The sequence below is a fragment of the Watersipora subatra genome, chromosome 5 (assembly GCF_963576615.1).
Source record: "Watersipora subatra chromosome 5, tzWatSuba1.1, whole genome shotgun sequence".
Taxonomy (NCBI): Eukaryota; Metazoa; Bryozoa; class Gymnolaemata; order Cheilostomatida; family Watersiporidae; genus Watersipora; species Watersipora subatra.
Window position 1 is genome coordinate 32,732,017 of NC_088712.1, and position 132,138 is coordinate 32,864,154.

General features: G+C 37.1%; 5 protein-coding genes across 9 annotated transcripts; 2 read left to right on the forward strand and 3 right to left on the reverse strand.

Moving 5' to 3' along the window:
- Positions 1–16,368: 16,368 nt before the first annotated feature.
- On the reverse strand, positions 16,369–18,276 carry LOC137397287 (uncharacterized). Its single transcript, XM_068083577.1, has one exon. It carries the CDS (start codon positions 18,274–18,276, stop codon positions 16,369–16,371), a length of 1,908 nt encoding a protein of 635 aa, XP_067939678.1.
- Positions 18,277–25,227: 6,951 nt separating this feature from the next.
- On the reverse strand, positions 25,228–41,093 carry LOC137396682 (solute carrier family 25 member 45-like). The gene is made up of 9 exons (XM_068082997.1): positions 40,945–41,093; positions 40,139–40,264; positions 39,269–39,333; positions 31,571–31,633; positions 30,480–30,584; positions 27,614–27,743; positions 27,115–27,269; positions 26,346–26,523; positions 25,228–25,846 (listed from the first exon to the last, which is right to left on the reverse strand). The coding sequence occupies exons 2-9, from the start codon at positions 40,224–40,226 to the stop codon at positions 25,713–25,715; spliced, it is 918 nt and encodes a 305-aa protein (XP_067939098.1). The 5' UTR covers positions 40,227–40,264; positions 40,945–41,093; the 3' UTR covers positions 25,228–25,712.
- A 2,144-nt stretch (positions 41,094–43,237) lies between these two features.
- On the forward strand, positions 43,238–73,054 carry LOC137396147 (BRISC and BRCA1-A complex member 2-like). The gene is made up of 10 exons (XM_068082301.1): positions 43,238–43,341; positions 43,598–43,674; positions 44,249–44,340; positions 49,775–49,966; positions 52,379–52,456; positions 58,439–58,542; positions 62,779–62,940; positions 67,933–68,015; positions 72,323–72,476; positions 72,616–73,054. The coding sequence occupies exons 1-10, from the start codon at positions 43,241–43,243 to the stop codon at positions 72,713–72,715; spliced, it is 1,143 nt and encodes a 380-aa protein (XP_067938402.1). The 5' UTR covers positions 43,238–43,240; the 3' UTR covers positions 72,716–73,054.
- Positions 72,960–93,344, reverse strand: LOC137396146 (embryonic polarity protein dorsal-like). Of its 2 annotated transcripts, none has more exons than XM_068082299.1 (15): positions 93,313–93,344; positions 92,791–92,876; positions 92,602–92,679; positions 92,063–92,150; positions 89,454–89,605; positions 88,632–88,723; positions 87,568–87,714; positions 85,870–85,968; positions 85,252–85,482; positions 84,614–84,706; positions 83,082–83,188; positions 82,822–82,954; positions 82,056–82,159; positions 78,171–78,320; positions 72,960–73,655 (listed from the first exon to the last, which is right to left on the reverse strand). In XM_068082299.1, the coding sequence occupies exons 3-15, from the start codon at positions 92,664–92,666 to the stop codon at positions 73,560–73,562; spliced, it is 1,557 nt and encodes a 518-aa protein (XP_067938400.1). In that variant the 5' UTR covers positions 92,667–92,679; positions 92,791–92,876; positions 93,313–93,344; the 3' UTR covers positions 72,960–73,559. The 2 variants fall into 2 exon arrangements, with proteins under 2 accessions (XP_067938400.1, XP_067938401.1); XM_068082300.1 differs by lacking the exon at positions 92,063–92,150 and adding an exon at positions 92,353–92,440.
- Positions 93,345–93,522: 178 nt separating this feature from the next.
- On the forward strand, positions 93,523–119,914 carry LOC137396245 (uridine diphosphate glucose pyrophosphatase NUDT14-like). Of its 4 annotated transcripts, XM_068082430.1 has the most exons (6): positions 93,643–93,737; positions 106,665–106,732; positions 107,430–107,473; positions 107,903–107,967; positions 110,396–110,615; positions 117,787–119,914. In XM_068082430.1, the coding sequence occupies exons 2-6, from the start codon at positions 106,709–106,711 to the stop codon at positions 118,121–118,123; spliced, it is 690 nt and encodes a 229-aa protein (XP_067938531.1). In that variant the 5' UTR covers positions 93,643–93,737; positions 106,665–106,708; the 3' UTR covers positions 118,124–119,914. The 4 variants fall into 4 exon arrangements, with proteins under 4 accessions (XP_067938530.1, XP_067938531.1, XP_067938532.1 ...); XM_068082429.1 differs by lacking the exon at positions 106,665–106,732 and having other exon boundaries at positions 93,523–93,737; XM_068082431.1 differs by lacking the exon at positions 106,665–106,732 and having other exon boundaries at positions 93,737–93,825.
- The last annotated feature ends 12,224 nt before the right edge of the window (positions 119,915–132,138 follow it).

Consider the following 132,138-nt stretch of genomic DNA (forward strand, 5'->3'; position numbering starts at 1 on the left):
ACCCAAGGCTTACACCAATGGTAAACAAAAATGAGCAATTCGCCATCGCAAGTTCACAAAAAACCAGCAAGAGCTTATAAAAATTTGTAAACATTTTTCAGTCAAGGCTGAGAACTCCTCCAATAAAATCATTCAGTCTGGTACTAAATTTTCAAATGCGCTCTACTCAAGGAAGCTTTTACCCATGTACTTGGTGCTTTCAGATTCTTTATGCATAAAAATTTAGCGATTGAAGTATAAGAGAAATGTTCTAGTTTTGATTGATTACCCTTGAAAACTGTAGCAAAAATTTGGTCATTTCTGCTTGGAAAACTGTTGAGGCAGTTGTGGTCTAGCATTCTAGTGGTCTAGCGGTCTACCGGTCCAGCGGTCCAGCGGTCCAGCGGTCCAGCGGTCCAGCGGTCCAGCGGTCCAGCGGTCCAGCGGTCCAGCGGTCCAGCGGTCCAGCGGTCCAGCGGTCCAGCGGTCCAGCGGTCCAGCGGTCCAGCGGTTCAGCGGTCCAGCGGTCCAGCGGTCCAGCGGTCCAGCGGTCTAGCGGTCCAGCGGTTTAGAATGCCCAACATTCAAGCATCAGGCTAAAGTTCAACTCCCAACAAAGGCTTCTGGCGGTGACTAGAGTGAAAAGATGGGAAAAGAATCTTGAAGGGCTCTCTGCTACTGGACATGCCTCCAAATGTTGAAGTCTGTTTGCCACTGAACTCAGACATGTCTAGCCAAGACCATAGAACCATTTTTTGTAGCACATGCATGACAGTCTCTGCTTGCAGTAAGCTAAGCAGGCATCATACTCAATATTTGAAGAATTACTCGTGCAGTCGCCATGTCCGTCACATGTCGATCAAAGCAGTTTGTAGCAAATCACTCTATGTTTGTCGATATGCTAGGAAGCCTTAGTTGCATCCACAACCGCCAATGTTCTCTTCTGACAAAGTTCCGAAGGTTATTGATTATAATCTATTTTAATCAATAGCCTGTTGATTATAATCTATTTATAGATTAGCTAAAGATTGTCTTGCTGTTTTATTGCCTGGCTGGTTTAGGAAAGAATTTGATTTAATTAGTTACAGGTCACATCTTCTAATAGACTAACCAATGCTGGTAAGGTTTACATTCTTTTAGTAGAGTAGTATGGGAGCATCTATGAAAGTATATACTGTAGTACATACGTACATAGGCTATTCACAGAGCCAACTAGACTTAACATGACTGTGCCAGCTGTTGCCATTTCCTATCTTGAATAAGAGGAAATTTATCTGAAGGCAACAGTATTTTTGTTGAAGTATATTGCAATCTCGGGCTAATAGCCATCTCTAACATTTTTATCTTACATCAGTGTTGCCGAGAGTCAGAATATAAAAAGGTAGCTTTAAGCCACAAAAGCTGCCTCAGCCCTTCACGGCATACTATAAAAGAGAAAGCATGTGTATTTAAATAAATATGAAGTGGAACCTTTATTTACCGTAATGCATGCCAGAATGCATGTTCACGAATGCCAGAAATGCTGGTATAAAGATCCATTATTCCAAGTAGCCTTCAAGGGCCAACTAAAGAGTTGCTAATTAGAAAATTTTACAAGGTGAAGCAGACTCTTAAATTATGAGCAAGCAATATTTTTATAATAAGATCCATATGCCTCCATCTGTCAATCTTTACTATAATATGAGCAATCACAAGACAGGTATACCCATGGAGTTATCTCCTCCTAGAGTGATAACTACACGAGCATTTCCGGTGCCAACAAGAAGCGTTTAAGCCACGCCTCTTTTTTGTGCTAGTCAGTCGTAGTGATTGACTAGATCAGCCATGAGAATGGTTAAACAAGGAGCATGAATTTCCAGTAAAGATGGTAATTAATGCTCATATTAAAGAAATGATGATTATAGTTTTGTTATGTTTCTGCACAGAAGCAATTAAATAGAGTATTAAATTAGAGAAATGGTTTATTGCACACTCCAGAGACAACTGATTTGATAACAGAAAACCCAAGTATTTATGTGTTTGGTCATAGAAAAGCTTTGTAAAAAGCTACAAGCATTATTAATAGCTATAATGAGACAGTACTATATAATATTAGCTTGTATAAAGCTTTAGCTAAAAAGCATAATGTTTGTTGGCAAAGTACCAGTAATACTTGGCACTTGCATGACACCTCCTCACTAAGCTAAAGGTTCTTTCTGGTTCTCTTAGACCTTCGGGGTTTGTCTCTGCTATACTCATCTCCATCAGGTAGACGAGGGTTGCGTGGTCTTCTTCTAGACAGAGGTTGCTCTGTTACAGTTGTAGGGGCTGGTAGTTGCAGTTTTGTCTCCTCTGTTATATCAGGTTTATCTCCAGGTTCTTGATCTTCTTCTGTTGAGTATCTTGGTCTGAGTTGTTCAACATGTCTTCTCCAAGTAGGTCCCTTTGGTACCACTTTGACATTGAGACTACGAGTTCCATATCTCTTAGTAACAATGGCTGGAACCCATCTAGGTTGTCTGTTGCGTCTAGGTCCATGATACAAGGCATAGCATGGTGCTCCAAGATTGTAGCTGTGTATCTTGCTAACTGTCTTTTCTGCCGATCGGTTGACTTCTCTGGATTGATGAAACTGTGCTATGTGTGCGGGTGATGGCAATAGGGTGTCAATCTTGCATCTCATCTGTCTTCCATTCAGCAGCTGACTGGGAGAGTATCCTGTAGGAAGTGGTGTCCTTCTATAGTGCATCAGGAACTGTTGTAGTGCAGATTTAGGTGAGAGTGACGATTTCTTCATGGCTTGTTTGAAGGATTGTACTAGTCTTTCAGCTGCGCCATTTGTAGCTGGATGGTAGGGTGCTCCAGTGAGGTGAACAATGCTTCTCTCTTGACACCACTGCTGAAACTCTCCTGAGGTGAAGCTGGTAGCATTGTCAGTGACTATGGTGTGAGGGTATCCAAAGTGTGCGAATATCTCCTCTAAGATGTCTGTGGTAGCTCTGGTAGAAGTAGATGACGTCCTGTGTATGCATGGATACTTTGAGTAGGCATCTATCATCACTAGCCATTGGCTGCCCATGAAGTTCACTGCATGATCTAAGTGAAGACGACTCCATGGCTTCTCAGGTAGCATCCAGGGATGTATAGGATACTTCTGTGGAAGCTTCTGGTGTTCAGCACAGGCAGTGCACTGTCGGCTTGTCTCCTCTATATCAGAGTCAATGCAAGGCCAATAGACAGCAGTTCGAGCTAGCTTCTTCATTCTTTCCATTCCAAAGTGTCCAAGGTGAAGGATCTTTAATACTTCCTGTTGTAACTTGACAGGAATGACTACTCTGTTGCCATATAGAAGACAACCTTCAGTGATAGAAAGTGAATCTGAGATCTTGTGGAAGAGTGACAGCTGAGTCTCCTTCATCTCTTTGTTACCAGGCCATCCTTCTGCTGTGTAGCGCATTACTGTGGCTAGTGTTGGGTCTTTCTTTGTCTCCTTTGCTAGAACATTGTAGTCTGTCAAGTTGAGCTGTTGTCCAATAGTGTGAATAGTGCATACTGTATCAACATCATCCTCATCTTCTCTTGCATCAAACTCTTTATCAGGTCCAACTGGCAGTCTTGAGAGGACATCTGCATTTTGATGATGCTGGGTAGATCTGTATTCTATGGTGTAGTCATACTGATTTAGTACCAGTGCCCATCTTGCTAGTCTGTTGGCTGCTAGAGCTGGAACTCCTTTGGTAGGTCCTAGAAGTGTGAGAAGAGGTCTGTGGTCAGTTACCAAGATAAACCGTCGACCATACAGGTACTGGTGATACTTCTTTAGAGCAAATATGATTGAGAGAGCTTCTTTTTGTATTTGTCCATATTTCCTCTGTGTGCTGGTCAGTGTTTTTGAAACATTGGCTATTGGTCTCTCACTTCCATCAGGATAACGATGAAATAGTACAGCTCCCAGTCCAGTTTCTGAAGCATCACATGAGATTCCAATGTCAAGATCTGGGTTGAAGTGTGCTAAGACACTATCAGTTGATAGCATATCTTTCAGTTTGTTGAAGCTCTTTTCTTGTTCAGTGCCCCACTTCCAGGTCTCTCCTTTGCGTGTCAGTTTGTGCAATGGTCCTGTGAGTTGTGACAGATTGGGTATGAACTTGCTGTAGAATTGTGTAGCTCCTAAGAAAGATCTTAGCTGAGTTAAGTCTGTTGGGACTGGCATCTGTTGTACTGCATCTGCCTTCTTTCCTTTAGTGATTCCCTTTGAAGTGAGTTTGTGTCCCAGATACTCTACTGTAGGTTGAGCAAAACAGCACTTGTCTTTTCTACATCTGAGCCCTCTTTCTTCTAATCTTTGAAGAAGTCGACGTAAGTTTTGTAGATGGCTCTCTGCATTGGCTCCACTCACTAGTATATCATCTAGGTATACTGCTACTCCTGGGAGGTCTTGTGTCAGTTGCTCCATGATTTCTTGAAAATACCCTGGTGCTGAGCTTATGCCAAAGGGCAACCTCTTCTGTAGTAGTACTCCTCGGTGTGTTGATAGTGCTAGTCGCTGTTGACTTTCTGGTGCCAACAATATTTGATTGTAGGCATCTGCTAAATCAATCTTTGTGTAGCAATAGCCTCCACCTAGTTTTCTGATTAGATCTTCTGGTAGTGGGATAGGTTTCCTATGTGTTTCTAGCTGATTATTGATAGTCTTGGAGTAGTCTCCACATACTCTGATCTTCCCTGCAGCTTGACCTGTTGTAGATTTGCGTACAGGTACAACTGGTGTTCCATACTGGTTGAATTGAGTTGGTTCCCATATGCCTTTAGCTACACCTGCTTCGTATGCTTGGTTGAGCTCTTCTGTCAAGGCAATAGGAACTGGTCTGGGTCGGCAGAAGACTGGCTTTGTTGAAGGTTTGAAGTTTATCTCTAGTTCAAAGTTCTTGAGACATCCTAGCTCGTCTTTGAATATTTCTGGAAATCCTTTGCACATCTCCTTACACTTGATTTGTAACCTCCCATCTGGCTGGTTCTCTGTGATTGTTGATACAAGGTTCTGTTGTAGCTTGTCATCAATAGAGATGCCTAGTTGCTGTATAGCAGTTCTTCCTAGTAGGTTGAGATCTTGTACAGCACTAATCACAAATGGTAGTCTGACTTCTTTCTGTGCATCCAATTGGGCAGTTAGCTCACATCTGCCAAGCGTCTCTATGAGATGTCCTGAGGCTGATTTGTAGTTAACTGTAGTAGGTTTTAGGTTTGGCTTTCCTAGCTTCTCCCATATTGATTTACAGATGAAGTTGTCACATGCTCCAGTGTCCAGTTCAAGTGTGAAGTTGTCTCCCTCCAGTTTGATGTTTTCAGCAAGTTTCACCATCTTGGTTGATGTGCATTCTATCATCTTTACTGGTTTTTCTGCTGCAGATGATTTCTTTTTCTTGCATGCTCTTTCTATGTGACCTTGTTTAGAACAAAAGTTGCAGGTGGCTGCTTTGAATCTGCAGTCATCCGCTGTATGGTTAGTTCGGTCACATCTGTAGCATAGCTTTCCTTCCTTCTGCTTGTCAGGTGTAGAGTTGTTTTTCTGGATTGGTTTGTATCTTGATTTCTGTTGAGCAACCTTGTTGACTTTAGACGAGTTTCCATAAACTGTCTCTTTGGCAACTTTAGCTGCTTCTTCTGTCTCCTGTGCTACCTGTATAGCTTTGTTGAAGTTGAGTTCATTGTCCTTGACCTTGAAGAGAGATTTGAGAACTGCTTCATTGTTTACAGAGCAGATAAATCTTGTTCTGAGAGCCTCATCTAATGGATCTGTAATGTCTATGAAGGCACATGTAGTTGCATCTTGACGAATTCTGGCAGCTAACTCTTGAATAGTTTCTCCAGGTTTCCTCTGCATGTCACTCCAATACTTGTAACGCTCTCTAACAATGAAGCGCTTAGGGTCATACTGGTCTTTGAGAAATTCCAGTATTTCATCCATGTTGAGGTCGTTGATCTGCTTGGGTGTTGAAAGCTGAGCTGCCATATTACTAAGCTGCTTGTAGAGTGTAGGCTGTTGGTTGGTGAGAAAAGTGCCAGCAATCTTGTCTTGATGAATAGAATTTGCTGCAATGAATGTGTTGAATCTGTCTATGTAATCTGTTAGTAGCTCTGCTGTTGGGTCAAAACCTGGGAAGGCTGGAACAGCGGTTGCAGCTGTTTCTTGTTTCCGTTGTAGGTTTTGTAGTAGTAGCTCCAACAGTTTCTTATTCTCCTCCATTCTTTCATCTTGCTGACGTCTGTATTCCTCTTGTTGCTGCTTGAACTCCTCATGCTGCTGTTGTCTATGCTCTTCTTGCTGCTTTCTCTGCTCCTCTTGCTGCTGTCTCTGGTCCTCCTGCTGCTTCTGCATTAGCTTGATCAGGTCTGCTACTTCTGCCATTGTAGTGGTGCAATTTTGAACAGTTACTCTTGTAATAAACCAGAACTCTTTGTATCGATTTTATCAATGATAAAATCTGAACAAAACTCTTTGTAACTGTTCAAAAGAGAAATCCTTGTTGCCAATTAGCTTCTGTTATGTTTCTGCACAGAAGCAATTAAATAGAGTATTAAATTAGAGAAATGGTTTATTGCACACTCCAGAGACAACTGATTTGATAACAGAAAACCCAAGTATTTATGTGTTTGGTCATAGAAAAGCTTTGTAAAAAGCTACAAGCATTATTAATAGCTATAATGAGACAGTACTATATAATATTAGCTTGTATAAAGCTTTAGCTAAAAAGCATAATGTTTGTTGGCAAAGTACCAGTAATACTTGGCACTTGCATGACAAGTTTATTACTCTAATATATGCTCATTATTTAAAGCAATTCAATTCCTACCAGGATCACTAAACATATTATGGAAATGTTTACTTTTTCATATCCATTTCCATCAATGATATACAGCCCCCCACAGCCCCATACAGCGATGATATACAGCCAATGATATACAGCTCCTGTATATCATTGTTTCCATAAATATAAATATTTCCATAATTTTAGGGAAATGAATATGGAAATTTTATTTTAGAAATATGGAAATGTTATTGAAATGGAAATAATACGGTAATGTTATTGAAATGGAAATAATATGAAAATGTTATAGAAATGGAAATAATATAGAATTGAAGTAGGGAAATGTTATAGAAATGGAAATGAATTATGGAAATGATATAGAAACACTATGGAAAAGAAGAAGGGAAATGTTATGGAAATAGAAATAATATGGAAATGAATTATGGAAATGTTATGGAAATGGAATTAATATGGAAATGAATTATGGAAATTTTATGAAATGGAAATAATATGGAAATAGATTATGGAAATGTTATGGAAATGGAAATAATATAGAAATGAAGTAAGGAAATGTTATGAAAATAGAATTAATATGGAAACAAATTATGGAAATTTAATGAAATGGAAATAATATGGAAATAAATTATGGAAATGTTATGGAAATGGAAGTAATATAAAAATGAAGTAAGGAAATGTTATGGAAATGGAATTAATATGGAAATAAGTTATGGAAGTTTTATGGAAATGGAAATTGTGACATACATGTAATCCCTGATACCTGCATGACTTGCAAAGGCATTGAATAGATAGTGTTAAGTAAATGAGTTAATGCAATCAGTTACTCATAGATAAGATAGATAGTCATACTGGGGTTTTATTACATTAGTGTGATGAGAAGCTAGTCGACTGCCATCAACTATGAGCTGTACTACCCGAGTTGCCCGAATAATAAAAAAGTCTTCGGAAAGAAAATTTATTTTTATATAACATTTACCATTCTAACTTTTAAACTTCATATAATGAGAAAATATTTTTAAGCAGTTCAAATGAATTAATAGAAAAAAGAAAACAGCCGTAAAGGTTTTCAAGCTTTTTCAAAAAACTACAACTTTTAAATTTCATATCATGAAAGAAGTGTTTTGTTGAAATAAATTAGAAAAAAAAACTGTAAATGTGTTTAAATGTAAAATAATTAGCAAGTAATGGCTAAATATAATCTTTTTAGCTATGATTACAATAAAAAATTATCTAATAAATAAAGTAATAAAAAAGTCTATTTTATTTTTATATAATTAAAATTTAGTATAATTAAGTATAATTTATTTTTATCTAACATATAACAACACTTGCCACTCTAACTTTCAAGCTTTTTGCTTGCTTACATCAAGCAACGATGTCCACTAACTAGTGGACATCGTTGCTTCAAGCTAGTCTATGTATTTGGTTGATATGTATTGAAATCTAATATTACATGCAAGGGCTGTTTGTGGACTGTGGGTCAATGAATCACTCTATCACCATACAATGTCAATACTTTTAGTTGATGGCAGTCGATTAGCTTCCCATCACACTATTGTAATACAACCCCAGTATGACTATCTATCTTATCTATGAGTAACCAATAATATACAGCCCCCATGTGTAGGGGCTGTATATCATTGGAGTAACTGATTGCATTAACTCACTTACTTAACACTGTCTATTCAGTGCCTTTGCAAGGCATGTAGGTATTGAATTGCTTTAAATAATAAGCATATATTAGAGTAATAAACTATAATCATCATTTCTTTAATATGAGCAATAATTACTATCTTAACTGTGGAACTTCATGATCATTCTCATGGCTGATGGTATCGTTCTGTCAATTACTACGATTGACTAGCACAAAAAAAGGGGCGTGGCCTAAACGCTCCTTGTTGGCATCGGAAACCGCTTGTGTTGTTGAATGCACAGTTATCACTCTAGGGGGGAGATTACTCTATGGGTATACCTGTATTGTGATTGCTGATATTATAGTAAAGATTGACAGATGGGAATCCACTTTGAGTTTCTGGTGTTATAACACCAGAAACTCAAAGTGGATTCCAAAGAAACCAAAGTACCAAAGACATGGTTTTCAGATCTCATCAAATTCAGGAAGAATGTACTGAACAAAACTTGAACCTCTAGACAGTATTCATAGATTTTACAAAAGCCTTTAATACTGTTTCAACATACGGGCTCACAAAACATGGGCTCACAAAACATGGGCTCACAAAACATGGGCTCACAAAACATGGTCTCGCAAATTTCTTTGGAATCCACTTTGAGTTTCTGGTGTTATAACACCAGAAACTCAAAGTGGATTCCAAAGAAACCAAAGTACCAAAGACATGGTTTTCAGATCTCATCAAATTCGGGAAGAATGTACTGAACAAAACTTGAACCTCAAGACAGTATTCATAGATTTTACAAAAGCCTTTAATACTGTTTCAACATACGGGCTCACAAAACACGGGCTAACAAACATGGGCTCACAAAATATGGAAAAAATCAGGATGAACAGTGAAAGTATCAGGATGAAATGCAAGCAGGAGTGGTTCAAGGTAAAGACTCGCCAAATGAGTTTGCGGTAACAAATGGAGTCAAGTCAGGCTGTGTCCTAGCTCCCACACTGTTGTCCATCCATCTGGCTGCTATGTTTCATGTAGCATTCAATGATGTACATAGCAAGTCTACATAAAAAGAAAACATAGCCTAAATATTTCCGACATCTGCCATTTTAAATCCAAATCTCGAATTGCCAAGAACCTCATTTGAGAGATGCTATTTGCTAGCGACAGCGCATTGGCTGCTCATGCTGTCTCTGACATGCAGCTGCTTCTGGACAACATCACGAGAGCTGCATATCCGTTAAGCTTGAAAATTAATATCAAACAGAGTATGTACTAATTAAGCAAACTCTTTCTTTGCCCTCCTAAAGCGAGAGGCATCTTCATCAACCAAGAATTACTGGTTAACCATTGGCACACTTCACCTACATGTACCTATGCAGCGCCGTACCTAAAACTTGTGGGATTGGAAAAGAGCTGCAAGCTTAGATCGGCAAAGCCTATACTGCCTTTTGCAAGCTTCAGCAGAGACTTGGAAAGAACAAGCCTGTTTCAATCAAGGTGAAGTATAAAGTGCATCAAGTTGTGGTTCTATCAACTCTCTTATATGGTGCAGAGACCTGGATGATTTATTTAGCTTAAAGGTTGACTTGCAACAAAATTCACATTACCGTTATTTGATATGAAAAGATTCACCATGTCTTACTCTGTTGTGTTGTAGGTGCAAAATATGTGGAAAGGTGATTACAAGCTCTTAAAAGTTCAAAAACGAACAGAAAATCGCAGTCACACGAGACTGCCGTAGTTTGGATTCCCTTTCCAAAACGGCTCAAATGTGATGTAGTTGTGAGAGATGGTTTCTGTTTACACTTTCTTGCAGCCTTATTCGTTGAAATATTTTCACAAATATACTTTGCGCATTCAATAAAACTATGTCTATTGCTCTTACGCGTCTGTTTTATCGTCATTGTGATGCTGTCACTTTTAGCACTAATATCTTATAACTTACCGTAAAAAATCGTTAAACTTTCTAACCTTAGCTCGAAGGAGTATATATCATTGTCTGATAATCATGACGAGCCTGTTGGTTACTTGTGATAATCAAAAAGTGCTGCAAAAACTATTTGCGAAGTATTGGGTCACATGATCAGATTACGACTTGACGATTGAATAATGCTGAAACAAAACTGTAAAGTAGCGAGCATCTATATTTGATACGGGGTCTTTGGTAAAACCCAAAGTGTTTGTCATAAACTAGTACTACGATAAGTTTTATATTGAGCTTTTTATTGGCCTTTCAATTCACGTGAGAACATCACGTGACAAGACGATAACCAAATTTCGTGGTTACGTCATCGAAATAAAGAGATTCCAATCTACGGCGGCTTTTCGTTTTTGAGCTTTTAAGAGCTTGTAATCCCATTTCCACATATTTGGCACTTACAACACAACAGAGTAAGACATGATGAATCTTTTGATACCAAATAACTGTAATATGAATTTTGTCGCGAGTCAACCTTTAAAAAAAACTTTATGCAGTGATGATGAGACACTTGAGGGGCCTCATGAACATCAAGTATAAGCCACATCCACAGACAGTCTTAGTCACCTCGACTGGGACTAACAGAAAGAAGCTGTAGAACATCAACTCACAATGCCTACCTCTTTTAATATACATGTAAATAGCTTTCATTCACTAAGCGTTTAATCCCATGACCAAAAACGAGCGAAGCGATTGGTTTGGGAGATTTATGATAAATGCACATGTGCACACAACTCCCGAAAAATTATCTGTTAATAGCCGTCACCAAACCCTTGTTACAAAATCTTATCAACAAATATAACTATTTTTCAGTAAAGTCGTTTAAGTATAATATTGATACAAAATGCATATAAACCTATTTAAATATGTTACCGAGCCTTTGAAAGGTTATCGCAAATTCCTAAAACTAACCCATCTGATTGGATTATACATAGATAGACAGATTTATTTGGCCGAAAATCGTTATTAAAACTTGCTAATTCTCACTTTTATCAAAGTTAAGACCGGAAATTAAAACGTCGAGCGACAGAGAATAAAACGGTTAAGTCGTGCGCATTTCATGAAAGAAATAACGTGCACATTTCACCAGTCTATAGCATTGCCGAAGGTTGCTGTAATTAACCTAGGAGTACTGAAATCGTTTCATTTTTGTCGATATCAAAGTAACTGACATTTTGGAAACTTTTGAGTACTTTGGAATTCTAACTGATGTCCAACGCAGTGTAAGTAAAAGAAATGACGATGATATTTTTTCTAACGGTTCTTATGAGATTATTACAATAATTAATTATAAGTTTGGATGACTACAGAACGATGACTACGTAGTACAGATTTTTTTTAAATCTAAATAAATATCACAACTTCGTGATATTGTTAGCTATGAAGTTTTGAAATGTAAACAAAACTGTGCATTAGTTTTATATTATTACTATATTAATAATATTGGTTATTCTAATAATGTCACTGCATTTTACTTGTAATACTGGCCAATATTGCATTTCTCCTATTGCAGGGGGAGAGATAAAAACATATAATATTTTCCTTTCATTATTGCTGTTTGTTGTATATAATAACACCCACACCCAGTAAATTACAGCTACCATTGCAGTTATCCTATTGCACTGCAGTGCCATTTGACTGCTAATATTGATTTCCCAACCATCAATACCCTTTCTTTTTTCCAATATCACTTTGGTCATGGGCTGTATGACAGTGGAATTTCTAGTTTAATATATGTGTAGATAGCTCTCATTCACTTTGCGTATAATTTAATTTATGTGTAGATAGCTCTGATTCACTAAGCGTATAATTTATTTACCTTTATTTACCTATATATATGTACATGTATGTACACATAAAAAAATTGTTTCCTCACCCCGGATACTCCGTATGGGTGGTAAATCCTGCTATAACTCGGGTCTCCTACCCGAGATCTGGGAGTTTGAGCACTCGCCTCAAGATCTTAGCTGTTCCCAATAGCGCACTTTTCTGCAACTCACCTGAGTTGATTGCTGTTGGTATTTTGGCAAGCCATATTTTATGCGCCGGTGTTATTGGGCCCAGTGCCACAATGACTACTGGGATTACAGTTGTTCTTACATTCCAGCATTTTTCAATTTCTTCTCCAAGAGGGAGATATTTCTCTACCTTTTCTTTTTCTTTGCTGGCTATATTGTAGTCATTGGGTACTGTTATACCTATTATAGTAGCCCTTTTGTTCTCCTTGTCTACCACCACTATATCTGGTTGGTTTGCCAGGACATGCTTGTCAGTTCGGATGTAGAAGTCCCAGAGGATTTTATCGCGGTCATTTTCATTTACCTTACCAGGAACTTCCCACCAGTGTTGTGGTTTATTAAGGCCATACTCATCATATAGACTTTTATACACAACACCTGCGACCTGATTATGCCGCTCAGTGTATGCGTTTCCTGCTAGCTGCTTAAATTCACTGATGATGTGTTGGATGGTCTCAGGTGCATCTTTGCACAGTCTGCATCTAGGACCGTCTCTAGTGTGATAGATTTTTTTTGGAGTTGCCTTGTTGGGAGCACTTGCTCTTGGGCTGCCATGATTGGCGACTCTGTATTGGCCGTTAGGTTTCCTTTGTTCAGCCACATATATGTCTGGTGAAGATCGCCAACCTTAAATATTTGTTGGTGGTAAGCACCATGAAGAGGTTTCGTGTGCCAGTCAATTTCCTCATCATCAGGGCTTAGGTCCGTTGTAAGAGCAGCCGATTGAAATTCAGCTAGCAACTTATCTGAAGTGGCCATGGAGGCTGCATATGCTTTGATGCTTTGCTCCTCCTCTTTCACTGTCTACTTTACATTTTTGAGTCCCCTACCGCCATCTTTCCTATCGAGATACAATCTAGTAGTATCAGATTTTGGGTGGAGTGCTCCATGCATGGTCAGCAGTTTACAAGTTGCTATATCTGTTTCTTTGATGGCTTTCTCAGTCCACTTTATTATGCCTGCTGGATATCTTATTACTGGCAGTGCGTAAGTATTTATTGCCATGACTTAGTTCTTGGTATTGAACTGGCTCCGTAAGACCTCCCGAAGGCGTTTATCGTATTCGGTAATGGTTTTGTGACGTACCTCGGCTTCGTGGTTGATATTGCTTTGCATAATCCCCAAGTACTTGTACCCTTCTTCTATATCTTTGATGGTACCATTTGGCATTCTTAGGCCATCTGTGAGCATAGAATGGCCTTTCTTAAAAATTATCCTTCCACATTTTTCAATACTAAAAGTCATTCCGATGTCCTTGCTGTATACCTGAGTGAGGTGTATTAGCGAATCAATGTCCCTTTCTTTGTTAGCGTTCAGCTTGATGTAATCCATGTAGAAAAGGTGGTTTATCTTGGTGCCACTCTTAAACTGGTATCCATATTGAGTCTCGTCCAGCATATTGCTTAGAGGGTTTAAGCATATGCAGAAGAGCAGCGATGATAAGGAGTCACCTTGATAGATGCCTCGCTTAATTTTTACACTCGCCAGCTTTTTGCCATTAGCCTCCAGTTCCGTTTTCCATTTGGTCACTGACATCTTGATGAATGCCACAAGAGCAGGGTGAACATTGTACATACTGAGGCACTCAAGTATCCAACTATAGGGAATTAAGTCATAGGCCTTTTTGTAGTCGAGCCAAGTCATGGCAAGATTGGTTTGCCTTCTCCTGCTTTCTTGATAGACCGTCCAATCCACCAGTAACTGATGTTTGGCTCCTCGGGTGTTGCGCCCAATTCCTTTCTGAGCACTGGTCATATAGTGACTCATGTGCTCTTCCAGTTTGTCTGCAACTATTCCTGAGAGCAGTTTCCAATTGGTGGGCAAGCACGTTATTGGTCGATAGTTTTTGGAAATCAGCCCCTGCTTTGGATCTTTTATCAGAAGTACAGTTCGTCCTTTGGTCAGCCATTCTGGATGGTCACCTTGTTCTATTAGGCATTCCATCTGCTTAGCCATTCTAGTGTGAAGTGATGTCAATTTCTTTTACCAGAAGGCTTGAATCATGTCATGGCCAGGTGCTGCCCAGTTCTTCATATGCTGCACTCTGCACTTGACGTCCTCTTCGCTGATGGTGAGTCCCTGCTGAGCCACAGTGTGTTGATGGCTCTCTTTAAGCCTTTTCAGCCAATTTGCAGTGGTGTTATGAGTAGTCTCTTTCTCCCAGATGTCCCTCCAGAACTTTGAAGTGCTAGATCAGGGAGGCTAAGACATTGGCCTCTGCAGTTCACCTTTGAACTGGGAATACACTCTAGATGGATTATTGATGGACAGTTTGTTCATTTTCTTGTTATCCCACTCTATGGTGTACCGCTTCAATCGCGCCGAGAATGCACTAGCTGCTGTTTGGCAGATTCTAGAGCTTCTATTGTGGCTTCCCTTTTTGGACACTCCAAACTGTGGTTAGATCTCTCACTGAGCCTACTAACTTTCTACTAACTAAGAATTACTAATTACTACTAACTAAGAATGGAATGGCTTGAAGCCTTGTTGGCAGTGGCTTAATACCCATCTCCTCCAAGATGACGGTTGCTGTACTGTAGATTAGGGCATTAGTCTCACTGATTGATCCAGTTGAGATCGACTCCAGTGCCAAGTTAATGTCTTTTAACAGCAGCTGGCATCTTGTTGATGATATTTTCTGCAAGCTCTTTCACCCTTGGGTCAAGGTCCAAGTGCATGTTTTATTCAACCCGTGAGTCAACACATGATCGTGTATGTGTGACAGTATGTGACAGTGTGTATTGATATGCAATCCTCGTTGGTTCTAGGTTACCTGGGTGAACTGTTCCCTAATTTCATCTACCTCAAGTTCCAATATGAGGTGCCGCTTGATTATGTTACTCTTCTGAGCTCCTCTGGTTAGCATGCTTATCCACAGTTGACGCATACTTTCCATGTTGCCCCACTTTTGAGGTTCACTCATAAAGTAGCACTGCATGAGGTCCGCGTTATCAGTCTGAGTCCAATTCATCCGTTTTGAACCAGTAGCCCATTTTTGTAAGAATGGAATGTAAGAACAACTGTAATCCCAGTAGTAATGGGGGCACTGGGTGCAATAACACCGGCGCATAAAATGTGGCTTGCCCAAATACCAACAACAATCAACTCAGGTGAGTTGCAGAAAAGTGCGCTATTGGGAACAGCCAAGATCTTGAGGCGAGTGCTCAAACTCCCAGGTCTCTGGTAGGAGACCCGAGTTAGAGCAGAATTTACCACCCATACGGGGTATCCGGGGTGAGGAAACAATTTTTTTATATATATATATATATATACATTCAACTAGTATATATATACTAGTTGAATGCGTAGTGTTGCATAAGTAATAAAAAAGTTTTTGCTTAGAAAGTTTAGTTTTGATCAATATATACACCAATTACCGTTTAAATTTTTAAATGGAAGTGTTTGTTTATTCTGTGTACTGTGTTTATTTCTGATTAATTCATCCTGTACTGGCTGTGGTGTCTACTACAAATCTATACTAATTGCAATAGTTATATTGGCCATGTGAGTTCTGTGCTAAAATGTGCTGTACACTATATGACTTTAATGTACCACTGCGAGTGAAGAAGTGAGTGCCTACTCATACCATAATCTCAAACAAGACAAGAAAGACAAAAGGGACACAGCCAATGACATAAGAGTAAGGCTTACTGCCAGTAATGAACACATAACAAGGCAAACCACAATTATGTAATAATGTCCTGCCACAAGCGCTAAGCAGCTATTCATGAACACATAACAAGGGCAAACCACAATTATGTAACAATGCCCGCTACAAGCGCAAGCTGTATGTCATGATTCTCTTCTCTCACCTTAGCTCCCCCTGATCCTATAGATCACAAAACCCTTTTTTTCTTTTACTCTACGTAAAAATCTGCTAGCCACTTTGGCGTCTTACGATTTCGTGTTTCACTACTAGAATTCGTGTTTTCTACTGGTGACTGTGTTATCTACCACCGATACTGGGGGTGACTATTACTGCATATGGCCAAATCATTATGCCTTTCAACATCTGCCAAATCTGCTTCTACACATTCATCATTTTGGATATTCTCAATTTCCCTGCTATCGTCGTCCTCACTTTCTTTGCAAGCCTGACGCAGATCTGCAACATGACAAGTCATCTTGTCAACTGCCACAGCAGTGTTTGATACTAGTATAGTCACTGCACCTAACTTCCATACAGATGTGCACTTTACAGTTGCTGGCTTGACATATACCTGATCACCTACTCTGAATGGGTTACAGGTCATGTCTCGCTGTCGTTGCATACCATCTCCCTCTCCAACTAATCTATGCAGCCTAGGCACATATGCATACAACTTCTTTGCCGGCACCACTCCTTCAGCATTAGGTGAATTGTTGTAGTAAAAAACCATGTCACTGATACTACCACCCGAGCGTGCAGCCATACGTTTGATTGTCCTGTAGATTCTCTCAACTATTGCAATATCATATGCACGATATGCACAACTATATATGTGTTCTACTCTCCATGTCTGCAACAATGACTCAAAACGCTTGCCACAAAAGCAGGGTCCATTGTCTGAAAGCACTTCGACAGGAGGCCCTCTTTCTCTAAACACTCGAGCTAGCTGTAGTGTCACTGCATCTGCTGTTTCATTTTGCAGTCTTACCCATATTGAAAATCTGCTTGGACCACAATCTATAATAGTTAGGTATGGTACATTTCTGTAGTGACATATATCTGTAGCAAGCCGTTCCCAAACTCCTACCTCCAAATTTCCCTTAGTCAATCGCATGGGGGCAGGATCCACCCTTTGACATGCTGGGCAATTTTCAACAGTGTTTTTTACAGCCTTCCTGCTCACGCGTTTACCTAACCTATGCTCAGCAACATACAATGTTCTGTCGATCCCAAAATGGTGCAGGTCATGGGTTTTCCTCACATCGTCATAACTAGCGGCATTATCCACTACTGCTACATTGGCCATTTTAGTAGTATTCACTAACCATTTCTGCCTCACCCTGGTTAAAACATCAGCTTTGTTGCTAGATGAGTTAACCAATTTGATGGTTAACTCCACCTCACACTCATCAATCAGCTGTGCAATTAGCCCCAACCTACGCCTCACTATCATTTCGCACAACCCGCTAACCTTCGGTTGATGACTATCTGTTATAACAGACTGCACCCATGCATAAACTGATTTGGAATCGGTTACTACAATTAATCTTTTTAGGTTCCATTTCATGGCCAAATTTAATCCCTTTACCACAGCATCCAATTCTGCTACATTTATGTGTGCTCTATCATCCTCTTTCCTTAACCAAGACGCATCCTCAACCACAACATCACCTACTTCTAAACAAACCCCAACAGCAATGCTACTAGCATCACACCAAACTGTTTCATGGCCACAGCCTGGCACCGTCCATACACCTCCGACGGGATCATGTTCCTCTATGTATTTCAATGTCTCATGAAGCATCCCTACCACATCATTTGGTATGTCGCTATCCCACTCAACTACATTTGCTAACCGCTTCATATAACTGCATGACACGCGTAGCCAGCCCGCTACTGGATAATGCCTGATTAGCTTGCCACAAACAGAAAGCAGCTCTCGTTTTGTAACTTTAGTGCCCACTGCTGGCAAGGCTCCATCTCTCGACCATCTCACTTCAGCACCATTTGTAGTCACCCTTAACCCTAATACCCGTGCATCAGACAATGGTACAGGTTCCTTTGTGACTAACCCAAAACTTGACAAATGATGCTGCACTCGCTTTGCAGACACAACAGCCTCATTGACAAAAATGTCGTCGACATAGTGATCAGTACCTTTGGCCACAATTTCGTCTAACGCTAAAACTTTTTGTAGTATAACTGACATAATTTTTGAATCCACATTTTACCCAAACCCCATTCGAGTCATGACATACAACTTACCCTTGTAGTTCACAGTCTGAAACCTATGGAGGTCTCCATGTACATGTAACTGCAGGTAAGCTTTCTTTAAATCCAAAACACATGCATTGTCACCAAGTTTACGCCAAGTCCTTAGTTTATCCTGGCACAGTGCGACATCACACTCTGGATGATTGCTAATGTAACTGTTTAATTCTTTGCTCTAGTCCATCACAGGGCGAACTTTGGCTGGTTTGTTTGGCTGGGCGGCAGCCATTAGTGGTATGACTCCTGTTACCTTTCCATGTAATTTCTCATTGTGAGGCTGTAGCCATCCATTGTTAATCCATTGTTCTACTTCTAGCTTGTACGCCTTCCGTTTGTCTTCAGCGACGCGATACTCGGCACAATTGTTTTGCAACACAGGCTCTTTTGCTAACCACTTCCAGCTTACTGTCCACTTTGAGCCATCGAAGGCAGCGTTAAAGTCTTTGTCGTCGATTACTACTGTTTCCTTTTCGTTCATAAGTAACTTTTGTTGATTTTCAACTACTCCAACATTGATCACTTCGGTAGATGCCATAAAACTCACATCACAGCTTTGGGAGACCACCATGCCACCAAGTCTTATAATGGCATCCATACTGAGAATCATAGAACAGCCACACACCAAATACGGCGCCACGAGACACTTTAGCTCAATTGTTTGACCCTCGGCTGTCACTTGTAATAATGCTTCTCCTGCACATTTACCAACATGTCCGTTTAGCATAGTCACTAGCTGAGGTGGCCTTTGCAATTGTAACCCTAGTCGGCGAATCAAATCTTGGCGTATAACAGACTGTTCACATCCGCTATCAACTAATGCCACATTGTCATGTCCTTGAATTTTAAAAGATTTGAATGGTAACATTCTGCTTATTTTAGGGCAGGGGGAGCATTCAGCAATGATACTCCCCCTTTGTCGTTTCCCTGTTCTTGTTTACAGTGTCGGCTGATGTGACCAAATTGCTGGCATCTGTAACATTGAACTTGCCGCCTTGCATTGTTGCGGTTGCTTGCACCACCCTGGCGATAGGTATGCCCAACCTTAGAACATCTGTAGCAAGTACTGTCCTTCTTTGTATAGCCAATAGCACAAAAACCAGCATCTGTTGCTCTGCTGGACATCATCATTCTCGCTCGGCTAACCAGATCCGTCAAGCTTAGCTTGTCCACAGATGCTACAGATTTTAGCTGGGTAGTTATTTCATCGGGTAGCCCAGCAACAAAAGTGTATTTTAAGAGCGGTTCCGGTTCTGTCTGGCCAATTAAAGCCACTAACCTTCGTAAATCTGCCAAGTACACATCCACAGTTTCCCCACCGACCAATGTCCGTGTTCGTAACTGTTCGTATGCACTAAATTCTTGGAGTAGCTCTTCTTTTAGCTTCGTATAATTGCCTTTAGTACTGTCATCTAGCTGTTTATAGACAGCAAATGCTGATCCGGAAAGAAATAACGGCAAGAATGATACCAAATCCTCTACTTTTTGGAGCTTTGCTATCAACTCGAGTTCATCGCACCACTCTCTAAAGTCCCCACTAGTTTTATCTTCATAACGCTGTACTAAATCTGAAAGCTTCACTGTCATAATGCCGAAATAGCTTGAGCTGAAATGTGCTGTACACTATATGACTTTAATGTACCACTGCGAGTGAAGAAGTGAGCGCCTACTCATACCATAATCTCAAACAAGACAAGAAAGACAAAAGGGACACAGCCAATGACATAAGAGTAAGGCTTACTGCCAGTAATGAACACATAACAAGGCAAACCACAATTATGTAATAATGTCCTGCCACAAGCGCTAAGCAGCTATTCATGAACACATAACAAGGGCAAACCACAATTATGTAACAATGCCCCGCTACAAGCGCAAGCTGTATGTCATGACTCTCTTCTCTCACCACAAGTTCAAGCATTTTTCTAAATTGTCAATATAATCTGCATCAGACTGTTAACTTTGTACATGCATGTTGCATAATCGTTGAATAGCTAATGTTGCATTGCGCAATAGTTAAATTGCTGACGTAATAATGCGCAATCCATGGTTGAGTCATACTATTTCTTTATTGACACAGTTCACTCACTCAGTTATTACGAAATATTCTATTTTTAGCAACTGACTAATAATGCTGTTTTTTCTGGAAATTACTGGAATAGTGTTTTTAGTATATAAAGACTGACATGCCGCTGGCTTTGTACATTCATTATTTACTTGCAATAAAGGCAACATCTAGTGAAAAGTTTGAATCTTCTCTTGATAGACCCACACAAGGGGTCGTATATAAGAACTCGGGGTGTCACCACATCTACTGTGTGACATAAATGTATGGGCACATATGTTTTTTTCTGGAATGGCTTCAAGTATAACGTTAGCTAAAGTGGTAAGTGTGAAGCTATGAAAGTGTGACAAATGTAGTAAGTATGTATGTGCACCACTCATTCTATGGTATATCCAGATGGACAGCATAATGTATTGGATAAGTGCCTGAATACAGAACTGGTGGCTGTGAGTTGAATTCTAGTGAAAGAAGATTTTTCATTCCTAAAATTATATGGCGATAACTGAACATGCATACAGACCAACAAACAAAAATTGAGACTTATAGATATAAGACACACACACACATATATGTAAAGTGCGTGCGCGTATGCGTGTGCGTGCGTGTGTGTGTATGTAAAAAAGGCAGAGCGCCAAGACCACGGTCTGTTTAGTCAACCCAAGGGCTGGTACCACGGTCGGAGACCGAGTCATGGCTCAGCAGGAAATTCGGTAATACAAAAGGAAATACAAACCATGGATTCATATATATTTATAAAATATATATCTAAAAGATATATCTGTCTTATTGCCTTGCACTCAGTGGCTGTGATTTTTGTGGTCATCTTGGCTCTACAAGAAGCCGAGATGACTACAGGATCTGCTGAGCCAGGGCTCGGAGACCGAGTCCTGGCTCAGCAAGAAATTCGGTCTTACAAAAGGAAATACAAACCATGTATTTATATATATTTATAAAATATATAGGCCTATCTAAAACACATATTTGTCTTTTTGCCTAGCACTCAGTGGCTGTGATTCTTGTGGTCATCTCGACTTTAGGAGACTTCTGGATGTTCAAGCCAAGGCTATCCTAGTGATAGTAAGGTGAGAGCATCAGTGAAAGATTGGCCTGAAGCAAAACACTCCCTAATCACAGAGACCCGTGACTGCCTAAGGGCAGTCTGCTCCCATCACTCGGCACGCTCTCGTAAGGGTTGGCATTAAGATGAGCGCTAGGAGTGCTTGGAGTGTGGACAGAAGTCGAACGTCTCTCTGAGGTACTTGAGAGAATGGGGTTGTTACTCCAGGCACCGGCCTCGGTTAACCAATTCCAATCAACTCAGTACTTTGGGTTGGGGGAAATTGAGTACTTTATCAGTCAGTTTCAGGATGTGGCAGATACCAATGATTATACAGAGGGTGCCAGTTTGCTCCATCTTCAAAAGTGTCTGCAAGAGGAGGCCGAAAACTGCAAACAAGCCAACCACGTTAAAGCTATTTTTGTCACACTGCAAACTTGGTATAGCCTCGCCCCTAGACAGGCTTGGTGTAAATTGAGCACCCTTACGCATGCTATGACCACTATTCTCCAGGAACATGCCTGCCAGGTAAAGTGCCTCGTCCATGTGGCTTACGGAAACTTGCCTGTGCCCTTCAAGGCAGACATGGCCAAGGAGCTGTTCTACAGCACTGTGAATCATGCAGGGCTACAGTGGCACTCGCATCCGAGTTTGAAACTCAGCCTGCATGTAGTCAGAAGCTTGCCTTACAGGCAGCAGAGCTGACTCACCATACATCTCCTGTCAGACTTAAAGGACACTTCATAAGGCTGTTTCAGCAGATTTAAGGAGTATTTGGGCCTAAAGAACTTGCCTCTTGGTGTAGATCAAATCAGAACACAGGCTTGGGACCAGTTCTACTCTACCATTTACTTTCTCCTCAGGAAGTTGAAAGGGCTGCCCACCTAGTTCCTGGTTGATTACTATGAACTTCTTCTTTAAATTAATACGAGCCTGCTAAGCAAACAAGTGTTTGATAAGCTCCTTCGGGTGTGAGAAACTTGCTCAAAAAAAGTGAGAGCCACGGTCTCATGGCCAATGAAACCCAGCTTCCATTCTATGGAGTCATGCGTCTGCCTGTAAAGACCAAGAGGTCTTTGTGGCCAGCCACATCAGCAAGGATGCCATCTTAGAGATGCATTTCTTGGTGGCACACCAGTGCATTATAAAGTTCACCAGTGCCCTATAAAGTTCTCCAATGCACTATAAAGTTCACCAGTGCACTATAAAGTTCCAGCAGCTCGTGGTCACTGTCGATGTCCGGCCACAGACACCATGGCTGTTGCTCAGCAAGGTTTAGATAGTGCAAGACATAGTGATACTGGCCAGGAACAAGATAGCCACTTTATTCCGAGTGACTACAAGGAACTACTTCTTGTTTGGGGTAATAGAGGGTTGTTCAGGTCGACCGCCATTGGCTATGAGTTTGAACCTGCTAGGGCAAAAAATAAAAAATTGCGAAAGTGCTTGGCGAAAGATGTCAACACAAAAATATTCATTACATGCCTGCCATGTTGAACATGCCATGAATTATATATTTAGTTTGGTATTCATTCAGAAATCTTTTCCTGATACTTAATTTAACAGTTCATGAAAAACCTCATTGATGGGTTTAACTTACTGGAACAATTTCGTTGGACGATACAACATACTGGAAAAATATCATCAGGTGATACAACCTATTGGAAGAAACTCATTGATTGATACAACTTGCTGGAAAAATCTGATAGGGTGATACAACTTACTGAAAGAATCTTATTCAATGATACAACCTAGTGCCAAGTCATGATTATAATTTCAATTTGGTTCATGATTTTTGGTGTCAAATTAAATTGTAATTTTACAATACAATATTACAATGAGAATACGCTTGGATAGTTAGGGAGTAAATATGGAAATAGGCTTAAATAGTTAGGCAGTACATTAGGGGTACAAAAATTATTTGTAACGAGTCATTGGAAGTTAGAGAGTTTCACGTTTCAATTCTAGAAAATCGAGCAAAATGTTCAGAGTGACATCATCAAATTTATGCCAAGACATCGTTGGTGGGCTACACCAAAGACATCTTCACTGGGTTACACCAAAGTCATCTTCACTGGGTTACACCAAAGACATCTTCACTGGGCTACACCAAAGACATCTTCGCTGGGTTACACCAAAGACATCTTCAATGCATGAGACCATGATGTATAGCTACTATTATAGTCAACTAGTACTCTGAGTCTCGTCTACTGTCAGAGACTATCAGCTGAGCTGATAAGTTATGAAGAATAACCTTCAATGTAATGGTTTGGCACTGATTAATGCCGCTAACTGATGTTACCATTCCGGATCACAAAGCTGAATCTCGCAAGTTTGTTTTCCTCTCAATAAAATTCGTTTTTACAACCTCAAAATGTAGCTTTGGACAAACAGACATATATGGCTCTGATTATACCGTGCTAAAGATTACGTTATGTGTATTCTTACGCTTGGTGATGAATAAAAAAACGTCCATGGAATAGAAATAAACTGTGGAACATTTAAACAGAATTATTATGAGCAGTTGGAGTGTAATATGTCTACTTGGGTAACAGGCAAGGGCTTTACTACTGTGTGGTCAGAGAGTGGTCAAAGTGTGGTGAGGGTTCTTTTCGCTTGGAGTGTTTACAACTTTTGGATTACTTTGGTGCTTTTGCTAAAAGTAGCATTTATTATGATAGAAGGCTAATGAATCCCTCAACGCTATGAAACCTTGTAATTTAGTTAGAATTATGACCTTAATGAACTCATTTATGTCTTCCTTCAACCACCTTCCTTGTCTTCTTTTAACCCCAGCCTAAATTTGCATATTTACAGTAAAATACTCTCATACAAAGTTCAATATTGTAGAGTAATTTCTTAACATTCTTTTAGGGGTTTGCTCTTTGTTCTGTTAAGCAAACATCTGAGGATACGCCTGTGACAAAGCAAACACAGTAATTAACTATTCCTAAAGCGTAACAGAACAATGACAAGATTGATCTTGTGTGCTTCGCAGGGAGCTGTGTAGCTGGTCAAATGTATAATTGTTTGCTCTTAACAAACAACGAAACTTCCTTTCACCTACTTGACTACCTTGGATCAATATCCATCAATAGAAACAAAAGTGTTTAACAAGTGAAAGCTTTTTACATTGGTTTGTGAAATAGCCAGTGAGACCAAGTTTGAAATTCAAGCAATGACAAGTTTTGAAGTAGTGGGAAAGCATTTTAGTAGTTTTAAAAAAATATAATGTCTCCCTTAAGGTACCTTAACACAAAAATGATTAACAGAAGTTTCTTCGACGTCAACAAGGTATGTTGTAAATTGAAAAACTGTTGTGGAAGCAGCTTTGTCCCCGTCGCTGACACAAAACTGGTGAAATATTACTAACGATGTTTGTTCACTTTTGGTAGCAGCCATTCACAGAGTACAACCTGGAATTTATCAATAATATGTGGCTATGTTAACAGCGCCGAAAATGCAATCAAATGGAATGAATATCGATGTTGTATTTAGTCGCCTAAAAAGCGAGACATTTTGTGAGATGAACTAAGTCTATGAAAAACCTTAACGCATTGGCAGAATATACTGTAATGGATGGCTGATCGTTACTTTTCATTCAATATTTATAGATTTAAAGTTTAAAAGAGAGACAACTTCACAATTCTAATTACTCACTACAAAGTAGACATCGTTAGAGGAAAGACAAACCTAAATGTGTGCGCAATCAAACCAAGGCAAGGACATTCAGTACATCCAACTGATTTTAATGGAAATCATTATGATTTACAAAGCAAGTGTTTTATTATGACAATGAATTAATAATAAATGGGTTTGAGTAAATAATTAATAGCTGCTTTTGAAATGAGCCTTTAAAAATGGCTGACCTATGAAACAACTTTTACAAATCGGAGTTGTCACCACATCATTTACAGTGCGTTATAAAGAACATATAACGCTATGATGAATAAACATATGCAATCGGAGTTGTCACCACATCATTTACAGTGCGTTATAAAGAACATATAACGCTATGGTGAATAAACATATGCAATCGGAGTTGTCACCACATCATTTACAGTGTATTATAAAGAACATATAACGCTATGATAAATAAACATATGCATGCCAGCCGACCAGCGAGTGAGCATAAGTAGCCTGCTATGTTATGAGTAATAACATAAATTAGAGCAGATCAAAATTTCTGTCACTTAGTAGGTAAACAATGTATTCATAACTGCTTATTACTAGGACTATTTTAGGAAGTTACATGCTGCTAATCGCCATAGCATGACTCATTGGCAGCGTTGCACCATCTCATCATCTGAGAGAATCCAAACAGGGTGACAGAATTAGAAGGAATTCCTCGAATAGATGAAACCAGCATTCCTCTTGTGAAAGCTTTCAGCCCTAAACACAGTGAAAATCAGTAAATCTACATGTATTAACAAGCAGTTATTATCTTACCTTACTTTATCTTAAGAATATGATTATAATAATGCTGAAGATGATAACAACAGTAATGAATATGATAATAATAATGCTGAAGATGATAACAACAGTAATGAATATGATAATAATAAGGCTGAAGATGATAACAACAGTAATGAATATGATGTAATGAATATGGTAATAATATTGTTGATGATATGGACTATAGAATTTTAGAAATCCTTCAGCAGCTGGTGTAAAAAATCTGAGTCCAGCGAAGTTTCTTATTGATGTCAAAAGAGATTAAAAAGCATTTATCAGTTTATCAACAAGTACCTGTTGCTGATGTCTTTGAAAATGATTCTAAAAGTTCTATAAGTTCATTTATTTGAATGCCAAAATATTAAAAAAGAATTTTTTTTAAATAAAAAATAGAAATGGAAATCTTATTTAGTAAAAAGATTACACGAGCTCACACCTTCCTCAGCATACAATGCATTTACAGCATGACTGAATCTCAGTTTGGTCTCACTCGCTTGCATTCTACTTTTCACTACATCGAGAGGCGTCGCTGAAGCCCAAGAAAAGAATCCTGCCAGTCCACCAGCAACCAGCTCTGATACTACATAATGGAAGTCTTGGTCAATCATTTTCTTCTGAAAACAAAAACAGTTACTAATTTATCATGCACCGTAAGCCCACTTGCAAGGGTAGCCCGACAACTCGGCTCTAATATTTGTAAAGGCTTATCTTCATAGGAAACTCAGGCACATAATAATAAGTCTACCGCAATATTAATCTTAAGCTGTGTTAAGGAATCAAAAGTGCTACCAGCTTCATGCTTTCATCTAATTTCTACATAAAATACTCTTCTAAAAAACATGCAGCTTTTAAATATTGTTGTAATTTTTTATTTATTTTTAAAAAATACAACTAGGCAACTTGGTATAATGTATTTTCAGCTTTTAGAAGGATGCGTAATGGGTTAAAATAATGATGGTCTTTGTTCTCATAAATTATGATTAGTTGTGTGGTAAAAACTAAAAACTAAACATACTTTCTGGTTACAAGGCTATGAGAGGGGGATGTATGACTTTACTTAAACATCAACTATGGCGCTAACTAGTTCCTATAAACTACATGAATGAATAAGCCTTGTCCTGATTCTTTAAATATTGCTCTATGATAACAATGTGTATGTTATTAGATGTCAGCAATGAAACATTCATTTATCAATTTAAACTTACTCTGACTGTTTCAAATATGAGCCAGTAAAAGCCCCATGCATAGACATCGCGAGCTGTGCAGGCTGATAGTCCACGAAGAAAGTATGCAGTACCATCTTTTTTCCATAGTTTTATTGTACAGTCTATAGATCCAGAGTATGCCCTCCTCCCTGTATCTGACATATGATACATGTATATGCTATTATAATTTAGTGATGCACCGTGTGCAACTGTTAAAAGAAGTTGTTTTCTCTTGTTAAGCATTCTGCCATTTTGCGATATACACAAGTATGCATTTTCTTTTATAACTTTCGTTCTAAACGCAAAGTAGGCCTATATATTAAATTATTTTGTTTTTATCTAATAATTAGAATACGATTTTGTCGCTTCCAATCTGAGACAGTCCGTTGTAAGTATACATTGCTAATGACCAGTAAGAGAAGACAATTTCCTGTTCAAGAACCAAATGCAGTTAACATGGGCTAAAGTATCATTGTCCAACAAATTTTTACAAGCTTACTTATCTGGTCTTGCAGCTTTATTTTCACCAGTTCAGTTGGGCTTACGACTGGTACCTGAGCTAGCCCTCCGATGCTTCCAAGAAGAAATAGATGGTAATAGTTGAACTTTCCGTTCTCATCAGCTTTACTCTAAAATCAAACCAGCAGCAGTCAGCAACCTTCCGGAGACTTCAAAGGTTTGCCCAGAAGCGCTGAAAAATGATGTGAATGACCGGTTAACTGCAAAAGCACATATTTTTGAGTTTTTGTCTGATGATTTGTTGCTGGCTAAAAGTAAAAAAAATAGCTGAACTTTTTTGCAGTCGCAAAGAACACTGTAAAGTTCTTTTAGTCGAAAAGGTGCTTTATTATAGTTTAAAGGCATTAGACTAATTTTTAAAATCTCTATGTAAAATATTTGCATCAAGACTTTGTAACTAGCAATTGCCAAATATTCTACAAGATGCAGAGCAGTATTTTCAGTATTTTTAAATAATTTTAATACCTCAAGAAATGCTTTTTATAAATTATAGAGCATGAAGAGATAACTACCAACATAGAGAGATAACTACCAACATAGAGAGATAACTACCAACATAGAGAGATAACTACTAACATAAAAAGATAACTACCAACATAAAGAGATAACTACCAACATAGAGAGATAACTACCAACATAAAAATATAACTGCCAACATAAAGAGGTAACTACCAACATAAAGAGATAACTACCAACATAAAGAGATAACTACCAACATAAAGAGATAACTACCAACATAAAGAGATAACTACCAATATAGAGAGATAACTACCAACATAGAGAGATAACTACCAACATAAAGTGATAACTACCAACATAAAGAGATAACTAACAATATAGAGACATAACTACCAACATAAAGAGATAACTACCAACATAAAGAGATAACTACCAATATAGAGACATAACTACCAACATAAAGAGATAACTACCAACATAAAGAGATAACTACCAACATAAAGAGATAACTACCAACATAGAGAGAAAACTACCAACATAAAAAGATAACCGCTAATATAAAGAGATAATTTTTAACATAGGAGATAATTATGAGTTTTTAATAAGCTTGTAATGCTTTTGAAAGCTTGTAATCACATTTCCACATATGTTGCACCTACAACACAGCACAATAAGACATGGTGAACCTTTTGATACCAAATAACTGTAATGTAAATTTTGTTGCGAATCTAAATGCACTTTTAAGTGCAATAATAAATATCTGATCGATTGATTTCATAGCAGACATGCGTTTTTTCTAGTTTTGTTAAACTACATCAAATTTCAATTGCTGTCATGTTTGGCTATGTGGAAATGCTTGTCTATAAGATATAGCTACAGGTAATACTAGTCTATAAGACATAGCTACAGGTAATACTTGTCTATAAGACATAGCAACAGGTAATACTTGTCTATAAGACATAGCAACAGGTAATACTTGTCTATAAGACACAGCTACAGGTAATACTAGTCTATAAGACACAGCTACAGGTAATACTAGTCTATAAGATATAGCTACAGGTAATACTTGTCTATAAAGCATAGCTACAGGTAATACTTGTCTATAAGACACAGCTACAGGTAATACTTGTCTATAAGACATAGCTACAGGTGATACTTGTCTATAAGACACAGCTACAGGTAATGCTTGCCTATAAGATATAGCTACAGGTAATACTAGTCTATAAGACATAGCTACAGGTAATACTTGTCTATAAGACATAACTACAGGTAATACTTGTCTATAAGACATAGCTACAGGTAATATTTGTCTATAAGACACAGCTACAAGTAATACTTTTCTGCAAAACTGTGCCAAATTTGGAATCTGCTCCCAAGCCCCTGCAACATTTAGCCTATGTGTCCATCTACAAACATGACTTATCTATTGGTTATACCTGTTTACAAGATTCAATTAGAGTTATAGTTCATCCGCAAACATTCTGTCTGTGACGTAATCAATCTTATGCAGAAGTCTTGAAAGTCTAATAGATTAAACACAACCGGTGTTCAACCATTTTACCATTTTTTCGGTTTTTATTTTCTAAACAGTATACACACGCTGGAATGCAAGTCTAACGCTTTGGCTAGTGTTTTGCCAGCAAAAGAAATGTGTAAAGATGTCAAATCAGTATATTTAATAACCATTGCAAATAAATATGCTTCAAAGACAGATATTCAAGTGCAGCGTTTAATTCTTCCGATTCTGATTCTTTTGATTCCTAAAGCAAAAAACTTGTCAAAGGGCATGGGTCGAATGACATGGGTCAAAGGCCATGGGTCGAATGACATGGGTCAAAGGCAGGATGACAGGGATGATAGTTGAATGACATGGGTCAAAGGGTATGGGTCGAATGACATGGGTCAAAGGGCATGGGTCGAATGACATGGGTCAAAGGGCATAGGTCGAATGACATGGGTCAAAGGGTATGGGTCGAATGACATGGGTCAAAGGGCATGGGTCGAATGACATGGGTCAAAGGGCATAGGTCGAATGACATGGGTCAAAGGCCATGGGTCGAATGACATGGGTCAAAGGGCATGGGTTGAATGACATGGGTCAAAGGCCATGGGTCGAATGACATGGGTCAATGGGCATGGTAAAACTTTGCAAAAACACGCAATCAAAAGGCAGCTAATTGAACATTTATGTGAGTGACCAATTAGTTTAACAGCACTGCTACGCAGATCAGCAAAAACTGAGTGTAGCGATGCCAATTCCAATCCATAGTAAAAAAATCATTAGCCATATGAACAGGCTCTACAGGCCTTGTGTAGCCTTATAGAGATTGACACTATTTGCTCATATATAATCCATCGTGTATTATCAAACATTAATGCTGACTGACCTGAAAGAAAGTTGTTTTTTGACTGTATTGCACGGCAGCGAAGAACGCTGCATTGACAGCCCCGTATGTGACCAAAGGGTAGGTCAGACCTTTATAGAAGCCCCGCTACAAGTAGAGCATTTTATATATAATGGTGACTCTAGGTCTGACCAAGTTCACATAACTTATTTCTGTAACTAACCACAACTAACAGTTGCTTAGTAACATGTATCACATTTAACTCTCTGTTAATTATTAATAGTATGATACTGTAGTACTGCAATACTATAATGCTATAATATAATATTATTCAAGTACTATAGATACAATACACTGTGGTACTAACAATACACTGTGGTACTAACAATAGCAATACAGTACTATAACATCGTAGGTTAACATTTACTATAACGTAGTATAGTAAATGTTAACCTGTACTTTACTGTTAATGTACTTTAGTGGCATGGTGTCACAGTATGATATTATCCCAAGCACACGTAATACTATTATAAGACCAAATTACTATAGTAACATATTACTATAATGCCATATTACTATAGTAACATATTACTATAGTGCCATATTACTATAGTACCATATTGCTATAGTAACATATTACTATAGTGCCATATTACTATAGTGCCATATTACCCTATTACTATAATACCATATTACTATAATAGTACCATATCAGTATAGTACCATGTTACTATAGTACCATATTACTATAGTACCATATTACTATAGTACCATATTACTATAGTACCATATTACTATGATACCATATTACTATAGTACCATATTTTTATAATGCCATATTACTATATACCCCCTAGTACCATATTGCTACAGTAACATATTACTATAATACCATATTACTATAATACCATATTAATATATTACCATAATACTATAGTGCCATATTACTATAGTGCCATAGCGCTATATTGTCAAAGTACTATGATTCTAAAGTAAGCCACTGTACTAAAGTACTAAAAAATTAAACTAAGGCGTCATGACTGCATCATAGTGGTATTATGTAATACTTTATTTATATAATGAGCAAGCATAAAAGGGTGTGAAAATGAAGCAAAGTGAAATATTTTACTTACAGCTCCATGTTCAGTCCAAACAGATTTCAATAAAGACAGACTTCCTATAGAGGTCCGTGATTTCTACAAAGATCACACTTCTATGTTAATATGGTGACAAGCTAGCTATTGCTTCACCATAAGCACTGTTATTATTATAGCTAGGTAGCTAGGTACTGTATCACAGCTATTATTATAGCTAGGTACTGTATCACAGCATTTGGCTGAAGGTATTTTTCATAGTATGTATGTTTTTCATTTTCAGGTGCATTGTATATTGTGTAATCTGACTTGGTTAATTAAGGAGATTGAACTAGCAAAGATAATGGCTGTCAGACAAAAACATTCAAGTAGAAACTGATCTTTGCCTGATGAAACTGGAAGAAAGGAAAAACTTTGTTATGGTTGTTGTTCATATTGTTATTGTGCATTGGCTGTAGGAAAAATTATTCCTCCACCTACTCATCAGCAACCATCTATAAAGCTATAAGAGATATCTCACCAAGGTCTCTATCTTTAGTAAGAAATCTTCCCAAGGCTCTATAAATACTAAAAAATCTCACCAAGGCTCCTGAATCCTAAATCCTTTATCTTTAGTAAGAAATCTCTACAAGAGCTTATCTATAGTAAGAACTCTTACCAGGGTCTCTATTTATAGTAAAAAATCTCAACAAAGCTTTTATCTACAGTATACATGTATACTAACAAATACTATGGGGCTAGTTGAGACAGCATTGGTGACGCAAATTAAAGTGCTGTTTCAACTAGCACTTTGATATATACCACTTAAAACTGGTATGGTTTTTGTCAAGCTTGTAAAACTATGCTAAAAGCTTTTCTACTAATGTTGTTATCAATTTGTATATTTATGATTTTAAATAAAGCATGGCTTAAACCTACAAAAAAACTAGGAGAGGAAATAAGAATGTTACTACAAAATAACAATGTGCCATTGAATTAATAACTGCCAACAACTTCAGCTTGAGAGAAGCTGCGAAAAAAAGCTGATGCGTGTAAGGATTTGGTATGACCCAATACTGCTACTCAAAGAAACAAACCAGTTGGAGTATATAAGGCTTTATATATTTTGCTCAAATATATTAACAATTTCAGTAAATGCATGCGCAGCAAACAACGACATGAAAGGAGGCTTTATTGTGTTCTGCTGTTCTCTGTTCATTGTGTTCCATTGTTATTATTGCTACAGGCCAGCTCTGCTTCCTTTTCAGGATTGTTGTCTCGGTAACAGGTCAGGCCAGGGGTTCATTGCCAGCTCGATAGCAGGTCGGTTCATTCAATTGCTGGCTCGACAACAGTTCGGTCTCTCATTAGCCAGCTGGGTGGTTGGCCCGGTTTTTTTTATCGTCTAATGGCCAGCCGGTCATGCTTTCAGCCGAGGTGAGGCCAAGATCGAGCCGAGCTGGTTCGAGTTTCTCTCATGTGGGTGAAGCCGAGCTGTCATCCTGACTTCGGCATGGCTGGCTGGCCGTAACATCTTTCCTCGCTTTTGGGCCATGAAAGTTTGGGTCGGGTCGTTCACATTCTCCCCATTAAAGGTCACGGATTTCTATAATATACAGCCTGGAAAGCGATCAGATGCTATATGCTGGAGCTCTAGCTCAGCAACATCTCTGTTCTCTCAATTGAGCCTTCAAATATGCATTAGGTCGGCTATGGTCATGGACACCTTGTCCTCGTACATGCTGTCTTCCGACGAATGCTGGGACTTCTTTTTTTTTCCAGTCATATAACAAGGGGCTGGCACCCCAAAATCTGGGCAAGATTATTTTGAGAAGGGCCTGGTGTTGATGGCAAGATGGATGAGGCTACTGGTGTAGTTGTAGCCTGCTCTTGTCTGAGCTGCAGGATCGGCAGTGAAGCATCTGTTTGGAGCTAACCCAGTTCCTGGTTGATTGGAGTGTTGACCGGCTTTGTTTTTTTTGCTTTTTTCCCTAGAAGCTCATGTCTGTCATTGCTGATTAGCCTTACTTATTGTGCCTCATCAATTTCACGAGCCGGTGTCGTGGAGAGATTGCATGGCTTTATAGATAGGCTCTTTGGCTATTTGCAAGCCTTTAGAGAAGAAAACCATTTTGCCCTGTCAACATGATAAATCATGTTCCCATATTGGTCATGTTCGTGTGCCTCTCGATGCCACATGACCCGGTCTCGCAACATATGCTGCCAATGGCACAAACATGGTGAAATGCTATAAGGCATGCTGTTGATTTTTCTGACACTTGTGACAAAGCTACAGAGACCGCAAGTGTTTGGCTTGACCTTTAAAGTGACTTTCACAATGTCTCGCATGTCCAGTGTTATGTAGCGTTTGGTATTGATAATTGCTTTCTTGCCCGGTGGCTCCTGAATCCATGTGAGTTGAAGCGGGGGTGACTTAGTGGCAGTGGACAGTTTGTTGGTGGTTGGCTCCTTCAACTCAGTCTCCATATTAACCTGAACAACCCAAAAACGGAGCAGAGCAGAGCCTTCTTCACCTTCTCCAATGACTCAGAACTTTAATGAAACCCAAGGAAAAAAATTCACTCAAGCTGAACTGCTGACAACTCTTCTTAGTCTTTTTCTTTGTATGGCTTCATCTTTGTATGGCTCCATAGCAGTTTCCTTAGGTCAGCTCCATAGCAGTCTGCTTAGGTCAGCTCCACAGCAGTCTGCTTAGGTCAGCTCTATAGCAGTCTGCTTAGGTCAGCTCCATAGCAGTCTGCTTAGGTCAGCTCCATAGCAGTCTGCTTAGGTCAGTTCCATAGCAGTCTGCTTAGGTCAGCTCCATAGCAGTCTGCTTAGGCCAGCTCCATAGCAGTCTGCTTAGGTCAGTTCCATAGCAGTCTGCTTAGGTCAGCTCTATAGCAGTCTGCTTAGGCCAGCTCCATAGCAGTCTGCTTAGGTCAGTTCCATAGCAGTCTGCTTAGGTCAGCTCCATAGCAGTCTGCTTAGGTCAGTTCCATAGCAGTCTGCTTAGATCAGCTCCATAGCAGTCTGCTTAGGTCAGCTCCATAGCAGTCTGCTTAGGTCAGCTCCATAGCAGTTTGCTTAGGTCAGCTCTATAGCAGTCTGCTTAGGTCAGCTCTATAGCAGTCTGCTTAGGTCAGCTTTATAGCAGTCTGCTTAGGTCAGTTCCATAGCAGTTTGCTTAAGTCAGCTTTATAGCAGTCTGCTTAGGTCAGTTCCATAGCAGTTTGCTTAGGTCAGCTCCATAGCAGTCTGCTTAGGTCAGCTCCATAGCAGTCTGCTTAGGTCAGCTCCATAGCAGTCTGCTTAGGTCAGCTCCATAGCAGTCTGCTTAGGTCAGCTCGTGTTGGAAGTCTAAGGGCCAACCAAGTGCGATTCGGCATGAGCCATCCTGTTCCAGAAACCGGATGGCTTACAGAAACAGCTTGGTCAAGGTACTCTACATCTCCAGTTTTCTCATCAGTGGATGACACCACTGTCTTGTTTGAGTCTATCGGATTCATGCTCTCACACTCAGCTACAGGCTCCTCATCTGAGGTTAAGAGGCCCTTTAGCTGCTCTTTCTCACTTGCCTCGAAGGGCACTAGCTGGTTAAAAAAATTTTCACAAGAGTTATGTAGCTCACCTTGTTGAGGTTCTACCGTGATAAGGCAGGAGGGCTGTGATCAGCTCTTTAGAGTAATAGCAAGAAAGGTCTAGTGCTGCACTTGTACACTAGCGCTTTAAATTGGAATTGGCCACTTCAATGCTAGCTTTAACTTGTACTATCTCATCAGACATACATATAGGATCGGCTGGTATTAAATTGAAGCACTCTTACTCGCCGTACATATCCTGCTATCTGGTTGTCTGAACCATTTGAGGATTGTGCCAAGTGACTACTAGAGCTGGTTTTTCTACTCCTTGGGGCTAAAATGGTTGTCCTGGAATGCCGAGATCTTCTTCATTAGTGTTTATTTTTTCAGGCTCGGGAGGAGGCGCTTGTATGCTGTGTCTCAGCTACCATGGCTTCAGAGCATCTGGTTTTGGAGTGGTCAACTCCATCATTTCTTCTGGCTGTTTTTGCCTGGCTTAGCTTATTTCATGATAGGGCCTCTTTGAGGCTCTACGGTGGATTGAGTTCATTCCAACTTCCTTGGGCAGGCATGGTGAGGTTTCAGCCAGGCTTCGCTTTAAATAGAGGATTGCTTCTGTCACTTTACCAGATATATGTGGTTAGGCCAGACCTTTATGACCTAGTATAGCCCAACAAAATTGGTTTGCTTGAATTATCTCCCCGCTTTCCTCGCTTGTTTACTTTTCAGACCTAGTCTCTAGAGACATAGAGGAGTGCTTCTCTCGGTCCTTCTGTGTATTCTCTATCTGCGCCTGGCGAAGAGTGGCATGCACTCCTTTGAGCCTTTTGGGTAGCTCCACCACATATGTGTTGGCTAGGACTCAGTGGGTAGAGGATTGCACTCCAGCTGCTCTGACAAATGCAGCTTTTGTCTGAGCATTAGCATGTTGGTCATCTTCCAGTGGTTGAATGTGGCGTACCCCAGTATGCCCTCCTCAGCTGGGGGAGCAGCACACCCCATGTCTCTTGGGCCCTGTTTAGCAGCAGTGCTCTAACTGAGTCACTCAGTTGCCAACTGTTGTGCTTTATTACTCTATTAGCCTGGGGGGTGGTATGAGTTGGTGTGTGACTTCTCCACTTGCCAGAGTTGACACAGCTCAATCATTAGTTGACTCTCAAACTGCACCCCTTGGTCCATGTGAATTTGTTATGGCAATCCCAAGTAGTAAAAGACTCTTTCATCCAGAGTGCTAACTACCACTGGTGCTGTGGCATTTGGGACAGCCAAAGCATCCTGCTATAGGATGAAGTTGTCGATTAATACTAGTATCTACTTGTCACCCTTTGGTGTTGTTCGCAGTAGCCCCACAAAACCTCTGCATGCTTCCGGCTGTCTTTGTCCCACTGCTTCGCGGCTTGTCAAACCGTGCAACTTTTGACCAGTCTCCTCATTGTCACTATCAGTCCTGGACAGTACCAGGTCAGGCAGAGGTGGCTGGTCATTCTGTTGACCCCAGATTGGGCCAAAATGTGTGTTTGCCGCACAGTGGTTTCTCTGACAGCTGGGTAACAGACTATACACTACCCGGGCAAGTCTTAAGGTGAAGTCTGGGCTTCCAACACTCCATCCGGTTGTATTTGGAGGAATGGCAAAATTTTGCGCAATTACAGGAGCTTTTGACCCCCCAGCTTCAGTTGTTTTTTGGTCAACTCCTCTTTCCATAAGAGAGTGTTAGGTACATGGTAGCTACGGGTCTTCAGCTGACGGGTTGTATCTGTCCCAGTTTTTTACCAATGTCACCTTGAGTCTTTACTCGAGCCAGGTTACAAATTTCCAGAGTGGCCTCAGTTGGCCTTGGGTCAACCCCCTTTCCTCGGCTACCACCTTGAGCGAAGCGGTTAACTCAAGTGACCGGCTGTCCCGTGTACGGTTCTGGACAGCCCTGACATTGCTGTTGGGTTTTTCTTAAGCCTGCATGACAAGGGCTGGCCTTCAATTGCAAGTTCCTTATGAGTCTACCATCCTTTAGCTTAATGAGCTCACAGTGCAGGCAGTCTTTGCAGGTCTGCCGGCTCAGCCTATCAGGATTTCTATGGTGTAACCCGAGCCAATGTTTCAGCATATTTTGGAACTCTACCAGGATCTCGTACCATGTGTCACCTGATTGGCCTGTTTCTTTCACCTGCACAGCCAGCCAAGTGAAGCACATCAGTTTGAAGCAAAAACTGCCAACATATAGATACAGTCGGAAGGGCTTTGCACCTTTTACTACCGCTAGCAGCTCTTTCCGTTTGATGCAGTAGTTTTTTTAACAGACGCACAACTGGTCTTGCTGAAGTAGACAATCACCTTTCCTGTTTTGTCCTGGACATTGAACGGTACTGGCACATACACCACACTCACTTGCATCCATATCTAAAATACGCAAGTGACTCAGATTGGGATATGCCAAGATGGGTGCAGAAGAGATGCATTCTTTTAATGCATTAGAGGCAGCCTGATCCTCCTTACTCCATCTCCACTTTTTTCTTTTTTCTGTCAACTTTTGCAAAGACCATGCCATGGCAGCAAAGCTCAACATGTACTGATGATAGCATCCAAACATGCTAAAAAAACCCTGCCACTCTCTGGTCCTCGTGGGGTCTGCCATTTCCAGACCGCCTTGTTGTCCAGGCTTAGTAGCCACCCCTTCTTCACTTACCACATAGTTCAGGTAGCGCACTTGTGACTGGCAAAGCTTGCATTTGGGTGGCTTGAGTCCGACCTCCTTCAGCCAATGGAACACGTCTAATTGGTGCAGGTGTGAATCAAAATCTGGTGCAATGATCATGATTTTATCTAGGAAGAGTAGCAGCATCCACCAATAAAGGCCATACAGCACCTGCTCCATCAGCCTCTGGAAGGCGGCTGAGGCAGAAGTGAGTCCAAACAGCAAGTCTTTCCACTTTCGGTCTCACTCCGGACTGGTACAACCATGTCTTTCACCACCTGCATCTTCCTAGCTAACAGCCACTTTTGTCTATCCGTACAGAAACCTATAAAGTCTATCTAACGGAAACCATAGGCTACTGAACTCCATAGCACACTGGTGAGATACCAGGAATAGAATCTCTAAGATGGTATCTTTGCTGATGTGGCTCACACAAAAACACTCCCGGTCTTAACGTCTTAGAGTTTTATTGAAATGAATAGAATAGATTGGTTCGCGAGACCATGGCTGTCAATCTCTTTGAGCAGGTGCTGCATGCTCTGAAAAAGCCTGCCAAAGAACGATTGTTTTGGGTGCATTGGGTGTTGATCAAAAACTAGATGGACAACTCATCTACACGTAACTTCCCTGAGCAGAAGTAGTTTGTGGAATGGAGTCAGGAAACTTAGCTGATGGCAACTACATTACCTACCACTGTTTATAAGATATTTTAAATCTTCAACCAATGCAAAAAACAAGCAGTAAAAATGGTTTTTAGCATTTTGTGTTTTTACTATTTTTTAAATTTTCAAATATTTTAATGATGCATTGGTTGGGCACATACCGTAATAAACACCTTGATTTATAAATTAGATTGATAAATGTCATATATGTTAAATAAAAATTAATTTTCTGGAAAAAAAACTTTTTATTTCTCGGGCATTCATCTAGTCGTTAATTAGAATAAGAGCCATGTCTGTCTGTCCATCTGTTCAAAGCACCGCTACGAGCTTTGGAGAAAAGATTGCCTAGCAAAGGAATTGAACTTGCAGTCAAGCACACCTCCATCTACATCGCTCGATCATATTCCCACAGCTAAGAATAATAATATGTTCACAGAGTTATTACTTATGATGAACTTTCATAGCGCGCGAGACTGTCAGCGTACTAGTCTGTCCACAGCTATGGTTTAAGGAGAAAATATTGCATCATGCCGGATTCAAAATTCTGGCATTCAGCCTAGTAGTCCGACATAAAAACATTTCCCCTTGCTCACTGTTAGACATGAACATGAGTATTGTCAAAGGTTGCATGAGTAAATGTCAAAGTGGACTGTCAAAGTACCAACAACAATATTAGTACCAACGCTAATGATAATAATAACAATAATTATACCAATGCATGTCAAAACTAAAAGTTTTACCTTGTCTTTTTATAATATTTACAATAATAATGTAATTTCCGTATAATTCAAACGTAAACTATGGATATTATCTGCAGACGTACTGTTTGAGTTTGTTGCAGGGTTTTCACGGTATCCAAAGGGTGTCCCGCCAAAACACCAGCTCCTCCTACAATGAACACAAGCTGAGATTAACTAAAAATATTATATAAGTTTTATACAGAAAGTTTAAAGAGAATTTGGTGTAATTTTTTTTTATGCAGCATTCAAATAGTTCCGTCATATCTCAGAGACTCATGTTTCAGTTTAGCCAGAGAGACCTCAGGTGAGTTACTCAGGTCAATAATATCAATGGCCCCTTTCTTGTCTAAAATGAGGCCATTATTTTTTGACACCGCATTACTTGCAGAGCTTTGAGCAAAAACTCATTTCTATCTACATAGGTGCCTACATGATATTGCTGAAAGTGAAACTTTTCAATGACAATGTATTAGCTACTGACTTTAGCAGTGAAACTACATTAGGTACTGACTTTAGCAGTGAAACTACATTAGGTACTGACTTTAGCAGTGAAACTACATTAGGTACTGACTTTAGCAGTGAAACTACAGTAGGTACTGACTTTAGCAGTGAAACTACATTAGGTACTGACTTTAGCAGTGAAACTACATTAGGTACTGACTTTAGCAGTGAAACTACATTAGGTATTGGCTTTAGCAGTGAAACTTCATTAGGTACTGACTTTAGCAGTAAAATTACATTAGGTACTGACTTTAGCAGTGAAACTACATTAGGTTCTGACTTTAGCAGTGAAATTACATTAGGTACTGACTTTAGCAGTGAAACTACATTAGGTACTGACTTTAGCAGCAAAACTACAAAATAATATCAAGTCGTTAAAACTAGCTTATTTTTAAAACTGCCTTCAGCAAAGAGTAAGAATTTTGTAGCAACAATAATACAGGTATACCCACCAGCTATCCATCCAGCAAAGAAAGCTTGTCCAGCCAAAAGCCAACCAGGTGGGGCAACATTTCTGACTGAGCCACTATCACTAGACATCTTATTCGCTGACTTCGCTGACTAGAGCATTTTAGATGCTGTGAAAAGAGAAATAGACCTCTGCATAGTTTAGGTTCAACCAACATGACTAACTGTTAGATGATCTATTGCATTGTTAAACTTACATTGTTACTTGGCATAAAGTAAAACAAATTGAGCAGTTTTTCAATTAAACATGCAGGTGGAGGGCGATACTAGAATCGTATGCCATATAATAGTTAACCATTAGCTGGCAGCCATTGGCAAGTCTGTTGAGATAGGAGATATACAACATGCTGTATATAGACCTATTTATATTCAACTTTACGTAATATGCAAGTATAATCATTTTCAATAAATCTATGCAAATACATGACTAGATAGCAAATACCACTTTATTGGCAACAATTTCATTTCAAACAGAAAAATTACTGTATGCAGGCTGTATGCAGGCTGTATGCAGGATATATGCAGGTTGTATGCAGGTTGTATGCAGATTGTATGCAGGTTGTATGCAGGATGCATGCATGTTGTATGCAGGTTGTATGCAGGTTGTATGCAGGTTGTATGCAGTTTGTTCATATCAGCTGAGTTAAAATGAGTTGAATACCTGTAACTGTCATGTAAAAATGAGAACACAAGCCATGGCATGTGAATATCAAAGAAAGCTGAGGAAGACCTTATACAAGCCTAAATAAAAGTAAATCAAAATGTATTTTTACTACTTAATAGTGCTTACTGGTGCTCTTCTCTCTTGTATCCTCTTCGCATTAGATATGATAATATTACGGCCTTGTTTATGTCTCCATGTCATCCATTCACAAGGGACTGAATATAGGTCGGCAATATCTTTCTTATCTGAACTTAACCAGAACTGAAGGGATAAGGGTAATTACTGTGTTTAGATTGACAAAGGAGAGATATGAGTGGGCAGTAATAGCCAGTAGCGATAACTGCTGCTACTACTACATAATACCACAGAGTTGCTGAGCATAGTGGGTTTTGATTTAATTGAAGTACCATAAACCTTTTTTAATGTATTTTCAATCTGTCAATCAGGCTTAGAAGTTTTGGAGAGTTGCATAGCGACAGAACTGCCAGACAGCACTTGGCGAGTGCAGTTCTCAGTTTAGTGTAAACATATGTAATTTGCTCATTGATCCATACTGATAATTGTGTTAATCCATTGTTACCAAATAAACCTGATGCAGAAATTTAAAGACAATGAAATTGATCTACCTATAAATGGCATTACTTGCATAAAGTAGGTGCACAAATAACAATGCTTAGCAACCATTGTAATGCTAAACTTTATCATTACCGAAAATTAATTTTTGTAAAAAAGATCAATGATATACAGCCCCCAATGGGGGGCTGTATATCATTGAAAAGATTGACTTTTGTTTTAATTTTTTCACTATTTTTGTGGTAGGGCATTATATCAACTTTTGAAAAAGCTATTGAGCATAAAGTATTTTGCTATGCTACCAACAGACCTGCCAACCCAAAAGTGGGGCAATGCGTGAGATTTGGTTTTGGGGCAATTGATGTATCAATGATATTATATATAAAAGTGTGGAAATTAGGGCAAAAATCTCACGCATTTTCATTTTTTCTTTGGGGTGATTGCGTGAGAGTTGGCAGGTATGGCTACCAATGCAAAAAATTTAAAAACATTTCCGAATAGATGTACTAGCTGCTTTCAAAAGAGTTATTTTTTTTCCTCTGTTGTCCATGTAGCATAAATTGCCTTTGAACTGGAGACTGATTTTATCGATTTAGAGTTGGTTTCTCTTGGTTTTAACCATCGGATTGTGATAAAACAGATAAGACAGAATTATCTCCGCTATAGAAATAGTGGTTGAAAGCGCAGTTGAAATCGTTATTCCGCTACTAAAAGGTTATATACAACTGTAAGCGGGCCAAGTTCGACCATTTTTGACGAAAAGGTTTTCACAAAGAATTAATGTCGGTTACATTTTTTAATTAACCTTATTGCTAAAATTTCATAGGACAGGCTCGATATGAACCTAAATTTACTTTAACTTACACTTTTATTGCACGAATATGTTATTGTTATGTCATGTCAGATGTTATTGTTATCTACATGTCAGATAAGAGCAAATACAGGGATCGAGAGTTTAGCTAAACGGCGAAAAGATATTAGGTGTGCATTTTATTTAAAAGCAGGGGAAAGGAACTTTACGGTCCCTAATTTTAAAAATATTATCAAGCACCACAACACTCGACAAAAAGCAGGTCTGTTTGTGCCAACAATCCGGACAAATACGTTTTTTAATTTTTTTTTGGCCGAGAACAACTCGAGACCTGAGAGGTTTTTAGTAAAGAATTTTTGTAATAAAAGAGTTCCCACACCTTTCCTTCTTTCTAGAAGGGTGTAGTGGGAAAATTTTAGATTAGATTGTTAGGATCGGTGACAACTTCGAGCATTTCATCGCTACATTGCAACAATAAGTTTTAACATGGCATACAAACGAGCGAAGTTATCTAAGGAACTGTTGTCTGTTATATATAACAAAGTTTGCCAGTATAACGTTTTGGGAAATGCTTCGTGCTAGTATTGGTATTTGCCATATTTTATAGCTTATGTAATCAGTGTATACACCGGCGTCTACCTGTTGATATATCATCCTAGGCCTACTAATTTTCAAGGTTTTTTAAACTTAAAAATGAAGACAGAAAAGTAATGTACGAATACTTCGCGTGGTGTTAATCTATTATTCTCTGTAACTACTTAAGTTGATCGATTTTTTTAAATAGCTGCGCTGTTGCTTGTTCAATAAAAGCAATAAATGACAGTACAATAAATGGTCAACTTTTGCGAAAATTTTGTTTCAAAAGTGGATTATCAGTGTATGCGCATGATTGTCAGCTTTAATCTGAGCTCATAACTAACATCTTACAATTGCTTATGCTTTGAAAATCTCATTAATCAATAGCACACCTAATCATTGTCTCATAAGTAGGTGGTCGCGCAATTTATACAGGATGTATCAATTCGTTTTAGCTTCAAGATGATTCCAGCATGGCTTATGAAATATATTCATGTTTTAACAACAGAGAAGAAGCTTGGACTTAGCCATTCATCATGTACAGTAGCTAGTATCAAACCGGGGTAACTTAAATTTTAATTTGTTACAATGGTTGCTACATAGTTAAGTTTGATTAAATGTCTTGAATTTAAGCTTTAAACAGCTGAAAAAGGAAAATTGTTTGTATACCTAACTTTCACCTTGTGTTCATTTCTGTACAACTTGTATTGTGAACCTAACAAATCACATATCTTAAGCTAAGCCTCTATATTCCATGATTCTCAGTGTAACTTATTAATCCATTAGTTTTTGATCTTTGACCATAGAATGTACTTTTAGCGGAGGATGGGCACCTGTGCAGGCGCCTCAGGATACCTTTATCTTGCATGTGCCGTATGCGACGGACACTCTGAAATGTAAGCTAGACATTTAGACTGCAATCTTAAACATTCTGTCTTATTATTTGTAAAATAAAAAAAATTCATTTTCAGTGGCTAATATTCACTAATGATTAAAAATAAATGTTGAACGCGTAAGTGGTGAACTCACTGATTAAAGTTACCATGTAGTCTTGTAAAGAGAATAAATATGAGATGTAAGATAAGACGAGGACATTAGCATTGCATTGTCATGATTTGTCATCATTTAGGAGTGATATTATTGTTATAGATATAGCGGGTCAAAAGCTGCATTGAGGAGTGATATTATTGTTATAGATATAGCGGGTCAAAAGCTGCATCGAGGAGGGATATTATTGTTATAGATATAGCGGGTAAAAGGCTACATTGAGGAGTGATATTATTGTTATAGATATAGCGGGTCAAAAGCTGCATTGAGGAGTGATATTATTGTTATAGATATAGCGGGTCAAAAGCTGCATCGAGGAGTGATATTATTGTTATAGATATAACGGGTCTTTTAACACTACGCTGATCCAATATGCTTCTTATTTCTTATAGTTTACTGACTAGTTATTGTATATTAATTTAGGGCTGGTCATGTTTGATAGTGGATATCCAGAGTTCCCTCCTGATTTTATCTTTGACTGTCAAGATTTTCTGCCGGATCTGAGTGACTTAGACGTAAGTAACATAAGCTGACGTAAGTAAAATGTTTTGTGAAAATTAACAAGTAAACTTTTATTGGAAATTTTTTACCCATTGGAGACGTACGATTCCTTCTGGCTGACAACATTCAGGGGAGTTTGGTTAATGACTTCGGTGTTTTCTCTTTTCATGTTAACTTACATGGGAATATGACTGATGATAGATACTTGCTCATCTAAATGTTGTAGTAAATCTAAGTCTTCTCTACAGCTGGAACTTTAATTGTTAAAATTATCGGCTTTCATTTGTTTATTATCTGTTTATTATCTTGGGTGATTATACCAGTATGCATGATTTGTGATGTATTTTTGGTTTGACTTGATCTTGGTTATGGCATGGTAATCGTATTCATCCTAAAACTCGATATCGCTCTTCTAATATTCATTCTCTTTTATGTAGAGTCTTGCGGTTTTTATATGAGGTAATTCCATTTCATGTCTTGTAACCAAGTTCTTTATCAATATTGGCACTGCTGAATATAGTACTACTAAGGTATCTGGAAGTTGCAAAGGTAAAAAACAGCTTGCTTACTGTCAGGATATATATGGGTTCTGTCAGGATATATATGGGTTCTGTCAGGATATATATGAGTTCTGTCAGGATATATATGGGTTCTGTCAGGATATATATGGGTTCTGTCAGGATATATATGGGTTCTGTCAGGATATATATGGGTTCTGTCAGGATATATATGGGTTCTGTCAGGATATATATGGGTTCTGTCAGGATATATATGGGTTCTGTCAGGATATATATGGGTTCTGTCATTCTGTTTTTATGTTTATTTTGAGTCTGAATTGTAATGGTGTTCTGAAACAAAGATGGTTTCAGGCTTGGCTGTAGGTTTTAATTTCTTTGAGCGGAACTTGCTTAAATGTGATTTATATTTGAGTCAATGAAGTAGAAAAAGGTTGCTTTAGTGTCTGGTTTGTATGTAGGATACTTCACAAGGTAAGAATAGAATTGATACCAAGATACAGCTTGCTTTTACACCATTTTTACTTCAAGTTTATTTGAAGCTTGATTTGCCAGAACTATGTGAGTCTGCATTCTATCATTAGAGAAATCTGAGGTTTATCATTGTGTCAGTACAGCCGAACATCTTCAGAGCTCACCATATACCTTGTTTTGAGACCAATTCAAAAACTATGGTGGGATCAATAAAAAGGGTGTACAAAGGTTTATTTTGTCTCAGACATTTGCCCTGTACTAGAAGGCTGAACACAACATCTTTTGCACTTTTACTTTTCATGAAAACTACATTATGCTTCAGGCAATGCATTTGGCGATACCACTTGATCGATTTTGTTGAAGGATGCATGCCATTTTTCAGCAACAAATAGCACCTCGATATTTTCCACTGCTTTTATGATCTTCTTTCTTAACTATGTACGTATATATAGTGTTGGCATCTTTCTTATTATCAAGCATTTCCTCTTTTTTCATAAGTTCAATCAGTTGGAATAATAGTGGGTCTCTTAGAACCTTTTACCACCTACTTCCATATTTCTGCTATATCTCCTGGTGATACCTGGCTAGTACCTTATTTTTTTATATTCAGTAGCAGACCTTCCATATTTCTGCTATATTTCTTGATGATACATGGCCAGTACCTTATTTATTATGTTCGGTAGCAGACCTTCCAAATTTCTGCTATATTTCCTGATGATACCTGGCCAGTACCTTATTTTTTTATATTCAGTAGCAGACCTTCCATATTTCTGCTATATCTCCTGATGATACCCGGCCAGTACCTTATTTATTATGTTCAATAGCAGACCTTCCATATTTCTGCTATATCTCCTGATGATACCCGGCCAGTACCTTATTTATTATGTTCAGTAGCAGACCTTCCATATTTCTGCTATATCTCCTGATGATACCCGGCCAGTATCTTATTTATTATGTTCAATAGCAGACTCTTCAAAGTTATTAATCGTTCAGTGATTTCCACTCCCACATTATTTTCAGCCAATCATTCCTTTATTTTTTCGTCAAGCTCCTTTTAAATATTGTTGTTTTTCAGTGTAGCAATATTTAGTTTTTTGATGGTTTTCATTGGGTCTTTTGTTGGACAGTGATTGGGATCTTTAAACAAACCATGTTGGTATTTGTAGAGCAATTAGCGCCAATGAACACAAAGATGTCTAAAACATCTCTTCAGTCCACTTCTTTTGTAGTTACATTGTCTAGTTACTCTCGTAGATGCCATTGCTTACATTTTTGGCGTATTCAGCTGTTTTATGATGATATGCCTGTTTGAAGATTGTGTTAATGTTGATGAAGTTGTACTCTTAGCAGAATGCAAGTAAAATTAAATCTTCCCAATCCTTCATGTCCAATCACATCTTGTCAACTTTCATGATCAAATCCAATCTAGGCATTACAGTCGTCTATCATGACTAACTTATCTGTACTAGGAATGGTTTTTATCAAACGGCTCAACAGGTTGTATAAGTTTTTCTCGGTGTTTTGAATTTTTTTTATAGTTAGTTCATAGTCAAAAATGCATGCATTGCTTGTCAGCATCAAGCATGAAATCATGACCCCAAGACCCACGGCAGTTGGATCCCTATACTATTTGCTGGTTATGTTATTACTCATGGTGACACTACCTTCAGCCTCCTTCCATTAGGGCTTTCTTTTTGACACTTCAGAAGTTCTATATCTAGAAGTTCTATAACTGGAAGTTCTATATCTGGAAGTTCTATATCTAGAAGTTCTATAACTAGAAGTTCTATATCTAGAAGTTCTATATCTAGAAGTTCTATATATATCTAGAAGTTCTATAACTAGAAGTTCTATATCTAGAAGTTCTATAACTAGAAGTTCTATATCTAAAAGTTCTATAGCTAGAGGTTCTATAACTAGAAGTTCTATATCTTCAAGTTCTATATCTGGAAGTTCTATATCTAAAAGTTCTATAGCTAGAGGTTCTATAACTAGAAGTTCTATAACTTCAAGTTCTATATCTGGAAGTTCTATATGTAGAAGTTCTATATCTAGAAGTTACTAGATATAGAAGTTCTATATCTGGAAACGTCTCCACATTTTATTCTATAATCTGAAGACTGTAATTTATCATGTTTCCTTTGCTTCCTCACCTACTTTTTACCCAGTTTTGTAGTCGGAACATACACCATAATTTCTAGGTCAAGTTACACTTGATCATCTTAGGTCAAGTTACACTCATCCCTATTTAAAAACTACTAATGCAAAAAGCAGTTGAAATGTGTCCAGCGGGCAGTAACTGACTCATGGCTATGCACTCTTTGATGCATGGCTACTTCACATCTTCTGGGAGTCTCTCGTTCTAAGTACTATGTTCTGTGAGGATATAGGCGATCATGGTTTTCCTCAACTTTCTATAACTATGACATTTCTTTGCAGGTTTCAGCAGTAGTTTCCCATTACCTGCTGTTGGGTGTTTTTATTGAGACATCTCTAGCTGGCTGCTGGCCTTTGTCTTGCAGGGGAGCACCTCTGCCCTTCATCAGGTTTTGCTTTTACTCCTGCAGGGTTGCTAGCCACCTCCCTCATCTTCGCTGGAGCGCAGATGGGGAGCCGGTTTAGTCGCCGACGAACTGACCAGATTCGGCGCAGAAAAACTTTTGGTTAGATTTCCTTCCTAACACCACCAATGGTTCTTATGTGATTCAAACAATTGACTTATTGATCATAACCCAGCGCCCTGACCACTGAACTAAGGCTGCCCCCTTGGGATTCTGGGAGTCTGCTTTAAATATTTGTCAGATATTTATATGACATTGTGCTGCTATAACTGTAGAAAAGATGTTGGATATGGAAGACCATTTCATGAGTAATAATTGGTCAAAACACTACACTTGAGGGTAGAGACACTACATATGAGGGTCAAAACATTACATATGAGGATAAAAACACTATATATGAGCGTTAAAACACTACATATATGGGTCAAAACACTACATATAGTTCTCAAAACTTTACATATGATGATGGTCAAAACATTACATGAGTGTCAACACACTACTACATATTGCTTGAACTCTACTCACTGTTAGAGGTTTACTACTCCAAGCCATTCATTTCCTGTAAATAATGATAGCTAAATAATTATGGTGTCATTGTAAGGATGTTGCAGACTGCTAAGACAATTGCACACTTTTACAGTTTGTAGTTTTAAATTCATGAATTGCAGTTCCTAATTGTTTTAAAATCATTTTAGATTGTTATAGGACAATATTAGACTTGCAAAGTTCTCTCAAATCATTTTAGATTGCTATAGGATAATATTAAACTTGCAAAGTTCTCTCAAATCATTTTAGATTGCTATAGGACAATATTAGACTTGCAAAGTTCTCTCAAATCATTTTAGATTGCTACAGGACAATATTAGACTTGCTAAGTTCTCTCAAATCATTTTAGATTGCTATAGGACAATATTAGACTTGCAAAGTTCTCTCAAATCATTTTAGATTGCTATAGGACAATATTAGACTTGCTAAGTTCTCTCAAATCATTTTAGATTGCTATAGGACAATATTAGACTTGCTAAGTTCTCTCAAATCATTTTAGATTGCTATAGGACAATATTAAACTTGCAAAGTTCTCTCAAATCATTTTAGATTGCTATAGGACAATATTAGACTTGCTAAGTTCTCTCAAATCATTTTAGATTGCTATAGGACAATATTAGACTTGCTAAGTTCTCTCAAATCATTTTAGATTGCTATAGGACAATATTAGACTTGCAAAGTTCTCTCAAATCATTTTAGATTGCTATAGGACAATATTAGACTTGCTAAGTTCTCTCAAATCATTTTAGATTGCTATAGGACAATATTAGACTTGCAAAGTTCTCTCAAATCATTTTAGATTGCTATAGGACAATATTAGACTTGCAAAGTTCTCTCAAATCATTTTAGATTGCTATAGGACAATATTAGACTTGCAAAGTTCTCTCAAATCATTTTAGATTGCTATAGGACAATATTAGACTTGCAAAGTTCTCTCAAATCATTGTAAAGTCATTTTCCACTTTTGGCAAAAGATTTAAACTATGTAAGATGATTGCAGAAAGCTGGAAGATAATTTTTAGCCTGGTAAAAGGTAAAATTAAATATAAGTGAAACACTTACAGGCCTTTGCAAAGTAGTTGTAGACCGTTGTAAAGCTTGGTCCGAATGTGAATACATAGCAAACATAGCCTTGAATACGTAGCGAACATTATAGCCTTGAATACGTAGCAAACAGAATAGCCTTGAATACGTAGCAAATAGCCTTGAATACGTAGCAAACATTATAGCCTTGAATACGTAGCAAACAGTATTGCCTTGAATACGTAGCAAACATTATAGCCTTGAATATGTAGCAAACATTATAGCCTTGAATACGTAGCAAACAGTATAGCTTTGAATGCTTTCTGCAGCACCTTACCAACTGGGATTCCAGAGATACCGCTGCGTTCTCTAATGTCATTACTGAGCTGTACAGAGAGTATAGGAAGTACCAAGTTAGCCTGCTGTCTCTTTACCCCAGACTACAAGTCATATATAACAGTATCATCAGACTAATTGATGAGGAGCTTGTGGAAGTTCACCTACCTGCCCATGAAAGAAAGGTTTGTCCCCAGAATATAAGTTTTATTTTATGTTAAAGCTCATGAATTACATAAGAACTTTTATCATATATTTCAGTACATCAGTCTTGGCTTTCGAATGAGCCTATATTCAATACAGAAAGATTAATAGAACTATGAAAAACAGGGTGTCAAAAGTATGTCCAGCAATAGAAAAAACATTTGGTTGTGGTTCCCACAATGTGATGTCATGATTATCATTTAGCCTTAGATCGTCGATCCCTTTCGCTGCCATTGAGAGTGCGCTTTTCTGTGACAATTGGTGCTCTTAAACCCAGAGAGCGCTAATGATTAACTAGCATTATAGATAATCAACAATGCCCGGGGATCGCGCTAACGCCCAACCAATACAAACACATGTTCTGGGTTAATAGATTTCGGGTGATTGTTAGAGTTTACTTTTTTTATCCTTTTGTTCATTTACCATTAAACATTTATAATAATTATTATCACATCATTTTATATGGTGGCATTGTTTGTCCCATACAGAAATGATTAATAACTTGATTAATAACTAATTAGTAATTAAATATCAAAAAGAAAAAAATATAAAAATAACAGTATTGATATTACCGTATATTCGAATAAATTATAAAAAATAGAAAACATTGGACAGTTAAATTAATCATTTTATGTATGATACTAGCTTAAAGGCAGATTAAGTTATTTATGGTAGGCTTCTCTATTCTGAACAATCCTGGAGTGCAGTGAGTCAACCCCAACGATTGATATAATTCAATTGACCTCTACAACAAAATTAAACAAAAACAGAAATGACTACTAACAACATACCTGGTTATTAACCACCCATGGTGGTAAAGGTAATGAAATCACATCGATTAAATTGTGACCTGCAGTGGCGTGGCCCTAGGACTATATGTAAATTGCACTCTTGCGAGATCACGCAATGCTTGAAATTAATTAGCCTCAGTCATGCCCATCAACATCACAATGTTGAGGGCTAGTGCATAATATCATCGGGAAAATATAGTATGGTGCTTGGAATCTCAGGGATTTATCATAAAAATAATCTGTACATAGAGAGCTATTGACACTGAATCCTTTGTCATCTTCATTGGTTCTCTGGAGTTGTCCTACCTTTGCCTGCCATTAGCGTCATTATTGTAGTTGATAAATATAAGCGGTAAGCGATAAAATAAGCGGTAAGAGCAGACAACACCGAATATGAAAATTGTGACGTCACAATTTTCGAGCCTATACCATTGAACATTTCTGCGGTAGAACTCTGAGGAAATCCTATAAACACCAACCAATGTCTGTCTCACCATGTCAAACAATGGCTCATTCGAAAGCCAAGAATCTGATGTATTGAAATATATGATAAAAAAATTATGTAATTTATGTGCTTTAACATTTCTTGTAGCTTGTAACAGGATGTTTTATTGACTGATTGCTGAGAAAAATGAGCTCAAAAAAAGTGCGATTACAGCGCTAGCTTGTGATAAAATCACGCTTTTTTGAACTTATTTTTCTTGGTGTTCAGCGTATTTAACATCTTGTCACAAGCTACGAGCAACGTTAAATACCTTTCAAAAAAGACCGATTATTTTTAAGGCTGAATTTAGAGAATAATGGGTTTTAAGACACACATCTCTATAATTCTAGATCGGACTAGCCATCCCCAACTTCCATCCCTAAAAAGCTAGGTTATGTCACATATTTATGGGCGGGGCTTGTCATGACAATTGTTTCGTTTGCAACACTGATATTGAATCGCTGTGAAAACAAAAATTACTTGGAAAGTTAGTGGACAAATATTTATTTTGAGTAGAAAATCGGAATCAGCGTGTTTGATATACCATCAACCGACATTGAAAGCTGTTTGTGGCAGTTAGCCGCTATGTTATGGTTTGAAGCCGCGCAGCTAAAAGTAGTTTTAGATGAATTTTTTTGATTGGTTGCAAGGAAGCCAAGTATTCTCATGCCCACAGGTTTTAGACTGCAAATAAGATGTCAACAACTTTTCATTGTCTTTTATTTTATGTCTGTTTACCCATAGACATAATGTAGATATTTTATGTTCGTCTAACAAGTCTGAAAGTTGCCCGATACATTCATATAACTCCACCTTTAGGTAACGCGACTTTTATAATGAAGTTGTTTGCAGATTTTGTTTCATTAATTTAATTTGTTAATTTATCTGACCAGATATATCAGTATTGATATAGACATCTGATTAATATTACATTTTTTTAACCATTTTTGCATCAAAATACAACCATATCCATTATCTTAGTAACAATGGAGCATTAACATCGCTAAGAGAAAAATCCTCTGTGCATCACCTGGAAAGAGACTTATTTTAGGTTGTCATTTTATCTCAAGGAATGAAAATATATCATCTGTACAATTTTACTGTGCCCTCCTGTTTAGGTACAGCAATCTGATTCTGTTGTGTTCATCGTAAAGATAGAAGGTCCTTTCTCCAAGATTCCACCTCAACTCCTTGCTGTGAGTTCTTGTATCTTTTGCTAATGTTATTCAGAGTTTTCTGATATATAGATCAGAAACATCAATCCAATAGTCAATCCAAGCCATGGCAAGATTGGTTTGCCTTCTCCTGCTGAGAAGGCAAACCAATCTATATATATATATATATATACAGTCAAACATGGATAACTCGAACTTCAAGGGACCGAGCAAAATTGTTCGAATTATCAGAGCGTTCAAGTTATCAGAGCACTGTCACAAGTCCATATATTTACTTATTTATTAGTAGATACATGTACATATACAAACTATAATATAAATCAAAAGCACAAATGGCTTGTTTCAAATTAAATGCTTCTAATGTAAAGTTTAAAACGTTTTCATGAAAAAGTATAGAGATTTTTCTATCACTTGAGATTGGTTTGTTGTTTGAGGTGATGTTATTGCCAGGACGTTTTTCAGATTGACATTGGCAAAACTTGATCGTTGTTGAAATGCTCAAAAGAAAAGACATTTTTTTCTTTTGGGGTTTTACCCACGATCAATTTTGCCGTTTCTTCTTGAAGTTTATGCAGATTACCTTACTTTACCTGGGATTCGTTAAGAGCAACAGTCCGAGGCAGTTCAATTAGAAGTTTTACGAGGTTTTACGTACATTCTATATCACTCACGCTTTTTTAATAGATACTTATTGAATGTACACACGTATTCTGTGTTTAGGTCAAACTATGAATAGTTTTTTTGTAGCTCAGACAACGTATACGTTTAATTACAAGAATTTTTAAGACGATTTAAACATTCAACATTCCGACGTTGATTCAACACAGAATCAACGTCAGAAAACTATTCATCACGGGCTAGCTGGGTTATGCCACGCACTCAAGGATTTTCGCCACGCACATACAAAACAAAAACAACATGCGATTTTTGTTTTGTATGTGCGTGGCGAAAATTCTTGCACGCGTGACCCGGCTAGCCCGTGCTATTCATCGTATCGCAATATAAATCAAATTTCACCAAACTTTTAGAAAAGTCGTTGACAAAAATATTTTGCCGATGGTGGTAATAACGACGCTTATGAATTACGAAAAGATGAAGTTTACCTCTATGGCTTTGAATAAAGTGATTTTCTAAAGCGATAACAACCGTTTTGGTAGCCGTTGGGCAAAAAAACAGTTCGAATTAACAGTGTTGAGTTCGAGTTATCTATAGCAATTTATCATTACGTGGGAACGGGCCAAAGGAAATGTCCGAATTAACCATGTGTTCGAGCTATCCGTGGACGAGTTATCCATGTTTGACTGTATATATATATATATACATGTATATATAGATTGATTGATTTGCCAAAAAGATTGGTTTGCCTTCTCAGCAGGAGAAGGCAAACCAATCTTGCCATGGCTTGGATTGACTACAAAAAGGCCTATGACTCAATTCCCCATAGTTGGATACTTGCTTGAGTGCCTCAGTATGTACAATGTTCACCCTGCTCTTGTGGCATTCATCAAGATGTCAATGACCAAATGGAAGACGGAACTGGAGGTTAATGGCAAAAAGCTGGCGAGTGTGAAAATTAAGCGAGGCATCTATCAAGGTGACTCCTTATCACCGCTGCTCTTCTGCATATGCCTAAACCCTCTAAGCAATATGCTGGAGGAGACTCAATATGGGTACCAGTTCAAGAGTGGCACCAAGATAAACCACCTCTTCTACATGGATGACATCAAGCTGTACGCTAACAAAGAAAGGGACATTGGTTCGCTAATACACCTCACTCAGGTATACAGCAAGGACATCAGAATGACCTTCGGTATTGAGAAATGTGGAAGATGGCCTGAGAATGCCAAATGGTACCGTCAAAGATATAGAAGAAGGGTACAAGTACTTGGGGATTATGCAAATCAACATCAACCACGAAGCCGAGGTACGTCACAAAGCCATTGCCAAATACAAGAAACGCCTTCGGCAGGTCTTACGGAGCCAGCTCAATGCCAAGAACCAAGTCATGGCAATAAATACCTACGCTCTGCCAGTAATAAGATATCCATCAGGCATAATAAAGTGGACTGAGAAAGCCATCAAAGAAACAGATATAGCAACTTGTAAACTGCTGACCATGCATGGAGCACTCCACCCAAAATCTGATACTACTAGATTGTATCTTGATAGGAAAGATGGCGGTAGGGGACTCAAAAGTGTACAGCAGACAGTGAAAGAGGAGGAGCAAAGCATCAAAGCATATGCAGCCTCCATGGCCATTTCAGATAAGTCGCTAGCTGAATTTCAATCGGCTGCTCTTACAACGGACCTACGTCCTGATGATGAGGAAATTGACTGGCACACGAAACCTTTTCATGGTGCTTACCACCAACAAATATCTAAGGTTGGCGATCTTCACCAGACATATGTGGCTGAACAAAGGAAACCTAACGGCCAATACAGAGTCGCTAATCATGTCAGCCCAGGAGCAAGTGCTCCTAACAAGGCAACTCCAAACGAAAATCTATCACACTGGAGACGATCCTAGATGCGGACTGTGCAAAGATGCACCTGAGACCATCCAACACATCATCAGTGGATGCAAGCAGCTAGCAGGAAACGCATACACTGAGCGGCATAATCATGTCGCAGGTGTTGTGTATAGAAGTCTATGTGATGAGTATTGCCTTAATAAACCACAACACTGGTGGGAAGTTCCTGGTAAGGTCAATGAAAAAGACCGCGCTAAGATCCTCTGGAACTTCTACATCCGAACTGACAAGCATGTCCTAGCAAACCAACCAGATATAGTGGTGGTAGACAAGGAGAACAAGAGGGCTACTATAATAGATATAGCAGTACCCAATGTCTACAATATAGCCAGCAAAGAAAAGGTACAGAAATATCTCCCTCTCGGAGAAGAGATTGAAAAATGCTGGAAAGTAAGAACAACTGTAATCCCAGTAGTCATTGGGGCACTGGGCGCAATAACACCAGCGCATAAAATGTGGCTTGCCCAAATACCAACAACAATCAACTCAGGTAAGTTGCAAAAAGTGCGCTATTGGGAACAGCTAAGATCTTGAGGCGAGTGCTCAAACTCCCAGGTCTCTGGTAGGAGACCTGAGTTAGAGCAGAATTTACCACCCATACGGGGTATCCGGGGTGAGGAAACAATTTTTGTATATATATATATATATATATATGCTTTTCTGATATATATATATATATATATACAAGTATATGTAAGTATATCTATATATACTTGTATATATATATACTTGTATAAGTATATACAAGTATATATATATATACTTGTATATATATCCATACATATAATATATATGTAAATAACTAGAAATATCAGAAACATATATATATATATATATATATGTCTCTGATATATATATATACATACAAGTATATGTATATATATATATATATCCATACATATAATATATATGTAAATAACTAGAGTGTTGGAATAGGTTTATAGTCCTTATCTTTTCCCGCGGTGATATTTATTTCTGGAATCAAAACAGGTCTTTTTCGTGCTTTTGCACTCTTGCATGCTTGCACCGGTGGATACACCATCAGTCACCTGAAGAGTTCAGAAGCACCAAAAAGACCTGTTCTGATTCCAAAGAGAAGCACCAACCTGAAAAAAGTTAAGTGCCATTAACCAAATTCAACACCATAATTAGTTATAACACTCCACACTTTTCAGAGTGTAGAGTGCTGTTAGCGGTATCCCTAACTACTTAACGATCGTAATATATACATACTAGGTTAATGCCCGGCATTGCACAGTAATAAAAAAGTTTTTGTGCAGAAAATGAGCAACATTATTTCACGGTATGGCGAGAAGGCTGTATGACCTAGTCGATAGCACACCTGTCTGCAGAACTGTGTTTCCAAGTTTATTTCCAGTACAAAATGGTTTTCCGTTCCTAAAACTTGTTCGCTGTAACTGGACATGCAGACACACACTCACACTTTTATGTATGTGTTTGCAGATATGCACAAGACTACACCGATTGTATGTACATGATAGTTTGTACAACTTTTATTATATAAATCTCAAAGTTTGTGTGTGATTCTGTGTGTCCAGCTACTTGTATCTGTATTAAAATCTTGTAATGAAGAATCCTTATTGCAGAAGATTTGATCTCAGAACCTTTCGTTTGCCAACCAAATATGTTACTAATTTAGGTACTATAGATTGATGGATCCATTGGGCGATATATGTCGCTATGTGGGTGAAAATATGCTACCGCTTTCCATTACGGCGCAACCTCATTTTATACTTGCTCTCATGGCTCTTATTAGTAAGAGCCGTAGATGTCTTACTCCAATTAGCCATTGGCAATGTGCCAGGCTAATGGCAAGTAGCACGCAAATACATTACCTGTCATTGTTTATAAGCTGATTTTTAATACCCCTGCAACGCTGGGCATGCCGCTAGTTGTAATGTAATTCAGAAAAGCTGACAGGCACCAGCTCACAATTTTTGATTGTGGACAATTCTACATCATGTCTGTACAATTCTACATCAAGTCTGTACAATTATTCTACATCATGTTTGTATGATTCTACATCCTGTCTGTATAATTCTACATCATGTATGTACAATTCTACATCATGTCTGTACAATTCTACATCATGTCTGTACAATTCTACATCATTTCTGTACAATTCTACATCATGTCTGTACAATACGGTTTTCTCTATGCAGACTCTTTTTGTTAGTTTAGCTGATGATAAAGTCTTTCTATTCAATTCCCTGGCTATATATAGATATATGTACATATACTTGACAACATGTTATACATAACTGCATAACTTACCTTACAAACTTACCCTAATGCAAATATATGTACATATACTAGACAACATGTTATACATAACTGCATAACTTACCCTACAAACTTACCCTAATGCAGATATATGTACATATACTAGACAACATGTTATACATAACTGCATAACTTACCCTACAAACGTACCCTAATGCAGATATATGTACATATACTAGACAACATGTTATACATAACTGCATAACTTACCCTACAAACGTACCCTAATGCAGATATATGTACATATACTAGACAACATGTTGTACATAACTCCATAACTTACCCTACAAGACAAAATTATTCACAGTTATATTTCACAAAAGTTGTCTAATCATGCATTTTTGTGGACTATCTTATTCGCAGAGGAACACATGCGTGAATAAGCTGATCTGTGAATCCAGCTAGCAATAGAGTGTAAAATCTTCACATGCATATAGCTTTATGTATGATTTTTTATTCTATATGTACTCGTATCTGCATTCGTATCTGCAATCGTATATGCATTCGTATCTGCATTCATATCTGCACTCATATCTGCATTCGTATCTGCATTCGTATCTGCAATCGTATATGCATTCATATCTGCATTCGTATCTGCACTCGTATCTGCATTCGTATCTGCATTCGTATCTGCATTCGTATCTGTAATCGTATCTGTAATCGTATCTGCAATCGTATCTGCATTCGTATCTGCAATCATACATGCATTCGTACCTGCAAATCAAATCATATACATATAATTTTGTCTAAATCAAAATCATCATTGTCAATTTCATCAGCTTCAGTATTAGAAGTTGTTGGACGTGATTTCACTATGAAAAACTGCAAGAGCTTTGATGATGACTTGCTGAATTCTGAAGAAATTGTGACAATTTTGAATAACTTTGTAAAGAATTGCAATGCATTAGCAATGGGCATATTTCTAACATAAGAAGCACTTCTCAGTTATATGCCATGATAGTCACAAACAAACTTGTATAATCATGCTTGGATGGTAATAATTTGAAATACATGTTCTCAAACAAAATTAGCTGTAAAATCTTAACCACAGGCTCATTTATGTGCACTGAGAGTAGTATCATGTAAGAGTTGGTCCTATCAGCATCTCGTTATGTAAAATCTTTTTATGCTGAGTAATGGAGTATAGATATGCTGACCTTCATTACAGGGTGTGAAAGGAGAAAACTTGGTTTTGCTCACCTTGCATTATATAAACCCGGAGAGTTCCACAAAACCTGAGAGTAACATTTGCATCAGTCCGAAGTTGAATCAGTGAGTACAATAACTAGTCTCACCCGGCAAATTGCATGTTGGAATTCCCATTAGACAATACTAGAAAAACTAGGTAACTGTTCATGTTTTATTTTTAATTCTATCGTTAAGCTAAGCGATTAAAAATTATTAAAACTTAATCCATTATCAAATGCAAATGGGAGTATTCAGCTGTTTTATCGTAATATATATAATTAACTTGAGATGTCAGCGTTACCTCACAAGCTAAAAAAATTACCTATTAAAAGGTTTTCTATAGATTAGCTAATGAGAACCAGAATTTTTATGGGCTTGTTCAGACAAAGACATTGTTGCCTATCAACATGATATAATACTTTCATATGTTCCTATGACAACCTTTGGAGTAAAGCACTGCTGAATCTCATGAAGCTTCATTGTGCAAATTAGTGTAGTTTAGTAATGGCGGCTAGTAATGATATGAGTGATTCAGTGTGGTCAGAATGGGAAGATTTTGACTTTGAAGCTACAAAACAAACACACGGTGATTCATACAATGGAGAAGATAGTGAGGAAGAACTAGATGACAATGAAGCAGTGCTAAGGAAGAGAGAACTAGAGCAACAGGCTGTATTTCAGTTGCTGGATGGTGACTTGAACTCAGAATTTGATTTCAAGGATGACACCAACTTTCATTTCATTCCAGCCTTTGATTACACACCCAGTAACATTGAACCTTCTCACACTCTCCCTTTAGACGCTAAACCTCTGGACTACTTGACATTATTCTACACAGATGAAATCTTGGATCAGGTAAGCTAAACAGTAAACATTGTAAAAAATTATAAACCTGTCACTAATCAGTAAAATTTGGATGTATGTTGTGCTCAAATGGATATTAAAAAATTATTTTGCATAATGTTGTTTGTGTGGGATGCACTGTATAAAATATTTGTATGTACTTTTTATTGTACTGTTATGTGTGAGTATACTATAGGCCCTATGTACATTGTACTGTACATACATTTATTATACATCATGCATACATGTACGTGTCCTTGCATGTCGTATATTAGACTTGTACTATAGTATTTTTCGCAGCTCTGTCGGATTGTAATTTCAGGATTTTTGTGTATCTTGTATCCAAAAATTATCAGATTTATATTCTCTGAAGCTACATGTGTGCATGGTTGGTACTGGCACTAGCCTAGCCAACAAAGAGGATTTGAATGATAGAAACAATACCAATAATAGAACCTAGCTCTTTTGGTTGCACCAAAGAGTAACAGGTTGCACTAGATTATGGCAAACTGAATTATAACTCCACAATTATAACAATGTAAACTACATGAATTATATTGTTGCATACACTGGAGATTACTTAAACAATATCTATTACAGCTCATTGTTTATGTTTTAGATATGCGAGTATACAAACAGAAATGCTGACTACCGGAAAAGCAAGGATAGATTTCCATCAGGCTATGCTCTGTGGAGGAGATTGGATAGAGACGAGCTGAAAGCCTATTACGGCCTACAAACTTTTACAGAGCAGCATCTGGTCACAGAGCCATAAAGTGGACTACTTGTTGCACATGCCAGGTCCTGGTTGTGTTTCCAGTGAGAATCGATACAAACAGAATGCTATACTCCACTACTGTGATGAACTACAGTGGAACCTCAGTTTTCGAACGACTCGCAGTTCGAACAAATTGGAGTCCGAACAAAAAATTCGAGAAATTCTTGATTCGTAGTTCCAACAAAAATCGGAGTTCGAACGCCGGTACGACGCGTGAGTGCGTACGTGAAGGTGGGATGCTGAGCTACGTACGGGTGTAGATCGAAAAAAATGTATCCTAGGTGTATCCTAAAAAATCCTATTCATACTTCTTTTCTTTATCCTTTTTCTATTTTTACAGGTTCATGTTAGCGTAATCTTTCGTATGGAAGATTACGATAACGCGAACGTACGATTAGCCTGGGTTACATATATGTTTGTTATTTGTGTCTTCGCCCTTTTGCTTAACATTTTCTGAGATATACATTGCTTTTTATGTGTTGGTCAGCATTTTAATGTGCAATTTCATGCATAAAATAATGTATAAAATACTAAAAAGGTGAACATTCAGGGTGTAAGAACGGATTAAAACGATTTACATTATTTGTAATGGGAAAAATGATTTCGGTGTTCGAACAAATCGCTTTTCGAACAGGGTTTTGGAACGGATTATGGTCGAGAACTGGGGTTTTACTGTACTAGCAAAAGACAGAGAGGAACCAAAATACGACCGGATATTCTAGATCCGGAATCTCTCGACATACATGAAGAGACGATTCGAGATGCACTACAAGCCCGATCAGAATGTCTCTGTAGATGAGTGTATGATTCCGTTTGACGGACGGCTTGGGATGAAGCAGTACCACAAGGACAAGCCGGTGAAGTGGGGGGTGAAGGTATGGATGTTGTGTGATTCGGTTACAGGTTACAATTTCAACTTTGACATTTACTGCGAAAAGGATAGAGACTTTGAACACTTGGAGACTGTGGGGCTGGTTTCCGCAGTAATGTTGAAACTTTGTCAAAGCCTTTACGATAAAGGTCACATCGTTTACACTGACAGATTCTACACCTCACCTGCATTGCTACACTACCTGCGCCAGCTGCGACTTTCTGGCTGTGGCACTATGATGACCAACAGGAAAAACTTTCCTAAAATACTTATTAAAAAGAAGAAAGACTGTGGCAAGCAGAGAACATCTGAATGGCTTCGGTGTAGTAAGACAGGCATGGTGGCTACTAGGTGGATGGACAATCAGCCGAGCGACTTCCTGAGCAATGCACACCTGCCTGAACATGAAGAGTGCACCGTAGAAAGGATGAGCAAGGCTGGAGACAAGATCATAGTACCAGCCACTCCCAGTGGTAGAGATTACAACAAGTACATGGGAGGCATTGATCTCAATGACATTTTGAGTCGAATCGACCGTCTGAGGAAGTCCTACACGGAGATCGAGTGTAGATCTGTTATGTGGGCCATGCTCAATGCATTTGTACTCTATAAAGACCGTCATCCCTCTACAGAGTTCCGAACATTCCAGTTAGATGTTATACATGAACTGATTGGAGGCTGACAGTATGTCACAAAGAGACCGAAGCGACGGCTAGGTGATGGTATCAAAGTTGAACCTCCACTGGATTTCACCACCACTCACACCCCTATAGTTGACCCGTCTGGTTCTAACAGTCACAAGTGTTGCGTGTGTCAAGAGAAGTTCTGTCGGACAAAGCGATCTCATTAGGGTGCTCGATCTGTGAAAGCAATTTTCATGTGCAAAGAATGTGATGTATACCTCTGCATCAAAAGAGATAGTAACTGTTGGACTGCTACCACAACCAAACTGAGTATTGGCGTTAGTCTGTTGTGGTATGTGTCACAATTCATTATGTTTTTGTTGCAACCAGTGATCTACTGAACTATTTCACAGTACATATATGTTACCATATTATATTACCACATCTTTCAGACCTTTATTTTGTGTTTCTGTGAATAAATCAGCAATATTTTACATGGGTAAATTCAAAGTTTGTACAAATTTTCTAATATGACATGTTCACACAATTGTGCATTGATGAAAAATAGACACAGCTCAAATTTGAAAGTACCATCATAACCGAAATTTTATAAGCTTCTCAAAAATTATAGCATGTATTGTAACAAAATTGAGTCCTATGAGAAATGGCGCATTTAGTGAAAATTGGTAATTTGCTTGATTGTTGCTCAGGAATGCCTGCCTAACAATGATTACATAACATGCTAGCAGACCTGAAAGGGTTAAACATGCAGATCTACCTACCTGTTGGGTTAATATATTCTTAAACATGCAGATCTACCTACCTGTTGGGTTAATATATTCTTAAACATGTGATCTATCTACCTGTTGGGTTAATATATTTGTAAACATGCAGATCTACCTACCTGTTGGGGTAATATATTCTTAAACATGCAGATCTACCTACCTGTTGTGTTAATATATTCTTAAACATGTGATCTATCTACCTGTTAGGCTAAAATATTCTTAAACATGCAGATCTACCTACCTTTTTGGGTTAATATATTCTTAAACATGTGATCTACCTACCTGTTGGGTTAATATATTCTTAAACATGCTGATCTACCTACCTGTTGGGTTAATATATTCTTAAACATGCAGATCTACATGTACCTACCTACTGTCTTGGTTAGTTTTGGAACCAATTCATTCACACCAGTATTGCAGAGTATTTGGACAGAACATACAGTTTCCCACGATGACAAGCTCTAATGTGCCTCGCTATATCACAGAACTGAAAGACTTCCTCACAGATCGTATTGGCATGCTTGACAATGGATTGGGGAAGCGAAAGGCATACCTGGAGGCCTTGCAGGAAAAGTTTGAAGGGTATTTTAGGATATCTTTTAGTTCCTATGCTAGCTCTACTTTTGATGTAGTTGGTTCAACAATGATTACGTTACACGGCTGGTTATGTTACATGGCTGGTTATGTTACATGCCTGGTTATGTTGCATGGCTGGTTATGTTACATGCCTGGTTATGTTGAACAGCTGGTTATGTTACATGCCTGGTTATGTTGCACGGCTGGTTATGTTACATGCCTGGTTATGTTGCATGGCTGGTTATGTTACATGCCTGGTTATGTTGCATGGCTGGTTATGTTACACGACTGGTTACGTTACACGACTGATTATGTTACACGACTGGTTATGTTGCACGGCTGGTTACGTTACATGACTGATTATGTTACGCGCTGGTTGTTTACATGTTCTCAGAGTCATCCACCTAATGATTCTTTTCACATAAAAAAATGTGGCACTTTTTAAAATACAGTGGAACCTTAGCACACAAATTTAATTTGTTCCATTACTATCTCTGTATATCAAAGAAGATTGTAGTTCAAAGCGTTTTCCCCATTTAAAATGATGGTACCAAGTTCAAATCCAGGATGAAACGAATTTTTCGTTCCTCAAACTTTATCGCTATAACTGTTTAACAGACGGATGACAAACAAACACTGAGTTTTATATATTCATGTATATAAATATATATAATTATATGTATATAAATATATGTATATAAATATATATATACATGTATATAAATATATATAATTATATGTATATAACTATATATGTATATAAATATATATGTATATAAATATATATATGTATATAACTATATATATGTATATAAATATATATGTATATAAATATATATACATCTATATAAATACATATATATATGCATATAAATTAAGGTTTTTTAAATAAGGTTTTTTGGTATTATGTATATAAATATATATAGATATATACATGTATATGTATAACTTTATTGGCAATAATTTCATTTCAACCAGGAAAGTTTTCCAAATTTTGTTTTGAATACAAAAATTCAAATATCAAGATCATAAGCAACATAGAAAAAGAAATTTGGGCAACGGGTAGCCACTACAATCAGTTAATGGTTTGACATATAGCCTTTAAAATACCTTTCTCTGCTGAGCGAATGGATATTAGCTAGAATATTATTAAAGCAGCTAAATGAGCTTTTAGCTCATATGTGGTTATCTTATGACTCAATTGTGGTTATATTATGACTCAATTGTGGTTATATTATGACTCAATTGTGGTTATATTATGACTCAATTGTGGTTATATTATGACTCAATTGTGGTTATATTATGACTCAATTGTGGTTATATTATGACTCAATTGTGGTTATATTATGACTCAATTGTGGTTATATTATGACTCAATTGTAGGTATATTATGACTCAATTGTGGTTATATTATGACTTAATTGTGGTTATATTATGACTCAATTGTGGTTATATTATGACTCAATTGTGGTTATATTGTGACTCAATTGTGGTTATATTATGACTCAATTGTGGTTATATTATGACTCAATTGTGGTTATATTATGACTCAATTGTGGTTATATTATGACTCAATTGTGGTTATATTATGACTCAATTGTGGTTATATTATGACTCAATTGTGGTTATATTGTGACTCAATTGTGGTTATATTATGACTCAATTGTGGTTATATTATGACTCAATTGTGGTTATATTATGACTCAATTGTGGTTATATTATGACTCAATTGTGGTTATATTATGACTCAATTGTGGTTATATTATGACTCAATTGTGGTTATATTGTGACTCAATTGTGGTTATATTATGACTCAATTGTGGTTATATTATGACTCAATTGTGGTTATATTATGACTCAATTGTGGGTATATTATGACTCAATTGTAGTTATATTATGACTCAATTGTGGTTATATTATGACTCAATTGTGGTTATATTATGACTCAATTGTGGTTATATTGTGACTCAATTGTGGTTATATTATGACTCAATTGTGGTTATATTATGACTCAATTGTGGTTATATTGTGACTCAATTGTAGTTATATTATGACTCAATTGTGGTTATATTGTGACTCAATTGTGGTTATATTATGACTCAATTGTGGTTATATTATGACTCAATTGTAGTTATATTATGACTCAATTGTGGTTATATTGTGACTCAATTGTGGTTATATTGTGACTCAATTGTAGTTATATTATGACTCAATTGTGATTATATTATGACTCAATTGTGGTTATATTATGACTCAATTGTGGTTATATTATGACTCAATTGTGGTTATATTATGACTCAATTGTGGTTATATTATGACTCAATTGTGGTTATATTATGACTCAATTGTGGTTATATTATGACTCAATTGTGGTTATATTATGACTCAATTGTGGTTATATTATGACTCAATTGTAGTTATATTATGACTCAATTGTGGTTATATTGTGACTCAATTGTGGTTATATTATGACTCAATTGTAGTTATATTATGACTCAATTGTGGTTATATTGTGACTCAATTGTGGTTATATTGTGACTCAATTGTAGTTATATTATGACTCAATTGTGATTATATTATGACTCAATTGTGGTTATATTATGACTCAATTGTGGTTATATTATGACTCAATTGTGGTTATATTATGACTCAATTGTGGTTATATTATGACTCAATTGTGGTTATATTATGACTCAATTGTGGTTATATTATGACTCAATTGTGGTTATATTATGACTCAATTGTGGTTATATTATGACTCAATTGTAGTTATATTATGACTCAATTGTGGTTATATTGTGACTCAATTGTGGTTATATTGTGACTCAATTGTGGTTATATTATGACTTAATTGTGGTTATATTATGACTCAATTGTGGTTATATTATGACTCAATTGTGGTTATATTGTGACTCAATTGTGGTTATATTATGACTCAATTGTGGTTATATTATGACTCAATTGTGGTTATATTATGACTCAATTGTGGTTATATTATGACTCAATTGTGGTTATATTATGACTCAATTGTGGTTATATTATGACTCAATTGTGGTTATATTGTGACTCAATTGTGGTTATATTATGACTCAATTGTGGTTATATTATGACTCAATTGTGGTTATATTATGACTCAATTGTGGTTATATTATGACTCAATTGTGGTTATATTATGACTCAATTGTGGTTATATTATGACTCAATTGTGGTTATATTATGACTCAATTGTGGTTATATTGTGACTCAATTGTGGTTATATTATGACTCAATTGTGGTTATATTATGACTCAATTGTGGTTATATTATGACTCAATTGTGGGTATATTATGACTCAATTGTAGTTATATTATGACTCAATTGTGGTTATATTATGACTCAATTGTGGTTATATTATGACTCAATTGTGGTTATATTGTGACTCAATTGTGGTTATATTATGACTCAATTGTGGTTATATTATGACTCAATTGTGGTTATATTATGACTCAATTGTGGTTATATTATGACTCAATTGTGGTTATATTGTGACTCAATTGTGGTTATATTATGACTCAATTGTGGTTATATTATGACTCAATTGTGGTTATATTATGACTCAATTGTGGTTATATTGTGACTCAATTGTGGTTATATTATGACTCAATTGTGATTATATTATGACTCAATTGTGGTTATATTATGACTCAATTGTGGTTATATTATGACTCAATTGTGGTTATATTATGACTCAATTGTGGTTATATTATGACTCAATTGTGGTTATATTATGACTCAATTGTGGTTATATTATGACTCAATTGTGGTTATATTATGACTCAATTGTGGTTATATTATGACTCAATTGTGGTTATATTATGACTCAATTGTAGTTATATTATGACTCAATTGTGGTTATATTGTGACTCAATTGTGGTTATATTGTGACTCAATTGTGGTTATATTGTGTTATGTTATGAGTTATTGAAATTGCATGAAATCTTTTTAATATGTACTTTTAGACAAATATGGAAAGCTTGCTAAAGATCAACTTACACAAAATTTTAGTAGATTTTATCAGAAAGTATCGGTATTTTTCTATTATTTGTGATTGTTTTTGGTATTTCAGTTGATCTGATGGCCAGGATGTTTCAAAGTTAAAATTGCTAAAACTTCACTGCGATTTGAACACTCAGGTCAATCGAAAGCGCGTTTATGACGTCTATTATTACAAATATACCAACATAATAGGGACATTAACGCAAACAACAGAAACTTTAACGCAATAATATAATAGCCTTACAGCCGATATAAACTATCACAACAATAACAACTACTCCCATCATTTCGCTGGTATTTTTCTTCTGAGACTTTTAATCGCGATCAAGTTTTATTGATTTTAATCTAGAAACATGCTGGCAATCAAACCTCAAATATCAAAAATCCTGCAAAGATTCCTACAAGATTTGGTGTAAATTCATTTAAAAAGATTAAGTTATTGATTCTGTCGGGTAGACAACTTCTGAAATATCTTATTTAGTTCTGTATGGCCATCATTTCCTGAGGGGACCAACTTATGTTTAGAGTAGATACAATACTTGTCAAGTATAGGTTTTTTTGGTATTAAAATAAAGCTGATTCCGCTCTACCCCCCCTTTACCTATCATCACAAGCCATGAATGTGCGATGTGCACACAGCCACTTCTTTATCTACATGACCACAACAGAAATAATTAATGTGTTGCGGGCATTTAGATGTTAAAATTCAAGCATTTTAACTATATTCAAGTTTTTCTCGATTTTAATCTTGAAACATCCTGCAGTCAGATCACCTCAAAATCAACAACAATCTCAAATGATAGAAAAATGCCGAGCCTCCCTGATAAAATCTACCGAAACGTTGTGCAAGTTCATCTTTAACATGTGTCTATGCTGTTTTTCGCTTCGCTGGTGCCACAGGTGGCACAAAACTATCACTACTAGAGCTGGAACAGTCAGTATTTTACTCGTCTGCTTTTACAGAGGCATCTTGGAGATCGACACTGAGGAATATCTCACTGCTAGCATTCTTATCAATTTTCGAGACTTCCACTTTATCTTACAAGGTTTGGCCTTATATGTATAGCGGGTGTGCGTGTGTCCGTATCTTAGCTCCATAGGTATAGCAGGTGTGCGTGTGTCCGTATTTTAGCTCCATAGGTATAGCAGGTGTGTGTGTGTCCGTATCTTAGCTCCATAGGTATAGCAGGTGTGCGTGTGTCCGTATCTTAGCTCCATAGGTATAGCAGGTGTGCGTGTGTCCGTATCTTAGCTCCATAGGTATAGCAGGTGTGTGTGTGACCATATCTTAGCTCCATAAGTATAGCAGGTGTAGCTTGATATGTATAGCAGATGCAAATGTGTCCGTATCTCAACTTAATATGTATAACTGGTGCCATAACATAGCAGGTGTCCATATTTTCTATGTTTCTATAGTAATTTTTACTATAATTTAATATAATAATTTATATTATATTATAATATGAGTTATATTTAAGGAATCGATCCCATACATTCGGATGCACAGATGTGAAGCCAAGCGCACTACTGCTAAATAATGCATCCATCTGCTACCTTTCGGAATAATTGTGCATATAATCAATACATGAACTTTCCAATGTGCACTCGACTGCAGAGGCGTGCAAACGTGCTTATTCTTTAACCAATCGCTATCATCTCGACATACGATGACAAACACTTGAGTTTATATATATATATATATGTATATATGAAAAAATTGTTTCCTCACCCCGGATACCCCGTATGGGTGGTAAATTCTGCTCTAACTCGGGTCTCCTACCAGAGACCTGGGAGTTTGAGCACTCGCCTCAAGATCTTAGCTGTTCCCAATAGCGCACTTTTTTGCAACTCACCTGAGTTGATTGTTGTTGGTATTTGGGCAAGCCACATTTTATGCGCCGGTGTTATTGCGCCCAGTGCCACAATGACTACTGGGATTACAGTTGTTCTTACATTCCAGCATCTTTCAATCTCTTCTCCAAGAGGGAGATATTTCTCTACCTTTTCTTTTTTTTTGCTGGCTATATTGTAGTCATTGGGTACTGCTATATCTATTATAGTAGCCCTCTTGTTCTCCTTGTCTACCACCACTATATCTGGTTGGTTTGCTAGGACATGCTTGTCAGTTCGGATGTAGAAGTCCCAGAGGATCTTAGCGCGGTCATTTTCATTGACCTTACCAGGAACTTCCCACCAGCGTTGTGGTTTATTAAGGCCATACTCATCACATAGACTTCTATACACAACACCTGCGACATGATTATGCCGCTCAGTGTATGCGTTTCCTGCTAGCTGCTTGCATCCACTGATGATGTGTTGGATGGTCTGAGGTGCATCTTTGCACAGTCTGCATCTAGGATCGTCTCTAGTGTGATAGATTTTCGTTTGGAGTTGCCTTGTTGGGAGCACTTGCTCCTGGGCTGCCATGATTAGCGACTCTGTATTGGCCGTTAGGTTTCCTCTGTTCAGCCACATATATGTCTGGTGAAGATCGCCAACCTTAGATATTTGTTGGTGGTAAGCACCATGAAGAGGTTTCGTGTGCCAGTCAATTTCCTCATCATCAGGGCGTAGGTCCGTTGTAAGAGCAGCCGATTGAAATTCAGCTAGCAACTTATCTGAGATGGCCATGGAGGCTGCATATGCTTTGATGCTTTGCTCCTCCTCTTTCACTGTCTGCTGTACACTTTTGAGTCCCCTACCGCCATCTTTCTTATCAAGATACAATCTAGTAGTATCAGATTTTGGGTGGAGTGCTCCATGCATGGTCAGCAGTTTACGAGTTGCTATATCTGTTTCTTTATAGATATATCTATATATATATATATATATATATATATATATATATATATATATATATATATATATATATATATATATATATATATACTAGCTGAGCTCCTTGGCATTGCCAGGGTATTAAAATCAGCTTATAAACAATGATAAGTAATTGGAGTTGCTTGCCACTTGCTATTAGCCTGGCACATTGCAATGGAAAATTTCAGTAAGCTTACTACTATTAATAGCTAGGGCTTCTAATGACAGTACACCGTGAATTTGCGACATGGTATTTGCTCCCATATATGCGGCATATATGGCATAGCTAGTCTATCAATTTATGTGGCTGAATCGGTATGGTGTTAACCTGGCAAATGGGAGGGTCCAAGATCAAAACAGACGACAAACTCTGAAAAATATGTATATATATGAGCTCCAGTATATGTATATACATATATGCATAGATATATGTATATATATGTGTGTATATATATACATATACCTATATACATATACCTATATAGATATATATGTGTGTATATATGTACATATACATCTATGTATATATATAAATATATATAAACACTTGTTCATCAGGAATTAGTACATAGACTAGCTGTGCCATTCGGCGTCGCCCGTGTAATAGAAGAGTCTTTGGACAGAAAATTGATTTGTATTTAACATATAACAACATTTGCCATTCTAACTTTCAAAGTACATTTTATGAAAGAAGTGTGTCGTGTAGTTGAAATAAATTAAGAGAAAAATAAAAACAGCTGTAGAGATTTTAAAACTTTGTCAAACAACTGTACCTTTCAAGCTAGTAGCCTGGCATATTGCCAATAGAAAATTCCACTAAGCTAGTTAATAAGGTTAGGATTCCAATGATGGTAAGCCATGACTTTGAGTCTGCATTGTTGTCCAGCTCAGCTGTTCTAATAATAGCTATAGCCGGAAAACAGACGGATTTTGAGAGATTATATATAAGGAGAAAGAAGAATAAGATATATAAGATATATATATGTATATGAAGTCTATTAAAACTTACAGGTTAAAATCATTACTACTACTAGTAGTAATGATCGCGTAAGTAAGCAATCACGTTGCAATCTTCAGGTAGCATGACTAAAATGTATAATGTACACACTATAAAATTACTTTATAAAGCTGAGGGCTTAATACTATTGTCTGATATAATTATAGTATACAGCAAATATTTCATCAAATTATGTTACTGAGCTAATTAGGTGTTTTCTAGAGTGCCGGCATGTGAATATCAGCTCACTGATATCAGCTGATATCCACATGCCGGCATGCTAGAAAACACCTAATTAGCTCAATAACATAATTTTACTAATTAATGCTTAATTTACTTGCTAATTATTTCACATTAAAACACTTCTATAGTGGTTCTTATTTTGTTTCTTAATTTATTTGACCTTTGTTTGAACTTTATTTGACCTGCACAAAACATTTTCCTCACGATATGAAGTTTGAAAGTTAGAGTTGTTTGAAAAAGTTTGAAAACCTTTACAGTTGTTTATTTTTTCTCCTTATTTATTTAAACTGCGCAAAACACTCATGATATGAAGTTTGAAAATTAAAATGGTAACTGTTGTTATGTTAAATAAAAATTAATTTCTTGTGCAAAGGCTTTCATTACCCGGGCGATGTCGGGCATTCACCTAGTTTATATATAAGTGTAAGTGTTTGTGTGTCTGCTATTCTGTGAATTGGTGTGACCAGTTGGAATTGAAAGCTCACATTTTGCTGGATTTGAACTAGAAGAGATTGCAACTGCGAGTTTCAAACCATGCATTTAGCCACCAAGCTACACTGCTTTTGCGATTTTATCGCTCTTATCACACACCGTACACCCTTTTCTGAATTGCACAGGCTAAGTGACGTAGTAATTAAAACTCTATTAACTCTATGAACCTTTTAGAACTAATTTGTTTTCCGCCATATGATATCAACAAACATTTCTCTCAAAATTAAATTTTGGCGATTGCATCTCAGTTCAAGGTCATCCGTTATAGTAAAAATGAGTTTGCGAACAGATGAGTGATAAAAGTTTAGTTGAGTTTACTAAAATGCATACTAAAACTTCCTTCGAGTATGTTTTTAATAAGCTAAATTCATTTAAGTTAGATTCAGCATTTATGTTATACGTCTGTCTCGAAGGTAAGAACTCTGCGCCTAGTACATTGTAATGTCACATTTTCTTGCCGATCATAACCACAAAATGCGCTAAAGTTATTGTAGGTAACCATAGTTACTAAGGTTAACATGTTGTTTTGTTACTATTTTTAGTGATGATGATTTTTACCAGGTGATTGCATCAGATAATTACTATAGGCTAACATTTAGAATGGTAAATGTTGCATATGTTAAATATAAGTAGATTTTCTGTCTGAAAGCTTTTTTATTACCCCGGCAACGCCGAACATTCGCCTAGTCAATCCATAGTTGCATCATTTTTAGTTTTCTATCTCACATTGAAACAGCTCTGGAGGCTATTATTCTCTCCTACGGAATTGGCAGCCATTTCAGACAAGCACTCTTACTTTTACAGTTACTATGCCTGCTTATTTTCCAAAGGAGCAACCAAAGTTAACTTTTTGTTCAGTTTATCATACAGATGATATTGACAAACCCTTCAGCAAAAGTTCACGAGCATACCCTTGGTCTCCCCGATGGAGTCCAGAGGAAATGATAAAGCGATTACAGTAAGTGCTACGGCCATGGCAATGTTCTGTTTGTCGCCTTACTACTTGATTAAATTCAGCCTAGTCAGACTGTTGGATCACAAAATAAGCTCTCTCTTCATAGATATTGGTATACAAGTCATCTGTTCTCAATTTGTAGAGCATTCATAGCAGATGTGATCCCAAACTTTCAGAGGGCATCTGTCATTGAAGGTACAGCCCTTCGGGCAAAATCCGAGCCTCCTCCGGATTACGCGTAAAAAAGCATTTCCCTTTTTATTCCACCATTGCTGACCCAACTTAATGATTATTGTCTGACCATTCACGATAGATTCTTCAGTGCAACCCTTCAACTCATTCACATCTAGTAGAAAGCTTGTAACACCAAGTGCATGTTTTCAATGGGTACAAGATGATAAAACCATAAACATTCTCAAGGTCTGTTGCTCTGTTAACAGTCCAAGGATCTAATTCCGGCTCATTGATTTCAAAGATGCTCTAACGTCTTGATTGATTCAGTTACATTTATTTATTATGTTTCATGTGATCTTATTCTACACAATTATAAAATAAAAATATTTTTGCGAAATACAAGTAAATTTAACAGTTTATAAAATGGTTCATTCCTTGACACGGAATACAGGTATAATGCATATGTACACCGCATCCCATAACACCCAGCTGTTTGATAATAAAAGCAATCTCTCATAATATAAGCAATGGTCAAACATGGAGAGATTTTATCATCTTTTAATAAAGCGTAATGTGGGTTGGCTGAGAAAGCAATAAATAAGAATTCATTTTGGACTCCGCATGTTTATGTACATGTAAATATTTAGACATAAATGTTTAGTCATATATGGGAAAGCATATGAGGGGAGTCAGAATAAGGAACCACAATGCTAAGAAAGCATCATAAGATTGGCAACAAAAAGGGTACAATAAGAAAAAGTGGAGGAGGCATCACAAATAAACACATTGATATTGTATGTCTAGTGGTAACATGCAAATATCGAAATAGAGTTATTGGGCTACAAATAGATATTGAATAATTATTCGGCTAAGGTCTAATACCCCCATTCACACAGCATCTCATTGGGCAGCTCATGATATGTTCTTGAGTTCCTTTGTGAGGCTTGTAGTGTGATGCTGTTCTGATGAGTCACTTGGAGTGGACTGTATGGTATCACCATCTAACATCTGAAAACATTTTGAATAAATGCATAAGATTGTTTCACAGCATGGATGCAGCAGACGTGCAGCGCATTGTCATTGTGTGGATGACAATGCTGCACGTATGTGAATTCAAGTGCTGAATTTAAGGTTTATAACGCTAGTTATGATATGGTTTATAACGCTAGTTATGATATGGTTTATAACGCTACTTATGATATGGTTTATAACGCTAGTTATGATATGGTTTATAACGCTAGTTATGATATGGTTTATAACGCTAGTTATGATATGGTTTATAACGCTACTTATGATATGGTTTATAACACTACTTATAATATGGTTTATAACACTACTTATAATATGGTTTATAACACTACTTATGATATGGTTTATAACGCTAGTTATGATATGGTTTATAACGCTAGTTATGATATGGTTTATAACGCTAGTTATGATATGGTTTATAACGCTAGTTATGATATGGTTTATAACGCTACTTATGATATGGTTTATAACGCTACTTATGATATGGTTTATAACGCTAGTTATGATATGATTTATAACGCTAGTTATGATATGGTTTATAACGCTAGTTATGATATGGTTTATAACGCTAGTTATGATATGGTTTATAACGCTAGTTATGATATGGTTTATAACGCTAGTTATGATATGGTTTATAACGCTAGTTTTGATATGGTTTATAACGCTAGTTATGATATGGTTTATAACGCTACTTATGATATGGTTTATAACGCTAGTTATGATATGATTTATAACGCTAGTTATGATATGGTTTATAACGCTAGTTATGATATGGTTTATAACGCTAGTTATGATATGGTTTATAACGCTAGTTATGATATGGTTTATAACGCTAGTTATGATATGGTATATAACGCTAGTTATGATATGGTTTATAACGCTACTTATGATATGGTTTATAACGCTAGTTATGATATGATTTATAACGCTAGTTATGATATGGTTTATAACGCTAGTTATGATATGGTTTATAACGCTAGTTATGATATGGTTTATAACGCTAGTTTTGATATGGTTTATAACGCTAGTTATGATATGGTTCATAACGCTAGTTATGATATGCATCATAATTTCAAGACCAATTTGATTTGATCAAGACCAATGATCAAATTCACTTTACAACACCCTGGACCATCCTAATCTTATAAATAATGCTTGTTCGTGTGAAAGTAGCCATTAGATGATTAGACCATCAGATCTCTGTAATCAGGAAAACCATTGCAGCCCTAATCGACAGAAAGTTGCTCCAGTTATGCGATTGATTGATTAGCCTGGCTTCCTAACAAAAAGCAATTATACGCTTCTTCATTGAGTTGTGAGTACACAATGATACTACTAGTTACTCATGAATATAAAGCACAAACCTCGCAAGTAATTTTTATTGCAATCCATTAGAAAACTGAATTTTTCCAATAAAAAACGTTAATCTTTAGAAAGAGTTTTCAATGTCTTTGGTTTACACGGCTTTTAAAGTCTTTAAATTACTAACTGGAGTTCAACTGGGAATTCCAAAAGCCTTGAGAAAATTAACAATTTGGTTTGTTCAAAGCAACAACTGTCCACATAAAGCGAACGATTCATCATCTTTGCTTAAAAAAGCCAAATAAAGCTACCCTTGACTGAACTACAATTTTTATTTAAAAGTCGTATGCACTTGCAGCCAATTACAATACCAGGAAAGATATCATGAGCAAAGGAAGTTCTCTGTATGGCCAGTTACAGGAACCGGCAATTACATGGCAAATTGCCTGGCACATATATCGGCTGAAACTTAAAAGCAAATCGGCAGTTAGTCTACGCATAGACACAGTTGAGCATGAGGTATAGAGGTATATGAGGTAGAGAGCCAACTGCGCAAAGTTGAAGATGAGCGTGCTAGTAGAATAACATACTAGTATAAGATGGAGCGCATTCAGGACATCTGATTCCCTATATGTACATGTATGTGGGAATTATTGTATAGTAGCTGTGCTACCCGGCATTGCACAGGTAATAAAGTGTTTGGATAGATAATTTATTTTTATTTAACATATAACAAAATTTGCCATTCTAACTTTCAAACTGCGTATCATGAGAGATGTGTTTTGTGTAGTTGAAATAAATTAGGAGAGAAAATAAAAACAACTGTAAAGGTTTTCCAACTTTGTCAAACAACTGTAACCTTCAAACTTCATATCATGAGAAAAATGTTTTGTGCAGGAAAACTAAAAATAAATAAAACAACTGTAAAAGTTTTCCAACCACTGTAAATTTCAAATTTCATAAATTTTAGCGACGTATATCTTTTAATAACATTCAATGAAACCTCGGTTCTCGAACGTAATCCGTTCCAAAAGGTTGTTAGAAAACCGAGTGCGATCCGAAACGATTTTTCACATTAGAATAAATGTATGTAAATTTTAATCCGTTTCGAGGCAAGAAAACAACTTCGGCAAAGTATTTTACGTTTTACACCATAAACTGTACTGTATATTATAAATAAAAACAGGTAGATATAGATTGTGTTTAATTTTAATAAAGGTTTTCTATTTATGATGATGGAAAAAGAAAGTTAAGATTTCGTATTTTTTGCTCTTAAAACATCAAAAACATTAAAGGTTGACTTGCAACAAAATTCACATTACCGTTATTTGATATGAAAAGATTCACCATGTCTTACTCTGTTGTGTTGTAGGTGCCAAATGTGTGGAAAAGTGATTACAAGCTCTTAAAAGCTCAAAACGAACAGAAAATCGCAGCCACACGAGACCGCCGTAGCTCGGATTCCCTCTTCAAAATGGCTCAAATGTGATGTAGTTGTGAGAGATGGTTTCTGTTTACACTTTCTTGCAACCTTATTCGTCGAAATATTTTCACAAATATACTTCACGCATTCAATAAAACTATGTCTATTGTTTTTACGCGTCTGTTTTATCGTCATCGTAATGCTCTCACTTTTAGCAGTGATATCTTATAACTTACCTTAAAAATTCATTTAATTTTTAAACCTTACCTCAAAGGAGTACATATCATTGTCTGATAATCATGACGAGCCTGTTGGTCACTTGTGATAATTGAAAAGTGCAGCAGAAATTATTTGCGAAGTATTGGGTCACATGATCAGATTACGACTTGCCGATTAGACCAGGCCGAAACAAAACTGTAAAGTAGCGAGCATCTATATTTGATACGGGGTCTTCGGTGAAACCCGAAGTGTTTGTCATAAATTAGTACTACGATAATTTTTATATTGAGCTTTGTATTGGCCTTTCAATTCACATGAGAACATACATGACAAGACGATAACCAAATTTCGGGTTTACGACATCGAAATAAAGAGATTCCTATCTACGGCGGCTTTTCGTTTTTGAGCTTTTAAGAGCTTGTAATCACATTTCCACATATTTGGCACTTACAGCACAACAGAGTAAGACATGGTGAATCTTTTGATACCAAATAACTGTAATGTGAATTTTGTTGCAAGTCAACCTTTAAGATACAATACCAAAAATTGCAAAAATTAATAATGAAACGGCAATAAATGCAACAGATCAGTTACATCAGAGGAAAAATAAAATATAAACAGCAATGACACGTTTACTTCACATCTTCGAAGAAGAATGCTCCTCCAAAACAATGTAGGGGAACTCGGCTACAGGGGTCATCTCCCTAGCATATCTCTTCGGTAAAGGAGACGTCATCACAGATGGTTCCTCCCTTTTTGTAAAGGATTTATGAAGAGTAAATTGCTTCTCCATTTGTTAACGAATGTTACCCTGCTGTTTCCAGTGCTGTTCTATATCCAATGGGCATATTCCAGTTTGGTCAAGAACCGAATTTATCTTCAAGATCCGAGACGAACAAATCTCAAAATTTTTGGTCGAAAATCAAGTTGGTTGAGAATTGAGGTTCCACTGTATATAATCAGTACAAAAATCACCAAATTTTAAGTTTGAGATAAATTATTAGTTTTAACGAAAAAAGACATATAAGCATCGCATATACTACCACATATATACCACTATGGGGTTCTAGCTCTGTGGTAAAGCGTCCGGATAAGAAACTTGTCGATGCATCTGTCGTGGGTTCAGATCCAACAGAACGTGGAATTTTAATATCAAGGTTTTAAAATCTATGGCTGGAATGTAGACAGATCCACATACAACAACCACAGACTCTGAGAAATATATATAGATATGTATATGATGACCAATGTGTTCAGTGAATGATAGAAAATGTTAAGAGCTATAATTGCATCGAACTGTTTATGAGTGCAAGTAGACCTCAACAACAGATGTCTGAGCATTTCCCTAAGCTGTCGCCATAGGGATTCTAAAAAGAGCCTAGAAAGGATTGTATTCAAGAGTGAAGCTACCGCATACTATAATAGTATGCGGTAGCTTACTATTGAAATCAGCGACAATAATTGTCGCTGATTGATGAGAGAGTAGTGAATACGAAGCGAGACACACAGTTGTTTAAAACTGACAAGAATGCTATGAAGAGTTAGCTTACATCCACAGTGGGGTTCAACATCATGTTGATATGCTCGCTGAGGTTTGATGGTATATAGATTTCTGAGTCAGGGTTCTCTCGAGTCATCCTGAGGATCTCATCGATAGATGTCTCGGCGCCACTGAACACTTCCTCTCCGAGTTCTACTTCCTGCAATTGCCATGGGCCCGTCTTGGATTAAGAAAAGCCAAATTGAATTTGTGACAAACACTTACCATACTGTGATATCCATGCAATTCTTTTCAATAAAAGACGCTAAATATTTGTTTTCAAACGAAAATACTCATCATAAACATATTTTAGCATACATATATTATAGACTATATATACAGTATATATATATAGTATATATACAGTATACAATGTATATATATATATATAGAGTATATATATAGAGTATATATATGCAGTATATACCCTACAGAATGAATTTATTCGTGGAGTCAAGTTTCGCGAAAACTGCCTTTTTCATGCATATTCGCAGACTAATTTATTCGCGGCTGAACACTGTCACTCTCTAGGAAGAGTTAACCTTACGCATGCGCACACCGCATGTTTCAGTTTCTATTCAGCTTAGAACTACGAGTCGATCATGCTAAGCTATAATTTTTGCTGCGTTCAGAGGTTTTCACGAATATTATCGATTTGGAGGCCTTTGATGAACCAAGAACTTGTGGTAAGTAATGAGTGTTTTCAAAACCATTTACTAAATTAGTTGAATTTTACTTTGGTTCTTCGGTACAATGCAATATTTATGTTTCCATCCCTACCGCTTCGTTATTTGTTTTAGTGTGAGAGATTTTTCATCATACACGGAGGCACAATGACTGCAAGGGTGGTAGATGTCATTCTTAAAAGATCCCCAATCATTCAGGGAGGTCTTGAAATTGAGGTAGAAGTGACCGCAGCTGCTAACGAGGAGAATATATCTGTTTTAGAAAAGGAACAAAAACGCCTTTACGAGCACAAATTTTTGGCCAACTGGCAGAACTGCAATAGTAATCCATAAGGAGAGTTCCGATGACAACTTCCTTACCAGCCATGTAGTAGCAAGAGAATCGTCTTTAACATATACCCAAGACAGTGACAGCGATATAGAGCTGCTGTTACCAAAATAACTAGTCAGAGAGCACCATTACGCGCTAGTATTCACTTATCAAGAGTACCAGTTTAATTTTATTGCTGGACAACCGCCATATGGACTAAACTGTTTATATTTACTCCATTCATTGTTTGTAAAAATTTTTATCTGTATTTGAAATATTTTATTTGTACACTCAAGTTTGTAATACATTATAATATATCTATACATGAAATAAAATATATAATATAATCATGTTTGCTGCAGCGATATCAAGGAGTTGTTGTTGATGAAATGGTCTAGGTTGACTGGTTGCTTCTTTGCCAATATTCCTGCCTTGATGACTATTACTACTTGTCTCTAGTTTTCTTAATCGAAATAGGTTGTTTCATTCTCAATCTGCAATAAACATAAAAAAATATTAATAAATGTTAAGGAAGTACAAAAACAATAGCTGAAGCATTTAATGAAAGCGATCAGTTTTTAAACATAAGAATTAACTAACGCTGTTAATTATGGAAAAACGTATCGGCATTGCAAATCAAATACATACCATAATGTCCAGATCAGAATCATTATCATCCACAACTTCGGTATAGAGATTGATGGAGTTGATTTCAATGTAAAAAGATTGTAGGAGATTTTTGCGATGACAAAGTCATGCCGAATAACTTGTGAAAACCTTGAATAATTTTGTAAAGAAGTTTGATGCAATGGCAATGAAACTCAAAGCCCCGGCGATGATTTTAATGAAGTTTTGGAACTCAGCTATGTTTAGTACTTCTACCTAGCAGCTATTTTTGCGATGACGCCATTTTGCAAATCTTGTGACAACCTTGAAAATTTGTGTAAAGAAATGTGATGCATTGGCAATAAAGTTAGCTCAAATCCCCAGCAATGATTTTAAAAAGGTTTTGGAACTCAACTACGTTTAGTATTTATGCTTAGCGGCTAGTTTTTAAATTGAGGCAGTAGTTATTCTTCCTTGTGATTAAAAATAGAACTAATTATTCGTGGAATTTAATGATTCGCGGAATTGACTGTTCGCAAAATCGCGACATTTTATAACCATCAAATATTTTCATCCTGTAGGGTATATATATATATATATATATATACATACAGTATATACAGTCAAACATGGATAACTCGCCCTCGGATAGTTCGAACACATGGTTAACTCGAACGGTTTTATTTGGTCTGTTCTAGCCTGTCTTGAAAAACTGTTGTTTTTGCAGAGTTGTCTCCCCATTGAGCGGGTGAGCAACACAACAGCTTGTCACAAGACATCCTGCACCTGATGCATCAGCTGCACGGAAAGGGAGTTGTTCTCTTCCCTCTATGCGGCTTGGCTGCGATGTTATGGCGGTTGCTCCATTGGTAATCCGAACGGATTTCGCGCAAAAATTCATGTAGAAAAAGATAAGATAACAACGTTTAGCCAAAGACCAGTCTCTGTTGTAAACTTTAGTAGAACTTAACAATAAAATAAAATCCATAAGAACAAATAAAACTGACTGATACAAAAATATTTTAGTCGCTGTTTTTGCATGAGCTCTCAAGTTCTACTAAAGTTTACCGCCGAGACTGGTCGCTAGTTAAACGTTGTAATCTTATTTTTTTCTACATAACATTTCGCGCCAATTCGTTATGATTACCAATGGAGCGACTGACATAGCGTCGCAACCAAGCCGCATAGACGAAAGAGAACAACTCCCAATAAGTGCAGCTGATGCATCAGGTGCAGTACGTCTTGTGACAAGCTGTTGTGTTGCTCGACAGGGAGACAACTTCGCCAAAGCAACAGTTTGTCAAGACAGGCTAGGTTCGTTCCCACGCAATGATAAATTTCTTCAGATAACTCGACCTCAACTTGGTTAACTCGAACATTTTTTTTGCCCAACGGCTACCGAGTCGGCTGTTATCGCTTCAGAATATCACTTTATTCCAAGCCATAGAGATAAACTTCAACTTTTAGTAGCTCATAGGCGCCGTTATTACCATCATCAGCAAATTATTTTTGTCAACGACTTTTCTAAAGGTTTGGTAAAATTTGATTTTTACCCAACATCCGCTTAGCGATGGTCCTTCGAAGGCAAGAAAAAGCGCGGTAGCTTTTGCATTAACTTCAAGAAAAATCGGCAAAACTGATCATGATTAAAAGGCTAAAAAAAAAAACGATTTCTTTTCTTCTGAGCATTTCAACAGCGATCAAGTGTTGCCAATTTTAATTTGAAAACGTCCTGGCAGTCACATCGCATAAAATAACAAACAAAACTCAAGTGATAGAAAAATCTCTATACTTTCTGATAAATTCTTTTCAAACTTTACATTAGAAGCATTTAATTTGAAACAATCCATTTATGCTTTTGATTTATGTTATAGTTTGTATATGTACATGTATCTACTGATAAATACATGTACTTGTAACAGTGCTATGATAACTTGAACGCTCTGATAACTCGAACACTTCACTCAGTCCCGTGAAGCTTGAGTTTTCCATGTTTACTGTATATATATATATATATATATATATATATATATATATATATATATACAGTATATATACAGTATATATATACAGAATATATATACAGAATGTATATACAGTATATATATACATATACAGTATATATATACATATACAGTATATATACACATATACAGTATATATACAGTATATATACAGTATATATACAGTATATATATATGTATATACTGTGTGTAAAAAAAATTAAACTTATATATTAAACTTCATGATACATATATCATGAAGCGCAAGAGATAGCAGAGAGGTATCGTACTGGAGCATTGCGATTGGCAGCAGTGGGACCTGGAGCCATAAACACTTTGCCGGAGTTGTCATTCCTGTAGATGTTTATGTCACTGGCTCTCACCCGCATCAATTCTGAAACATCAATGAATAATAACTGGTCTGCTTACACATAAGGAACAAAAGATTTAAACAGGCTTCACCAGAGTTCAGTGCAGTCATCATTATATCAACATCTGCCACACAATTCATCAATCTCATTGTTTCATAGTTGAAAGATATTGAGAAATAGTCAAGAGCTGATAGTTTGACAGGCTCAATGAACTAATTAGTGGCCAGGATGTACACAGCCTAGCAAGATGTTGAAGGAGATAGGGAACTTAGAGAATATTCATTGGTGGCCAACATTTGTTGTAGCCAAGGCATGAATGAATACCTGAGAATAGAAACAACAATGATTGTGGACAAAACCAAGCACAATATTAGGTTTAGCCTCTGTACCCAACCAAATCGAACAGCTGACAGCAAGTCCAGGCATTGTACTCCTAGTCACCTAGTGACTACTTTTATCGAAGAAAAGTCAGGTCAGACAAATGACACGAGTGGTCATTGGTCAATATTGCAATGTACTGTAAACTGCTTCTTTCTCATCATTGCAGATCATTCATCATCAAATTCACAAAACTGACCAATGAATTCAACTGACAGATCCCAAAATTCCTGACCAAATGAGGAAACCAGACTCCCGCCACCCTGAAATTCATTCCTAAAGCAGGACTTATTTATCTATCGCTCACCAGGTTGTGGTTGAGGAGTCATTTGAACTATTGGTTGGTTCGGTGGAACTTGCATGGGCGCATAGGTGGTCTGACCGCTGTACTGGTATGTCTGAGTCGGTGGCGGAAGGTTATAAACTCCTGCACCATTGGGCTACAGACATAAAAATGTCTTTTAAATCTTTTACACCAAACAATTTTTTTACATAGTACCTAATTGTTTTTCGAACACATACACTATACTCTTCCTGTAACCTGCCTCGACTAAAACAGTTACTCACCACATAGCCGCTGCCAAACCCTGAACCTCCTGAGCTATTTGTTTCCATGCTAACTTCTATATCGTCCAAGACAGCAGGGCCCAGGTGCTGCTCCCCATTAGTTAATGCTGGCAACAAAGACAGAGACACTTTTTAAACTGTCAGAGAGAATCGTTTCTAGACCCGCTATAACCCCTGTGATTCCACACTTTTAAGAGGTCCTTCATGAAAGTCATTAATACTTTAAACGATACAATTGCAGATCATATCAATGAATACTATTCAATTGTTGCGCGGACCAAAGTAGGTTCGCCGACCAAAGTAGGTTCATCCCCTAGTAAACTACTGAGCACAATTCTGTCAGTCGTTTAGATTCAGCTTGTTTATAGCCAACGATTTACAATGTTAGTTACTGTTTTTTTGAAAGTTACACGTATTTGTAATAAGCATAGCCTCAAAAAAGCTTTACAAATAGTTTAATGGGGCATGGCCTCAAAAAGCTTTACAAATAGTTTAATGGGGCATGGCCTCAAAAAGCTTTACAAATAGTTTAATGGGGCATGGCCTCACAAAAGCTTTACAAATAGTTTAATGGGGCATGGCCTCAAAAAGCTTTACAAATAGTTTAATGGGGCATGGCCTCAAAAAGCTTTACAAATAGTTTAATGGGGCATGGCCTCACAAAAGCTTTACAAATAGTTTAATGGGGCATGGCCTCAAAAAGCTTTACAAATAGTTTAATGGGGCATGGCCTCAAAAAGCTTTACAAATAGTTTAATGGGGCATGGCCTCAAAAAGCTTTACAAATAGTTTAATGGGGCATGGCCTCAAAAAGCTTTACAAATAGTTTAATGGGGCATGGCCTCAAAAAGCTTTACAAATAGTTTAATGGGGCATGGCCTCAAAAAGCTTTACAAATAGTTTAATGGGGCATGGCCTCACAAAAGCTTTACAAATAGTTTAATGGGGCATGGCCTCACAAAAGCTTTACAAATAGTTTAATGTTTAATATGTGTGTAATAATAGTGTTAAAGTTTAATATTTTTTTATTCTAACAAACTTAAACGAATTGCTAAAAATTAGAACACTCGGTAATTGAAACAAAGTTGAAACTTTTAGAGATAATTATTTTTTTTCTTTGTAATATACCTCGTAAGATCATCATACGGAGGCCATCCTCAGGAGGCCATCCTCAGGAGGCCATTTTCAGGAGGCCATCCTCAGGAGGCCATCCTCAGGAGGCCATCTTCAGGAGGCCTTCCTCAGGAGGCCAACCTCAGAAGGCCATCCTCAGGAGGCCATCCTCAGGAGGCCATCCTCAGGAGGCCATCCTCAGGAGGCCATCCTCAGGAGGCCATCCTCAGGAGGATCAGATTTTCATATTTTTGAACATTTTCACAATATTACGATGAAGCATAATAAAAAGCTACACAAAACAGCAAAAAAGAGACAAATAAATTCCATTCAATGATACCTGATCAGTAATAACTATAGCTATAATGTAAGTCATGTAATGGTAAAAGGTCAAAAGACCAGCCTTGCTTATCACTCACTTGGGTCAGGTTTTATCCTTTTGGAGTGTGTAATGAACAAGCGACTTTCCTCTATTTCTCGTTTATTTCCAGGTCGATGACGATTTCTGCTGTCTGCAAACAAAAGTCATAATACAAATGCATATATGAGTTAAGTAACAAACACCGGTATCAACTATTGCTCAAAATCATCTCTATAGTACACTAAAATTGTGAAAGACTCTCGTCAAGAGAATCCGTAAGTGAATATAGCGATTGGACTCATTAATTCCTAGCTAGTCGAGCTTCCTGGCTGAACTTAACAATTGAAATTTGACTAAAATATAAAGCTACGACTCCCGCTGCCACAGCACTCCACTCCATCCCACAGGAAAAGGAGAGAGCAACATAAATAACCAATGGCCATATATTGGTCATGTTAGGAAGACTCCTATGGTGTTTTTGCATATGCTCCAAATATGATCAACCGCTCCTATTATATTTGCATATGAGTTGGAGAGTCTATGAATATGCTTAAAATCATGACATGCTCCTGACCAACTTATAGTGTCCACTCATCGTGACACATAATTAGATGCCTGACGTCACACACATTCACAATACACTAAGCATCTCCAAAGTCAAGCAGCAAATAAGAACGAGTCACGCTGTATACCAACCTGCATTGAGATAGTAGAATTTGCGAGGAGAGCTCCTCTCTGACGGCGTGTGCTTTTTACGTAACTCAATGCTGACTTGCTGCTTGCTCCGCGACAATGCTTTTGTGTACTCAGGAATACGCACAGTCAGTGCAACAGACTGGTGAATGTCCTTCTGGGTGAACGTGCCAAAACCCTCCCATTCAGGTTTATCCGACTGACCCTCATAAAACCGCACTTCGAGTTCGTCCGCTATTTGCAGAAAGTGCGTGAATGATTGCGCTGGGCGACAAGAGCAAGTAGCTTGTGTGTTTAGCAAATTTGTCGCTTAAAAAGTATCTTACAACTACTTTAGGAATACTTTAGGAAATATGAATAATATAACAATGCTGGAATAAATAGTAAAACTTAATGTTGCTTTCTAATGACCAGAAAAACTATTAAAAAGTCTCAGGGTAAAAACAATACACTAGAATGATGAGCTTACAAAGATATAGTAACACTACAAGTAATTAAAATAGATTCGATTGCTTGTAAAAAATCCATCTTAGTATTGCCATTAACATTATTGACGAAATATTTACACAAATCCACTTATGGAACTTTGATTGAATATAGAACATTCACTGTCTTATTCACCTTTGGGAAGACGACCCGTCAACAGAATCATCTCCTCCTTGCCGTTCGCCAAACAGCTCTCAGGAAGAAAACTGTGGATAGACAACTCTCCGGCACTTTCTACACAGAGATGATTATATGATTAACATCACAAAATGCATATCAATGTACCTGACCAGAATGCAATGAATACTGCTGAGAGTTCCTGTGTGAAGGTTTACTACGCTATCATACTTTACTTTGTATATGCCTTAATATGCTATCTTTATGTAGAGGCCAACAACAGCCAGCAATGTACAATACTATTTACTGCATGTCCCCGCATATAAGCCTATCTCGTGTATAGGCTGACCCTAACAAAACAACTCTGAAAACAGGGAATTTATAAGAATTCGCATACAAGCCTAACCTTTAAACTGTAACACGCCGTATGTACCTATCAAAGCAAAGGATTGCGAAAGCGGAGCAGCTTGTGTAGGGTTAGCACAGAACATTTCTGATTGGTGAATAGTTGTATAATTAGCCTATCGTATAGAAAGGAAACGATCATCTATTTGCATTGAGCCATCACAAGTTTCACAAACTGTTGATCAATGTAGACCTAATGAGTATATATTGGGCAATAGCAATAGTAGCAATAGTGGCAGTGAAAGTGAGTATTTATTTTGAGCAGTAATAATAATGCGGTAATGCATTAGTAATAATAATGCGGTAAACAATAGCAACAGTAGTAACGTCTAACTCAGAACGTGCTCAACATGTCAACCACAGTGTAAAGGATAGTATGAAGAGAAAAACGTGTCCAAACTCATTCCGCAACACATTGGTGGCTTTTTTATGGCATCAGATGATGTACAATTTTATGCTAATTAATTTGGTCAAAGCTAATGACAGCTTATATGCACCTATGTCAAACATTCTGTTTTACCGAATATTTAATTGTCTCGGTAAAAAACTATGTGGCAGCAAGAGTTAATGGTAACCAATATTAATAATAACAACTATTATTTTAGAAGCAGCGTAAGAAATTAATTTCCTTTTATGGGAAAAATCAGACATTTTTTTGGTAAAATCTTCAAGCTGTTCCATTAATACAATTAATGTCATTGCACGTGACGCATGTGATGTGCATGACATGCATGTGACGCACGTAAAACACAAGCGATCGAGTGACCGACCAAATATGGACTGTTATTGCTGTCATAACGTATAATTATCGAACAAGAGCTGCTTCACATGGGTGTGTTTCTACCGTCAAAACAAAAGTTTGACAGAAAAAGGCTAAATGCACTAGTTCCGTTGCATTTCTTTTTCGATGAATCTTTGCATGAAGCTTATCTTCAGTGCTATCGCTACTGTATAAACAAACCGTAAGTAAGAGGCTACCAGCTGCATATATAGCATGAATCGAGTTGTTGTTGTTGAAATTAAGATCACGTAATGTCATTTTATTTGCTTTCGATCAGAATTATCGCATCAGCCAGACCCCTAAGTTTGGTACTTTTTTGCGTTCTAGGATTGGCTATATCATTCTAATGACGAAAGCAACATTTGGTGAAAATGGTTTGGCGAACACCAAATTCATGGAAATACAAAACGTAAATGGACGCATTTGCTTGTAACACAGGCTCTAATGTACAACCACACAGTACCTAACAGCACAGACATATGTACACATTTTCCTCAAATAGTCACAATGGTACTGACATTTGTACATACTTTTATCATGTATGGCTGTAGAGCAGACGGGTGGCAGAGGTCTCTGGTATTTACCAGATTCATCAGGTAGGAACACCTGGAAACAAAGCTTGACGACCATCAGGTTGATGTTATTGAGCTGAGGTTTTTCTATATGATCAAATCCAGCTGCAAGCACAGATATCATACCTGAGTAGGTCATCGATGCAACAGGAATACCATAAAACCTTTATTTGATCGTCACCTTTAACAGAATGTCACCTTTAACAGAATGCCACTATAGAGAAGGGTTGAAAAATACAACGCCACTCTTTATTTGAACACCACCCCTATTTGCCTGCCACCTTGACATTATTTGATCTTATGAACTCATAATAAAAAGGGAGCAGTAGAAAAGTGTCCACAAAATAGTACTAATAATGACTTGGTTACATCAATGAAATGTTTGTTGTTGTAGTGGATATTGAGTAGATATTGGGATAAGAGGTTAAATGTATCGTTCCAAAATGCTGATGAGCTAGTCGACAAATACAGCACTACCCATTTATTTGATCGTCACTTTAATTAAACGCCACTATAATAGGGGAAGGATAGAAATATTAAGTGCCTTGGCGTTCGAATAGAGGTTTTACAGCATGTGACAGTTTTGAACGTCATAACATAATCAAATCTCAGTCACTACCTACAATATCCTAAATACGTACAGGAGCTAAGATATAGTATAAAGAGATATGAGGCAGGTTTACAGGTTTGCAGGTCACAGTTAGGTGAAAGGTGCTGAGATGAGTGAAACTGTTTGCAAGGATCTTGTTTCTGATTGTGACATATAACATGTAAGCTTCCCTCCGGACAAGGACCAGAGGGGATCAGAGAAAAACACAACATCAGTCTCGGTACAGTATATGAGAATGAGAGATCAGGGTGAGCGACTTTAAAACTTCTAACTGGTCCGATAGGTTGGTAGCGACTTTAGGTGGCAAATAATTAAGAAACAAATGGGAGAAATGGAACGGCGGTTAGCAGTCGCATGGCTGAGGATAAATGAGTATCAGAGCAGCAAGAGTATCAGTGGCTCAGTGACCTACTCCTGAAAGGGTCGACCCGAATTTGCTGTCGGAGAGAGAGAGCATCCTTAAGCTCCGCTTTCTTCTTACACTGGATGCCAAGATTGGGAAACCTATACAAGAAACAAGCAATTGTAAAACATAAAAACCCATTAGACAAGCTTCATAATTTAGGCACATTAAACGCGAGCAAAAAAATAAGAGCAAAAGGCAAAAAACGAGGGAGTAAACTGCAGTGACATCTTCAAGAGAGACAAGATATGCTACCTTCTTGCTTCTCTCAGAAGTCTGCAAGATCTTGTCAACAAGGATTCATATTTCCACAGTGCCTCAGCTTACCCAATTAAAAATCAAGGTATTTTTGGAAAGATAACCAGCAAGTACTTAACCATACTTGGCAAAAAAGGAATAAGTCTATCAGTGTCTTTTTGTGGTTTTAGTAACCTTTCTACAAAAGTAAACCTCGATGCACTCCAGAATTTTGGAATTTCAACCTGCAGTCTGTCCAATTTTCCCTCAAAAAATTTAATAAGAAAACATTTCGCACTAAAAAGCATCACATAAACTTCCTAAATTAGCAGAAAATAACACCATATTCTTGGCTAAAAATGAACAGCATCCGTTCATCCAGCCATAGCCATGCCAAGAGGTTAGGAAAAAGATTTCATCCCACGAGAATCAAGCCGGATATCTGGCTCCCCAGCCAAGCACACCAACATCGGTGTCACTCAAATACCTTCCCGCAGTGGCTATGTAGTAATCTGCAGTTTCTGCACAGACCACGATTCAATGAACTCTTTGCGCGTTATAAAATACAGCCACCTCAACAATTCAAGCACTCACTGTATACAGTCCAGGCCAGTTTTAACTTTTTTGGTGCAGACACCCTGTCGACATTCTGGTCCTACTAGAGTGTGAGGATGGGGCTTTGGCTTGTCATCATCATGAGTGACCAATGACACAACTACCACACAAGCTCCATTGTGGTTGTGCACCTGAAATGCCATGTGTCAAAGATTGTATTGGTTACATTAGAAATGAATGTAAGATAGGGAGTGTTTATTATGGACACATCGAGTCTGGAAAAACCTAGCTTAATAGGCTTGTGGCGACACTTGCTGATGAACTTATACGCAAGCTCGCCGTAACCAATTGAAGCAGTGACACGTGACTGCGTTGGCATTGATCCAACTTCAGCTATTTTCCTCATCCTGGCATTAAGGTGATGTAATAGAAGCCTATGGAAATTTCCCAAGCAGTTTTTGCGTTGACTAACCAATCATGTGAACAGTGTGTGGCTTTGTCCAATAGCAGGTTGTCCGTTTGAGACATTAGAAAGTTCTAGAACTTGGAAATTCCATGAGCCGATGGAAAATCCAGTTTCCAAATGACACGATGCTTGGCTTGACATTACATCAGCGTTCGGTGGGGAACAGAGGCTGATTTAATCAATATTTTCGTTAATAACCCAAGCGCACGAGTTGATATCGGTAATACCGAAACGCTTCTTTCATAGCTAGAGCAAAGAATTTGCAGCCAAGGCTACAGCGGTTAGACAAATGGGAAAATAAATTTATTCCCCACTAGGCGAAGTAGCTGAGCATAGCTTAAACTAGAGAATGAAGACTTCGCCGCACTTACAAAGGCAGAGCAGTTATGACTCAACTAGCATTAGAAATATATCGTTTCGCAACATGAGCAAAAATGAATCACACTTTATCCTAGGAATTTCCTGGTTGAAGAGCTTGCCGCTCAACCATTCTTCATGAGTTGCTCCACTGAAGTACTGAATCAACGACTCTCTTGATAACGCTAATTGATAATACCTATTACAAGTAAGGCTAACCAGAGGAGCAATACTGGAGTAAAGCTAATCATACAACATTTTTGAACGAGTTTTACTTTTTTTCATATACAGACAAACTTGAATAACTCAAATTTCATGAGACTGAACGAATGTGTTCGAGTTATCAGAGCGTGCAAGTTATCAGAGCACTGTAACAGGTCCATGTATTTATTAGTAGATAAATGTACATATACAAAATATGTATGTAAATCAAATGCATAGATGGCTTGTTGCAAATTAAAAGGCTTTTACTGTAAAGTTTAAGATTGGCAAAACTTGATCGCTGTTGAAATGCTTAGAAAAAAAGACATTTTTTTCTTTTGAGCGTTTTAACCAAGATCAAATTTGCTGACTTTTTTCAAGTTTATTCGAAGGTCATGAAGGTCATAGCTCATTTTTCCTTGCTTTCAGGGGGGTGGGCATCGCCAAGCGGATGCTTTCAGGGGGGGGTGGGCATCGCCAAGCAGATGCTTTCAGGGGGGTGGGCATCGCCAAGCGGAGGCTTTCAGGGGGGTGGGCATCGCCAAGCGGATGCTTTCAGGGGGGGTGGGCATCGCCAAGCGGATGCTTTCAGGGGGGTGGGCATCGCCAAGCGGATGCTTTCAGGGGGGTGGGCATCGCCAAGCGGATGCTTTCAGGGGGTGGGCATCGCCAAGCGGATGTTTAGTAAAATTTGATCTTTTGCAAACCTTTAGAAAAGTCGTTAACAAAAATATTTTGCCGATGATGGTAATAACGACATAAAACTACTAAAAATTGAGGTTTATCACTATGACTTGGAATAAAGTGATATTCTAAAGCGATAACAACTGTCGCAGTAGCCATTTGGCAAAAAACAGTTCGAGTTTACCAAGTTGAGGTCGAGTTATCTAAAGCAATTTATCATTACGTGGGATCGGACCAAACAAATCCGATCAAGTTAACTATGTGTTCGAGCTATGCGAGGGCAAGTTATCCGAGTTTGACTGTATATTATAGTTTTGTAGCTACAAAAAAGCAATTATTGATGGCGAACCTTGAATGGAAGAGTTCCATGATTTGCATGACTGACAAAAATGTTCATCAGGATAAATAAAACAATACCATGGAAATAGGCACTAATTCGTCAAAAATATGGAGATAAGCAACTGGTGACTTTATCCAAAAGAAAAAGGGTGCATAAAATTCTTAATCAAGACAGTTTTCGATAAGATAACTCCTTATAATTAAGCTACAGTGAAATAGGTGACAATTCAAATGCAACCTCAATCAAAAATATCTTTCATTTCACAGTTATTTTCAACGCAACGAAGAATTTCTATTATTTTTTCATTGATCACACATGTAGATTGGCTACATCACCAAACAGCTATCTGTCTTTTTAACTGCCCACAACCAGAAAGCTCGCATGCTCGCACAACGAAAAGACGTCAGCAAACGAATCATATGCAGACAATGGCGGTTAAAGGTCAAAGTAAAAGCACAAGACGATACCAAGAGAAAGAAGGAAGATAGCGAGAGGTGTTAGAAGTGACAAGAGGAGCAACTGACATGTTAGGTAATGTAAGACGAGGAGGGAACAAACCATAACAAGTTTTGCTGTATCTATAATCGTTTCCTATTATACCTTAATGGTGGGAAATGTTTTGCGATCGTTACTTGATGACTTCCCAAGTATAGACCCAGCGAATCTTCCTTCGCATTCATATCGAAACCTAAAATAATAACCATTAACAAAATGATTTGTAGAAAACCTGCTATATATCCTCACAATAGCCAACATTCCAGGAGCCTTTTTGTATTCGCTGAAACAAACTTGTGTTGGTTTAGAATATACACTATTTTGCAAAAACCCTTCGTCGAACATGGCTCCGAAAACATGACTTTTGTGAGGATACGCAGCACGCGCTCGGATACCTTGATGGCAGGGTGTGTTTGTTTGTCCTTAGAAGAAGTTGCACCAGATAATACACCACCTTGCTGGTTTTCCGACTCATAACGAAATCTAAAACACCCAATTCCCTATTTACAAAGTCTACTGAAAGAATTCTTTTTTTAGAAATTTTTTGATTTAGATGTAGCTGAGGATAAAAACACACCCAAACCGGCAACATCAAAAGTTTTGTGTTATGAAATATAGTGAGACGGGTCAATATGCTAAGATACCTTGTGGATTTGGCACTAGGTTCTTCAATGATTTCAACATATGGTTGGTTAGGTGGAGCTGGCATCGTTTCACTGAATCTAAAACATAAAAATGAATAAAATTGAACAAAAAAATTAATTGCTGACGGCAGTATTTATATTCTTACAATATGAAAATTTCCAAGCTTCTAAAAAACTGGTTTTACTTACCAGTGGAATGAACACCAAGAAAATATCTTGAACTGGAACTTTCTTTCCACAAAGACGGTTTGGTCAAACTGTATTAAAAGCTATTACTGCAATAAATATACAAAATATTGATGGTATACGCAACAATACCGCAAGCGTTTTGTATACTATAGAGCATTTGAGCATACATGATATATCTTGGTCGAGTCAATTTTAAATTAGTTAGCTTTTCTGTCAAAACTGATCAAATCCGAAACACGCAAGTAAAATTACTTATTAAGAAATTAAAATTTTTGATGTTTACATTATAATCCGATTACATACCACGATGCCCAGCCCATAGATACAACCACAAAATCAGAATGGCTCGATCAATTGTTGAACCTTTGTTGATGAAGACCGAAATAAAAGTAGATAACTGAATGTTTTCGTTAAGATTTTTATTAGAAATAAACTTTACTATAGTTTACACGAGTTTCAGAGACTATTTAAACACGTACGCTTTTTATCGTCACAAGTATAGAATGAAAAATGGATACCTACCTGAAAAACCATGGGATTTTCCATTAAAATTTCCAGAAAGGATGAATCTCGTTTTCGAATTGGTACGACGCCTAGTTCTTTGAATAGATCGGAATAAGCACTAAATAACCGTATTTTATGCCCGTATCTTCTGAGAATTTAGTCTATCGATTTGTCCGGTTAATTTGCGTCATCGCTTTTGAAAGTCGCCTTCGTGTGCTATAATGGCTGCCGAAAGCGCAATAACGGCGGGGCGGTCTTTCGCTACTCAACGGAAGCGCTACACTAGCTTCTTGTGGCGCCGATAACGTTTTCGGGTTACGTTCACCTAGTTTTCATCATTAATGACAAGAGTCGCAACACTAATGTATTCGATAGAAAAGGTTGTCGTACAAGAATGTATCAATTCGCAATACATACGTCCTTTCCGATTGTCATATAATCAGGTAAACTAAGTCGACTCCCTTCATATGCACGGAAACACTACATGTGCGTAGCTGTTTTGACGTCTGTCAAAAAGTGGGATAAAGTCATGTTAGTTTAATTTCAATATTTATATTATTTTATTTGGTTGGCTGCAGTGAAACAATCAATGATGTACATCAGCCTGGTAGCAAACCTAGGGTCATATCTGCCAACTCTCACGCATTGGGCGTGAGACTCACGCAATCACCCCAAAGAAAAAATGAAAATGCGTGAGATTTTTGCCCCAATTTCCAGTTTTATATATACTATCATCGACACATTAATTGCCCCAAAACCAAATCTCAAGCATTGCCCCACTCTTGGGTTGGCAGGCCTGCCTAGGGTCGCCAGATGTCCTGTATTTGACAGGCAGGCTTGCCAATTCTAGAGTGGGGAAATGAGTGAGAGTCTATTTTGGGGGCAATGAACATGCGAGGATTTGATAAGTGGGGTAAATTTTCATAGCGTGTATAAACACCACAGCGAAAGATAATATAACTCCATATGGCTACTTGAAGATTGGGACAAAAAACAGGTTTGCTTGGGTAAAAGGGGCAATTGCGTGAGGCATGGTGCAGTTGTGTGTTTCTCACGCCCAATGCGTGAGAGTTGGCAGGCCTGTTGACAGGATTGTCCTGTTTTTGTCTGTGTCCTGTATTTGACCCTAACTGTCCTTTATTTGAGTTTCAAGTGAGCATTGTTTTTATCTGTAAACTATCTTCTATAAATGCATGTACACGTAATACATGTACAACAACGATTACAGCTGTATTGGCTATTGAGCCGACTGGAATATTATATAGGCTAATGATAACCATCGATGATTGATAGATAGGGTATATAATATAGGTATCTATCCATATAACAATAGCCAAACAAACAGCTGTAATTAGTGGAGAATTTCTCTTTTATCTATTGTGGAGTTGGCAATGAATAGAAGGGAAATTCCCCACCCCACTGATTCAAGAAAGTCCCAGCGAAATATGAAATTTTCAGCCACGGCCTACAATAAATTCGGGAGTTCATCAATCAGCATGTCTAAGGCAAGTTCTTTGACAGCTGAAGATCGTCGCAATACTTCGCCAAAGTAATCCAAGCGCTTGACAGTAAATAGCAAAACATGGGAAGAGAAATTCACGTGGATAAGGTCAGTAAGCAGAGATAAATACAAAGCGCGCTGCAGGCAACAAAGACTTCTCCGTTGCATCCGGAGGAGCAGCAGACCTTAAACAACATGAAGCAACCAAGTACCATAAGAGAAGTGTAAGCTCAACTAAGATAATCAGCCGTTGTCTGTTTTTGCTTCTAAAGAAAGCTCTAAGCAAAGTCAAATAACTGCTGCTGAGCTTACCAAAGTATTTCACACAGTGAAACATAGTTTGAGTTATAATTCATTGGACTGTGATATAAAACTTGATAAGGTTATATACTCTAAGAATGTTGTTGCAAAGCAGATATCTTGCGAACAAACAGCGGCTGAGGATATTGTCAAGAATGTGTTGGCACCATACAGTGTATGTGCAGCTGTGCAAAACCAAGAGATGGATTGCTGCCATTTTGTATTGCGAGTGATGCTACTAATAAAGGAAACCAAAAGAATTTTTTCAGTGATGCTGAGATGACATTCAATCTGTTTTATTGGATTTTTAATAAGACCCTAAAGGACCCAGAGGACTCTTATTCGTACAAAGCAATTCATTTTGCACTGGTATAAGGCATCTTAGGCTACCAACACATGCTTGACTTAAAGAATGATTTCAATCTAAGCCATGTGGATGAGGATGTATTGTATGAGGAGCATAGCAGTATCAGAAGAATTCCTTGGGATAACATCAAGTCCTTAAGCTCCCCAGCTGAGAAGTGGAGTTACATCTTGAATAGCACACCACTATTGCCTGAAACAACTAAGCTTTTATCATATATATTCTCCATACCAACCAGCAATGCCGGCCTAGAACATGTTTTTTTCGCTCATGACAGCCAAATGGACAAAAGAAAAAAACAGAGCATCAACTTTACTTATAAAATCAGAGCTGCAAGTGGCATGCTGTATGAAAATAGACTGCAAAGCATTTTATGCTGCTGCATTAAAACATGATGCATCATTGCTAAAGAAATGTAGACAATCAACAGAATATTGTGAGTAAGATTGAAGAGAAGAGGCAATGCATACTAAGTAAGGTCTAATATACATTACCCTACAGCATTATATGCATGTATGTCATTATTATATTAGTATATATATCATGTCATCATACCATGCAATTACCATATAACTCTATACAAGATGCTATACACTTTCAAATACAGAACTCACCATCAGCCACAATATGTCCTGTATTTTTTGTTTATTCATCTGGCAACCCTAAGCAAACCTCTTGTCACTTTGATGGATCTACCCCGGTAAAGCAGCATTAAGCTCAGCCACAGCTTGCAGTTATATATGCAATGCTACTTTAGTCGATTTACTAGAAAGTTTTGAATAACATTCATGCCTATTTTATTTCACCTCAAGCTATAAATGTTTTACTTTTAGCTACCGTAACTGAGCTCTGTGCTATTTGCTCATACAGCATATTTTCACAGTATGTGTATAAGTTTTTAATATCTGTTTTATTATAGTTTTGGTGAGGCCCATACTTATCCCTTTAATTGGCTATGCAACTGTTTACGATGAAATATAATTTAAAAATTAATTACGCCGATTCACAAAAATGACAAATTGCTTTGATAAGCACATTTCTGCGCAGCACCCTATCTCTGAATGACCATCGTAATACAGCAAGTACTATCCTAAATAAAGCAAAGATCCTAGCATTTATTGCTCAAAGTCAAGTCGCTTTAGTAGGGCCTCGTGACTGTTTCTAATAGCGGGCTATCATGATAGGTTTCAATAGTTTTTTTTATATCTTAGTATGGCAAAAGAGTGCCGAGACCAAGGCCGTCTGCCTAGCCGACTCTAAGGTCGATGACAGGACTGAGGCTCGGCTGCTGTTGAGGAGCCAAAAGGGAATTAAAAGCTTGCATTCTGCTGGGTTTGAACTCGTAAAGATCGCAACGGCGAGTTTCCATCCATGCATTTAGCCACCAAGCCACGCTGTTCCTACGATTATACTGCTCTTATGATGCACCGTATACCCTTTTCTCGATTGCACCCGCTAAATGACGTACTAATTGAAACTCTATGGACTCTATGAAACATGTTGCTTTTTTGTGAACTTCTATTTCCAGTTTTTCATAAGGTTAAATTGCTAAATCGGTAAGGACTAATACTTTTCATGCAGACAATCGTATTATCTCAAATAGGAATAGCCTCTACATCTCTCTCCATTCTCTCTTATTCAGTCAGACAAACACAGTCTAATATCTTATTTTTACATTTGTATCAGTATCGAGAGGTACCAGTATCGAGAGGTACCAGTATCGAGAGGTACCAGTATCGAGAGGTATCAGTATCGAGAGGTATCAGTATCGAGAGGTATCAGTATCGAGAGGTACCAGTATCGAGAGGTACCAGCATCGAGAGGTGCCAAGGTATTTAAAGTTTTGATGGATGGCTTCTGCTGGAAGTTTCTTTTTCAGTTCATATTATTGTATGATTACCTAATCATCTTTTATTGTAATCGTAACAAAACAGACTCAATGTAGCTATTACTTGCCAATTATTTCACATTTACATTTAAGCGTTTTTATAGCTGTTTTGTTTCTTAACTTATTTGACCTGCACAAGATTCTTTTCATGATGTGAAGTTTGAAAGTCAAAGTTTTTTGACAAAGTTTGAAAACCTTTGCAGTTGTCTTATTTTTCTCTCATTTTATTTAATCTGTACAAAAAACATTTCTCATGATATGAAGTTTGAAAGTTAGAATGGTAACTGTTGTTTTATGGTAAATAGAAATAATCTTTTGATCAACAAAGACTTATTACCTGGGCAACGCCGTACATTTATCTATTTCATATATATTATTCAAATACATATTTGTCTTATTGCTTTGCACTCGGTAGTACTGATTCGTTTGAAACAGTAAAGGAGACCAGCGGCTCTCTTCACATTAGTGACAAAACACCAGTTCTTTCTGTGCTGTCTATGTAGCTCCAACATTCAACTTATTTGCAGTAGCAACACTTTTTTTACTGAATGTCATTTGCATTGTATTCTAAGTTAACTTCCTCTAGAAGCAGCATTTCTAAAGTCTTCTTTTGTTGTCTTTTTTAAAGTAACAGGACTTTAGAAAGGCAACTCCTCGTGAGGAGGTTTGAATAGGCTACCAGGCCTAGTCGCCACTCTACTTTTGTCACTGTTGCTTTTGTTATTTTATCATTTAAATTGGCATCTTGCTCTAGAGTTGCTGCTGTAAACAAACATTGCTTCATTACTGACCAGACTCTAGATTTGTGCTGCAAATGTTGCTTCTTTACTGACAAGAGTGTGCTCATCTAAGAGAAAATGTGCCGAAACCCAGTTTTTGACTTTCTTTTTTATTCTAGCCAACAATGTTAGAAGTTTTGGTTCATAATGCCTAAAAGTGTCAAACAGCTAATGCATGGCACTCGGAAAAACTACACACTCTGAACATTTTGTCTTTCGAAAAATGTTTCAACTACTGATGGTTCATTACTATTTCATGATTCATAAGAACAGGCATTTCTTTTTGCATCCTATATCATTAGCTATAAGATTTTGGATAAGTGTATTCATATCATTGCATCTTCAATATTGATGATGCTAAGGATTTTAGTCAAACACCATTTTGGTAGGTCACCTGAAGTCATGCAGAACAAAAAGCCTTGTTCACTAACTTATGTTTGTTTTGTAGTGATGTTCTTATTTTGCGCAATTTACAAAAATTATATTGCATGTACTATCTGGTGGAGATCTGACTATTCCCTAACCCAAGCATGCCAGCTTTGTCTTTTTGAGAAAATTGTAGTATGGGTTTGATCCGAACTGGCTAGTGTTGATTATCCGTACAGTAGACGCTCCTATAACGTAAACTCTACATAACGTAAAAAAATTATGTGACGTTTTTGCTTCATTCTACGTAAAAAATTCCATATAACGTAAAGTGCCGAGTCTGGTGTGATCTCAAATTCAATTTGAGCGTTAATCTATCTTGTCGCACTGCAAAAAACAGCGTGCGTGTAGCGTTATGTATATTATATATATGTATACAATGTTAGCGACATTCTAGTTAAGTCTTCTAGTTAAGACATCCTCGATAAGTCGACAAAACAGAAAATGAATATCACTAGTTAGAGTATCGTCGAAAGTTATCTTTCATCCCAACCTTGATCCCTGCATACAGATAGATGATGAACAGGTAGTACTGCTGTTTTTGTAGTAAAAGTATTGGTTATTAGTTTTATTTTGCAGAATACAAAATTCTGTTGTCTAGAAAAAATAAACAAATAAATGTAAATGAACGTCGAAGATGTGCGTTCCCCATCAACTTATTGTAAAATTCGTACAAGTATGGTCTATAAAACCAGTGAGATTGATCAGAAAAAGGAACAAAGTTGTCAATGCAAACCAATAATACTGCAGTTACGGTACATCCCACTAATTAAAAAAGTCAAGTCAAGTTTTTTCCTTTTTGGATCACCAGAGGAGGTAAGTGTAGAAAGATCTAGGAACAGCAATTTGCATGTATTTTACTGCTCTTATAACTTAGCATAACGTAAACGTTCCTGGAACGGATTATTTATGTTGTAGGAGCGCCTACGGTGCTTATTTTAGTGCAGGTTTTACACCGATTTTTGCTTTAGGTGTTTTCATTTGCCAAGAAGATTTGGCTTTTCACAGCTTAACCTTTTTGAAATAAATCCCCCATCCCCTCAAACCAAGCGGAAGATATGGTAATGTATTGAATTACATAAAATTAGCTGGCGGGATAATCTTTACTTGAAAATTTGGACACCTAGACCAGTTTACAAGCGAGGTTTTTTCCCAGCCTAGTCATTCCTGCACGAGGTTAATATTTGACAAATCCATTGTAGCTTTTATAGTTGCTTTCAGTGTCTCATTTTCTCACATTTCATCGAGTTGAGTGCCTTTCAAAAAACTTCTTGTCCATATTGTGATTAGAGAACATTGTAACGCATTGCCTATAAGTGTTTATTTACCATGAGTATGAAAATTTCATTAGCCAAAGTTTGTTGACCTTCCTATGCATGGCTATGAACACCTGCCACTAAAACAAATCATTTGAAAGAGAAAAACTGGCAGTTTGAGCTTTGTTTTCATCTCAAACCCATCAACCAGGTCGTAGTCATACTTCTCAGTTTTTTTTTTGTTTTGTTTATAATTTCACAGCTTGTTATTTGATTTTTTTTTAGAAAACCGTTATGTTCATTAGACCTTTTAAACTATAAAGTGAGTATGTTCATTGTACCGTCTAAACCAGTGGTTCCCAACTACCTTGGAGCCATGGACCCCCTGAGCTCCTTATCTAAAAGTCATGGACCCTTTATAAACCTCATAATATAAGGTGTTTATAACAATGCATTGTAAATTGGCGTACATTATAAATTAGAATAATATAAGAGTCAGTAGATTTGACATGTTTCTATTTATTTTCTTATAAAAGCGGTGCTATACTAAATTGCTTTGACTTGTAATTTTCAGTAGTCAGTTTTTTAGTGGGATGGATTGTACTTCTTGTTTTTCACCAAATTTCCATTCTTTGGAGAAATCTTTGGCTGACAAAGCGCATCGCATGTCGTCTTCAAGTCTTAGTCGGTTTCGTTGTTTCGATTTGAGAACAACAATGGTGGAGAAAGCGAACTCGCATAAGTATGTAGACACAAATGGAAGCAGAGTTCGAAGGGAGTGTTTGGCTGTCTGTGGACATGAATGAATCATGGAAGGCCAAAATTCTTCAATGGTTTTATCTTCATAAACATCTTTGGCAGATGATTCATGCTGCAAATATATAAGTTCTGCCTGCAGCTCATCAGGCACGCTTTCAGCAAAACAGCGGAAAGGATTTCTGACAAGGCTCAGTTCTGATTCACACATCTCAGAATAATAGTGCTGAAACTCTGACTCCAAAGAATCTAAGTGAGATATAATATTACTTTGTTGTAATGATTCAGGCATTGAAATAGGCTTGATATCTTTGGGCACTAGAATCAAGGAAAGCGATTCAAACAGAAAATTACCTTGAGCTAACTTTTTCTTCCATAATTCAAGTTTGCATAGGAATGCTTTCAAGGCATTGGTGAACTTGACTATGTTTGCGTTTCTTCCTTGCATCTGGCAATTAAGTTTGTTAATTTGGTCTGATATGTCCGTCGAGTAGGCCAGATTAAGCAGCCAAACTTCATCCTTTGGCCATGTTTTGAATTCTGCTCTGTTGTTCTGTTCACAAAAGACGTTAATTTCTTCTCGTAGTTTGAATGTCCTTGCAGCTACGTTTCCTTTGGAAAGCCAACAAACATTTGTGTGATATAAAAGAACTTGATGCTCTGCTTCCATATCTTCGCATATTTCTTTAAACAATCTAGAATTTAGGCCTCAGGGACCTGCCTTTGATATAGTTTACTATGCGAATTACCTAATTTAGGATTGCTGAGAATTATTCAAAAAGGGTTTTAGCAGCCAAAGCTTGTCTGTGTATCATACAATGTACGTCTTTGACATCTAAAACTAGCTGTGTCATTCTTGCTTGGAAGTCAGAGCTAAATCCTAACATTGATGGAGCGCCATCTGTGCAGCAGCCGCATAAGTTTCCCCATGACAGCTTTTCAGTCTCGAAGAATTGTGAAACTTTGTCAAGAACGTCAGAGGCTCGTGTAGTTGTTTTGAGTGCACTGCAGAAAAAGAACTCCTCTTTGATGTTTCCATTGTTGACATATTTAACAAAGGCCAACAACTGAGCACATGATTCCACATATGTTAACTCATCAAGTTGAAAAGAAAACAATCTAAAAGGTGCCGTTCCAATTTCCTCTACCAACTGTTTCTTGATGTTTTCATCCATTCGGTTATTCGCCTTTGAATAGTGTTATTTGACAATGATATCACAGATATTTCTCTTTCGGCCACTTTACCAAGCACGAGCTCCACCATCTACTGAGCACAGGGCTTAATTAGCTGCTCCCCAATTGTATGAGGTTTTTTTTATGTTTTGCAATTTTTAATGCAACTGCATATGATGCTTCAACCATGTTGTCCTGGGCTACCTGAAAAGCTTAATCAGAAGAAAGCCTCATCTTCAAGGATGTTTCCTGTCGTTCAAACAATGTTCTGTCATGATTCACTAAATCAGGGTGTTGGGAACTTAGATGTAATTTTATCTTAGCAGGCTTCATGGAGTCGTTAGTCATTACTTTATGACAGATCACATACTGAGGTTTCTCTTCTTTACATTTTGTTGTTAAACAGGTAAACCCATAGTCTAAATATGGATTGTCATATTTTCTTGTTTTGCTGGCCATGCTAAAAATGTTTTAAAATTATATACATGTACATAACAACATAGAACAGCTTAAAATTTGAAATACCCATTATGCATTGTCATGCTACCACTGTCTTTGTTCTCTCACTGCTTAGTAAAATTAAATTACCATAAGCTATTGATCACGTGATCAAAGTCAAAATAACTTTACAACTTTTATAATTTACAACTTTTATGAACAATGGTGGTTATTTTACCAATCTGCTGGTTTCATTTTGTTGTTAAATAAATATAGTTGCCAAATGCTGTCACAGTTACGATCAGTCAGCTGCCATTAACAAGCATTCATGATATTAATAGTCGCCATAGTGAAATCACCCAAATTTGGTTTTAGATTTAGATTTTGAGTATGAAAACTACACTGCACATCTTTGCCCACTGTCCCATCTTATTGGCAAACAATGTGACAACGACGAAAGATTTTATCCTTTTATATTAGAGGTGGCGAAATATTAATTAAAAATTAGGGAAAAAGGCTGTTGTTCGGGTGATTTTTGGTAAATTATATTTAATATTTAGCATATACTAAGACTCCCTACAAATCTTAAAATTGGTAGAAATAGGTAAGTTGAAATGTTTTATTTTCCATGAATCTTAGTATATTTCAGCGATATATATATGTCGCTGAAATTGAAGAGGGAGAGAGAGAATTACATGTTTGCTGGTTTCAGGTTTTGCTGTTTTGTACTACTAACCAGAAATCAGTTACTATCCAGAGATTGAAGCACATAAGTGATAAAAGTCTAGACCCAAAAACCTAACAAGGCAACGTGACCACCCCGCGAGATTTGATTTAGCCTCGAAACCCAGGCTAGCACAATCCCAACAGAGCTTGATCATTAAACCCCGCCCATATGATAGTCTTCGCCTATTCTTTTAGGGTTTATATCATTGATCCAACCACTATAAGACAGGAATAGCTATTAATAACTAGCTAGAAAAAACAATACTGGCAACAGCCTGTGGACCCCCTCAAAACCTCCTGTGGACCCCCTCAAAACCTTCTGTGGACCCCCTCAAAACCTCCTGTGGACCCCCTCAAAACCTCCTGTGGACCCCCTCAAAACCTCCTGTGGACCCCCTCAAAACCTCCTGTGGACCCCTAGGGGTCCATGGACCACCAGTTGGGAACCACTGGTCTAAACTATGAAAAAGTTGTGGATCTCTACATGATTTTAGTCACTTTCGCATGGAAACATCTTAAACTATTAGAAATTCATTTCGAAACAACTTCAAACCCTTTTTATGGTAACTAGTCAAATCTCCTGAGTTACTCTTGTGAGTTGAAAGTTCCATAAAATTACGGCCATTTCGCACACTATTACTTGCTAGATTAGTCTGCTGTTTGGTATGCTGTGACCTTTTTGAAATTTAAGTTGTGATTTTCATGCAATAGTCAGTTTATAGGAGAGGTGTCACACATTGCACTTAACTACAAATCAGGCTGCTGGGAGATTAAAGCAACAAATATGAACTGACATGATCTTCAATGTTAAGGAGAACAAACATCAGTACCTTTAATAAATGTCCATGAGTGAATTAAAAGTTTATTCTGGCTGAAATTGGGCTGACAGTAGAATAAGTGTTGAGTCAGATTGTTAACATGGAGTAACATGGCTGCATAGAGTAAAAATAGTTTTTATAGCTACATGTATAATCTAGTAGCCTAAATCACCTTAAAGGTTATTGTGTTTTGTTTTATTACTCCTAAAGGACAAAATACAGTACTTGTTTCCTTCATACAAACAAGACGTTCGAATCAAGGGTGGCGTTGTATTTTTGAAACATCTCATCAGAATATTGAGAAAACAAGTTTAATCCTTCGACAGGTGAATCAAACGTCGCCCATAGTTTGCACTCACCTTCGGGTAGAGCGACATTAAGCCTTTAGGTGGAAGAAATTTGCTAACCTACCTCCAACTTGTCGTAGATTTCTGAATACATATGCACGGTAAAGCTGATACCAGTTGATATTTATTGATTGCAATTAACCTACAATGATCTTATAGCCTGTATAGGAATTTGTTGGAGCTTTCAAGTTTTTCATTTCATTCTGAATCTGAAGGCATATTTTTAAAACTATATTTAACATTGTTGCATAACAGCTTATTGCACTCATTGATATGTTTGCTACAGTCTGCAGCAAAAACTGGCTCTTTATGTGCAATCTCTTTATGTGGTTACGAGTGTCAATCCACTGCAAGCCGAGTTCATAGTATCGCAATGATGCTATCAAATAATATGCTATAAATTTGCAAATTTTCAAGTTACACAATACAATAATAATAATCTATCAAATGCTACAAATATGTATTCATAAACAGTGACATAGACCAACCATATTTATAATACATGCAAAAATTAACATTTTTAAAACAAAAATATTAGCAGCGTATGCTCGGTCAGTTGCGTTATGATTGTTTTCGTTTGGAGCCATTTCATATTCTTCTAGCTGTTCAATACCTTACGCTATGTCTTCTGACCTCAACTTCTCTTCTGCACAACTGAACTGGTTGATATTAGCATCCAAACAATTTTAGCAGTGTGAAACTTTCACGTCTTGCATTTCTGAATTCACTTACGTATACACATCTTGCACGAATAAAAAGAAATCGCGTGTAATCAAAATAGCCTCAAAATATGTAGCAGCACAGATTCCATCGTAAAAGCGCAAAGTTTTTTTTCTAAAAAAGGAACTACTATTAGCCTGATACAGTTATTCATTATTTCTATGGTGTTGCATTCAAAGTTTTAACGAAAAAACTGTAAAGACTTGGAGTTGGAAAACGTACTTCGATACGAGTAGAAACAACAAATGAAATAGTTATTATTGATGTAATCTATTCATTATTAGTATGATTTTGTGGTCACTTCTATTGATCACTTCTTATTATGGGTTCATAAAGATCAAGAATATCACATAGTATCGGTCAAATAGAAGTTATGTTCAATCATAGGATGATGCTCTATTTTTCAACCTTTCTCCCATAGTGGTGCTCAACTAGAGGTGGCGTTCAAATACAGATTTTACATTAAGTGTGTTATTTAATGGAAAGATGCCGGATGCAGCTCATAAACGCTGCATACCTGCTTGAAAACAACTTTCAAGGTTTAGGGTGCGACCTATACATGGTAGCGGCTTATACACAAGGATTTACGGTGATAAGCACATATAAAGCGCATATAGCTAAGAACATATAAAGTATCAGTGGGTTGCTTGAGACGAAACATTTGAGGTTCCTGAATTATTTACGTAGTGAGTCAATTTGCTAGCGAATTTAGTAGCCAATCAAAGAATTCCATTGGGTCAAATATAATGCATTAGGTAATACTTTAGGTAATAATATTTGCTGTGTTTTTGAAGCCTCAACTGAATTTGTTGAATTTGGCAAATGAGCTCTATAGAGAACTGCTGCATAATACAATTGTTTGCTTGGTCATTCAAACTAACTCATTGGTCATTCAAACTAACTACTTGGTCATTCAAACTAACTACTTGGTCATTCAAACTAACTACTTGGTCATTCAAACTAACTATTTGGTCATTCAAACTAACTACTTGGTCATTCAAACTAACTACTTGGTCATTCAAACTAACTACTTGGTCATTCAAACTAACTCCTCGGTTATTCAAACTAACTACTTGGTCATTCAAACTAACTATTTGGTCATTCAAACTAACTACTTGGTCATTCAAACTAACTACTTGGTCATTCAAACTAACTACTTGGTCATTCAAACTAACTACTTGGTCATTCAAACTAACTACTTGATCATTCAAACTAACTACTTGATCATTCAAACCAACATTTAGCTCATCTCTCTCTCCACAGTTCAGTTAAACTACCTGTTGCTATTATCTGCCGAAGGCCTTAATATGTTTCAAAATTTAGCCGCTGATGGTTGCTACCAAATTTGAGCATCAAATTTACGTTAGTATTTGAGGCCCTCAACAACATCACGCTGATAACAGACATGAATAACTAATCATACATGCCGAAAACATTTACTTATACTTCACCAATTTGGCCAAAATGTGTTTCTTTTGGGGAGAACTGAAATAAGTGCTGCAAGCCTATACTTTGTTTCGTTTCAGACAACCCTTTCCTTGCAAAAATCTAATAATCTGTAAACAGCTTTTCATCTCATGTCAAACCCGGTTTAATTATATACTAATTTATCACAAGTTACCGTAAAACCTCTATTTGAACGCCTTCTTTATTTGAACCCACCTGTAACAGGACGCCATGAAATTTGAAGGGTTTAAGAATACAGCGCTATCCTTTGATTAAACGTCACGTCTATTTGAATGCCAATTTGACATTCTTTGATCGTTACGAATAATAGAAAGTGATCAGTAAAAAAGTGTCTAAATATCATATAATAATGAGTCGGTTGCATCGGTAGCAATTAATTTGTTGTTGCTGTAGTGGTTACCCTGGTTTTAGTGGCGGTTTACCTAAGAAAATCAATCGTTACAATTATCGGAATTATGGATCCCACCTATTGTCTTCAGGTTTGTCCATTATGTGGTTTACAATCTGACCTCAATACTTGAACAAGGTTTGGTGAACGATGAAAATATTTTTCAGGAACACCATACAAGGTCATAGAAGCCATTGTAATGGCGTATTGAAGTCCACTTTCTAACACCAAAGCTTTATGGTTCTTTAAAACATTGAAAGTAACACCTGCAAAATGATTAATAACTGTGTCCATCTAATATGTTATTAATAACTGTGTCCATCTAATATGTTATTAATAACTGTGTCCATCTAATATGTTATTAATAACTGTGTCCATCTAATATGTTATTAATAACTGTGTCCATCTAATATGTTATTAATAACTGTGTCCATCTAATATGTTATTAATAACTGTGTCCATCTAATATGTTATGATCAAGTAGTTGCTTGTTTAACTTGGTCTAATACTCCCATGTCTATAAAAAACAGTTGAGCAAAATTGCTGATTAATGTCTTTTATGTACTACATGAAGGAGAGTGCAAAATATAGGCGACATTAGCATCGCTTTGTCCGTAAAAGGGTTAAACTTATCTTTCCAACATTCTGACAAGCTAGTTGAAAAATAATGCGCAGCTTTTTATGTGCGTTTCACTTCTAATAATCAAATAATGGTTTTACGGTTGCTGTCCATCAGTCATTCAATCAAAACTTGTTTTTTTGTTTTTATTTTCCAATGCTTATTATAGGATGGAAAACAGAAAAAGTGGGATTTAATGAAGTCACATGACAGGTATGAGTTAACATTATGTCTTTGGCTATTAATGATGTTATTTTTCCTAACTGGTGATTGTGTCTCTTAGCACTATAGTTATCAAGTTTATATCATTTAAAATAACTTTTTAAGCAACACCTTTAGCATTGCTCTTGTAAACATAAAATGTGTGGATCAGTTATTTTTCAATCACAATTACCAAATGTTGTTTTACTGTTTTGAGATTTGCCAATGTGGTGATTTTTTCAGTTGTGTAATTGTTGCTAGAATAAACTATAGTTGTCAAGGATCAATTCATAATGTGCGATTTCTTTGTTCTATAATTTTATATGCATCCATCTTGTAGCCATCTCCTGTTTTATGTAGTTTCTGATTACTTTTGTTGCCAATCATTTGGCTCTTTTACAATCGTTAGTTTAAGTATTCTATCTCTTGTTTTTCTTTCAGCGTAGCCATCCTTATTCATCATGTGGAAAGAGATTCCATGCTGTTCGTCCGCCAGTTCCGACCGGGTGAGTCATTCTCATTCAGGTACCTTAAAATGGTCTAATGATTTTAATTATAACTTTTGACTTCTTTCAGCAATGTTAATTTTGTTACATTTTTATTTGTGACTGTTGGATTGCCAACTTTATTTGTAAACAATTATCTTACATATTCTGCTGTGGCTGGACTCAAAATATTTGACTGACCTCATGTGGCCATCTTGGCTATTTTTATTTTCACAAATTTATTTTATATTTTCACAAAACAGGGTCAAATTTATTGACCTTGTGGTTTGAATATTGTTTTTAACCATCAGGGCATAATCTTTTTCTGACATGAGACCGCAGAAGCTCTGTACAACCTTCTGACAAACGGATACCAGGATGCCTCTGTAAAACCATTTGGCTGCAGGAGTGTTGCTTAATTATGGGGTACAAGAGCTCTATACAAAAATTAGATCAATAATCTTCTTTGCAACTATGAGCACTGAGGACCTGTGTTCAACTGTGAGTTCACAGCAGTTCTGCAGTCTTGAGACCCTATGAGTTGTGTTCAAGATTTGAAATCACAGAAGTTCTGTACAACTATGGGACCACTGGGGATTGTACAATCATAAGACTACAAAGGGTTCTATACGATCATGGGGCTGCTGGGGTTTGTACAATCATAAGACTACAAAGGGTTCTATACAATCATGGGGCGGCTGGGGTTTGTACAATCATAAGACTACAAAGGGTTCTATACGATCATGGGGCCACTGGGGTTTGTGAAATCATCGGGCTTAAGGGGGTTCCATCTGACCATGAGATCACTGGGGTTCTACACAATCGTGGAACCACATAGTCTCTGTGCAACCATGGAACCGCAAGAGTTTTGTGCAACAATGAGACCATACGAGCTCTGTGCAATCATAGGACCGTAGGGGTTCTGTATGCTTGTGAAACCATAGGGTGTTCACATGGTTCTACACAACCATTAGACATAAGAGGTTATTTCTATACATGTACAACCATTAGACATTAGAGGTTATTTCTATACATACAATCATTAGACATTAGAGGTTATTTCTGTATATACAATCATTAGACATTAGAGGTTATTTCTATATATACAATCATTAGACGTTAAAGGTTATTTCTATATATACAATCATTAGATATTAAAGGTTATTTCTATATATACAATCATTAGAGGTTATTTCTATATATACAATGATGGCGCCACCAGAGGGATGCTATACAATCATGAGACGTCGATGTGTAGTGAGACTAGTGATGTGTAGCATCACATTCATCTAGTGATGCGACACATTCACTAGATGAATCCCTGGCATTGCCCGGGTAATAAATATCTTTGCATAGGAAATTTTTTATTTAACATATAACAACAGGTACCATTCTAACTTTCAAATTTCATATCGAGAGAAAAGTGTTTTGTGCAGTTTAAATAAATTAAGAACGATTAAGAAAGTTTAGGAAGAATTAAGAAAAACGATGAAACAACTGTAAAGATTTCCAAACATTGTTAAACAACTGTAACTTCATATCATGAGGACAATGTTTCGGGCAGGTCAAATAAATTAAGAAACAAAATAAAACAACTAATAAAGTGTTTAAATGTAAATTGGAAATAATTAGCAAGTAATGGCTAAATTAAGTCCGTTCTGCTACGATTACAATAAAAGATGTTTTGGCAATAATACAATTAATATGAACTGAGAAAACAAAATAAAGTCCAAAATATGTTGAATTAATAATGACAGTTTGTGCATAGAAATGTGTGTGTGTGCGTGCGTGTATGTGTGTACCTCTCGATATAAATGTAAAAATGAGATATCGGACTGTCTTTGTCTGGTATTTTGTCTGATCGAACGGAGAGAGAATGTAGAGGCTATTCCTACTTGAGATAATACAATTGTCCATGTGAAAAATATTAGCCTTTACTGATTTAGCAAGCGGACCTTATGACAATTTGAAAATAGAGGTGTAATGCACATTGGAAATTAAAAGTGCCACATTTAAAAATTACAAATTAAAAAAATAGTTAATAGTAGCAAACTTAGTTTTTAAACAATTTTAAATAATGACAAATGCAAAAGGTAATATTAGTTAATAATCAAAAGTGCACATTTGGCGTGCACTTTTGCACCTTGTTCGTGTGCATACAGTATATGATGTTAAGGGCTGTATAGCGCAAAGGTTAAACGCGTGGTTTGAAACTTGCGGCTATGGATTGAACCACTGGGAATTCTGTAAAATCTTGGAGCCATGAAAGTTCTTTAAACATGGAACCAGGAGTTTGGTGTTGCATTCAAATGCATTTTAATCAGCATTGTACCTTGTTTTCTAGACCTCTTTGTAATTTTATTGACGGTGATGTTAACATCGAGCATAGAAAACCAATCTAATTTATATAGTTCATTGGATTCATCTGAATATGGTTTTCAATTTGCAGCCGTTTTCTTCAACAGAGCTTACAAGGTCAAGGATGGAATGATTGTGCCTCCTGTTGGTACAGCTATAGACGGAGATACTGATCTTGGTTTTACGTTAGAGCTCTGTGCAGGAATCGTCGATAAGGATAAGTCTCTCGAGGAGATTGCTGCTGAGGAGGTGCACGAAGAATGCGGTTTCAAAGTGCCGTGCGAGCAAATGAAAAAAGTTGCTGTGTTCCGGTTGGTCATTTTTATAACTTAATTTTGGCTTTTCTCCCACACTTGAGTTATTATTGCTAACCGATTATGCTTGAGGCAACTTAAGTTCTGCTCTGAACTGTAGCTTCGCTGCCAAGATGAGGGTGCATCCTGTGAATAGCAAGTTGTGCTATATCTAGCAGTCCATTAGATGTAACTGAGTTTGCTAAAGTTTCAGCAACTGTGGTAGGATTATGTGGTAGGATTATTTGATGGGATTATGTGATAGGATTATGGGGTAGGATTCTGTGGTAGGATTATGTGGTGGGATTATGTGATGGGATTATGTGGTGGGATTATGTGGTAGGATTATGTGGTGGGATTATGTGGTAGGATTATGTGGTAGAATTATGGATATATCTCAGACATTTTCACGCTCTTTGAAAGAGATTCTGATGACTTGAAGCCAATTAACATTGTAATTTATGACTATTGTTTTATCAAAGAATCAGTTGGTTTTCGCCTTACATGTTCTCTACAAATGTGGCTTGAAGGGTTTCTGTGCATCATTGGTTGAAATAGTTCAACCAAATATGTGTTTGGTCATAGCCAAACATCGTATGCCAAACAGCTAAGCACAACCTGGTCATAGCCTGATGCTTACAACTTTCAAAAGTTGTAAGCATCAGGCTATGACCAGGTTGTGCGTTCTGTCGTTCATCTAGTCATGTTATTATTGCTTGAATTTTATTGGTTTTCTACGTGCCCATGTTAATTTGATTGGTTTTCTACGTGCCCATGTTAATTTGATCGGTTTTCTACGTGCCCATGTTAATTGGATTGGTTTTTTACGTGCCCATGTTAAATTGCTTGGTTTTCTACGTGCCCGTGTTAATTTGATTGGTTTTCTACTACGTGCCCATGTTAATTTGATTGGTTTTCTACGTGCCCATGTTAATTTGATTGGTTTTCTTCGTGCCCATGTTAGTTTTTGCTTGCATGTAACTGGAAGGTGTAAAGTTCTCTCATACATGATCCATTAAAATGTTACCGTTGTCAAATTTCAAGATATTATCAAAAAGTATAGATATTTTTCTATCATTGGAGATTTTGCTTGTTGTTTCAGTTAATCTGCCAAAATGCTTCAAGATTGAAGTCCGTAGAACTTGATTACAGTTAAAATGCTCAGAAGAAAAAGAAGCGGCCGGACTTCTCCAAAAACAATGTCAGTAGTTGTGCACATTGTTTATAAGTGATGAATATACGGTCTCGTCAAGATCTGGTACTTACGGTCTCGTCAAGATCTGGTACTTACGGTCTCGTCAAGATCTGGTACTTACGGTCTCGTCAAGATCTGGTACTTACGGTCTTGTCAAGATCTGGTACTTACGGTCTCGTCAAGATCTGGTACTTACCGTCTCGTCAAGATCTGGTACTTACGGTCTCGTCAAGATCTGGTACTTACCGTCTCGTCAAGATCTGGTACTTACCGTCTCGTCAAGATCTGGTACTTACGGTCTCGTCAAGATCTGGTACTTACGGTCTCGTCAAGATCTGGTACTTACGGTCTCGTCAAGATCTGGTACTTACGGTCTCGTCAAGATCTGGTACTTACGGTCTCGTCAAGATCTGGTACTTACCGTCTCGTCAAGATCTGGTACTTACGGTCTCGTCAAGATCTGGTACTTACGGTCTCGTCAAGATCTGGTACTTACCGTCTCATCAAGCTTTGGTATTTATCGTAAAACCTCCAATTGAGTGCCATCTCTATTTGAACGCCACCACCCTGAGAGAAAGGTTGAAAAATACACCACCACTCCCCAATTAAACGCCACCTCCATTTGACGGCCCCTTTGACTATCTTTGATTTTTATGAGCCCATAATAACAAGTGATCAGTAGAGAAGTGTCCACAAAATTGGATTAATAATGAATCGTTTACTTCAATAACAATCAATTCTGTCGTTGTTCAATTCCAAAGCTTTTCATTTTTTTCATTAAAACTTTGAAAGCAACACCATAGAAATAATCAATAACGGTCTCAGGCTAGTAGTAGTTCTCTGTTTAACGCGGTCTTTCTACTTTTAAGTAGCCTACATATATAAAAGACCGGCTTCAATTTATGATGGTAAATCAACTTTCAAAGCAACGCTATAGAAATAATTGCTGTCAGGCTAATAGTGGTTCCTTGTTTAACGCATTCCTAATACTTCCAAGGACATGCATATGAAAACTGGTTTGCAAGTTTTGGACCAAAGGTTGCATTTAGCGAGCAAACTTTTATGCGTTGCATTAATGCTAATTGCAGCGTGTGAAAGTTATGCTCTGCCAAAGAATTGCTTGGTCGCTAATATCGATTAGTTCAGCAGTGCAGAAGAAGAGTTTAGGTCAGAAGATATTGTGGAAGGTATTGGACAACTAGAATATGTTTGTTCTATCGAAAGCAACAATCAGAATGCAGCTATCCGTGCAAACAATGGAAATACTTTTGTTTTAAAGGTTTACTCATAGAGTTATCTTCACCTAGACTGGTAACAACACGGGCTTTTTCGGTGCCAACAAGGAGCGTTTGGGCCACGCCTCTTTTTTGTGCTAGTCAATCGTAGTGATGAACTAGATCAATAACATCAGCCATGAGAATGGTTAAACAATGATCATGAATTTACACAGTTAAGATATTAATTATTGCTCATATTAAAGAAATGATGATTATAGTTTATTACTCTAATATATGCTTATTATTTAAAGCAATTCCATACCTACATGACTTGCAAAGATACTGAAATAGATAGTGTTAAGTAAGTGAGTTAATGCAATCAGTTACTCATATATAAAATAGATAGCCATACTGGGGTTGTATTAAATTTGTGTGATGGGAAGCCAATCGACTGCCATCAACTATGAGCTGTACTGCCCGGCGTTGTCCGAGTAATAAAAAAGTCTTTGGACAGAAAATTTATTTTTATATAACATTTACCATTCTAACTTTTAAACTTCATATCATGAGAAAATATTTTTAGCAGTTCAAATGAATTAAGAGGAAAAAGAAAACAACTGTAAAGGTTTTCAAGCTTTTGCAAACAACTACAACTTTTAAATTTCATATCATGAAAGAAGTCTTTTGTTGAAATATATTAGGAAGAAAAATAAAACTGTAAATGTGTTTAAATGTAAAATAGCTCGCAAGTAATGGCTAAATATAATCTGTTTAGCTATGATTACAATAAAAAATTATTTAATAAATAAATAAAGTAATAAAAAAGTCTATTTTATTTTTATATAATTATAATTTAGTATAATTAAGTATAATTATTTAACATATAACAACATTTGCCACTCAAACGTTCAAACTTTTTGCTTTTTTACATTAAGCAAGGATATCCACTAACTAGTGGACATCTTTGCTTTAAGCTAGTCTATGTATTTGATTGATATGTAATGAAATATAATATTACATGCAAGGGCTTTTTGTGGACTGTGGTGTCAATGAATCGCTCTATCACCATACAATGTCAATACTTTCAGTTGATGGCAGTCGATTAGCTTCCCATCACACCAATGTAATACAACCCCAGTATGACTATCTTATGTGAGAGTAACTGATTGCATTAACTCACTTAACACTATTTATTCAGTGCCTTTGCAAGTCATGTAGGTTTTGAATTGCTTTAAATAATAAGCATATATTAGAGTGATAAACTATAATCATCATTTTTTAATATGAGCATTAATTACTATCTTACTGTGAAAATTCATGATCCTTGTTTAACCATTCTCATGGCTGATGTTATTGATCTAGTCAATCACTACGGTTGACTAGCACAAAAAAGGGGCGTGGCCTAAACGCTCCTTGTTGGCACCGGAAACACTCGTGTTGTTGAAGGCACTGTTATCACTCTAAGGGGAGATAGCTCTATGGATTTACTTGCAACAAAATTCACATTGCAATTATTTGGTATCAAAAGGTTCACCCTGTTTTACTCTGCTGTGCTGTAGGAGCAAAATATGTGGAAATGGGATTACAAGCTCTTGAAAGCTCAAAACGAACAGATAATTGCAGCCATCACAAAAACGCCGTAGTTTGGAATCTCTTTATTTCAATGACGTACTCAAATGTCATGGTTATTGTTTTGACACGTGATGTCATCACGTGAAATAAAAGGCTCAATATAAAACGTCTCATAGCACTAGTTTATGATGAAAAGTTTGGGTTCTACTGAAAAGCCCGTGTCAAATATAGATGCTCACCACTTTACAGTTGCTTTTCGACTTGTCTCATCATCTAGTCGTAATCTGATCATGTGACCCATACTTCTTGCTAAATAGCGCGAACAATTTATGCAACATTTTTTGATTATCACAGGTGACCAACAAGTTCCTCATGGTTATCAGAGGATGGTATGCACTCCTTTGAGCTAAGGTTTAAAAATTAAACAAATTTTTATGGTAGGTTTTGAGATATCGGTGCTCAAAGTGACAGCATGATGATGAAATAGACGCATAATGACAATAGACATGGTTTCGTTGAATGCGTGAAGTATATTTGTAAAAATATTTCGACGAATGAGGTTGCATGAAAGTGTAAACAGAAAACCATCGTGTTCAACTAAGTCCCATTTGAGCCGTTTTGTAAAGAAATTCCAATCTATGGCGTTTCTAAGTTGGCTGCGATTAACTGTTCGTTTTTGAGCTTTTAAGAGCTTGTAATCACATTTCCACATATTTTGCACCTACAGCACAGCAGAGTAAGACATGGTGAATCTTTTGATACCAAATAACTTTAATGTGAAATTTGTTGCAAGTCAACTTTTAAAAACGTAAATCTTTGTTTCTGCGTGTAATATAAGTATGGTTCGTTTATGTCACTTGTTCATAAATATATATATATATATATATATTTGTATCATTTGATAGATTATTATTGTATAACTTATAAATATGTAGATTTATAGCTTGTTATTTAATAGCATCCTTGTGGCTATCTTAACACGGCTTACAATGGATCGATGCTCATAACTCCACTTCTATGGCGCTTAGAAAACTCCAGTTTTGGTTGCAAACTGTAGCAAACATATCAGTGAGTGCAATGAGCTTTTATTCAGCAATGTTAATTATAGATATAAAATGAAGATTGGTTTTCAAGTTTAAAATAAAATAGTAAAAATTGAAAATGTCAACAAATTGCAAAGAAGGGCACAGGCTATTATAATATCATCGCATGTCAATTGCAAGCAATAGATATCAACTAGTAGAGCAATATATATCAACTAGTAGAGCAATATATATCAACTAGTAGAGCAATAGATATCAACTAGTAGAGCAATAGATATCAACTAGTTGAGCAATATATATCAACTAGTAGAGCTATAGATATCAACTAGTAGAGCAATAGATATCAACTAGTAGAGCAATAGATATCAACTAGTAGAGCTATAGATATCAACTAGTAGAGCAATAGATATCAACTAGTTGAGCAATAGATATCAACTAGTAGAGCTATAGATATCAACTAGTAGAGCAATAGATATCAACTAGTAGAGCTATAGATATCAACTAGTAGAGCAATAGATATCAACTAGTAGAGCAATAGATATCAACTAGTAGAGCAATAGATATCAACTAGTTGAGCAATAAATATCAACTAGTAGAGCAATAGATATCAACTAGTTGAGCAATAGATATCAACTAGTAGAGCTATAGATATCAACTAGTTGAGCAATAAATATCAACTAGTAGAGCAATAGATATCAACTAGTAGAGCAATAGATATCAACTAGTAGAGCTATAGATATCAACTAGTTGAGCAATAAATATCAACTAGTAGAGCAATAGATATCAACTAGTAGAGCAATAGATATCAACTAGTAGAGCAATAGATATCAACTAGTAGAGCTATAGATATCAACTAGTTGAGCAATAAATATCAACTAGTAGAGCAATAGATATCAACTAGTAGAGCAATAGATATCAACTAGTAGAGCAATAGATATCAACTAGTAGAGCTATAGATATCAACTAGTAGAGCTATAGATACCAACTAGTAGACCTATAGATATCAACTAGTAGAGCCATTTCTTGATTATATTAGGCCTATGTTTCTCGATGCACAATGATTAAGAGATCTTTGACAAGTTGGAGGTAAATGAGCAGATTTATTGCATCTAAAAGATTTAATATCGCTTCACCAAAAAAAAAGCAACATTCGCTTCGCTCGTAATAGGGCTGAATTTATATTCCAAAAATTCTGACAAGCTATTTTTGAAAAATAGACAGCCATTTTTTGAAAAATACACCGCCTATTTGAATGCCACCTCCAATTGACCGCCACTATAGAGGAAAGGTTGAAAAGTAGAGGGCCATGTTTACACAGCATTTTGAGGAAAACAATGGGACAAATTTTAACCAACCTTTCTTTGAATAATTGAAAACGTTTTTAGCAATGTATTTGAGGCTATGTTTGCAGATTTATTCAAACTATTATGAGCCAAAAAAGAATATATGTCAATAGATATAAATGTAGATAAGTCGCAGTGTGTCGCGTCTCCTGTAACACTGCGATATAAATGTAATAGCCGATGTCATAACGAGAGGGACAAACAGGAAGTTCAACTATCGATGTCATTTTTAGAGAGCTTTTTTTCTTTTCAGTCTTTTAACCTCAATCAAGTTTTTTCAATTTTAATCTTGAAATGGTTGTTCAAGATTAAAACAGTCAGATCGCCTCAAACATCATTTGAACAAAATCTCAAATGATAGAAAAATATTTATACTTTCTAATAAAATCTTTTAAAATTTGGTGTAAGTGACCCTTTGAAACTGTGCAAAGCTTAGCACCAATTAACCATTTCATTTTCCATCTCAATTTAATCATATTTGAAATTAAATTTATATGGAGATTAATTGGCCACTTTTATTAAACACTACGCATAGCCTATATACAATAAGCAACTTAATAGCCTAAGTTTTCATCCGTTATTTCAGCTGGCGGTGGATTACTGGCTAATAAAATTTAAAGTTGATGACGAGGTTTTAGAGGCTACAGTCAATGTTTCTGTTAAAGAATACCAGATGAACCGTTTAAAGATACAAAAACGAATATCATGAAGGAGCTAGAGCTCGCAAGTTTCAAGGTGCTTCCTGTTGAATTTTCTGCCAGTCTCCACTGTTTATTTCTCATTTGTTATATGTTGGAATTATTTTGGACTCACTTGTAGAACAGGTCTTGGAACTACCGGTTCTGAACAAACCCTTTTCTACACTGAAGTTACTGAGGCTATGAGGGATACAATGGGAGGAGGTAATCCAAGCGAGCTCGAGATGATAGAAACAGTTGAAGTACCGTTGGCTCGCCTAAGGGATGTCGTGTTTGATGAAAACCTGTCTAAAGCTTCAGGCTTTGCCTTCGCTATCATGTGGTTTCTCAAAGAGCGGTATCGACCTCGAATTGTTGAAGTCTTTTATAGAAATACGCTTGAGATTGGATTGATATCGTCAGGTATCAGTTTGGTGGCCGTGCTCACATCTCTTGCTATATGGCGGCTTCTCACATAGTCATATGTAACATTTCGTGCCATTCATTAATATACCTTTGTAAGTGCTTTCTATTACGCTTTAAAGATGAGCTCACACAAAATTTTAGCTAATTTAAAGCAGTCACACGAAAAATAGGTCTGAAATGACATCACTAGTTGCTATTATTGTTATAGTTAATATTGGCTATTGCGTTCAAGTGGCAGCATTATACAATTTTATTCTGTTGGTCTCTTTGCAACTACAGACGTCATAATCACACTTTTTCTCGGTCTGACCTTTTTAACCGCAATCATGTTTTGTCGATTTTAATCTTGAAACATCCTTGCAGTCAGATCGCCTCAAACATCAATAACAATCGCCAGTGATAGAAAAATACCGATACTTGCTGATGAAATTTACCAAAATCTTGTGAAAGTTTATCTTTAATATCATAATGGAGTGGTTTGCTTAATGCTTTTGCACTATCAGCTAGAATATTATATTGAATGTAAAATTCACTCTGCACAGCTAGGGAATACCTCGAGACCACCCAAGTTCTTGCGATTGTCTTGACTATTATGAAGACTTGAGTCTTGGTGAATGAACTATCTGGAGCTTAAACCATAACTGTCACGTACAATTTTTATCGTAATTTCTAAGTAAATCAGACACGCCGATTCCGATTTTGTACTCAAAATAAAGATTGGTTCACTAACCTTCAAAGTCATTAAGGCTTTTTTAAAGCGTTTCAATATCTGTCTCTAAAGCAACACAATCGACATAACATGCTCCGCCCCGAAATATGTGGCGAAACCTAGCTTTTTCAGGAACGGAAGTTAAGGATGTTTAGTTTGATTTAGAATAATAGAGATGGGTGTCTTAAAACCCATTATTAACTAAATCCAGTCTGTAAAATAATCTGTCTTTTATGAAAGGTATATAAACTATTTAAAAATGCTCATAGCTTGTTACATGATGTTTAAATAGGCTGAACGGCGAGAAAAATGAGCTCAAAAAAGCGCGATTTTATCACAAGCTAGCGTTTTTATTGCGCTTTTTTGAGCTCATTTTTAAATATGCAATGTTACATAGCTTATTTACCTTTCATATAAGACTGAAATTATTTTTTAAGGCTGAATTTAAATAATAATGGCTTTTAAAACATCCATCTATATTATTCTAAGTTGGTCTAAACATTCCTAACTTCCGTTCCTATCTTGTTGTTTTCGAGACCGATATTAAAATGCTGTAAAAAAGCCTTCAATATTCTGAAAGTTAGTGGACCAATCTTTATTTTGAGTACAAAATCGAAATCAGCGTGTCTGATTTACCTAGTAAATACAATAAAAGTTGTATGTGGCAGTTATGGTTTAAGACGTACATAAAGAGTTATTTAGAAGGAATATGTACTTTTCACTACCATAACTTACACGGATGTAGCCATCTATATTTTATTTTCTTTTTGAGCAAATTCATGGAATCTGTATTCAGGGTTGTTCATTTCTGTGGATATTATTATTACTATTGTTGTCTCTAGATAGCTGGATATATATAGATAGCATATTTATGTTAAAAAATTGCTAAATCTTTAAATATAGCCAATTCTATTATCTCGCTGATATGATTTTTAATTATTTGTATCTTGTAAAAGAGTGACGTACAGACATTGGTTTATAAGCATTTCTTGTCCTCATCTCTTCAGCAGTCGTCACAAGTTGTTTTGTTTTGCGTGTGATATCCTCATGATCATTTATTTTGTTTTTTAATATTTCACCAGCTAGACTGACGCTGATTGTCACTAGAAAATTTAATAAATGGACTTGTTTCTCATTGATGTTTCTTACTGTACATAACGATAAAAGGGAAACAACTTCAAGGCATTCGTAAGCCAGCAGCTTCTAAGTATTGGAGTGTATATATGTTTGCAACACTTGGCTAAGATAAGATGTGGTACACCTTATGAGCAGTAGGTACATTTTTTTGCAAAATATGCAAATTTTCTATATATTTGATGCCTGTGTAAAAATACCTAATACAAGCGCAAGGTATAATGAAACTCTGAGAGCAACTAGAGTTTATTGTTGTTATGAAAGTAGCCAACAGCTGGCTTACGCTGTACTGCTAATGTAAACACTGAATCAATAAAAGATTGATTGATAGACAATAGATATAGAGCATATAGGGGTCAGAAAACAGTATGGTTTCTTAAATAACCATCTACATTAGCTGTGAAAGGCGCCTTCAAGATGCTCTCTTACCAATAAAGGCAACATGTACATTCATGAATGCACAACTGCTGCCTTCCTATAGTTTTCAACTTGAGTGAAATTTACAGGCAACTGTTTTGTTTTTAATTTTAGTCTCCAATCTGTGAGTTTGTTTCTTTGTAATCTAGTTCATAATAGTCTGTTCTACACAATTGTCTGGTGTTTCAACTACTTTTGGTCTCTTATTAATAGATGTCTATGACTTGTTTAGTTATCTTCTCTTTTATAACATCTCATTGTTTCTTAGTATCTCATTTGGTTTCAAGATAAACCATATGCTGGAGGTTCTTAAATGCTCCTTCTGATCGATTTTAAAAAGCAGAAGTGCTTCTCATGAGGTCTTGTTATAAGGTCTTCAAAGTAAACTATTGTTTTTTACAGGACTGTTTACCAAATTCAGTAGCTTGTGATAAAATTTGATTAGATTTGATAAAAGGGTAAGTTGTAACATTCCTGAGTGCCGAAATGTTACCAACAATAGCATATGGATCATTTCTGGATGCTCCATATGATGCTATAAGTTATGAGTATGCTCCATACCAGCTGCAATAAGTTCTGAGTCCCTAACAGTCTGTCATCTGTGAAATGTGAGGTTTTGATTGTTCATTGTTTGGTACAGCCAGCGCAAGACACAAACTGGATCGTTACGGAAAAACCGGAAGTAACTGCATAATAAAAAAAATTTAAATACCAGTTTGTTGTCAAAAAGCCATTGGCTAAGAATGTGTGACCTTTGAAAAATCATGTTATGGCAAAAAAAGTAATTTTAATGACATTGCTCAAAGTTATAGTCTGTACATATAATTGCCACTTTGCGTTCCTTGAACCAGTCATATATGTATATAGCCTAAAGTAAAATCTTAATTAACAAGTTAAAAAGTTAACAATTGTGTTGGCATGCGTCTGTCACAAATGACAATGTTTGGCCTCAATATTCGTTCATTTTTATGGCGCCTTGGGCGTTTCTGTCGAAAAACCTCTAGGTTGGCCTCGATATCATGAAGATGACGACCATGCAGTCTTGACCTCTCGTTGTTACGGTCTTTGGAGAGGGCTGTCCATGAGATGGAACCGGATGTGAAGTCATTAAAGTCGTGTCTCATAGCATCTTTGAAGCGGAGTGGTGTCCTTCCTGTTTGTCTTGTGCCTTCTTCCAGCACTCTATGGAGCAGGAGACTAGGAAGTCTATATTGAGACATTTTATTATCACGTCCAATCAGTGGAGTCTGAAAAACTTCAACCTACTTTACCGCGGTCCAGAGCCAGTAACCTTGAAAATCTCTTCATTTGTCATTCTGTGTTCCCGCATCTTAGCGAAAATAAAATGGAGGTTGAAGGAGTAAAGGCACGCACCTTCGACCCTTGTGGATAGTATGTAGACACATAGATGATATGTAGATCAGGTATCAGCACCACAAAAGAGGATACTCAGAATATAGGCTTCATAGACACAAACAGGTTTCATAGACAGAAACCTTTGTATGAATACTGAGATGCCAGTTTTTCAAGAGTCGTTAACAATACAGATAGTCTTTGTACCACTTTTTGAAACAACATCAACTATTCTGATGTCAATCTATGAATGATCTAAAGATCTTTAAAAGCTAGTGTCAGAATGTTAAATGACTCATCAAGAACTAAACATATCCATAAATTCTTTTTTATTCAGTTATGACTTGACGTCTCGAAGTTTGCCACCTTTATCACGGCAATAGCTATGCCTGAATCACAGACTTGTTCATAAATTGTTCATGTATATTGAAAAATACTCCTTAAATATTTTGACAAACTTGCTCAGCCAGTGTAATGCTTTATTCTGTATAAAGCATTACACTGGCAACGACTTCATTTGCTCATCGCTAGCAGATTGGGCAAATTGTAAGTATTTGATGTTTCTATTTTGGGGTGATACAAAAAACTTATTTCATAAATATTTCTTCGCACACATTTAGTAATAAAACCAGTTTAAACCAGTGAGCTTTTTTCTACATAGTGTAGCAAAACTAGAAGTTAACAGAAATACATGTAATCAAAGTAAGAAACTCTCTGTTGACTTAGTGGTGGCCGTAAAATAAATTATGAAAAACATAAAAACAAAAAGGTGAATCAACATATGCAATAGGTAATTACACAGCTTGCTTGCACAAACATAAAAGATGATCAAACTAAATTACTCAGAGATATGTGTGTTATATTTCTATTTAATTCAATTTCATCCACATGAATTGAAGCCAAATGCTCAAACTGCTAAAATACTGCAATATAACTTCAAGGAGTTTCCCTGACTTTGATGATGCAATTATTTGTATGGGAACAACTGCTGGTTTACTTAGTAAAAATAAAGCCTGGCCTTTTCATTTATTGAAGTGTGTCTTGTTTGTGACTCAGGTTTACTCAAGTGTGTCTTGTTTGTGACTCAGGGTTACTCAAGTGTGTCTTGTTTGTGACTCAGGTTTACTCAAGTGTGTCTTGTTTGTGACTCAGGTTTACTAGTTGAATATACTACTGAATGCCCGGATGATAAAAAAGTTTTTGATTAACTTATGAATTTTTATTAATTAATGAATATGAAGTGTATGAATTTGAGTACCTTAAGCTATTCTAAATCTTTACTATAATAAGAGCTGTATCTGTCCTTCCATCTGGGCATCAAGAAAAAATATTAACCCGCTCAGGAATCAAACCCATACATTGGGATGCTTGGATGTTAAGTCCAACGTACTACCACGAGATTATGCAGCCACTTTGCCACAGCTTTGAATAATTGTGCATATAATCATAACGAAATATGATCTCGCATCGGGATGCAAGCATTGTTTTTGGGGTATTCTGGACACATTTATCTTTTTAGTAGTTTGAACGTGCTTCCAGTAGTTCAAGGTGCTGCAAGCATGAGCATCTTAACCAATATCCTTAAACTGGACAGACAAACAAACACTGAGATTTATATACATACTAGCCAATGCCCAGCGTTGCATGGGTATTACAGAAGCTTATAAACTGTGGCAGGTAATGTATTTGAGCTTGGCTAATTTGAGTAGGCTAGTACCTGGATTGTTAAGTTTACTAATTAGAGCCGTTAGAGCAAGCTTTTGCGACATTGGGCCGTAACGTAATGCAGAGTCGCTATGCATATTTTAACCTAGATAACCACTCATATCGCCCAATGAATCTAATTGGTTAGCTTATCGTCTGGTGAAAGGGAAGTTCTGAGATTAAATCTTTTGTGATTCGGGTTCTTCATTCCAAGATTTTAATAGCTATAGCTGGACAGACCGAATCACAGAATCGCAAATGACACACCAACACAGAATCACAAATGAAACCCAAACACAGTCGGCACACAAACGCAGAATCACAGGCGAGACACAAACACAAAATCACAGCCAAAACACAAACACAGAATTACAGACAATACACACGCGCGCGCATATACACACACGCACATAAATATACATTAATATATATACTGTATATAGTTAGTTAGAATTTGTTAGTGTTCTTGTGTATCCGCCAGAGTAAGAAGAGTATTTATTTCAGTAGGTTACAAGCTGTTGAACATTTATTGAGCTAGTAGATTTTCCTTTTGTTTGCACACTTTTTGAAAAATGAATTTTGTGTTTTTTACTGGTAACTAAAGTTATGCTTTCTTTTTACCTATGATTGGAGTTGTTTGAGAAGCAGTGCTTCTCAAATAGTGAAATACAAAGGTTCATCAAGAGGGCGGTTTGACCTCAGAGAACATGCTTGTTATTTGTATTTTTCAATGTTCTAGAATAACGTGCAGTTGCCTTACAACTACATTAGGGAGTAGTGATGCTTTCATTGTCAGAGGGTGCGTAGAGAGCGGTCACTCTGCAGTGGTCAGCGGTCACTCTCCGGGTTTCTTTTGCGCTGAGCATGCACTCACTCCATGCACAGAACAAGAGTTTGTAGTGTTAAATCTGTTCTGTTACATTTATAGAAATTATTCCTTGTTCTAAAATAGTCCATATTTTTTTCTATCTTCTTTTGGTAAATGATGTAGTGGTATACTCATAACAATATGCTCAACAAATAATACTATTTACTGAATATCATAGTGGCAAGTGGGGGAGTGCGTGTTGGGTTATTCGCCCTAGGTGAAAAAGAAGAGGGAAGGGAGTGGTGGCCTGTCTTAGGTGAAAGGCTGGAAGAAGAGGGAAGGGTGGTGGTGGCTGTCCTAGGTATTTAAGTGTCTTAAGCTAGTCTAGATATTTACTATAATAAGAGCCATGTCTGAAGCCAGCTTAATAATCGTTACATTTCGTGCAATGATCTCTCACGCAATCAGGATTTTCAAGCATGCTAGAAATAACAAATAGTATTTCCCCAAGCACTTTAAATGTGCGTATTGTAACCAGTGTATTGAGTATGTCCACAATCACTTTCCTGTATAGCAATGTAGCCACTAGGCTTTGTGGTTTAGCATTCCAGTCTGCAGACCTCAAGGTAGTGAGTTCAATTCCAGTACAAAGCAGTTTTTTGTTTTTAGATTTTATTAGCTGTAACTGGACACAGAAATGACAGATGACCAACAGACCAATGACATACACTGTTATATATACATACCTTAAAACCTCCAATTGAGAGCCACCTCTATTTGACCGCCACTATTAGATAAAAATTGAAAAATAGAGCGCCAGCATCTATTTGAACGCCACCTCCATTTGACCGCCACTTTGACTAACTCTGATTTTTACCAACTTTTAATATCAAGTGAGCAGCAGAAAAGTGTCCGCAAAATCGTATTAAAAATGAATCGTTTACATTAATAACAATCAATTCTCTTGTTGTCCGTTTCCAAAGCTTTTCACTTTTTTTTCGTTAAAAACTCTGAAAGCAAAACCATAGCAATAATCAATATTGGTCTCAGTCTAGTGGTAGCTGTCTATCTAACGCGGTCTTGGTACTTCAAAGTAGCCTACATATACAAAAAAATGGGTTAAATTTACGATGGTAAAGGAACTTTCAAAGCAACGCTATAAAAATAATGACTGTCTCAGGCTAATACTGGCTCCTTGTTTAAAGCGGTCATGATACTTTGAAGTAACCGTATAAAAAGTATAAAAATGGTTTAAATTTACTATGGTTGATGGAACTTTGAAAGCAACGCCATATAAATAACTACTAACTGTCTTAGGCTATAGTAGTTCCTTGTTTAAGTCGGTCTTAATACTACGAAGAAAGATGCGTATAAAAAGCGGTTTGCAAGTTTCGGGTCAAAGGTTATGTTTTGCGAGCAAACTTTTACGCGTTGCATTTGTGCTAAATGCAGCACCTAAAAGTTTTGCTCTGTCAAAAATTGTTTGGACACCAATATTGACTAGTTCAGCAGTTCAGAAGAAGAGTTGAGGCCAAAAGATATTGTGGAAGGTATTGGACAACTAAAAGATGTTCGTTCCATCGAAAGCAACAAGCAGAACGCAGCTATCCGAGTAAACGATGAAAATATTTTTGTTTTAAAAACGTCAATTTTTTTCTGTATGTAATATAAGTATGGTTCGTTTATGTCACTTGTTCATGAATATATATTTGTATCATTTGATAGATTATCATTATATAACTTACAAATATGCAGATTTGTAGCATGTTATTTAATAGCATCCTTGCGGCTATCTTAAAGCGGCTTACAATGGATAGATGCTCCTAACTCAACTTCTATTTCACATAAAAAGCTAGTTTTGGCTGCAAACTGTAGCAAACATATCAATGAGTGCCATGAGCTTTGGTGCAACATAAATATCAAATAAGAATACGTTTTCAAATTTAGAATGAAATAAAAATTGAAAATGTCAACAAATTGCAAAGAAGGACACAGGCCATAATATCATCGCAGGTCAATTGCAGGCAATAGATATCAACTGCTAGATATTAACTGCTAGAGATATTAACTACTAGAGGCTCGGTTTCTCGATGCACATTTATTAAGAGATCTCTAAAAAGTTGGAGGTAAGTTAGCAGATTTATTGCATTCAAACGGTTTAATATAGCTCTACCAGAAAAAGAGAGCAAAATATGAGCAACATTTGCTTCGCTTGTAATGGGGCTAAATTTATCTTCCAAAAATTCTGACGAGCCATTTAAAAAATACACTGCCAGCCTCTATTTGAACGCCGCCTCCAATTGACTGCCACTATAAAGGAAGAGTTGAAAAATAGAGCGCCTTGGCATTTAACTAGAGGTTTTATGGTATAGATATCTCAAAGTTTGTGTGTGCTTCGATTTCTTCGGCTATAGCTATTAAAATATTAGATGGAAAATTTGATCTTGGAACCACGCGTTGGTCAGACAAATACCTTACCAATTATACTATGGGAGATGCAATGAACTCTGAGGCGATATAAGCCATTATGAGTCACGTTACGGAATGCATGGTGACTAAAGCTTGCTCTCACAGCTCATATTGGTAAATTTAGCAATATCCTACTCAAGTTAGTCCTTGGCATTGTGCCAGGCTAATGGCAAGGCTAATACCAATTAAGCTATGTGAGATTGATGGATTCATTGGGCGATATATGTTGCTATGTAGGTAAAAATATGCATCCACCTTCCATTATTCAGTCTTGCTCTCACGGCTCTTATTAGTAAATTTACTAGCTTGCTCAAATTGGTCATTGGCAATGTGCTAGGCTAATGGCAAGTGGCAGGCGACTACATTACCTGCCACTGTTTTATAAGCTGTTTTTTTAAACCCATGAAAAGCCAGGCATTCTGCTAGTATACATATACTGTATATAAAACTGACTACAGTGTTGGAATAAGTTATCTGCTTATGTAGTCACAATATTCTGCTTGTCAGTGCAGTTTACTGATAAACATGTCCACAGAGTCACTCCCTTGGCTGAGACGATTGACCTTTGCCTTTTCAGCAATAAAAATTTTCCTCAGTTCAAAATATGCTATTCAAGGCTCGTGCCCAACCGCCCGGATCACCGATGTCAAACTTCTTTGCCATATTCAACGGAGGAGGTCGACCTCTGATAGCCCGTACATCCTGAGTTTCTTCTGCCATCGCAGATATATCCTTCTATTATTTTATTTATGAAAGTCCCTAGGCCTCCACATCGGTGAACAAAATAATATTTGTTTTATAGATTTTATAGTTGAACCAGCGAATGTAAATATGAGTAACAACCAGTCAACCAAATATTCCAGGCTTCATTGCTGCCACCATGTTGCGTTTTTTCTTAAGAAAGACTTTTTAGCAGCTGACGTTTTTGGCGCGAAATTCAGTAATCTCCCGCCTGATGACGATAAATTTCCCCGCCACGATCACTTCCATTTAGTACCTGTCGTGTAAATGCAATCTTACAGTTCGGTGCTGCTCTCTGAACATACTGACCGCATTTAGCTGTTATTTCTGTCATTCTACCCTGTGAGTTATCCACGACACGTGGCTATTTCATGCTTTTATTTGGCTTTTTTCCTATCAAAATGTTATTGTTATTTTGTTGTTTTATGTGACATTTTACAAATGATGGATGAGCCTTCCGACATGCACACTTCTTTGCACTGAAGTCTTCAAATAATGAGTGGAATCTATGATCAAAATACTTTCATCTACAATTACAAAAGCAGCATTTTTCATATCTTAAATTTCGTTTTTTCAGCAATTCAACTGGGCGATTGCACATGATTTTTGATAAATAGGCTTTCTAATAACTGTTATGTTTCTGCACAGAAGCAATTAAATAGAGTATTAAATTAGAGGAATGGTTTATTGCACACTTCAGAGACAACTGATTTGATAACAGAAAACCCAAGTATTTATATGTTTGGTCATAGAAAAGCTTTGTAAAAAGCTACAAGCATTATTAATAGCTATAATGAGACAGTACTATATAATATTAGCTTGTATAAAGCTTTAGCTAAAAAGCATAATGTTTGTTGGCAAAGTACCAGTAATACTTGGCACTTGCATGACACCTCCTCACTAAGCTAAAGGTTCTTTCTGGTTCTCTTAGACCTTCGGGGTTTGTCTCTGCTATACTCATCTCCATCAGGTAGACGAGGGTTGCGTGGTCTTCTTCTAGACGGAGGTTGCTCTGTTACAGTTGTAGGGGCTGGTAGTTGCAGTTTTGTCTCCATTGCTAGAACATTGTAGACTGTAGAGTTGAGCTGTTGTCCAATAGTGTGAATAGTGCATACTGTATCAACATCATCCTCATCTTCTCTTGCATCAAACTCTTTATCATGTCCAACTGGCAGTCTTGAGAGGACATCTGCATTTTGATGATGCTGGGTAGATCTGTATTCTATGGTGTAGTCATACTGATTTAGTACCAGTGCTCATCTTGCTAGTCTGTTGGCTGCTAGAGCTGGAACTCCTTTGGTAGGTCCTAGAAGTGTGAGAAGAGGTCTGTGGTCAGTTACCAAGATAAACCGTCGACCATACAGGTACTGGTGATACTTCTTTAGAGCAAATATGATTGAGAGAGCTTCTTTTTGTATTTGTCCATATTTCCTCTGTGTGCTGGTCAGTGTTTTTGAAACATTGGCTATTGGTCTCTCACTTCCATCAGGATAACGATGAAATGGTACAGCTCCCAGTCCAGTTTTTGAAGCATCACATGAGATTCCAATGTCAAGATCTGGGTTGAAGTGTGCTAAGACACTATCAGTTGATAGCATATCTTTCAGTTTGTTGAAGCTCTTTTCTTGTTCAGTGCCCCACTTCCAGGTCTCTCCTTTGCGTGTCAGTTTGTGCAATGGTCCTGTGAGTTGTGACAGATTGGGTATGAACTTGCTGTAGAATTGTGTAGCTCCTAAGAAAGATCTTAGCTGAGTTAAGTCTGTTGGGACTGGCATCTGTTGTACTGCATCTGCCTTCTTTCCTTTAGTGATTCCCTTTGAAGTGAGTTTGTGTCCCAGATACTCTACTGTAGGTTGAGCAAAACAGCACTTGTCTTTTCTACATCTGAGCCCTCTTTCTTCTAATCTTTGAAGAAGTCGACGTAAGTTTTGTAGATGGCTCTCTGCATTGGCTCCACTCACTAGTATATCATCTAGGTATACTGCTACTCCTGGGAGGTCTAGTGTCAGTTGCTCCATGATTTCTTGAAAATACCCTGGTGCTGAGCTTATGCCAAAGGGCAACCTCTTCTGTAGTAGTACTCCTCGGTGTGTTGATAGTGCTAGTCGTCGTTGACTTTCTGGTGCCAACAATATTTGATTGTAGGCATCTGCTAAATCAATCTTTGTGTAGCAATAGCCTCCACCTAGTTTTCTGATTAGATCTTCTGGTAGTGGGATAGGTTTCCTATGTGTTTCTAGCTGATTATTGATAGTCTTGGAGTAGTCTCCACATACTCTGATCTTCTCTGCAGCTTGACCTGTTGTAGATTTGCGTACAGGTACAACTGGTGTTCCATACTGGTTGAATTGAGTTGGTTCCCATATGCCTTTAGCTACACCTGCTTCGTATGCTTGGTTGAGCTCTTCTGTCAAGGCAATAGGAACTGGTCTGGGTCGGCAGAAGACTGGCTTTGTTGAAGGTTTGAAATTTATCTCTAGTTCAAAGTTCTTGAGACATCCTAGCTCGTCTTTGAATATTTCTGGAAATTCTTTGCACATCTCCTTACACTTGATTTGTAACCTCCCATCTGGCTGGTTCTCTGTGATTGTTGATACAAGGTTCTGTTGTAGCTTGTCATCAATAGAGATGCCTAGTTGCTGTATAGCAGTTCTTCCTAGTAGGTTGAGATCTTGTACAGCACTAATCACAAATGGTAGTCTGACTTCTTTCTGTGCATCCAATTGGGCAGTTAGCTCACATCTGCCAAGCGTCTCTATGAGATGTCCTGAGGCTGATTTGTAGTTAACTGTAGTAGGTTTTAGGTTTGGCTTTCCTAGCTTCTCCCATATTGATTTACAGATGAAGTTGTCACATGCTCCAGTGTCCAGTTCAAGTGTGAAGTTGTCTCCCTCCAGTTTGATGTTTTCAGCAAGTTTCACCATCTTGGTTGATGTGCATTCTATCATCTTTACTGGTTTTTCTGCTGCAGATGATTTCTTTTTCTTGCATGCTCTTTCTATGTGACCTTGTTTAGAACAAAAGTTGCAGGTGGCTGCTTTGAATCTGCAGTCATCCGCTGTATGGTTAGTTCGGTCACATCTGTAGTATAGCTTTCCTTCCTTCTGCTTGTCAGGTGTAGAGTTGTTTTTCTTGATTGGTTTGTATCTTGATTTCTGTTGAGCAACCTTGTTGACTTTAGACGAGTTTCCATAAACTGTCTCTTTGGCAACTTTAGCTGCTTCTTCTGTTTCCTGTGCTACCTGTATAGCTTTGTTGAAGTTGAGTTCATTGTCCTTGACCTTGAAGAGAGATTTGAGAACTGCTTCATTGTTTACAGAGCAGATAAATCTTGTTCTGAGAGCCTCATCTAATGGATCTGTAATGTCTATGAAGGCACATGTAGTTGCATCTCGACGAATTCTGGCAGCTAACTCTTGAATAGTTTCTCCAGGTTTCCTCTGCATGTCACTCCAATACTTGTAACGCTCTCTAACAATGAAGCGCTTAGGGTCATACTGGTCTTTGAGAAATTCCAGTATTTAATCCATGTTGAGGTCGTTGATCTGCTTGGGTGTTGAAAGCTGAGCTGCCATATTACTAAGCTGCTTGTAGAGTGTAGGCTGTTGGTTGGTGAGAAAAGTGCCAGCAATCTTGTCTTGATGAATAGAATTTGCTGCAATGAATGTGTTGAATCTGTCTATGTAATCTGTTAGTAGCTCTGCTGTTGGGTCAAAACCTGGGAAGGCTGGAACAGCGGTTGCAGCTGTTTCTTGTTTCCGTTGTAGGTTTTGTAGTAGTAGCTCCATCAGTTTCTTATTCTCCTCCATTCTTTCATCTTGCTGACGTCTGTATTCCTCTTGTTGCTGCTTGAACTCCTCATGCTGCTGTTGTCTATGCTCTTCTTGCTGCTTTCTCTGCTCCTCTTGCTGCTGTCTCTGGTCCTCCTGCTGCTTCTGCATTAGCTTGATCAGGTCTGCTACTTCTGCCATTGTAGTGGTGCAATTTTGAACAGTTACTCTTGTAATAAACCAGAACTCTTTGTATCGATTTTATCAATGATAAAATCTGAACAAAACTCTTTGTAACTGTTCAAAAGAGAAATCCTTGTCGCCAATTAGCTTCTGTTATGTTTCTGCACAGAAGCAATTAAATAGAGTATTAAATTAGAGGAATGGTTTATTGCACACTCCAGAGACAACTGATTTGATAACAGAAAACCCAAGTATTTATATGTTTGGTCATAGAAAAGCTTTGTAAAAAGCTACAAGCATTATTAATAGCTATAATGAGACAGTACTATATAATATTAGCTTGTATAAAGCTTTAGCTAAAAAGCATAATGTTTGTTGGCAAAGTACCAGTAATACTTGGCACTTGCATGACAATAACGCAACTTTTTTTAGATGTCCAGAAACGGAGAGTGGTCATGTCAGCATGGAGCAGACCATGATGCTGGAAAGAAATTGAAATTACAATTAGCTGTGAGTAAGCTCTTCATACCTCACCACACTGATGACCTACTCTTGGCTTTGTGTGACCAATTGATCAGACCTTGTGTATACTGTGGATGTAGTTACTGTAATCATTCCATGATAACGGTTCATTTGCTAGTTTCATAATCTTGATATAATAGATATGTACTGCATGTACATTGTGACGTTACATTTTTTGCAGATCTTAATCACTAAATACACTGAAGCTATAACAATTACTATAAGTTTCTATACTACTCTATACGAAATTTTGACCTT

Bases quoted from the DNA above. Each gene is read 5' to 3' on its own strand.
- LOC137397287 (XM_068083577.1), bottom strand. From the start codon at position 18,276: ATGTCAGTTATACTACAAAAAGTTTTAGCGTTAGACGAAATTGTGGCC.
- LOC137396682 (XM_068082997.1), bottom strand. From the start codon at position 40,226: ATGTCTAGTGATAGTGGCTCAGTCAGAAATGTTGCCCCACCTGGTTGG. The intron at 39,334-40,138 runs GTGGGTATACCT...TGTTCATTGTAG, and splicing joins CTTTGCTGGATGGATAGCTG to GAGGAGCTGGTGTTTTGGCG. The intron at 27,744-30,479 runs GTCAGTCAGCAT...GTTTGATTTTAG, and splicing joins AAAAAACAACTTTCTTTCAG to AGTAAAGCTGATGAGAACGG.
- LOC137396147 (XM_068082301.1), top strand. From the start codon at position 43,241: ATGATTCCAGCATGGCTTATGAAATATATTCATGTTTTAACAACAGAG. The intron at 44,341-49,774 runs GTAAGTAACATA...TGCTTTCTGCAG, and splicing joins CGGATCTGAGTGACTTAGAC to CACCTTACCAACTGGGATTC. The intron at 62,941-67,932 runs GTATTTTAGGAT...CTGCTTTTACAG, and splicing joins TTGCAGGAAAAGTTTGAAGG to AGGCATCTTGGAGATCGACA.
- LOC137396146 (XM_068082299.1), bottom strand. From the start codon at position 92,666: ATGCCAGCTCCACCTAACCAACCATATGTTGAAATCATTGAAGAACCT. The intron at 84,707-85,251 runs GTTGGTATACAG...TTTTGTTTGCAG, and splicing joins ATTCTACTATCTCAATGCAG to ACAGCAGAAATCGTCATCGA. The intron at 82,160-82,821 runs GTGAGCGATAGA...TTGATGTTTCAG, and splicing joins GACTCCTCAACCACAACCTG to AATTGATGCGGGTGAGAGCC.
- LOC137396245 (XM_068082429.1), top strand. From the start codon at position 93,636: ATGACAAGAGTCGCAACACTAATGTATTCGATAGAAAAGGTTGTCGTA. The intron at 107,474-107,902 runs GTATGAGTTAAC...TTTTTCTTTCAG, and splicing joins TTAATGAAGTCACATGACAG to CGTAGCCATCCTTATTCATC. The intron at 107,968-110,395 runs GTGAGTCATTCT...TTCAATTTGCAG, and splicing joins CGTCCGCCAGTTCCGACCGG to CCGTTTTCTTCAACAGAGCT.